The sequence below is a fragment of the Entelurus aequoreus genome, linkage group LG28 (assembly GCF_033978785.1).
Source record: "Entelurus aequoreus isolate RoL-2023_Sb linkage group LG28, RoL_Eaeq_v1.1, whole genome shotgun sequence".
In the NCBI taxonomy this organism is placed as follows: domain Eukaryota; kingdom Metazoa; phylum Chordata; class Actinopteri; order Syngnathiformes; family Syngnathidae; genus Entelurus; species Entelurus aequoreus.
This window is the reverse complement of record NC_084758.1, coordinates 31,998,433-32,103,432: the sequence shown is the minus strand read 5'-3', so window position 1 is coordinate 32,103,432 and position 105,000 is coordinate 31,998,433. Positions and strand designations below refer to the sequence as shown.

The window sequence follows — 105,000 nt, the reverse complement described above, 5'->3', positions numbered from 1 at the left end:
GAATATCGTGGCCAAAAGTTGTCAACAAAAACAATTACCTCTCCACTTCAACTTGAAGACAACATAAGTCCATTCCAAACTGTTAATAATAAATAGGTTAGTGTTTTTTTATACTTACCGTTGTTCTCTCTTTGACTCATTTCACTTAAATCAAAAATGTTTCACACTAAATAAAAGTGTGTATGGCTCCTGCTGATATTGTACCGGATCAATGTCAGTATCGGGCAATACTCAAGGCTCCAAAATCGGGGAAGAAGTTGTATCGCCACAATGCTAGTTACAACACAACTGGCAGGTGCATATTAGAGAGTTTTTTATGGGACAGTAATACATAAAAAGTATCATTTCATAACAGGATTGATTGCTACGATATATTTACCGTAAAAACACCCGGTCTTTATTGGGGTTGAGGTCCGTTGTTTTAGGAAGCTCTGAACATTTGTCGAGTTCATGTGAGTACATTAGCGGCTGTATCAGCTCGAGGACTTAAATGGGCACTTTTGGTTTGAGTCAGTGGCTCAGACGTGACAACACCACGCTTTAAATAAACATTCTTTCTTTCTACTCCGTTTGGGCCCAGATGTGTTTTTATTATTGCGGCTGTGACCTGGAAACGCCGCCTATTTAAATATTTGGACAATTTCAGGGCCCATTAAAGACCGAAAGACATTAAAGTTTGAACCTAAAATGCTCTTTATGGGTTGTTGGATCAGGTCGGCTGCATGAAGTCACATTTTTTGACTCAAGAGTCGTGGATAGTCAGACTTTAAACCTCCATAAATATCTTATTTTTACTCATTTCAAGAAATGACATTAAAGATTAACAAAGAGAAAAACCATGCTGATGTCCCTTCATGTATTCATTTATTCAGGGTTCAAATACCAATTGAAACCTGAGTGTTGGCTGATACTGATAATATTCCGAATGATATCGGCACTTAAAATCTTTTACTTTTTCTCAAAACTCTCTTATAACCTGGTGCGCCTAATGTAAGGAATAAGTTTGGTTGAGCTTACCCACCTCTAAGCAATTTTATTTGATACATGGTGTAATGATAAGTGTGACCAGTAGATGGCAGTCACACATAAGAGATATGTGTAGACTGCACTATGATGGCAATACGACTCAAGTAAACAACACCAACATGTTACATGTTCCATTGATAATATAGAACATTACACACGGCGCTCAAAAATCTATCAAAATGTTTTAGTAGGACTTTGGTAAGCTATGAAGCCACACCACTTGATGGATTGTCGGCACATTAAACATAGGAGTATTATTATGGTGTGTGTATAAGGTAAGACATATTATCTGGCGTTTTGTTTCGCAATATTATGCAAAAGCAAATTTTCTTACCTTCTGGTACCTGCTGATCTGTATTTGGGATCTGCATAAGTCCTGAAAAATTTCTTGCGTATTTATGGGTTCTTGAGACTTTTTTGTGCGTCCATTCATGATATGCGTGCTTACATAATGTTATGCTGCGAAACAAAACTTTAGGAGGAAGTTGAATCTCAAAATGCGGAATACACGCGCAACACGAAGAATGCCGGGTGAAAACAATGTACAAATATAGTAGAAAATATACACTACCGTTCAAAAGTTTGGGGTCACCCAAACAATTTTGTGGAATAGCCTTCATTTCTAAGAACAAGAATAGACTGTCAAGTTTCAGATGAAAGTTCTCTTTTTCTGGCCATTTTGAGCGTTTAATTGACCCCACAAATGTGATGCTCCAGAAACTCAATCTGCTCAAAGGAAGGCCAGTTTTGTAGCTTCTGTAACGAGCTAAAGTGTTTTCAGATGTGTGAACATGATTGCACAAGGGTTTTCTAATCATCAATTAGCCTTCTGAGCCAATGAGCAAACACATTGTACCATTAGAACACTGGAGTGATAGTTGCTGGAAATGGGCCTTGATACACCTATGTAGATATTGCACCAAAAACCAGACATTTGCAGCTAGAATAGTCATTTACCACATTAGCAATGTATAGAGTGTATTTCTTTCAAGTTAAGACTAGTTTAAAGTTATCTTCATTGAAAAGTACAGTGCTTTTCCTTCAAAAATAAGGACATTTCAATGTGACCCCAAACTTTTGAACGGTAGTGTATATCCCAGGAACACCATCCCTACCGTCAAGCAGTTTAAAAAGAGATACAATGACATGTGTTTCAGTACATTTTATTCTAACAAGTGTTACATTTTTAATAATGTTTAATTGTGTTTATTTTAAATAAAAAAACATAACAACTTATATTTTTTATTAGTTGGGTATTTTTCTACCTATTTGTTGTGCCGTCAGTTTGTACTCCTGCCTATATGTGGAGTATATACAATAAATATGTACAGTCGGGCCAACACAGACAGACGGACAACATTCACACTCACATTCACACACTCGGGCCTATTTAGTGTTGCCAATAGTTATGTATTGTTTAAAATTATTTTGATTGATTGATTGATTTAAACCTGTATTAGTAGATTGTACAGTACAGTACATATTCCGTACAATTGACCACTAAATGGTAACACCCGAATACGTTTTTCAACTTGTTTAAGTCCACGTTAATCAATTCATGGTATTGTGTTTTATTGTGAAATATGTTCGTCTTTCTCTGTATTTTTATCAATATTATTAGTTTTCTATTTATTATTATTATTATAAAAGTAGATTCATTTTATAATGTTGAAGAAATAAATCATACCGAAAACGGCAATTATAGTAATAATAATACAGGATTATAGTAATTAACGAGTGTTCTCAAAATGCATTGTTTATTCTTGACTTCAAGAAGAAAATGACCCGTGTGGAGCCCATCAAAGGTAGTGGGGCGGTACTTGAACAGCAGACTGGACTGGAAGGACAACAGCACAGTTGTATACAAGAAGGACATGAGCAGTCTTTTTTCCTGAGGAAGCTTAGGTCCTTTAATGTGTGCAGCAAGCTGTTGGAGATCTTTTTTCACTCTGTTGTGGCCAGTGCCCTGTACTTTGCAGTGCTTTGTTGGGGGAGCAGCACCAGCACAAGAACTCCTTCATTCCGCACTCCATCCAGCTGTATAGTCGCTCGCCATACAGCAATAGATGATATCTGTCTATTACCTGACCGCTTCTTTGTTAGCTACCTCTCTTTGTTTATTATGTATATTTTCTGCTGGATATACTCCCTATTTTATGCTGCAGCTGTTACATATACTGTAATATTGTACATGGTAATTGTTATATATTGTATATAGAGCAGGGGTCACCAAGCTTTTTGAAACCAAGAGCTACTTCTTGGGTAGTGATTAATGCGAAGGGCTACCAGTTTGATACACACTTAAATAAATTGCCAGAAATAGCCAATTTGCTCAATTTACCTTTAACTCTATGTTATTATTAATAATTAATGATATTTACACTTAATTGAACGGTTTAAAAGAGGAGAAAACACGAACAAAATGACAATTAAATTTTGAAACATAGTTTATCTTCAATTTCGACTCTTTAAAATTCAAAATTCAACCGAAAAAAAGAAGAGAAAAACTAGCTAATTCGAATCTTTTTGAAAAATTAAAAAAATTAATTTATGGAACATCATTAGTAATTTTTCCTGATTAAGATTAATTTTAGAATTTTGATGACATGTTTTAAATAGGTTAAAATCCAATCTGCACTTTGTTAGAATATACAACAAATTGGACCAAGCTATATTTCTAACAAATCATTATTTCTTCTAGATTTTCCAGAACAAAAATTTTAAAAGAAATTCAAAATACTTTGAAATAAAATTTAAATTTGATTCTACAGATTTTCTAGATTTGCCAGAATAATTTTTTTGAATTTTAATCATAATAAGTTTGAAGAAATATTTCACAAATATTCTTCATCGAAAAAACAGAAGCTAAATCGAAGAATTAAATTAGAATGTATTTGTTGTTCTTTACAATAAAAAAATAAATAAAAATTACTTGAACATTGATTTAAATTGTCAGGAAATAAGAGGAAGGAATTTAAAAGGTAAAAAGGTGTATGTGTTTAAAAATCCTAAAATAATTTTTAAGGTTGTATTTTTTCTCTAAAATTGTCTTTCTGAAAGTTATAAGACGCAAAGTAAAAAAAATAATGAATTTATTTAAACAAGTGAAGACCAAGTCTTTAAAATATTTTCTTGGATTTTCAAATTCTATTTGAGTTTTGTCTCTCTTAGAATTAAAAATGTAGAGCAAAGCGAGACCAGCTTGCTAGTAAATAAATACAATTTAAAAAATAGAGGCAGCTCACTGGTAAGTGCTGCTATTTGAGCTATTTTTAGAACAGGCCAGCGGGCGACTCATCTGGTCCTTACGGGCTACCTGGTGCCCGCGGGCACCGCGTTGGTGACCCCTGGTATATAGTATATAAAAATATAATATAATATAAAATATGATATATCAGTTTATGTTATATATTGTATATATAATATGTAAATATTACATATGTATGTTATATTTTATATTGCTACTATGGTACAGTTTTAGTCAATGTATACCTGCATTATCCTTTCCACCCTTACCTTTCCATCCTTTGTAACTGAGCTACCGTGTGGAACAATTTCCTTTGTGGCTCAATAAAGTTTCCCTAAGTCGAAGTCTAGTCAGTCAATGACAAAATACGTCACTGTTTTTGTGTTCTTACTTTTGTACCTTTATTTTGTCGCGAGCCGTGTCCTCTGCGACATCCCAAAGTCATTTTCAGATGTAAAAAAATGTGTTTTTATTGCCAAGAGAAATGTGTTATTGTAATATCCCAAACTGTTGCAGGTCACCTCTGGGGAAAATGACAACGCCTTATGGTGCAAATCAAGGCACAAAAAGAACAAACTACTAAAAAATTGCATCTTGAAGCATTATTTTGATTCAGCTCAAAATGGGGTGATTTTAAATGTTTATTTAGTCACAAGACAAACGTTTTTTTTTTTTTTATTATTTGTTATTTGTTAACTTTTGTTGCTTCCTTTGACAATAGCTGTCAAATTTTTTTTTAAATGTCCCAGGAATATTGTTTTTTCAACATCCCTACAATACAGGTTGTATATGAAAACAAGCTGATATTGGCTCACACCGTTTCTTCCTCTTCTTTAGATAAGGATAATAAACCTCCTGTTTGTCAAAATATTTACACAAATTCCGGACTAAAAGCCACTAGTTTTTTCCTACACTTTGAACCCTGTGGCTTATAAGACGCAACTGCTAATTTATGGATTTTTCTTGGCTGGCGGCCATAATAAAAATAATGTCATAAAAAAATATATAGCAATAACACTAAGAGGGTGTTTATTAGTTGTGCTATAGCACCACCTTTTGGGTGAGTTTGCTCACTGCAGGTACTGCAGTGTCCTTCCAGTCACCAGTAGCCTTATAGCCGTCCATAGCATTAATACTCGCATGGATTCTTCATTCCAAGCAACATTTGTAAGTTTTACAATACAACTAAAACAATTCATACTACTAAACCGTCCCATGTGTGATGTCTGTAGGAGTGTTTTCATGCAAAATTGTACATGCTATTGTGATGTAATGACGCTAGCATAATTAGCATTAGCTAAAAAGCTAACCCGTTTACGAGTGTTAGTGTTAGTATTATTAACTTAGAATGGCATTCTTTTTGTTAAGTTAAAGTTAAAGTACCAATGATTGTCACACACACATTAGGTGTGGTGAAATGTGTCCTCTGCATTTGACCCATTCCCTTGTTCACCCCCTGGGACGTGAGGGGAGCAGTGGGCAGCAGCAGTGGCCGCGCCCAGGAATATTTTTGGGTGATTTAACCCCCAATTCCAACCCTTGATTCTGAGTGCCAAGTAGGGAGGTAATGGGTCCCATTTTTATAGTCTTAGGTATGACTCGGCCGGGGTTTGAACTTTCAACCTACCGATCTCAGGGTGGACACTCTAACCACTAGGCCACTGAGTAGGTTTTTGTATTGTTTCAGTTTCACAAATTCCTCAGTAAATTCACCAAAACTTCAGTTATTGAGTCTTGTCGATTGACTTGACTCACATGAGAGTCTGCTTGTCTCGAACACCTTGGCCCCGTAATACTATTGTCATCTGCAGTGGTGTGTGCAAGCAATTGTGCCTTACTAGAATGCTTTTATTTTGAAGACTTGGCTTTTTGTAGGCTGTAGTACGTGTGTTTACTGGGTGCTTCCAAAGCCAAGTGAACCGGAAGCTGGCCCCAGTACACTATAGGAAAACAGGAGTGTTGATAGATGTGCCTTGTCTGAGTTTTTATGTTGGGTACAGAACGCCGTTCAGCTCGTGACCACCATAGGCGTGTGGCAACAAATTCCGGGCCCCCATAGACGAGACTCCTAAAGAGCCCCCAGTCCCAAGGCACGGCATAAGAAACATGAAACAGTTTACAAATAACACAAACCGTTAGCAGTGATCCAGCGCCGACTGAACGTCGAGACTGGCTATAAAGCCAACTGATTAGTGAGCAGTGACAGGTAGGGATGATACTCGAAACCGGTTTTCCCGGTTGTTTGATAAGAAAAGAACCGAGTCCTCGGACTCGAATCCCTTTTTGAGAACCGGTACCCGTTATCGAGACCACTATAGTAAAGAAAAAGAGTGGAATCCCGTCCCGACCAGAAATGCTCCGTGGGACATCACAAGAAATGACGTCACGTAGCTCAGTCATTAGGCGCAGATAGCGAAAGCAGGAAAACAATGGACGGGAAAAAGCGCTCCAAGGTGTAATAAAGTTCAAAACAAAAGCTATAATCCAACAAATAACTTTACTGAGAGATTTGAGCAGGGTAAAACACATGACCAACACTTTTACCACCAACCGGAAACATAGCAACCAGGCTAGCAACGCACCTCCTTTACGGCAGCTGTCGCAACCTTCTTAGAACAACCGCAGCACATACATATATATACAACATATCTCCCTTTTTTAACTTTTGTTTTTCTTTCCTTGTAAGCAAAACAAAATCACACTGTATATGTGTTGTCCGTCTAATTATAAATAATGCAGACGAGGCGTGTTGGCTGAGTTCTTGACGTTTACTTTCACAGCGTGGCAACATGCAACAACACTTTTCGGGGCTACCGCGCATGCTCGTAACTCCCGTTGCATGCTGGGTAGTGTAGTTGTTATATTCTCTAGCTCATAACATTTTTCCCCCAATAAAGAAATAATGTTAACTCAATAAAGTGTATTTCTTTTTTTAGCTTTAACTTTTCATTTTTTAGCATTGTAACCACATTTGCAAACAACTTTTCTCTTCATAGAATTTTCTTTCAATAAAGAAATAAAGTGCAAAAATGTCAAAGCATCATAACAAACAGTTATGTCAAATAGCAGCAGAAGTGCACTTTTTGGAGAGCTGTATTATTTTCAGTTTTGTGCCCAAGGGACTGATTTTATTTAACACTATATTATTATTTATACACCTATAGTGATCACAGAGACAGCTTGTTTTTGTGTTACTGTATATATTTGTTTGTCTGAAAAATCCCACTTAATATTCTTTGGGTAACAACAGTCAATATTTATTTATTTTATTTAATTTTTTTAGGTGGGTAACAGTCAATATTTATTTATTTATTAGATTTTATTTTTTTATTATATAATAAAAGTGAGCTTTTGTTAAACCAAATATTGTGTGTTTTTTTCCATATACAACAACCTATCTGGACTCCATAAGAGAATCGATAAGGAATCGGTTCGATAAGAGGATTCGATAATAGGCTCGAACTCGATAATTCCTTATCAAACATCATCCCTAGTGACAGGTGAGTGTCCTGATCAGCAATCAGAGGCATATGGCTTCAATCATCACTCCTAGCAACAAGTAACAACCCAAAGAGGAAAAGAGCGTTGAAAACAGAAATAAACAGGAAAAACAACCAAAAACCAAAACAATGAGCTGTTCTAACAGGTCATGACAGTACCCTCCCCTCAAGGAATGGATTCCAGGCATCCCAGAGTCCCAAAAAGAATATGTCCAAAATCACAAGAAAGTGGAGGAAGGACTTAACATGGCGTCAGTGACTACAAAAAGTGGCTGCAATATGAATTTCTTATCCATTAATCACGTAAATATGATGCTAAATCTGCCATTGTTTCCTTTACTTCAGAGTGTAAAGTAAAGGTGATACATTATTGTGTGAATGCTCCAAAGCATTCACACATATGGTTTTCTACACCAAAAGTCATCTGTTTATTATTACTCAACAACTTCTTCTTCTTCTCCAGATTTTTGCCCCCTCTACCTTCCACATGTTTCATCCGATTCAAAGCGTTACAACTTCAAACTGTTCAGCCTATTCGGGAATCGCAGGCTTTCCCTTGGCAAATTCCAAAAATTCCCAGATTTCCCAGAATTCCAGGTTTTCCTGGACATTTTTCCCATTTAAAATGAATTCAAACCCACGTGACAAGCTGTGCGTCTCGTCTCCCCTGTGTTTCCCCTCTGGTTCTCTTGGATCGCGACCTCCCGCCTAGACGCAGACCTTTTGACGCCTCGCTATACCCCCGGCTACCTGCCTGTCTCACGGACCTACGAGCCTGCCCTGCCCCTTTTGGACTTGCCTCTCGCTCAACACTCTGGTAACACTCAGCGGTTAATTCCTACACAAAATCTCACACCATACACTCTTGGATTTAGTCACACTCCATTTTCTAGTTTATTATATTATAGGTTATACTATGCCCCTTGTTGTCTGTGCCGTTTACTCCCCCTTATACACAACAAATATATTAGTACATCAGTTGAGGAAAATGAGTAAATTACATTATTATCATCCTGTAATTTTATTTTGATATTATTTTATTACATCTTCTGATAGATTAAAATGTTACACCAATGAGAGCGTTTTAAAACTGCCTGACTCACACCTATTTGACTGATGAACATTATCACATAATTTCTTCAGAAATGATCAATCATGACAAATGAAGATAGATGACTATGAACAGCAACATGTAAGGGTAAAGAAACAAAACATCATGATTTGTATGTTTTCAGATTGTGCTTGTTCTATTTTTAAACAAAGACAACAATCTGAAGTTGTCTTTATTTTTAAGTTATCGTGACATGATTTTACCAGTCCGGCCCACTTGGGGATAGATTTTCCTCCATGCAAAAATGAGTTTGACACCCCTGTCTTAGACAGTCTTTGTTTAATACAAGCAGCTTTATTATTAAACTTTCACATCTTTACCGATTTCATACTAACATTTCCGACATCTGTTTTCGTTCAATAAATGGCACATTTAAATGGCATTAAAAAAAAATAAAATCTTCAAACTTGGTGACAGTGAAGCCTGGTCAAAGCTGACACTGTCAAGACCAGAGAAGGGCGGGCGAGAGCTCCACGTTTGTTCCAGGAACTGGCATCAGCTCCCGACTGTCAGTGGACAACACGGAGTTAACTGAGACATGAAATGATGCGTTCAAGTGCTGCCTCTCTCTCTCTTTCTCTCGCCCTCCACGCTATGAGCTGGACGTCTTGATTTAATGCAGGTGCTCTGATGTCACAGCAGCCTTTTCATTGCTTCATGCAGCCTGCTGAGCGCTTGGCAGGAGGCGGAGGAAGTAAGCGGGGGCAGGGGTCTAATTCTGGTCAAGAAGGAAACACTGCCACCTAGCGGCAAGATTGTTGACACCCTCTTTGCAGCGCAGCCATTTTGTTGCGCAAACATGTTGCAAATCACCCCTAAATACACTATATTGCCAAAAGTATTTGGCCACCCATCCAAATGATGAGAATTTCCTCGCTCCTAATTATTCCAAAGTCAACTGTCAGCTTTATTATAGGAAAATGGAAGAGTTTGGGAACAACAGCAACTCAGCCACCAAGTGGTAGGCCACGTAAACTGACAGTTAGGGGTCAGCGGACGCTGAAGCGCATAGTGCAAAGACTTTCCGCTGATGAATGACTGTGCACCATTGCACAAAGCAAGGTCCATAAAGACATGGATGACAAAGTCTGGTGTGGAGGAACTTGACTGGCCTGCACAGAGTCCTGACCTGAACCCGATAGAACACCTTTGGGATGAATTAGAACGGAGACTGAGAGCCAGGCCTTCTCCACCAACATCAGCGTGTGACTTTACTAATGCGCTTTTGGAAGAATGGTGGAAAATTCCGATAAACACAGTCCGCAACCTTGTGGACAGCCTTCCCAGAGGAGTTGAAGCTGTTGAGATCGGTAGGTTGGAGTTCAAATCCCAGCCGAGTCATACCAAAGACTATAAAAATGGGACCCATAACCTCCCTGCTTGGCACTCAGCAACAAAGGGTTGGAGTTGGGGGTTAAATCACCAAAATGATTCCCGGGCGCGGCACCGCTGCTGCCCACTGCTCCCCAAGGGGATGGGACTAATGCAGAGGACAAATTTCACCACATCTAGTGTGTGTGTGACAATCATTGGTACTTTAATCTTAATCTTTAATCTTAATAGCTGCAAAAGGTGGACCCACATCATATTGAACCCTATGGGTTAGGAATGGGATGGCACTTCATGTTCATATGTGAGTCAAGGCAGGTGGCCAAATACTTTTGCCAATATAGTGTATGTCCTATATTTTTTCTATTGTGACTTCAGGTTGCCCTTAAATTATAGAATAATGTTTTTTTTCTGTCCCCTTCCAGTCAAATCGATAATCCTGTACTTCAATTAAACCCCATGTCCATCAGTCGTCTTAAAATTCACAAGACAGCTTTAAAAAAAAGTGACTCGGGGGGGTGGTATTGGCGTAGTTAGGCCTTTTTCTTTTGTTTACATAAAATTGCAGAAAAATTCAATATATATAAGCAGGAATATGAGTTTAAATAAATTATAATATTCTTATTTGGCAGCAGTAAAACCATGCTAATTTATGCTCTTGGGTCAGACACTTATTTCGATTTGATGTTAATTTTTTAAAATTATTTTTAAAATGTTTAATGATACTTTAAGTATTATTATAGTGTATTGTTTTTATTATTTCATCCTATTTTAGTCAATTATCAGTAATATCTTTACAGTTTTAATGAGTGTCGTAATTATTCAATACACTTATTGTGTGGAAACATATTCTTCTTCTTCTCCAGATTTTGGCACGCTCTACCTTCCACATTTTTCGCACGATTCAAACCGCTCCAACTTCAAACTGTTCAGTCTATTCGGGAATCGCAGGCTTTTCCCTGACAAATTGCAAAACATTCCCAGGTTTCCCAGAATTCTAGGTTTTCCGGGACATTTTTCCTATTCAAAATGAATTGGAAATGTTTCAAACTCCCACCATTTCCACATTTTTCAACCAATTCAAACTAGTACACCTTCAACACATTCCACCATCCTGGAAATGTAAACTACCTTTTTTCCAAGTTCCAAAAAATTCCAGCATTTTCCAGAATTCCTGATTCTCCAAAGCCCTATATCCATCTTTTTTTCTGGCAACTACTCCTTCCACATTTTTCAACCCACTTCAACCGTTCCACCATCAAATCATTCCTCTTAATAAGGACAAAAAAACAAAGTGTGAACTGGAAAAATTTGCGGTTTTCCTGAAATTCCAAGAATTCCGTAATACAATTTCTCAATTAACCATGTTAATACTTCATAATTTCTCGACCGTTTTGAAAAATTCCAACACCAACCATTTCAACTCATTCAGACCATTGAAGTTTTTTTTGACCATTTTCAAAAAAATTCCCGTTTTTCCCAAAATTCCCATTGAAATCAATGGGACATTCTTCAAAATTCACATTTTTCATCTGATTCAAACTGTTCCATTTTCAAAATATTCAGCCTGTTTGGGAATTGTGTGCTCTACTTCCTTCTGTCCATCCATTTTCTACCGCTTGTCCCTTTTGGGGTTGTGGGGGTGCTGGAGCCAATCTCAATTGCAACAATTCTAAAAAAAAATTCCAGGATTTCAGTTCAACTTCAGCATCGGAGCATTTAAACTATTCTAAACAAAATAAATAAATAAATAAAAGTTGGTACTATTATTTCTAAATACAAAAAAATAATCCCATGTTAATTAAAATGCAAAGTAAAGCCTATTTGATAGAAATATTATGTGTTACAACATTACGCCCCTCCCCCCATCCCCCCGCACGGTGCGCCCCCTCCCTTCCCGTATCATGACTCTTTTTGGACGTCACCACATCAAAAAATCAACACAAGATGTCAAAACGGCCACAACTGTCAGGTGCCCAGGGAAGAAAAAATAGAAAAGAAGAGGAGGAGAAACGAGAAAAAGACAGAGGTAGCAGGTAGGTAACGTTAGCCTACATGAAATTATTTGTCTGTTACAGAATGTGATAGTAACCTGGCTTTTTAGCATTAAGCTAATGTTACATGATTCGGCAATTGCTAATCAATAAATAGCTAGTTCTGTTTTAACGTCGGGTTAATATTGTGGAGGGGGCTAAATAGTAATGGAAAATGATAATGTAACGTTTGGTAATTACAGTACTCCCACCTTACATTCCTCAGGGACATTGTATTAGATATTTTAAGCAGGTGTTTTTTGTTTACATTGTTATTGCCTTCTGGTTAGCTAATGTTTGCCCTGCAGGTAATAGTCACTTTTCCACCCCTTTATATATTAGGTATAGTTGTAAGCCTAGTTGTTAAAGTGCACATCATTAATGTTAATTAAGCAATATCACATGAGAGGGAATGCTGTTTTTTAATTTGAGCACTGCTGTGATTCGGTTAAAGATAATCATAACATAACATTCTCATATAATATGTTAATTTGCTTTCTTTAGGTAAAAAAAAAGGTCAAAGACAAAGCTATTCGGTTTCTTGTGAGTATATACACTTCACTGCTGATGTTGGGGGGGCGCCACCTAAAATCTTGCCTAGGGCGCCAGATTGGTTAGGGCCAGGCCTGCAGAAACACATACTGGTGTAGCACTGTTGAGCCACCTCAACAGTGTACAAAACAGGCTAGATTTCGGCACATTTAAAAATCAATGAACCCGCGTCAGCATTTAAAACATACCTTACGTGGTACTGTCAATATTAAAATAATTGTAAAAAACATTAAATGTGGAAAAATAAAATAAATAAAATATCTGAGCTTTTTCTTTGTGAGGTAAAAAAAGTGAGAACCGATGATTTCCCTGTTGGCCGGGTATGGCTCTTCCTGCTTTTCGCAAATTGCAACTTGTGATTGGATTCTCACTTGGGAGTTGCATGTGAAAATCCAATCACAGTCACGTTGAGCGTCAGGCTACCTAGTTGGGCTACTGTCGACGACTCGTGATCTGATTGGCTATCGCAACTGTCTATCAACTCTCTATCCGGCAGAATTCATTCAACAAGCTAGCTGAATTCTGACTGGATAAAAGCTCGAAGGTAAAAACAAGCAACACTGGAGCCTGATAAGACATGAAGAGAATATGATCAATACTTTATGGAAAGTAGATTAAAATGATTTTTGTATTAATCTGCGATCATGATTCATGTTAGGCCAGCAGAGAAGGCCTTCCAGGTTTTCACTGTTACCTGAGCAAGGTCGAGCCAGACTGCAGCAGCCTTAAGGCTATGTTTAGTGTGTTCACAACACTGCAGGGTAGGATGTCCAACCCACACCTTTTTGTTTTGTCAAATCTGATCTTTTTACGCTACCAAAAAAATGTGTCCAGACTCCAAGGTGAATGCAAACTGACCCGAATACAAACATGGCATCATGACGTCATTTACGGAAGTAAACCTGGAAGTACACGAGCTTCAATGCTGGTCGTCTCTGTACTGGCACGTCTGTCACGGCCCGGACGCACCTCCAAGCGCGTTCCTGCGCACGCCACTCCGGTTGCAGCAGGCGGCTGCTTTCCATCAGCACTCTACACACCTGTCGCTGATGAGCTTCCGGGGCTTCTTAAGCCAGTGCAAACCTGCGTTCCGGGCCAGAACGTAGCGACCTGTTCAGTACAGTAAGCTGACTCATCTAGCTCTATGCACCCTGTGTGTTTTCTCCCCCTCCGTGTTCATTTGTCTCGTGTCCCCTTGTCGCCTTCCAGCAGCATTCCTTCAATCCCGCGTCACGAGCCGTGTGTCTCGTCTCCCCGTATTCCCTCTGGTTCCACTGGCTGCCTCTTGGATCTCGACCTCCCGCCTGGACACTGACTTTTGAAGCCTCGCTATTGCCCCCGACTTCCTGCCTGTCTCTGGATCTTCGACCCTGCCTTGCCCCTCTTGGACTTCCGCCTCTCGCTCAACAGTCCTGGTAACACTCCTCAGTTAATCGCTACACATAGTCACACTATACACATTTTGGATTAGTTTACACACTTCATTTCTTACTATATATATTAATAAATATAGAGCTAAACTACATCCCTGCTGTCTGTGCCGTCTTCTTCCCCGTCTGTGGCAATTTCAAGGATTCCGTGCAATGAAAGTCAACATTTTCTAAACCGCAGAGAAGATTATTAGGGAGATGTCTCCCGCAGTTTTGGGGACATTTGCCTCGATGTCTGCTTTAAAAGAGAGTGTTGGCGATCAGTGGTGGAACATTATTCATTCCTAAAACATAGTTTTTGCCTGTTTCTTTCCTGTTTTATTTTGTATCCGTCTATTTTGGGAAATAACTATCATAAGCCTCATTATTATTCGCCATTATGTGACCGGAGCGCGGGAGAGTTCACACTGAAGTCGCATCATAACACTATTTGATTGATTTGTAACATAAAACTCATGACAATAATGTCTATACTACTGCTGACAGAAAAAAATGACTTCCATACCGTTATGATAAGCAAAGCACGCCACTACAGCTTTGCAGTGTTGGTGTGCTACTTCAACTTAATTGATGTAGTTTAATAGCCTTATTGTTATTCTAGAGTCGTGTTTTGGGGGCTCTGAAGATTGGATGCACTGATAGACTCACAGTCAAAAAGGGGGATTTGTATGGGTGTTTTTAGCTTCACTTTTATCGTTTTCATCATAAATGGCAGGTTATTGTGATAGTCCACATCACCCATCCCCACTAGACCTAAGGTGTAAATGCCTTAACTTACTATTACAGTAATAACAGGAAACTAAAAATATTGCTTTCAAACCATTTTGATTTCTGTTTTTTGTTTTTAGCGTCACTTTTATCGTTTTCATTTTAAATGGCAGGTTATTGTGATAGTCCATATCACCCATCCCCACTAGACCTAAGGTGTAAATGCCTTAAATTACTATTACAGTAATAACAGGAAACTAAAAATATTGCTTTCAAACCATTTTGATTTCTGTTTTTTGTTTTTAGCGTCACTTTTATCGTTTTCATCATAAATGGCAGGTTATTGTGATAGTCCATACCACCCATCCCCACTAGACCTATGGTGTAAATGCCTTAAATTACTATTACAGTAATAACAGGAAACTAACAATACTATTCAGAATGATAAATCATATATATATATATATATATATATATATGTATGTGTGGGAAAAATCACAAGACTATTTAATCTCTACAGGTCTGTTTCATGAGGGGTTTCCCTCAATCATTAGGGAAAGAAAAAAAATCTCCTGATGATTGAGGGAAACCCCTCATGAAACATGCTTGTAGAGATGAAATAGTCTTGTGATTTTTCCCACACATACATATTACGCTCTACCACGGTATCGAGAACTATTTTTTTAGATAATCTAATTAAGACATATATATATATATATATATATATATATATATATATATATATATATATATATATATATATATATATATATATATATATATATATATATATATATATATATATATATATATATATATATATATATATATATATATATATATATATATATATATGTATGTGTGGGAAAAAATCACAAGACTTTTTCATCTCTACAGGCCTGTTTCATGAGGGGTTTCCTCAATCCTCAGGATATTTTATATATATATATATATATATATATATATATATATATATATATATATATATATATATATATATATATATATATATATATATATATATATATATATATATATATAAAGTTGAAATAACTGAAAACATGTTTTATATCCCAGTTTCTTCAAAATAGCCACCCTTTACTCTGATTACTGCTTTGCATACTCTTTGCATTCTCTATACAGTATTTTAATAAAGTAATAATAATGTAAATAATTAACCTTGGAGAGCGGACTGCTACGATATCTCCTTCCAGCTGCTTCTCTGTCAGCCACAGCAGCTTCTTCATATTTTCATGGATAAACATGTGCCGTCCCGATATAATTTTAACGCCCTTGTCCGTCGTTGTCGACTCATTCCGCTTGAAGTACGGCGCAGACTCGCACCGAGTGCAGCTCCGTCATGTTTGTGATGATTTCTTTATTTAATTCACGCTCACTTTTTTCGTAACCACGGTTGCAAAAAAACAAAGTCAAGTCGTTTATTTAGCTATAAGCTAACGCTCGCGAGTAAGACCGGATGTTTGGGTCGGATCTTACAGGGTTAACTGTGGCGTTCGCTACACCAACTATCGGCGGGGGGGGGGATGGCTACTCACATTTTTGCACATAATAATAAGCAGAGAGACAGTTCGTATCCCAAAAAAATCCTATTTGTATCCTGAGGTATGTTGTATTTGGGTAATCAACAGAGGCACAACAATCCGATATCATGAAAAGTGGATTCAGTATCTACCATATGAATAATGTTACAAATATCCTAGAAATAAATATGCATTAGTATTCTACAGAGGCAGTTACGGGTTTTATTTGCTGTATACATTTAAAGACCTCCCAACATAAGTATCTTATCAACAGACTAGATGTTGTGGAAGTGTGATGTATTAGTTTCCCAGCACTGAGATACTCGCAAAGATATTCACAGAAAATTCCTAGCAAAAAAAAAAAAAAAAGAAGAAGCACTTATTAGCATCCATCATTTGCTGCCAAGTGGTGGGAGAGACACATTGAAATGTGACCCTGGCACTGCCAGTACTTTCCGAAATCCCAGTTGCATAGCAACGCTTCTCCATCTGCAGGCTCCACTCCAACACACAAATAATGAAATAAAAGTCCACTTAAATACCATTCTGCTTTTAAGAGTGTGCATATTAAAGCACACTGTAAAATACCTTCATTTCTTTTACCCTATTTTTGGACTGTAAGGCGCACTTAAAATCCTTTCATTTTCTCAAAAATCAACAGTGCGCCTTATAACCCTAATATACGGATTACTTCTGGTTATATTTAACCAACCTTGAAGCAATTTTATTTGGTACAAGGTGTAGTGATAAATGTGACCAGTAGATGGCAGTCACACATATGCGACACGTGTGGCCTGTGGGTCGACGCCTGTTCAATGAACGACGCTAGCAAGTATCCATTTCTAACATAAAATAGAGTACAGTTCTAGCCTATCTGTCAGTAGATTCGCTATGGAAGTGCTAAAAACTACCGGTACAACAAAGGTAACGGGGGGGAAGACGCTGTCAAAGTGGAGGCACGTAAATAAGACCGTCCACAATTTCCCTTGTGAATCAATAAAGTTTGTCTAAGGCTATGTCTACACTAAGCCGGATAACCCCTTAAAGGAATAATTATTTAGCCTAAGCCCCGTTTCAGCCACACTAAACCAGCGTTTAAGGTCCCCCTCCTCGGATAATTTTTTACACGGGTAAGTGCACCGTGTATTTCTCTTAGCTTTGTATGGACTCATTGATCGTTTACAAACTGAGTTCGGAGAGGAAGTGACGCCAGAAAGAAGGCGCCACAGCCAGCGTCATAATAAAGCGGTTTCGTAACTCGGAGCTAACCACTGGAAATATGGAGGCGAGTCATCCAGACATGCCCGTGTTTCTCCTTTTTCTACATGTACAGACACTTGTGGGAATCACACATGAATACCTTAAGAGAAAGCCATTGCAGCTATTTGGGATACAACACTTCTCAGACGGCAAGAGAACTTTCCAATGTCCGGGTCAGCTGTGATTCTACTGTGAAAAACTTTGTCCATTTGTTGAAGGAGAGACAACGAGAATGCGGGCTCCCGTGGATGTGATATAAAAGGTAGCGTGTGCTTTGTATTACCTGGCCGTCGAGGGAAGACTACGGAAAACGGCGAATGCTTTTGGACTGGCAAAGCAGACTGTATCAGTTATTGTCCGCCATGTATGTCGCGGACTCAACGTCTAGGTCCAGAGTATATAAAGTCACCAAAAAGGAATGGACAATGAAGGTGAAGGCAAAAGAGTGAGGAGTGTTCTGACCAGATATCTAGATCCCTAGATTGATTGATTTAAAATGTTCTTCATCACATTGTTTACGTGTCTAATAAAAATGTGATTAATGTATGATGTCTCAGGTGTGATTCACTACCATAGGGCCCCGCAGCACACTGGATTCCAGTTCATTGAAATACCACAACACTGGATATTGTTCAGATAAGTTAATCTAGATTTAAGAACTTGCACACAAAGGAACAATGGAGGTGACTATGACGTGCAACTTTTCCGTGCATGCGTACTATGTTGCGCCGGCGGACAGAGGGTGGGAGGGGGTCTTAAACGACCATTGTGTGTGTGTGGACAAGGATAAGGCTAGGTGGGATTTACCCTGGATAACCTTAGTGTAGATGGGGCCTAAGTGTAAGTCTAAGTAAGCAAGCAACACCAAAACCTTAATGTTTCATTAAGAATATACATCATTACAAAATGTTTTAGTACGACTTTGGTAAGCTAAGAAGTCGCACTGCTTGACGGATTGTCGGCGCATTAACTACCATAGTCAGACGTATTGTGCTTCAACATAAGCATATTATTATGGTGTGTGTGTATAGGGACCCCAAAATGGCACCTATTAGGAGACATTATCTGGCATTTTGTTTTAACCTTTTATGCAAAACCAACTTTTCTTACCTGTCGGTACCTGCAGATTTGTATTTGGGATCTGCATAAGTCTGCCATTGTAGCACCGTAGTTAATAAGCTCCTTCTTCTTCTCTATCCTCTTGTTGTGGGGCATTCGTCCTCCGCTGTTGCCATTTCTAATATAAAACAGAGTACAGTTCTAACCTATCTGTCAGTAGATTCGCTATGGAAGTGCTGAAAATCTACCGAGTTGAGTGTCTCGTCTCCCCGTGTTCCCCTCTGGTTCCCTGACTGCCCTTTTTTGGATCTCAACCTCCCGGCTGGACACGGATTTTTGACACCTCGCTCCTGCCCTTGATATCCCGCCTGCTCACGGACCTCCGCCTCTCACTCAACACGGACCTTCAACAAGTCCCGGTAACACTCAACACGTAATCACCACACATAGTCGCACACATATACATTTTGGTTTAGTTACACGCCTCATTGCATATCGTATATATAGAATAAATACAGCTAAAACTACGTGCCTGCATTCTGTGCCGTCTCCTTCTCCCTGTACCATAACAGTAACCTTTGATTGAACGTTGAACGATGAAAAGTACAAAATCTGGCACCCATCTCAAAAAGTGCCTTCTGTTTTACCTTCCAGAAAGTAACAAACACCATGTGGCGCATTGTACCGTAACAGACGCGGCATCTGTAAAGCTGACATCCACAGTGGAGTTCTAACAGAAAGTGCTGCTGCCACGAGTGCCTCCATGGTAATGCCCCCCTCCACCTCAAAGAACTGCTCACCCCCAAATCCTCCACACAACACCTCCGCTCCGGACAGGCTAACCTCCTCCAACCTCCGAGGACAAAGCTACGAGCTTTCTGCTCCGCCGCTCCCAGTCTGTGCTCTCCCTGACCACCTGAGGGGACCACAGACTGTGAATACTTTTAAAAAAGGCTTAAAAACCCTTGTTTTTTAAAAAAAAGCCTTTTTTTTTAGATTTATGCATGCTAGTTCTGGCTATTAGACTGTTCTAGTTTTTATTTGTATTTATTTTTATTATCTTTTTATTTATTTTTTAATACACTGTAGCACTTTGAGGGTTAGAGTGTCCGCCCTGAGATCGGTAGGTTGTGAGTTCAAACCCCGGCCGAGTCATACCAAAGACTATAAAAATGGGACCTATTACCTCCCTGCTTGGCACTCAGCATCAAGGGTTGGATTTGGGGGTTAAATCACCAAAAATGATTCCCGGGCGCGGCACCGCTGCTGCCCTAACTTAACTTAACTTGTTTGCTCAATGTAAAGTGCTTTTTACAAATAAATCTGTATAAAAAAACAGAAAAAGTGATGATCTGATATCTGCTGACAAGGAGAGGACGTATCTTGCCGGAGGGCGGGAAAGAACGTAGAGGTTTTTTTTGGTTTTTTTAGGATTTTAGAAAAAAAAAAACTGACGAGCGTCCGGAAATGTAACAATAAATACCGCAATCTGCCCTTCAGTGAGTCATTCAAGTCGACATGCAATGTACAAATATGGCAACTGGCACTCTCTGCAGTTGAGTCAATAAACAGACCAGACCACTTGTGGCAACGGCGTGGACGTGTTGTCCTTTTAACCTCCCAAACGTTTATTACCTAATGAAGGCAGCCTTCATCTCACAGTAGCGGATGTACTCAAGACGGCCGCAATAAGGGCCAAAGTGACTTCAAACAACTTGGATGGAATTACATTTTAATACCTCGGGGAGACCAACAGTATGTTCAAGAGCTCCTCTCCCCTCTGAGCACCACGGCTTCAGTCTGACTTTGATACACATAATTGCCGAGTGCTGCCTTTTCTTCTGTTTTTTTTACAAGGCATGGCTGTGCACTTGGCTGAAGAACTCGCTATTTTTATCTCAGCCCACGGAAGCTTCTCTGCATGGCAACAATTCAATGCAAAAAAACAAGTCTTGCACCGAGCCGCTTTTAAAAAGAATGCAAATGACGGTTGATTTGAATGTTTATAACCAGATGGGAGAGTGTCGGTGAAATAAGATCTCCTCTCTGGCACATGAACGAGTTGGGAATGATGGTATGTAGATGCAATCTTCTACAGGCTTGCAATCTCCCTGACATGACAATATGGGGCCTGCAGGGACAGTAATGGTCCTTTGCTTCCCCCTGGTGGTGATTATGGAGATGCTGCAGGCTCTAACATTTTTAACTGTCAACAACTACATAATACTTCACATATTATGATTTTTTTTTTAATATTTTCAATAATTATGTAGCATTTGCAATTTAAACTTTGCACCAGTGTTGTTAGTGTCCTGACGTCCAGTCTAAACATTCGCGTTAGTGCTCCGCTCGGCCCTTTCTCTTTGTGAACAGCTCCACTAATGGAAATTGGAGTGTTACTTTCAAAGGCAAAATTAAAGTATTGCTAGAAACATAATTTTATATGGGACTTTATTGTATTATATGTATAGTATATGTTCCAAAAAGAAAAAAAGCATAAAAGTTAAAGTTAAGTTAAAGTTAAAGTACCAATGATTGTCACACACACACTAGGTGTGGTGAAATTTGTCCTCTGCATTTGACCCATCCCCTTGATCACCCCCTGGGAGGTGAGGGGAGCAGTGGGCAGCAGCGTAGCCGCGCCCGGGAATCATTTTTGGTGATTTAACCCCCAATTCCAACCCTCGATGCTGAGTGCCAAGCAGGGAGGTAATGGGTCCCATTTTTATAGTCTTTGGTAAAACACAGTATATTTAAATATACTAAATGTAAAAAAGGGAATACATATTCAAAATAATCTAGTTTGGTTACGCCAGGGGTGTCCAAACTTTTTCCACTGAGGGCCGCACACTGAAAAATCAAAGCACGCGGGGGCCATTTTGATATTTTCTCCATTTTCAAAACCAATACAATATACACCTTTTTTTTTTAACCTTTGGGGCTCGCTCAAGTTAGGAGGGTTTCAGTCTTAAAAAAGGTTAAGAATAAGTCACCCAATTTTGGGGGGCAAAAATACAAAATATACAATATTTTTCCCGAAAAGATTTTCAAAGTGGAATATTTGATGTGAAGTATTTTGATCCCTAAATAGGTCAATAATTCATAGCAAAATTGATTTGAATGTATTATTTATTTATTTTTTAGCAAAGACAGGTTTTTTTTTAATTACAAAAAAAGCATGACCATTTTATGAGTGGTGATCCAAAAGTGCCCTACCCATAAAATGGTCATGCTTTTTTTTGTAATTTTTTTTTTTACATTCAACATTTAAATCTCTATATCAGCTTCAGATAATATATAGTGTAATTAGTTTAGTATATTTATAATAACAATCAATATAATAATTAGTATAATTAGTATTAGTATATAATTTGTATGTATTTTTTAAAATAATTTTCGTATTTTTTAAAATAATTTTCATATTTTTCGTGTTTTTTTTTTTTTTTGTATTTGTGTCCTTTTTTTCCTTAAATCAGTCAATAATTCATAGCAACATTGATTTTGACTCATTATTTTTTTTTGAAAAATTATTTTGAAAAATTTTGTTTTTAGAGTCAACAATGCAACTTTTTTTCTCGTTGCATTTCACCTATTTGCTCTTTTATTCCACGTTTTAATGTTTAAAAAAAAAAAATGTTTTAGTATTTTTAAAATGATGTGCCGCGGGCCGGTAAAACATGAGCTGCGGGCTGCAAATGGCCCCCGGGCCACACTTTGGACACCCCTGGGTTACGCCATCATGAGCGCAACACAAGGTTGTAAAAGTTTCAACTACAATTCTAAATAAGATGTCAAAAGCAAACTGAAATCAAATACACACAGCTTAAAGATTGATCAATACCTATTTATGATGATTTATCAAAATATAAAAGAAATATACCTGAACAGAACGCTCATGATGGTTACACCAAAAAGTAACGCTATGAATCACGTTTTTCCAAGTTTTTGGGGCATTTTTATGCTATTTCCAAGCATCTCCTTTTTGTTATCGTCGATTTTAAATGGTCAAACTAATGCATAGTATATATGCATGCCCTAGTAAACAAACCAAAAAAGTCATATTTATTTTGATTGTTACATTTTGAAGTACATTTGTGCAGGTGGGTGCGAATGTACCCATTACCAGAGCTGTACACCTATAGAACAGATCAAATTTGGTATTTTTGTAAAAGACAAATGTTTGTCAACATTATTATGCTCCAGGCAAAAAAAAGAAAAATTTATGAAAGTAAGGCCTACATTTTCTAATTGGCTTAATGGGTTACAGTTATCAATCAAATATTGGAGAATGATTAAGTGTAAAAAAAAAAAGCCCTTAAATTGATATCCTTGTTAAAAACATTTAAAGTGATTTAGGGAGCCCTTTTTGTCGGTTTTTTTTTTCATATTTTTTAGTATTATTACCCTATTTGTATTTGTTTTCTTTCCTTGATGTTAAAAGTGCCTTAACTTGTGTGTGAATTATAAATGTAGGTTTGTTGTTCAATAAAAACAATAAAAAATAAAAATAAAATAAAATGTGCTCGGCTCGGCTTACTTCCGGAAACACAGCGTACCGCGCATGCGTCAAATTGAAACGGCTGTGGCGGTAAAACGAGACACCTCCTTGCTAAGCAGTCAACAAAACATTGTTTTTACCAAAACAATCTGAAAGCGAAGATGGTTGAAGGTCCGGGGTGCACATTAAACGGGGAGAAGATCCGCTCGAAGGTCCGTAAAGGACAAGAAGTGAAAGAGATGAGAGGCGGCATGTTCACGGCGAAGGTATGTCTTATGTAATGCGGCTTCATCGCCGTGCTAATCGCTCACTAGCTTAGCGACATCAAGTAAAAGACATTCAACTAAAGTTCATGTCTCAAACTATAAAGTCGTTTAAAAACGAGAAGTGTCTTTCGCAGGGAAACGACACGGAGAGAAACAACGCCATCCACCGGCTGAAAGGTTGTCAGTACACCGGCGTGGACACCCTGGGGAAAGAACTCTTCTTGTATTTCGGTGCAGACACGATAAGGTATATATATATATATATACATATAATATAATATAATACATAATACATATGCACTTTGATAACACCGACTCGGTCACTTACTGCCCTTACGTCATTGTTTGCCAAATCTAGTCCCAAACAGTCTAAAAGTCTTGGCCACAACATTAGGTACACTTGCACAACAGGGGGGGCGTGGCTGCAATCCAGATATCGGTCAATATAGTCGATATTATGACGATTGGATCGATATTAGCGTACTGAGTTCGACATTTTTTACTTACTGTTTTAACATTTTCTAACTATATATATATTTTTAATGTAATAATTACCTATTCTTCTGTTGTTTGTATACTTTACATACGTTTTGCGTGATACTGTCATATATTGTATATATTATATAAAAATATATCATATAATACATCAGTATATGTCATATACTGTGTATATAATATGTAAATATTACATATATTTTATATTGCTACTACGGTACACTTTTAGTCTACTTTATACCTGCATTATCCTTTCTAACTGAGCTACTATGTATGTATGTATGTATGTATGTATGTATATATATATATATATATATATATATATATATATATATATATATATATATATATATATATATATATATATATATATATATATATATATATATATATATATATATTACCGTTCAAAAGTTTGGGGTCACCCAAACAATTTTGTGAAATAGCCTTCATTTCTAAGAACAAGAATAGACTGTCGAGTTTCAGATGAAAGTTCTCTTTTTCTGGCCATTTAGAGCATTTAATTGACCCCACAAATGTGATGCTCCAGAAACTCAATCTGCTCAAAGGAAGGTCAGTTTTGTAGCTTCTGTAACGCGCTAAACTGTTTTCAGATGTGTGAACATGATTGCACAAGGGTTTTCTAATCATCAATTAGCCTTCTGAGCCAATGAGCAAACACATTGTACCATTAGAACACTGGAGTGATAGTTGCTGGAAATGGGCCTATATACACCTACGTAGACATTGCACCAAAAACCAGACATTTGCAGCTAGAATAGTCATTTACCACATTAGCAATGTATAGAGTGTATTTCTTGTGCTGCCCACTGCTCCCCTCACCTCCCAGAGGGTGAATAAGGGGATAGGTCGAATGCAGAGGACACATTTCACCACACCTAGTGTGTGTGACAATCATTGGTACTTTAACTTTAACTTTAAAGTTAAGACTAGTTTAAAGTTATCTTCATTGAAATGTACAGTGCTTTTCCTTAAAAAATAAGGACATTTCAATGTGACCCCAAACTTTTGAACGGTAGTATATATATATATATATATATATATATATATATATATATATATATATATATATATATATATATATATATATATATATATATATATATATATATATATATACAGGCAAACATTATTTTATTTTGAGGCAGGGGCTCCAAAGCATGCCTGCATTGGCGGCAAACTCCGTAGCTTGATAGCTTGTTCACGCCAGCTTTCTGAGACTCTTATTTTGTCAGCGCATGCATGATGAAGCAGCGCTTTTATTGTGAAGATAGGAACTGTGCATTCAGTCTTTAAAGTTTTGACGGCAGGTACGGCGTGAGAGCATGTTGAAATAAAAGGTGTTTCTCACCTTCCTGTCGGTCATTTTTTCTTAATAATGATGTGGCAGCAGCCAGCGTCATCTCAAAAGACCCTCGGGTGCCGTGAATGTCAATCAAGTGACGCTAATTTTTAGGTCTATTTTTTTTTAATGCCTGACTGGCGATCGACTGGTAGCTCGCGATCGGCGTAATGGGCACCCCTGGTATAAAGTGTTTAGCACCCGGATGTGGAGCCATCAAGGAGGGAATCGCTTGTAAACATTGCGGTGAAAGTGAATGGAATGATAATGTCAAAGTCAAAATCCGTAAATCCGGGTAAGTCCGTGTCAGAAGATGCTGAAACGCCACAAACACTCGCACAACTTTTCAAGGATCAACTTAATCCCCCATAGGAGTGTTAAGTGGGTAAAGTGGCGCCAATTGCTGAAGGAGATCAATATGAGATGTTTAGTAGTGAAGTCATAATATTACTTACAGTAAGCACACATTAATGTTTATGTGCTGTTAGTGTACTCACAGCAGTAAAATTATTTAAAAAACAGACAAACCTAGAATTATCTTATATTATTTCTATTATTCATACCAATATTTTCAGGTCAGCTTCTCATGCCTAATATTTTCTCTAAGTTCATACAGCAAGTGACATTAAACGCCATGAAGGTTGTCTGTTTGTATACTCTCAGTTTATGGTGGGGTGAGCAAAGCAAAGATTTGCGAATGTCATGCTTAAATTAAAAACTAGTCCTTGTTTGCAATATGTGTTCAAAAAAGTCGCAAAAAACAGGTAAAAATATATTCATACATACCAGATACAAAATGAGCTGAGCAAATTTGAATATTATCTACATCAGGGGTCACCGACCTTTTTGAAACCAAGAGCTACTTCTTGGGTAGTGATTAATGCGAAGGGCTACCAGTTTGATACACACTTAAATAAATTGCCAGAAATAGACAATTTACTCAATTTACCTTTAACTCTATGTTATTATTAATAATTAATGATATCTACACTTAATTGAACGGTTTAAAAGAGGAGAAAACAAGAAAAAAATGACAATTAAATTTTGAAACATAGTTTATCTTCAATTTCGACTCTTTAAAATTCAAAATTCAACCGAAAAAAAGAAGAGAAAAACTAGTTAATTCGAATTTTTTTGAAAAAATTAAAAAAATAATTTATGGAACATCATTAGTAATTTTTCCTGATTAAGATTAATTTTAGAATTTTGATGACATGTTTTAAATAGGTTAAAATCCAATCTACACTTTGTTAGAATATATAACAAATTGGACCAAGCTATATTTCTAACAAAGACAAATCATTATTTCTTCTAGATTTTCCAGAACAAAAATTTTAAAAGAAATTCAAAAGACTTTGAAATAAGATTTAAATTTGATTCTACAGATTTTCTAGATTTGCCAGAATAATTTTTTTGAATTTTAATCATAATAAGTTTGAAGAAATATTTCACAAATATTCTTCGTCGAAAAAACAGAAGCTAAAATGAAGAATTAAATTAAAATTTATTTATTATTCTTTACAATAAAAAAATTAATTTACTTGAACATTGATTTAAATTGTCAGGAAAGAAGAGGAAGGAATTTAAAAGGTAAAAAGGTATATGTGTTTAAAAATCCTAAAATCATTTTTAAGGTTGTATTTTTTCTCTAAAATTGTCTTTCTGAAAGTTATAAGAAGCAAAGTAAAAAAAATTATGAATTTATTTAAACAAGTGAAGACCAAGTCTTTAAAATATTTTCTTTGATTTTCAAATTCTATTTGAGTTTTGTCTCTCTTAGAATTAAAAATGTCGGGCAAAGCGAGACCAGCTTGCTAGTAAATAAATACAATTTAAAAAATAGAGGCAGCTCACTGGTAAGTGCTGCTATTTGAGCTATTTTTAGAACAGGCCAGCGGGCTACGCATCTGGTCCTTACGGGCTACCTGGTGCCCGCGGGCATCGCGTTGGTGACCCCTGATCTACATTATTCACATCCAAATTCTGTTTTGAGGCTTGCAAGCCATAATCGCCTTCTTTCTTTTTAGACAATCGCTCTGTATGCACTCTGTTTTTCACAAATGTGTGCAGATGCAGTACTACTGTAGAGGTTTTTATCTGTTTGCTCAATTCTGACAGCCGCAAAAACACTGCAAAAGTTAACCCTTTAGCTTTAGCAGAGATGCTAACAGTCCCTTTCACAGACAATATATTGTTGTGCTTTCCTCTACCATTGCTGACGTTCTGCTTGATACATGAAAGCACTTGACACTGCACCTTTTACAAGAATAGTAGCTTTGACTTCACATGCTTTTGTCGTAGTTACCGTATTTTCCGCACTATAAGGCGCACCGGATTATAAGGCGCACCTTCAATGAATGACCTATTTTAAAACTTTGTTCATATATAAGGCGCACCGCATTATAAGGTGCACCGCATTATAAGGCTCACCACATTATAAGGCACGTAGAATAGACGCTACAGTAGAGGCTGGGGTTGCGAGACCTGTTGTGGCTCAATATTGGTCCATATATAAGGCGCACCGGATTATAAGGCGCACTGTCAGCTTTTGAGAAAATTTGAGGTTTTTAGGTGCGCCTTATAGTGTGGAAAATACGGTAATTGTGTTCTTTCAAAACTCGTCTTTCTCTTCTTCTAGAGTCCACTTTGGCATGAATGGCTCGATGCGAATCAACTCTGCTGAGAGGAAACACAGCAGTGGCTCACTCCCAGTACTGGAAATACACCTGACTAATGACACCGTGTGCTTCTTTGACAGCACTGTGGAAATGAGGTAAAAGGGGGACACTAGAGTAGACTGATTGAGGTCACACAAGTTCAACTTTGAGGTTCTTTGGCCAAGTACTCTTCTAAATTACAATTACTAGGATTACTAAAACACTAGAGCACAGGTGTCAAAGTCAACGGCTTGGGCCCAAATGTGGCCCACCAACGGCTGGAAATAATGTCTGTGGAAGTATTTTCTGGCTGAATGTATTTGTTCTTTTAACTTTGACAGAAGAAATCACTGCATATTAGAGCTAGGAATCTTTGGTCACCTCATGATTTGATTCGATTCTGATTCTTGGAGTGATGATTTGATTCAGAATCATCCATCCATCCATCCATCCGTCCATCCATCTTCAACCGCTTATCCGGAATCGGGTCGCGGGGACAACAGCTCCTGCAGAGACCCCACAGACTTCCCTCTCCAGGGCAACATTAGCAACTTCCTCCTGGGGAATCCTGAAGCGTTCCCAGGCCAGAGAGGAGATGTAATCCCCCCATCTGGTCCTTGGCCTGCCGCGGAGTCTCCTCCCAGTGGGACGTGCAACGAGGACCTCCCTAGGGAGACGCTCGTGAGGCATCCGCACGAGATGCTCGAACCACCTAAGCTGGCTCCTTTCCAAGCGAAGGAGCAGCGGCTCTACTCCGAGTCTCTCTTGGTTGACTGAACGTCTCACCCTATCTCTAAGGGAGATGCCAGCCACCCTTCTGAGGAAACTCATTTTGGCCGCTTGTATCCGCGATCTTATTCTTTCGGTCGCGGAAGTTGCCAGCTGAGTAGAGTTCACAAAAGCTACCAGTGATGAACGCCACCTCCTCTATGGGCGTGAACCCTCAGCCCAACGTCTGAAGTCAAGGAGAAGCTTCCTCAGCAATGTCCAGCCCCTAACAACATCTCTGTAAGAAACCAGACTCCAGTTATGGACACAAAGACAAGAGAAAGAACTCCCTCCTATTGACATGGTAATCCCCCCTTCTGAAGACCTGCCCCCCAGGTCAGAAACACCATGGGTCCAGTGGAAGACACTAAACCGTCTGAGAACAGGGACAGGGCAATCAAAAGCTACTATGGCCAGATGGGGCTACAAAACCGGCCCAACCACCTGCGAATGCGGAGAAGAGGACCATACAATGCAGTTCTGCCTTGTCTGTCCTTTGCTACCCAACCAGTGCAGCTTAAAAGATCTTGCAGAGTTCAACGACAATGCAAAAGACTGTGTAAAGAAATGGGAAACTGTCATATAACCACATGCTTCAAAGACACAAAAAGAAGAAGACAATTATTTCGGTCATAACCCACACTTCATGACCATAGGTGAGAGTTGGAATGTAGATAGCTCGGTAGACCTAGAGCTTTGCCTTCTGGCTCAGCTCTTGTTGCGGCAGAGAGACTGCAATACTGCCCTAGCTGCTCCGATTCTCCGGCTGATTTCCTTCTCCATCTTTCCCTCACTCGTGAACAAGACCCCGAGATATTTAAACTCCTCCACCTGGGACAGGGTTTCGTTCTCTACCTGGACTGTACAAACCATTGGTTTCCTGCTGAGAACCATGGCCTCAGATTTGGAGATGCTGATCCTCATTCCAGCCGCTGAACACTCGGCTGCGAACCGATCCAGTGAGAGCTGAAGGTCACGAACCGAAGGTGCCATCAGGACCACATCATCTGCAAACAGTAGTGAAGCAACCTTTAGCCCCCCGAGACGTATACCCTCTCCGCCATGGTCACGACTCTGCCTAGAAATCCTGTCCATGAAAATGGGTGACCCGGAACTATGTAAGGCAGGGGCGTTCAACTCCCTGAGGCTTTATACAAGCCCACATACCATTCAGAATCAATTCTTGATTAAACATAATGCTCGTACTATATTTTTTGGTGAATAAATTATAACAACAAACATTTCAAAACAGGGTTACAGGTTGCAAAAATTCCTTTTGGCTGCTGATGCAATGTTGGCCTAAAAAACTTATTTTAAAAAATGTTATTTACAAAAATCACATAATGTTAATCAAATAAACGAAAATAGAGTAACTCCAACACAATCCTAACTTTAAAATACTTAAGATAGAAATTTACAAAGTAATTTAGAAAAACAAAAGAAAAACTTGTAAAAAAAACCACCAGTATTATTATTAGTACATTTCTCCGAGACTGCCAAATAACGTCATTGAATAATTTGCATAATCTGCTATGATGATATGATTTTCCTAAAAAAATGTTTCGTGACTGTTTTTTTCGCGACTCTCCTTAGTTTTATCTTGCTTCTAAAAGTGTGTTTTAACTCCTGTGCAGCACTTTGTGAAACTTTTGTTTTTTAAAATGTGTTATATAAATAATGTCAATTGGATTGGATAAAAAAGGTAAAAAAACGTATACATACATTTAAAAACAAATCTGTTATTATTAATTAGTATTAACCACTTAAGGCCTAAGCTTTTTGTTTACATGCTTTTTTTTTATTTCTCTTTGCTATTTGGGCTTATTGGACCCTAATTAGAATAAAAACTAAGAATCAACTTTTGATATGATGTACTTAGTCCATAAGTACACAAACGTGTACTTCATGTTTAGTAACATGCTAATTCTTATTTTTACACTTTTTTTTTCCAAATTCCATTGTATGTTATACTCTTCTGACACCACCAGATGGCAGTATAAGTGTCCACATAAGTGGCCATAAGACCCCAATTCAGTAGTGTACACAATTTTGGAAATAAGAGCTAAAAGGTGCTGTCCACGCATGTGGCCACTAAGGCCTTTATTAAGATACATTTTTATATTGTTTTGCCATATTTCCAATTGTTGTTGTTCATTGTACAATGTACTTTGAGAATTTTTCAAGTGTCATTCTAGAGACTTTTAATGACTTAAAAAAAAAGAGGAAACTACTAGCAACAAATCTAATCTTCTTCTGGCGTTATTATAAAATAGAAACTAGTTATGTCCCTCGATGTCCCTGGCGAAAGAGGCGAGCTGCAGCAAGCATGACGTCAAACTCGCTTTGCGCTGTTGCTCTTAAAAGCCGCCTCTGTCCTCTTAATATATGCAGATCAGTGTCCCCGGGTATATCTGGTTCTGTCCACATCACAGACACGCTGACAACACTCCAGACAATGGCGTGCGTCTTGTTTACATCCGGGTTCGGCAGCACTGTTTTCGGTGGTCGAGTTTTCGGTTACCAATCCATCCATTTCCTACCGCTTGTCCCTTACGGGATCGCGGGGGTGCTGGAGCCTATCCCAGCTTCACAAGGTACTTATGACAAAAAATTATATCTCTCTGCAATTATCGCAATTAAATTTGAGTTAACTATAAACAAAATGCGATTTTAATCGCAATAAATATTTTAATTGGGGTCTTTCTGTATGGCGTTTGCATGTTCTCCTCGTGACTGTGTGGGTTCCCGCCGGGTACTCTGGCTTCCTCCCACCTCCAAAGACATGCACCTGGGGATAGGTTGATTGGCAACACTAAATGGTCCCTAGTGTGTGGATGTGAGTGTGAATGTTGTCTGTCTATCTGTGCTGGCCCTGCGATGAGGTGGCGACTTGCCAAGGGTGCACCCCGCCTTCCGCCCGAATGCAGCTGGGATAGGCTCCAGCACCCCCGTGACCTCCGAGAGGGACAAGCGGTAGAAAATGGACGGATGGATGGATATATACCGTATTTTTCAGATTATAAATCGCTCCGGAGTATAAATCGCACCGGCCGAAAATGCATAATAAAGAAGGAAAAAAACATATACCGTAATTTCCGGACTATAAGGCGCACCTGACTATAAGCCGCACCAGCTAAATTTAGGGGAAAATACAGATTGCTCCATATATAAGCCGCACCCGACTATAAGCCGCAGGGTTTTGATGTGTAATTAGCGTAGTATATAGGGGTTCCTGCTACCACGGAGGGGATTGTCGGGACAGAGATGACTGTTTGGGAACGCAAAGCGTCCCATTTATTAACAATAAATCTTTCAATCATTCAATCAAACTTTCACATCTTTGACATGGCGAACAGCATTCGTGCAGAGTACAAATAATACAACGGTGCAAAGTGCTCGCCTGTACGTTATCAAAATAACCAGCCTACCGGTATATGAAAAGTCAGTCTTTAATCATTGTGTCATCGTCTTCCTCCTGCGTACTAAAACCACCGAAATCCTCTTCGTCGGTGTCGGAGAAGAACAGGCCGTAAATAAGCCGCACCCTTGTATAAGCCGCAGGGACCAGAACGAGGGGAAAAAGTAGCGGCTTATAGTCCGGAAATTACGGTAGAAGTCGCACTGGAGTATAAGTCGCATTTTTTTGGGGAAATTTATTTGATAAAAGCCAACACCAAGAATAGACATTTGAAAGGCAATTTAAAATAAATAAAGAATAGTGAACAACAGGCTGAATAAGTGTACGTTATATGTCAATTACAGTTTTCTGCTGCATATTTCACTACTTCCAGCTTGTAACCTGCAGTATATGATTTTCTTTTTGGTGCCATTTTTGTTCAGCCCTTCTCAGTTTTTATAAGTTACTGCCAAATGTTGAAATGATCAATTTTCATAGGTGCGGAAGTAGTAGCAGGTAGCATCTTTTTTTTCACAATGCACTTCTGCCATGACCAGCCCCCGCCAAATTTTTATTGGTTGACGTGTGTGTGTGTGACGATTGCTGATGTACGCCTAGTCTGTTACGTGAATGAGATAAATAATATTATTTGATATTTTACGGTAATGTGTTAATAATTTCACACATAAGTCGCCCCAGAGTATAAATCGCACCCCAGGCCAAACTATGAAAAAAACTGTGACTTATAATTAGGGTTGGGTATCGTTTGAATTTGAACGATTCCGGTTCCGATTCTTTGTTTCGATTCCGATTCCTGACAATTCTCGATGCCGATTCTTTTAAGAGGCAGGGTCAAAAAAAAGTTTAGGATATTTTAAATGAGCTAGCTAACCTACAGTCTTTCTGAATGAAATAGTCTGACATTCTCCATCAATTTTAATTCTATTAACTTTTTATGAACTTTACTATACATTCCTCACAGGGCTTTTTTCAACTAGAATATAAATATCAAATCTATGAACTTGAATATAAATATTATAAATTATGAATACATTTTCCCAGGGGTACACTTTCCTCAAGAGAGCTTTATTTTTGAAAACCTCATGAAAACACATTTACACATAAGTGTATGATGCTGCAGGAAACCTCATGAAAACACATTTACACACACAAGTGTATGATGCTGCAGGAAACCTCATGAAAACACATTTACACACAAGTGTATGATGCTGCAGGAAACCTCATGAAAACACATTTACACACACAAGTGTATGATGCTGCAGGAAACCTCATGAAAACACATTTACACACAAGTGTATGATGCTGCAGGAAACCTCATGAAAACACATTTACACACAAGTGTATGATGCTGCAGAAAACCTCATGAAAACACATTTACACATAAGTGTATGATGCTGCAGGAAACCTCATGAAAACACATTTACACACAAGTGTATGATGCTGCAGGAAACCTCATGAAAACACATTTACACACACAAGTGTATGATGCTGCAGGTACTTAAAAATGTTACCGTGCTCCCACTGATGGGCTAACCTGGTGCAGAAAAGCAAATAAACAATAAGAAACAACTTGCAAAACCCAGTCCAGATTAGCAGCAGGTGCAGTATAAAATCAGAGACAGTTCTTGTTTAGGAAAATGACCATATCCGCCTTCTCAGGCAGGATGCGTGAGCGTTCTGGACAGATAGTGTCTCCTGCTGTGGAAAATACACGTTCGCTGGGTGTGGAAGAAGCTTGAATGCATAAATAGGAGAAAGCGAGATCTGACAGCAAAGGATAAGTCTTTTGTTGGTTCCACCGGACCACCACCATGTAGCAAGGTCGTCAGACATAAGTATCAGTGGAACGTTCTGGTACATCTGCAGCTCTCTCTCCACTCGTTTCTTGATGGACATGGAGCTCTGTTATTTCGCGGTTATTTTTTTTTTTTTTATAAAGTAAAGCCACACTTTCGACCGCCGACGCCCGCTATCCATGCTTGAGCTTGACTGACTCGCTCGGCTATGCTAACACTTCCGGCGGTGGGCGCTTCTTCGTTGGTGTTCAGCGGCTTCTTCTTCCGGTTCGGCGGACATATTTTTTTCCGGTCGGCTGACTGGGTATCGAAAATAGGAATCGAAATTTAAACTTTTGAACGATTCCGGGAGAATCGGAAAGTTAGTCCCGGTTCCAATCGATACTCGATACTCGATACCCAACTCTACTTATAATCCGAAAAATAGGGTATATAATACATTTGATTTTTTGAATTGATTCTCAAAAATCATGAATCGATTTAGAACCAAATAGATAAAAATCCAGATTTGGATGTAAATAGTTTTTGGGGGCCATATCTTTAAAACGTTATTATTATCTTTGCATGCAACAAGATATTCCAAGTATTTTTTGATTATGAAAAATAAATGCTGTGCATAAATATCTGCATGTCACCTTGACTTACGATTTCAAAGCAAGTCTTTTGGTAAAAATTATTATATTCTAACACAATTTTCTATGCACATTTACTGTTGCAAGCGGCCCTCTTAAGGCAGCCATAATTGCCCACACTAAAAAAAACGAGTTTGACACCCCTGCACTTGTGCTACGCCGTACGGGATCTTTGACTACTGTCTTTGCAAGAGTTTCCTAAAAACAGCAGTGTGGTCCTGTCATATTTGCGACCATTGATTTGTTCTATATGATAATAACGAGTCAGAGGTCCAGCAGTGACTCGGAACAGACTTTGCAAGCAATTTGGGAACTTCCACTGTAAATAAATAAATTCAGCAGAAGCCTATACACACACACACACACACACTCTTGCTGACTGTGCTACTTGTTTGTGCTTCCAGGTTGACAGACGACTGCGAGCAGAGGCTGAGAGCTCTTCAGGCCCTGGATGTGTGCTCCCCGAAGTTCAGCTTCATCCGCTCAGCGGAGGCAGTGAGACGGCGCGGAGGCAGGATGCTCTGCGACGTCCTCCTCGACCAGGCCGTCATGCCGGGAGTCGGCAACATCATTAAAAATGAAGCCCTGTTCGACGCGGGCCTGCACCCGGCCGTGAAGGTACGCTGGAGCTGACGGATGGTGTGCAGCCGAGAAGGGGAGATGAGTTGGGAAACGCGAGACAACCTCCTCTCGCACAACTTTCAGCTTGTGTTTTATCAAGTGATGCATCGCATTGGGAGGGAATGAGGCGAAGGCAAAGAAAGAAATGCAGTGCAGCATTTGCCTCCTAACATTGCAAAATAAACTGAATTTATGCGTAATAGATGCTTGACAAGTGCAATAGCGTTCAAATTATTTTCTAAAAGGTGAGACAGCAATACCTCCACCATACTCTGGTGTAATTAGGCAATTCTTTGTCTTTCCTTTTTTGTTCTATTTTTCCACCCTTTTGGTTGATTTTGCTCATTGGATATACTGTACTTGTATTAGGTACAACATGCTCAGCCAAGTATTAATTTAACTAAAATCAGCTTTATGGAAGGATCAAAAAGAATGAAAGAAAACCACTCTTAAAGTGCTGCAGTTCTATATCATTGTGAACTGCAACCACAATATAATTGCATACAAGGTTGTCCCAAGCCGTATGGAATTACCGTATTTTTCGGAGTATAAGTCGCTCCGCAGTATAAGTCGCACGTGCCGAAAATGCATAATAAAGAAGGAAAAAAACATATATAAGTCGCACTGGAGTATAAGTCACATTTTTTGGGGAAATTTATTTGATAAAATCCAACACCAAGAATAGACATTTGAAAGGCAATTTAAAATAAATAAAGAATAGTGAACAACAGGCTTAATAAGTGTACGTTATAGGACGCATAAATAACCAACTGAGAACGTGCCTGGTATGTTAACGTAACATATTATGGTAAGAGTCATTCAAATAACTATAACATATAGAACATGCTATACGTTTACCAAACAATCTGTCACTCCTAATCGCTAAATCCCATGAAATCTTATACGTCTAGTCTCTTACGTGAATGAGCTAAATAATATTATTTGATATTTTACGCTAATGTGTTAATAATTTCACACATAAGTCGCTCCTGAGTATAAGTCGCACCCCCGGCCAAACTATGAAAACAACTGCGACTTATAGTCCGAAAAATACGGTATATTAGTTTTAGAGATGTCCGATAATATCGGTCTGCCGATATTATCGGCCGATAAATGCGTTAAAATGTAATATCGGAAATTATCGGTATAGTTTTTTTTATTATCAGTATCGGGTTTTTTTTGTTTTTATTTATTTATTTTTTATTTATTTTTTAAATCCACATAAAAAACACAAGATACACTTACAATTAGTGCACCAACCCAAAAAACCTCCCTCCCCCATTTACACTCATTCACACAAAAGGGTTGTTTCTTTCTGTTATTAATATTCTGGTTCCTACATTATACATCAATATATATCAATACAGTCTGCAAGGGATACAGTCCGTAAGCACACATGATTGTGCGTGCTGCTGGTCCACTAATAATACTAACCTTTAACAGTTAATTTTACAAATTTTCATTAATTACTAGTTTCTATGTAACTGTTTTTATATTGTTTTACTTTCTTTTTTATTCAAGAAAATGTTTTTAATTTATTTATCTTATTTTATTTGATTCATTTTTTTAAAAAGTACCTTATCTTCACCATACCTGGTTGTCCAAATTAGGCATAATAATGTGTTAATTCCACGACTGTATATATCGGTTGATATCGGTATCGGTTGAGATCGGTATCGGTAATTAAAGAGTTGGACAATATCGGCATATCGGATATCGGCAAAAAGCCATTATCGGACATCCCTAATTAGTTTGCATCTAAAATGACCAATATGTGTGTTTACTTGTGTAAAGCTGGACAGCCAGTTGACATTTAAATGTTCTAAAAGTTCGATCCCCGCTTCTGCCATCCAAGTCACTGTCGTTGTGTCCTTGGGCAAGACACTTCACCTTTGCTCCCAGTGCCGCTCACATTGGTGTATAAAAGTGAATGAATGTTTGTTACTTGGAGGGGCCATAGGTGCAAATTGGCAGCCACGCTTTTGTAGGTCTGTGGCTACAAATGTAGCTTACCACCATCATAGTGTGAATGTGGAGTGAATCAATGATGTTCTCACTTCTCTGTGAAGCGCTTTGAGCGTCTATAAAAGCGCTCTATCAATCTAAAAGTCTAATCCATTGTTACAAAACGTCTACATGGTAGGCTGAAGGCTACTGTGAGTCAGCAGCTACACAACAGCTTAGCACACAAGCTAAACATTCGTAATTAGTGTCCTTAATTGAACAAAAAAAAAAAAAGAAACGTGACATTTGTCGATATAAACAAGTATCAAATAATTATGGTTGCATATTTACACATAGAAAGTCTCAGAGGCAGAAATGTCTTGGAAAGTATCCAGTAACAAACGTGTCCGCATCATCCGATTCACTGCGTCTTTAGGGTAACTTGATATAAAGTCGCTTCGAGGTGTCGCAAAAAACAACAACAATTAACCACTCTACTTCAACTTAAAAACAGCGTAAGTCCATTCTGGACGGTTAATAATAAATAAATTAGTGTTTATCTGAATCGCGATTCTTATTCATTCCGATTCTAAATCGATTCATAATTTAAAAAAAACATTTGTTTACATTTTTTTTTAAGCCATTCACCCACCCCTATATATATATATATATATATATATATATATATATATATATATATATATATATGTGTGTGTGTGTGTATATATATATATATATATATATATATATATATATATATATATATATATATATATATATATATATATATATATGTATGTGTGTGTGTATATATATATATACACTACCGTTCAAAAGTTTGGGGTCACATTGAAATGTCCTTATTTTTGAAGGAAAAGCACTGTACTTTTCAATGAAGATAACTTTAAACTAGTCTTAACTTTAAAGAAATACACTCTATACATTGCTAATGTGGTAAATGACTATTCTAGCTGCAAATGTCTGGTTTTTGGTGCAATATCTACATAGGTGTATAGAGGCCCATTTCCAGCAACTATCACTCCAGTGTTCTAATGGTACAATGTGTTTGCTCATTGGCTCAGAAGGCTAATTGATGATTAGAAAACCCTTGTGCAATCATGTTCACACATCTGAAAACACTTTAGCTCGTTACAGAAGCTACAAAACTGACCTTCCTTTGAGCAGATTGAGTTTCTGGAGCATCACATTTGTGGGGTCAATTAAACGCTCAAAATGGCCAGAAAAAGAGAACTTTCATCTGAAACTCGACAGCCTATTCTTGTTCTTAGAAATGAAAGCTATTCTACAAAATTGTTTTGGTGAACCCAAACTTTTGAACGGTAGTGTATATATATATATATATATATGTGTGATTGTATATGTATTTATTTATATATAAAATGTATATAATGTATATTATTTATATATGTATCTATCCAACCAAAAATAGTTTTTCTAACTTGTAACCTGTTTCATTATTATAATTATTATATCAAATGCGAGAAATGTGTTGAATCGAGAATCTATTTTGAATCGAATCGTCACCCCAGGAATCAGAATCGGATCGAATCGTTAGGTGCCCAAAGACACCCCTACTCAACATTGTTCTCTGTTCGATTACTTTCACCTGCTCGAGCCATTTTCAACATCCCACACTAAAAAAAAAAATTTAAAGTACGAATGATTTGCTCTGATATCGAAATAAAATTGTTATCAGCCAATACTCAAGACTCCAAAATCTGTATCATATTGAGAAGTGAAAAAGTTGCATTGGGACACCCAGCTTATATAACACATGTCTTTTATTTGTTAGGTTGGTTAGTTACCAGGGTTACGCAAATAAAAGTATCAGATTTTCGCATTTGTAAAGAGGTAATGCAGGGAATGCCTGTGCTTACCATATGTACAGAATGTATAGATTTTCTAGATATGAGGTGGGGTTTTTTATGTACTATGTATTGAAACTGTATTTCTTGTGGTTGCTTCTTCCTCAGGTTGAGCAGCTGTCAGAACAGCAGGTCCACCACTTGGTGAAGATGACGCGTGATTTCACTCTTCTCTTCTACAAAGTGAGACACCGGCTGCTCGTACCTTGTGACATTCATTTTTGTTTCTATAGTTCATTTTTAGCTGATACTAGAAAATCCTCCACTCGAGTGTATGAGTAACAAGCAGGCAAGTAAAGGTAAATGTTATCACCCCCCCCCCCCCTATCTTTATCATGTTTTCTTGGCAGTGTCGCAAGTCTGGCTCTCCCCTGCACAAACACTACAGCGTGTACAAGCGCCCCCAGTGCCACCTGTGCGCCAGTGCCATCACGGTTTGTCGTCTTGGCGACAACGGCAGGATGACGTACTTCTGCGACCGCTGTCAGAAAGCGGATGCCGGAAGCGTTAATGTCAGGTGGGAACGCCGTTTTACTTTTTTTTTTTGCAATTGTGTAGCGCAGTGTTTTTCAACCTTTATTGAGCCAAGGCACATTTTTTGCGTTGAAAAAATGCGGAGGCACACCACCAGCAGAAATCATTAAAAACGAAACTCAGTTGACAGTAAAAAGTCGTTGTCGCAATTGTTGGATATGACTTTAAACCATACCCAAACATGCATCACTATAGCTCTTGTCTCAAAGTAGGTGTACTGTCACCACCTGTCACATCACACCCTGACTTATTTGGAGTTTTTTGCGGTTTTCCTATGTATAGTGTTTTAGTTCTTGTCTTGCGCTCCTATTTTGGTGGCTTTTTCTCTTTTTTTGGTATTTTCCTGTAGCAGTTTCATGTCTTCCTTTTAGCGATATTTCCCGCATCTACTTTGTTTTTATCCTTCTTCGTGGGGACATTGTCGATTGTCATATGTTCGGATGTACTTTGTGGACGCCGTCTTTGCTCCACAGTAAGTCTTTGCTGTCGTCCAGCATTCTGTTTTTGTTGACTTTGTAGCCAGTTCAGTTTTAGTTTTGTTCTGCATAGCCTTCCCTAAGCCATATTTGCCAACCCTCCCGTTTTTAGCGGGAGAATCCCGGTATTCAGCGCCTCTCCCGACAACCTCCCAGCAGAGATTTTCTCCCGACAAACTCCCGGTATTCAGCCGGAGCTGGAGGCCACGCCCCCTCCAGCTCAATGCGGACCTGAGACTGAGTGGGGACAGCCTGTTCTCACGTCCGCTTTCCCACAATATAAACAGCTTGCCTGCCCAATGACGTCATAACATCTAGGGCTTTTAGAGAGTAGAGTGGACAACTGCGCACACAACAAGGAGACGAAGCAGAAGAACGAGGAAATTACAGACATGGCGACGCCGTCGACGAGCAAGATGAAGAAATACGCTTGCAAGTTCCAAAACGAATGGAAACAAGAATTTCAGTTCATCCAGGGCAGTTCGAAGGGGAAGGTGTATGTTGCCTGTAAATATGTAGAACAGACTTCTCCATTGAACACGGTGGCCGAAATGATATACTCATCATGAACGGAGAAGTTAAACAAGACAATACTGCCATCTAATGGATAGCCACCGGAACACTGAAATTCAAGTATTTATTTTATGTAAATAAAATAAATATATACATATATATATATAGCTAGAATTCACTGAAAGTCAAGTATTTCATATATATATATATATATATAAATGAAATACTCGAGTTGGTGAATTCTAGCTGTAAATAACCAGGCCCCCAAACACGCCTGTTGCATAATATCCCTCGGCACACCAGACAACATCTCACAGCACACTAGTGTGCCGCGGCACAGTGGTTGAAAAACACTGTTCTAGATGACTGAGTGATTCTGATTACACTGCAAAAAGTCAGTGTTCAAAACCAAGAACAAAAAAATACAAAAATGAGGGGTATTTTATTTGAACTAAGCAAAATTATCTGCCAATAGAACAAGAAAATTTGGCTTGTCAAGACTTTCCAAAACAAGTAAAATTAGCTAACCTCAATGAACCCAAAAATACCTTAAAATAAGTATATTCTCACTAATAACAACTGCACTACTATACGAGTACGTATTCTCTATTATGTCATTGAAAATAAAACAGCAAAGTCCATTTGGCTGTCATCTGTTTTAATATGAGACACAATTGTGTCAAAGTCATGATTTTTTTTTTCATGCTTGAAATAAGAAATGATTACTTTAAAAAAGTAGTTTTATACTTGTGAGTGTTGATGACACAGCTTTGCAACAATTGATATTCTAGTTTCAAGCATGTTTTACTCAATATAGCTCATCAAATCTCAGCAACAAGCTGTAATATCTTACTGAGATCATTTAGGACCAACGCACTTAAAACAAGTACCGTATTTTCCGCACTATAAGGCGCACCTAAAAACCTCAAATTTTCTCAAAAGCTGACAGTGCGCCTTATAATCCGATGCGCCTTATATATAGACCAATATTGAGCCACAACGGGTCTCGCAACTACGGGATGCATAACGTAACCCCAGCCTCTACTGTAGCGTCTATTCCAGGGGTCACCAACGTGGTGCCCGCGGGCACCAGGTAGCCCGTAAGGACCAGATGAGTAGCCCGCTGGCCTGTTCTAAAAATAGCTCAAATAGCAGCACTTACCAGTGAGCTGCCTCTATTTTTTAAATTGTATTTATTTACTAGGAAGAGAGACAAAACTCAAATAGAATTTGAAAATCCAAGAAAATATTTTAAAGACTTGGTCTTCACTTGTTTAAATAATTTCATTAATTGTTTTAGTTTGCTTCTTATAACTTTCAGAAAGAAAATTTTAGAGAAAAAATACAACCTTAAAAATGATTTTAGGATTTTTAAACACATATACCTTTTTACCTGTTAAATTCCTTCCTCTTCTTTCCTGACAATTTAAATCAATGTTCAAGTAAAAAAAATTTTTTTATTGTAAAGAATAATAAATACATTTTAATTTAATTCTTCATTTTAGCTTCTGTTTTTTCGACGAAGAATATTTGTGAAATATTTCTTCAAACTTATTATGATTAAAATTCAAAAAAATTATTCTGCCAAATCTAGAAAATCTGTAGAATTAAATTTAAATCTTATTTCAAAGTCTTTTGAATTTATTTTAAAAATTTTGTTCTGGAAAATCTAGAAGAAATAATGATTTGTGTTTGTTAGAAATATAGCTTGGTCCAATTTGTTATATATTCTAACAAAGTGCAGATTGGATTTTAACCTATTTAAAACATGTCATCAAAATTCTAAAATTAATCTTAATCAGGAAAAATTACTAATGATGTTCCATAAATTATTTTTTTAATTTTTTCAAAAACATTCGAATTAGCTAGTTTTTCTCTTCTTTTTTTCGGTTGAATTTAGAATTTTAAAGAGTCGAAATTGAAGATAAACTATGTTTCAAAATTTAATTGTCTTTTTTTTCGTGTTTTCTCCTCTTTTAAACCGTTCAATTAAGTGTAAATATCATTAATTATTAATAATAACATAGAGTTAAAGGTAAATTGAGCAAATTGGCTATTTCTGGCAATTTATTTAAGTGTGTATCAAACTGGTAGCCCTTCGCATTAATCACTACCCAAGAAGTAGCTCTTGGTTCAAAAAGGTTGGTGACCCCTGGTCTAATCTATGCGCCTTATAATGCGGTGCGCCTTATATATGAACACAGTTTTAAAATAGGCCATTCATTGAAGGTGCGCCTTATAATCCGGTGCACCTTATAGTGCGGGAAATACGGTAAAACACTCTAACATAAAATCTGCTAAGTGAGAAGAATTATCTTATCAGAAAGAAAATAAGCAAATATCACCCTTATTTGAGATATTTAATCTTACTTAGATTTCAGTTTTTGCAGTGTAGGACACCAAAGGCACCTTATACTGTATTGCTATTGACTCAGCTCTCTGCATTTTACAAACACAACAATAAACATAAAAACAATTGTTATATTAAACATTATTTGCATACATTTTGTTCAACTTTGCTGCTGTGCTTTATGAACAGGCTATGTAGTCGATTTACCTGTGGATAATGTATTTAATGATTTTCTAAGTGGCACCAAAGGAGTAGTTTGTGAATACTGTACATTTTAACATCTTACATTTTGACATGATAAAACAACACAGCTTTGGTGCAATTGCCAGTCTTTGTAAGAAAAAAAATAAGCCCGGGAAGCTTCCCAGCTAGAACATTCCAGCTCCGAGGGGCCATCTTTGCAGGCAGATGGGCCTGGCAGGGCGCAGGAAGTGTGTGTGGAAAGTGTGTTTGCCAGACAGGGCGCAGGCTCAACGCCTCCTGGCTGGCGTTTGAGCAGAGCTTAGCGCGGGCTTCCCGCCCTGAAGTCCTTACAACACATTACACATCTGATCCAGCAATCTGCGAGCAAAGTTTGCTGTCCTTCCCCCTTACCCACCTCACCACCGTCTATTGGTGGCGCCGAGCGGCCTTCTTGTCAAACATAGCGAAGCTTAGTGTCGCAGCGCTAATGTGTGTGTGCTCGCAGCATTTAGACGCGACACGCCGCCTGCTGGTGCTTCCTCACCAGCTGCTGCAACTGCTAATGTTTACTTTTCTTCCTGCTGCGGTCTTTATTAGGTAGCTGCTCTTTTTGTCCCACTTTCAGTTCCTAAGTAGGAGGATTCACATATACATGAATCGAGCACATATACACTAAATAAATAAAGAATACATTTCATTCGCTCACACTGCAAAAAGTCAGTGTTCAAAAACAAGAAAGAAAAAAACAAAAATGAGGGGTATTTTATTTGAACTAAGCAAAATGATCTGCCAATAGAACAAGAAAATTTGGCTTGTCAAGACTTTCCAAGACAAGTAAAATTAAAGCTGCAAGCAGCGTTGGTCGGGTCCGCATTTTGGCAGGTGCTAGTCCTAGGTGTCCCAATACTTTTGTCCAGTGGTAGTCCTGAGTGAGACCTACATAGAGGTTTTTGTTTCGTGTCTCTACGATATTCGTACTGGGAGTTAGAGGAAGTTGTGTCTGTGTTTTTTTCCTAGGTGCTGCGGCACAGTGGTTGTTTTCTTTGAAGGCGCGTAAAATCACAGCAGCGGAGCAACTTTAGTGCTGCGGGTCTTTGAAGGCACGTAAAATCAAAACGGTAGCACTTAACGAAACGCCGTCGTCAACTTTTAATCAGAAGGGTTCAATCTCTCTCCTGTAGTAGTTTGAAGCCGAAACGACAAACGCGCTCAGAGGAGATGATGTTTGGTGACCGGTTTTAACAAAAATGTTGTTTTGAATGAGGGATTGCAAACTTCCTGTTGATTTTTGCTGAAGGATGTCAATCTATGAAATGTAGGTCTAGGTGAGACCTACATAGAGGTATTTGTTTCATGTCTCTAAGACGTGCCTACCGGAAGTTACAAGCAGTTTTGTCTCTGTTTTATTCAAAAATTGCGCTAGAGCGCAATTTTGAGTTTTGGGGTTCGGTTTTTTTTTTAGATCGCAATTTCCACCAGTCCCAATGTGTGTGAGAAGTTTGGTGAGTTTTGAAGTATTTTAAGGGGGTGAAATTACAGCTCAAAGAGGCAAAAATGAGTGTTTTTAGTACATTTTTGTCTTAAATGGGAAATTGCCAACTTCCTGTTGGTTTTTCCCGAGGATGTGTCATTATGAGTTGTAGGTCTAAGTGAGACCTACATACAGGTTTTTGTTTCATGTCTCTACGACCTTCCTAGTGGGAGTTACAGGCAGTTGGTTTTTGTTTTTTCCTAGGGGGCGCCAGAGCGCAATTTTGATTTTTAACTTCAATGAACCCAAAAATAGCTTAAAATAAGTATATTCTCACTAATAACAAGTGCACTTTTCTTGGTAGAAAAAAAAAGGGAAACCTTTTTGCTCAATATGTTGAAAAATATTCTTAAATGAAGTAAATGCTAGTGCCATTATCTTGACATAATGATATGCGCTCGGCATTACATTTCTTAAAACCAGCAAACTTATACTAAAAACTAATGTATTGTTCTTAATGGGAAGGCAACCGCTTGTTACTCTCGGGGTCTACTAGCCGCTCAGGCAAATCATATTGTCTAAAAATGCATTTTTCCATCGATAACATGACATCATCGCGCCAAGTGCGTGCCTTTTCAGTCAATTAGTGCGTATATATACAGCCTGGCCGCCGGCCAAAAAATTTTTAATTGTAATTTTGAAGAATTCATCTGAATGTGCATGAACTATTTCTGTTCAAAATAGTTTGAAATGTCACATGTGAAATGTTTAAATATTAACAGTCAGTTTACTGTACTGTGCCAACTGTACTACTATATGAGTAAGCGTTTTCTATTGTTTCATTGCAAATAAATCAGCAAAGTCCATTTGGCTGTCATCTGTTTTAATTATGAGACACAATTGTGTCAAAGTCATGAATTTTTTTTTTTCATGCTTGAAATAAGAAATGTTTACTTTAAAAAAAAGTACTTTTATACTTGTGAGTGTTGACGACACAGCTTTGCAACTGTTGATATTCTAGTTTCAAGCATGTTTTACTCAATATAGCTCATCAAATCTCAGCAACAAGCTGTAATATCTTACTGAGATCATTTAGGACCAAAACCCTTAAATCAAGTGAAACACTAACATAAAATCTGCTTAGTGAGAAGAATTATCTTATCAGACAGAAAACAAGCAAATATCACCCTTATTTGAGATATTTAATCTTACTTAGAGTTCAGTTTTTGCAGTGCATGGCTGATTGTAGCTGCCTAAACTGCAAAGAGGAAGGCAATGAACTGGAAACAGTTGATAAATGAAGAGAGGCTGTTACTTTCTGGATTAGACAACTCTTCACATAGAACATGTTTATTGTTCAAGTTTAATAATGATTTGGAACACATGCGAAGGTGGAAAGGACTGTTGAAAATAACAGTGGTGAGGACCAAACTGCTCAGCCAGCATTAATACCACTAGTCCTGGACCAATAAAGTGTGCTGGACGATATATCGGCCCACAAATGATTGCTGACAAGTGGTGTTATTGTGGCATTATTTTGAGGCCATAATTACACAACCATATTGTATGATAATAATAATAATATGCAAGTAACATTTTAAATGCAGTAAATCTTTTATTTGTCATTAGTATGTTTTACTATTGTAATTAGAAGGTGATGGAGGTTTAATTGGTGCTACGGGTGCATCTGTTAAAAGCAGCCTCAGAAACCTTGGGGTTGTGTTGGATCAGTCCAAGTCTTTAGAGGGTCTTTGTCGTCAATTGACCAAAAACTGTTTCTATCATCTCAGAAATATTTCTAAAGTGAGAAATTTGTTGTCAAAATTGGGTCTCCAAATGATCATTCACACGTTCATTTCGTCTCGCATTGACTATTGCAATTCTCTTTTCAACGCTAAGGAGACTTCAGACTGTACAAAATGCGGCTGCCAGACTTTTGACAGGTGCACCCAGAACAGTCCATATCACCCAGTTTATCAGAGTTTATTGCTGTTTTCCTGTGTGTAGTGTTTTAGTTCTTGTCTTGCGCTCCCATTTTAATGGCTTTTTCTCTTTTTTTTGGTATTTTCCTGTAGCAGTTTCATGTTTTCCTTTGAGCGACATTTCCCGCATGTACTTTGTTTTAGCAATCAAGAAGATTTTAGTTGTTTTTATCCTTCTTTGTGGGGACATTGTTGATTGCCATGTCATGTTCGGATGTACTTTGTGGACGCCGTCTTTGCTCCACAGTAAGTCTTTGCTGTCGTCCAGCATTCTGTTTTTGTTTACTTTGTAGCCAGTTCAGTTTTAGTTTTGTTCTGCATAGCCTTCCCTAAGCCTTAATGCCTTTTCTTAGGGGCACTCACCTTTTGTTTATTTTTGGTTTAAGCATTAGATACCTTTTTACCTGCACACTGCCTCCCGCTGTTTCCGACATCTACAAAGCAAATGGCTACCTACTGATATGGAAGAGTATTACACGGTTACTCTGCCGAGCTCTAGACAGCACCGACACTCAACAACAACACATCATTTGCAGACTATAATTACAGGTTTGCAAAAAATATTTTTAACCCAAATAGGTGAAGTTAGATCATGTCCCACGGCACACCAGACTGTATCTCACGGCACACTAGTGTGCCACGACACAGTGGTTGAAAAACACTGGGCTAGAAGACTGACTGCAGTGTTTCCCATAAACTGCCAAGATACCTGTGGCGGTGGGGGCATGGCTATGGGCGTGGTCACCATGACATCGAGTAAATTGCATAATGTACTACAATGATATGATTTTCTCTAAAAAGGCTCAAAAAATGTATACTTACTAATTAATAACAACAGTTTTGTTTTAAACGTCCATCCATCCATCCATCCATTTTACAATATAATTACAACACTTTATGTACATATTTATATACAGATTTGAACAATAAGTTATTCACTGAAATATATGTATTAATTGTGGTTCTTCCAAAAAATATATCTTATAAAAATATAAAAGCTAAAATGTCTCTTAAAGCTCTGCCCCTTTAATTAGTGCATACTAAATAATTTAACTTTAGCCTACTACTACAACCATATTATTTACCAGCAACATAAAGTGAAACAGAGGCAGAGGTGTCCTGCCACAGTCAGTAACAAATAAACAGAAAACAGTAGTGGTGGTAGATAGACACAAAGCTTCATCAAACATCTGATCCACTGAACAAAGAGCTCCAAAAATCTTGATCCTACACTTCTCTTTTGTAAAGTAAATCTGAACAGCCGATATGGGCATCTACATCAACTATATGATTTGCCTGAGAAGCTTGACAGGACACAAAGAAGTAAAAAAAAAAAAAAATTAAAAATTAAAAAAAAAAAAACATTTTTTTTTTTTTGTGGCGGCCTTAGTATTTTCGTGGCGGGCCGCCACAAATAAATGAATGTGTGGGAAACACTGGACTGGCACTGATTCTTCACTAAATGTAAGGACACTGCGGTGAGCAAACTTGTCCAAAACATTGCACCATAGCGAACAATAAAACACCTTTTTTAGGGGGTTTTTTGGTGAAAAGTATTGACATTATGGCCGAAAAATCCAAACATTAGCTGCACCATTTATAAGCCCCAAGCTTCAACGTGTAGAAAAAAGTAGCGTTTTATAGTCTGGAATTGATTGGAATTCCTGCAGTATTTGACTATTTACCCAATTCTATTTTAGTGACGAACATTGAACTCATTTCTTTGTCCATCTTCTTTTTCTTTCCAGCAAACTTCCTGTCAGGAACAGTCTGATCGGCTGGGTCAGCAGCAGGGGAGCCGATGAAAAGGTAGCAAGGAAGGAGGAGGAAGACTGGGCCTGTCACCTGTGCACCCTCATCAACCGGCCCAGCGCCAGAACCTGCGACGCCTGCCTCACTCCGAGAGCTCAGGGTGAGCGCATAGTCTCCACCAGCCTGGTTGTTCCACTTCCACTCCCAGACATGCTCCCTTGTGTGCCATGCCTTTGAAATATTCCACACAATGAGTAATTATCTCTTTTATCGTGACGCGAGCATTAATTTTGCCACTCGGACTACACTTCTGGGAGGCAACGAACTGCATTTTATTTTCACACATCTACCATAGTTACATTTATTATATGCGCTGAGCCGCACCAAAATTGCCCTAAAGGGAGGAGTTATGGGACCAGAGGACTTGCAGGAGTGCATTAAAATGTTGGCTGGTGTTTTTTTATTTGATAAGTGTGCATGTAACAACGTGAATTGTTTTCAGTTCAACAAGAGGCCACCGTCACTGATGGATCGCCGCCGCCCTCCACCAGTCTGGTGAGGTACCCCTGCGCTGCCTTCAAGAAGCCTCAGGAGGAGCGCAAACTCAACTGGCGCGCCGCATTTGGGACTTCCACGCTGATTTTCTCAGACTTGAGCGAGAAGCCCAGGCCCGCAGACTCCCCGCTCTGCAGTAATTTGAATTCTTCGCCGCCCGAGCGAGACGGCCCGTTTAAATCCGGCACCTGCCGAGGGACGCCGGGCCCCAATTACGCCTCTGGTGGCAGGCAGAGGCAGCGCGCCCAACCGCCCGGTGGGGAAACGCTGGCCTCGTACAGTCAGCCGTCGAAGAAAATGAAAATTGATCACAGTCCTTCTCCCGGTAACAAGTCGAGGTGAGTGAATCGCTCTTCACAATAATAAGACAAATTCTTTGCAGCCTCCCGTGATTAAAACAAAGTGCCACAGCGCAGCAGCGTTATTTGAAAAGTTGCAGGGGATGAATCATGCAAATACTCCCGACAAGTGGCGTGTCTGAGGGTACTTAGTCAAGTTTTATTTCAGACATAAGACACTTTTATCTCCTCTGACAGTGCGCCGGGTGCCACAGCCCCCCTTTGTTGTGCATCCCACGGCCGCCCAGCTCTTCTCCGAGTGGTCCACAAGGACGGGGACAATAAGGGACGACAGTTTTACGTCTGCTCGCTGCCTAGAGAGGCACAGTGTAAATTCTTTGAGGTGAGAATGAAACTCGCACACTTTGCCTGGAATAAAACTTAGTGATTCTTTGCATGTGTTGCAGTGGGCAGACTTGCACTTTCCTTTCTGTCACCACAGCAAACGATGCTTGATGAGGACCGTCCTCAAGCTCGGACCCAACAACGGCCGCAACTTCTACACCTGCAGCTTGCCAAAGGGTAAACAGTGCGATTATTTCCAGTGGGCAGTTAACGGACCGGGTGTAGCTATCTGCTAAATACAGTTTAAAAACAAAGCAGATGCATTGTCATTAAATATCATGGATACTCCCAAAACACATTTTCTGAATGAATACAAACAACCCTCTAAAACGACTGTTAATATGATTGACATATGTTTTTACACATTTATTAAAGGTTTAAATCAATTACAAAAAGCACAATCATTTATCAAACTGCAGCAACGTGGATCCGTGGTACATAGTGTCATAAAAACAAAATTAAAAGCAGTCCACAGACTTCAGGAGTGGCACATTGGACTCTGCGTTTGACACCATGTAGTGAAACTGGGTGAGGCCAGGGACCTTGTTGCACGCTGCACCTTTTTTTTTTTTAAAGAGAAAAGAGGAGAAATCAAATTAAGGTTGATTGGCAACACTGTAGACAGACTTTTATTACTGACACTTCATTCCGAACTCATAGTGGATGTTTCTGCTCATGCTGATGACTTTGTTGTTAGTTATTGTATTGCACTAAAGACTTCTGCACTTTCACCCTTTTATTTCACACTTAAACATCTTAAATCACTAAATGTTAGTGAAGTATGTGCAACTAATATAAGAAAACTTAGTTTATTCTATAAAGCCTGGCTTCTTAACCTAACTTTTCCACTACAGACGGGCCCATTCAAATATCACCACTGAATTAGTAATCTAATGGGGTTGTTGATTTTCGAATGAATCGTGATTCTTTCTTGTAACAATTAAAAAAAATAAAAAATCGATTTAAAAAAATATATATATATTAGGGGTGTAACGGTACACAAAAATTTCGGTTCGGTACGTACCTCGGTTTAGAGGTCACGGTTTGGTTCATTTTCGGTACAGTAAAAAAACAACAAAATGTAAATTTTTGGGTTATTTATTTACCAAATTTGCAAAATCTTCCACCAAAAATATTTTTCTTAGTGGAATATTTGATGTGAAGTAATGGGAACCTTGGATAGGTCAATAATTCATAATAACATTGATTTTGATTCAATATTATGTTTTGAGCAATGACAGTTTGAAAGAAAAAAAACAGCTTTGTTTTATTAGTCAACATTGCAACTTTTTCTAAATTACATTTAACCTTTAAGCTTTTTTATTTCACTTTTGTTATGTTTTTGTTTTTTTTAATAGTATTTTTAGAATGTGCCGTCGGCCTTTAAAACATTAGCTGTGGGTCGCAAATGGCCTCCGGGGCACACTTTTGACACCCCTGCTACAGATAATAAAAAATGTAATCTGATAAATCTATGGATAAAAAGCAGAGCCTGGCGACGCATGCGCGTTTATCATAACTCTCTCGCTCTCTCAGTCTCTGCCCCTCCCTCACCAATGCTGCTGCACGCACAATTTGTTTTGTTTTTAACCCCTTCTTAACCCTGAACGTACATTGAAAATACACGCAACCTTAACTCAAAATGCCAGACATTTGAGGCAGCTCCGCCAAAGAGGACATGTCCGGTGAAAAGAGGACGTATGGTCAGTCTATCGTAGCCCGTTAGCTGCTAGCATGCCGTGTGTTGTGCATTGTGTGCATTGTTTACACAACGTGCGTTACGCTACTTAACATGTCCGTGTGGAAACTCGTTCGGTACACCTCCGAACCGAACCGGAACCCCCGTACCGAAACGGTTCAATACAAATACACGTACCGTTACACCCCTAATATATATAGTTTTTTTAATCTGTCCTGTCCAACCACTCAGGCAAATCATGTTGTTGATACTTATATCTGCTGTTCAGATTTACTTTAGAAAAGAGAAGTGTTGGATACTTCTCTTGTTTCCTTATTTTTATTTGACTTTATGAAATGTTTGGGTGGAATTTTATTAAAACCAACATTTATTTTAGGTAATATATAAATGCATCGAAGCTGTTTTATTTATTGTATGGAGTAATGTAGTTAATCACACAACTGGCACCCAAAGTTAATAAAAAAGTATTGATTTTGAATTAAGCATCGTTACCCCGAAGAATCGAATTGTGTGGTGCCCAAGGATTCACAGGCCTATAATCTAAGTCTTGATTTGGTAACACTTTAGTATGGGGAACATATTCTAAGTAACAAAGACTTAATTAAGAGTTATTTGGACACTCGGGGAACATATGAACTTAATTTAGAGTTATTTGGTTAGGGTTAGAGTTGTTTAAGAATAAGGCATTAATAAGTACTTAATAATGACTAATTAAGAGACAACATGTTACTAATTTGCATGTTAATAAGCAACTAATTAATGGTGAATATGTTTCCCATACTAAAGTGTTACCCTTGATTTGAATTGTATTCAATATTTTTATCTAACCTCCTTACAGTTTACAACCTTGTCAAATGACATGATTCCATTAACTACTAATACTACTACTAATACTAACACATAAAACTTAGACTTAGGTCAGGCTGATTAGAAAAAAAAAATACTACAAAAATGACACTGACATATACTTATGTTGTGCTAAAATAACATACATGTTTCTTAAATAAACTGTCAATAAAATGGAAGTGCAAATAAAATGACAGCTTTACCACTTTAGTCATCATTTTTGCACTTGAGAAACTTTTCTATGAATTTAGCTCCAGACTTTGTATTACAACTGAGTATGTCTTCTATATTTATTGTGTGAAAATATACATGTTTGTGTCATACTTGAGCACAAACAGACACATATAGTCTGCTGGATATTTTCCATCAGGTAGGTACAAATGATGGTTGTGGCGCCGCCTGCACAGTCTCCATATTCTAATGCAAAAACTCACCATAATGGCCTGTCGTGTTCGCACAGATGATCGCCCCGAAGAACTCGGAGTAATGCCTCTTAATCCTGGAAATAGCCATCTTGCAGGCTGCCGAGGGATCCGTCCCGGCTCTCATCAGCTCCACCGCCAAGTAACTGTTGGCAGGGTTGCATTTGACACGTGCGAGGCCGGCTAACGAGCGCTTGTCAAGGCTGCTAAGCACAGCCCGGAGTCTTCAAGGTACAATCTATGCTGATTGTGGAGCTAAATATGGCGCTTCAAGATACCCTTTTCTAAGCACTACCCTTGTAACGGTAGGCCTCCACTAGAAATGTCGCAAACAAAAGCCAAGTGAGAGCAAAACAGAGGGGATGGAGGCTTGGTTATAAGAAAAAGAAAGTCCTCGGCTAGTACCTCGGTAGAAAGCGCATCATGACGTCTCCATCACCGGTCGCGGCGGCAGCGCCGGCCTCGCTGTCGGCGTAGGCTCCCGATCCAACTATAGGAGAGTCTCCAACGCGACTAGGTCAGGAACAACACAAACACAGACCAAGAATCCTGTTAAAGTGTGCTCTGATGGAATAATAAACTCATCGTACCCCAAGTAAAGGGTGACACAAAAATCCAAATACACCAGTTAAGAGTTGGGAATATTTGGCTACCTCATGATTGGATTATGGTTACAAATACACAAAAAATCAGTTATAATTAGAGATGTCCGATAATATCGGTCTGACGATATTATCGGCCGATAAATGCGTTAAAATGTAATATCGGAAATTATCGGTATCATTTTTTTTATTATTAGTATCGTTTTTTTTTTGTTTGTTTGTTTTTTTATTAAATCCACATAAAAAACACAAGATTCACTTACAATTAGTGCACCAACCCACCCCATTTACACTCATTCACACAAAAGGGTTGTTTCTTTCTGTTATTAATATTCTGGTTCCTACATTATATATCAATATATATCAATACAGTCTGCAAGGGATACAGTCCGTAAGCACACATGATTGTGCGTGCTGCTGGTCCACTAATAGTACTAACCTTTAACAGTTAATTTGACAAATTGTCATTAATTACTAGTTTCTATGTAACTGTTTTTATATTGTTTTACTTTCTTTTTTATTCAAGAAAATGTTTTTAATTTATTTATATTATTTTATTTGATTCATTTTTTTAAAAATGACCTTATCTTCACCATACCTGGTTGTCCAAATTAGGCATAATAATGTGTTAATTCCACGACTGTATATATCGGTTGATATCGGTATCTGTAATTAAAGAGTTGGACAATATCGGCATATCAGATATCGGCAAAAAGCCGTTATCGGACATCCCTAGTTATAATAATACATAATGTTGGATATAGAGAACATACAAACCTTTTATTTATTGAATCAAACATACTGAAATTCCACGACATAGTGAATTTGCAAACAGCTAAAATGATACACAAAGCAAACTATAACCTGCTACCCAAGAATGTACAACAATTCTTCTAAAAAAAAAAAGAAGAGAAATATAATCTTAGAGAAAAATTTAATTTAAAACATTTGTATGCACGTACAACACTTAAGACCTTCAGTATATCTTATAATTAAATGATGGAATGGATTAAGCAAATAAATCAAACAATGTACTAATATGATCCACTTCAAGTAACTCTTCAAACTTAAAGTGTTTACAAAGTACAAAGAAGAAGAACCATGATGAACATTCTGAATTTATTTCATCCATCCATTCATTCATTCTTAAAGTAATCTTACTCATCTCATCATATGGAATTTAAATTACTTCACCGAGTATTATTTATTTATTTATTTTTACTGTGATTATGTATGGAGTAAATTGTGAATACATTGAGAACAGGAAGTGAACAAAAGTTTTAGCAACTGTTATGTAAAGGAAAAGGGGTAGGATTAAATAAACTCTGCTTCTTCCTACTCCTTTTCCAACATGTTGAAAAGAGAAACTGGAAATTGTGATGCATCACATTGTATGCATGCATGTGTGATGCATCACATTGTATGCATGCATGTGTGATGCATCACATTGTATGCATGCATGTGTGATGCATCACATTGTATGCATGCATGTGTGATGCATCACATTGTATGCATGCATGTGTGATCCATCACGTTGTATGCATGCATGTGTGATGCATCACGTTGTATGCATGCATGTGTGATGCATCACATTGTATGCATGCATGTGTGATGCATCACGTTGTATGCATGCATGTGTGATGCATCACGTTGTATGCATGCATGTGTGATGCATCACGTTGTATGCATGCATGTGTGATGCATCACGTTGTATGCATGCATGTGTGATGCATCACGTTGTATGCATGCATGTGTGATGCATCACATTGTATGCATGCATGTGTGATGCATCACGTTGTATGCATGCATGTGTGATGCATCACGTTGTATGCATGCATGTGTGATGTATCATGTTGTATGCATGCATGTGTGATGCATCACGTTGTATGCATGCATGTGTGATGCATCATGTTGTATGCATGCATGTGTGATGTATCACGTTGTATGCATGCATGTGTGATGCATCACGTTGTATGCATGCATGTGTGATGCATCATGTTGTATGCATGCATGTGTGATGTATCATGTTGTATGCATGCATGTGTGATGTATCATGTTGTATGCATGCATGTGTGATGCATCATGTTGTATGCATGCATGCATGTGTGATGCATCACGTTGTATGCATGCATGTGTGATGCATCACGTTGTATGCATGCATGTGTGATGCATCACGTTGTATGCATGCATGTGTGATGCATCACGTTGTATGCATGCATGTGTGATGCATCATGTTGTATGCATGCATGTGTGATGCATCACGTTGTATGCATGCATGTGTGATGCATCACGTTGTATGCATGCATGTGTGATGCATCACGTATGCATGCATGTGTGATGCATCACGTTGTATGCATGCATGTGTGATGCATCATGTTGTATGCATGCATGTGTGATGCATCACATTGTATGCATGCATGTGTGATGCATCACGTTGTATGCATGCATGTGTGATGCATCACGTTGTATGCATGCATGTGTGATGTATCATGTTGTATGCATGCATGTGTGATGCATCACGTTGTATGCATGCATGTGTGATGCATCATGTTGTATGCATGCATGTGTGATGTATCATGTTGTATGCATGCATGTGTGATGCATCACGTTGTATGCATGCATGTGTGATGCATCATGTTGTATGCATGCATGTGTGATGTATCATGTTGTATGCATGCATGTGTGATGTATCATGTTGTATGCATGCATGTGTGATGCATCATGTTGTATGCATGCATGTGTGATGCATCATGTTGTATGCATGCATGCATGTGTGATGCATCACGTTGTATGCATGCATGTGTGATGCATCACGTTGTATGCATGCATGTGTGATGCATCACGTTGTATGCATGCATGTGTGATGCATCACGTTGTATGCATGCATGTGTGATGTATCATGTTGTATGCATGCATGTGTGATGCATCATGTTGTATGCATGCATGTGTGATGTATCATGTTGTATGCATGTTCCAAATAAACTCAAACTCAAATCAGGAGCTACGATTCGATTAAAAATCGATTATTGGTGCATCTTTAATTTATGTACAGTATATTGATGCTGTTTTACTTTGTATTTGTTTCACTAATTAAGCGTTTATCACTTGCAACTTTGCAAACACAGTGCATTTGTAATTAAAAACAGTTAAATTCTTTCTTAAGTTTATTTCGAGCATGAACACACTTACAGCATAATACACTACACAATTTAATCTTATTTCCCTTTACATCATGTCCGAAAAGGAGTAGGAAGAAGCAAAAGTTATTTAATCCTACCCCTTTCCCACTTCAGAGTGTTTACAAATACATACGTTCATTTACTGACTTCTTTTTGTAGCACAATGACATCCGTGAATGAGTAATACAACAGTTCTTGTAATAGATGACTAAGTCAGTCATTATTAACGTACTGAGATGAAAAATATCTTATTTTCAATAAGTTTGACGGTGTTTCTCATAATTCTTCTTTGTACTTTGTCAGCACTATTCATTTGAACAACCTCTTAAACTTCTTTACTTAATCCATTCCATCATTGAATTCCACATACTGATATGCTAAAGGTTCTAAGTGTTGTACGTGCATACAAATGTTTTAAATTACCTTTTCCTCTAAGGTTGTATTTCTCCTCTTTAGTTGAGAAGAATTGTTGTACATTCTTTGGTAGCAGGTTATAGTTTGCTTTGTACATCATTTTAGATGTTTGCAATTATACCAAATCATAGAATTTCTATATTTTTGACTCAATAAATAAAGTGTTTGTATGTTCTCCATATCCAACATTATGTATCAAATTAATTCCCACATTTATTAAATTAATAGAAATGTGCGAAAAACTGGAACATAAGTCGGATCTCTCAGTGAGGTGGCTCGCTGCAGTCTGCATTATTTTATTTAAAATAAATAAATAGATTATTGACGTTTACTAATCGATTATAAAAATCTATTATAATCCCCACCTCTACCACCAGTCTGTTAATACATGTTGTTCATTCAAATGTTTCTTCTTTACTTTTTCAGGGTATACAAGTCGACTTAGTGCATGAATATTAGAACCATAGTCCTCCCTATCATGTCTTGCTCAACCAAGGAAAATACATTTTGCGAGGCGGCCTTATTCTCCTACAAATCATACACTGTACTGCAGTGGTGTCCAAAGTGCGGCCCAGGGGCCAATTATGCCCAGCAGCTCGTTTTTTCTTGGCCCTGGGCAGATTGTAAAAATTAAATTAATTATCGATATGTTATTAGTAGGGATGTCCGATAATGGCTTTTTGCTGATATCCGATATTCCGATATTGTCCAACTCTTTAATTACCGATACCGATATCAACCGATACCGATATCAACCGATATATGCAGTCGTGGAATTAACACATTATTATGCCTAATTTGGACAACCATGTATGGTGAAGATAAGGTACTTTTTAAAAAAAATTATAAAATAAGATAACTAAATTAAAAACATTTTCTTGAATAAAAAAGAAAGTAAAACAATCTAAAAACAGTTACATAGAAACTAGTAATTAATGAAAATGAGTAAAATTAACTGTTAAAGGTTAGTACTATTAGTGGAGCAGCAGCACGCACAATCATGTGTGCTTACGGACTGTATCCCTTGCAGACTGTATTGATATATATTGATATATAATGTAGGAACCATAATATTGATAACAGAAAGAAATGGGGGGAGGGAGGTTTTTTGGGTTGGTGCACTAATTGTAAGTGTATCTTGTGTTTTTTATGTTGATTTAATTAAAAAAAAAAAAAAAAAAAAACGATACCGATAATTTCCGATTACATTACATTTTAACGCATTTATCGGGCATCCCTAGTTATTAGTAATGCTGTCGTCACACAATACCGTTTTGAAATCAAATAAATCACACTTTTGAATTTAGATTACCGTAATCATGATTAACCACTCGCAGTATGATTTCGCTTGCATGATTCCAATTAAATTAAAAAAGACCCCAATACTTGGTGAAAAGTACTAGCTCAGAGTAATTTATGATTTAAAGAAAAGGGGTGGGATTAAATAAGTGTAAACTTCTTCTCACTCCTTTTCAAATATGTAAAAGAAAAAGAAAGTCCAATGCTCATTTGTTTTTGTTTTTTTATTCTCCATTGTTTTCATTTTGTTATAATGGCTGTTAAGGCTATAGCACTGTATTGGATCAGGCTTGCTGTTGTTTTTATGCATATTTGAAATAAAAATATATCAATCAATCAATCAATCAAATGCAATAAAATAAATGATGTGATTACCGTATTTCCTGACTAAAAGCAGCAACTTCTTTCCTACACTTTGAACCCTACGGCTAATTTATGGACTTTTCTTCGCTGACGGCTATAATGCAAATGGTTAAAAAAATTAATAAAAAAATACACTGAAATGGTGTGTCATTGTTTGTGCTATGGCGCCATTTTTGGGCGAGTTCACTCACTGTAGGTCAGGAGTCACCAACGCGGTGCCCGCAGGCACCAGGTAGCCCGTAAGGACCAGATGAGTAGCCCGCTGGCGTGTTCTAAAAATAGCTCAAATAGCAGCACTTACCAATGAGCTGCCTTTATTTTTTTAATTTTATTTATTTACTAGCAAGCTGGTCTTGCTTTGCCCGACATTTTTAATTCTAAGAGAGACAAAACTCAAATAGAATTTGAAAATCCAAGAAAATATTTTAAAGACTTGGTCTTCACTTGTTTAAATAAATTCATTAATTTTTTTACTTTGCTTCCTATAACTTTCAGAAAGACAATTTTAGAGAAAAAATACAACCCTAAAAATGATTTTAGGATTTTTAAACACATATACCTTTTTACCTTTTAAATTCCTTCCTCTTCTTTCCTGACAATTTAAATCAATGTTCAAGTATTTTTTTTTTTTTTATTGTAAAGAATAATAAATACATTTTAATTTAATTCTTCATTTTAGCTTGTGTTTTTTCGACGAAGAATATTTGTGAAATATTTCTTCAAAGTTATTATGATTAAAATTCAAAAAAATTATTCTGGCAAATCTACAAAATCTGTGGAATCAAATTTAAATCTTATTTCAAAGTATTTTGAATTTCTTTAAAAAAAAATTTGTTCTGGAAAATCTAGAAGAAATAATGATTTGTCTTTGTTAGAAATATAGCTTGGTCCAATTTGTTATATATTCTAACAAAGTGTAGATTGAATTTTAACCTATTTAAAACATGTCATCAAAATTCTCAAATTAATCTTAATCAGGAAAAATTACTAATGATGTTCCATAAAAAATGTTTTTAATTTTTTCAAAAAGATTCGAATTAGCTAGTTTTTCTCTTCTTTTTTCCGGTTGAATTTTGAATTTTAAAGAGTCGAAATTGAAGATAAACTATGTTTCAAAATGTGTCATTTTTTTCGTGTTTTCTCCTCTTTTAAACCGTTCAATTAAGTGTAAATATCATTAATTATTAATAATAACATAGAGTTAAAGGTAAATTGAGCAAATTGGCTATTTCTGGCAATTTACTTAAGTGTGTATCAAACTGGTAGCCCTTCGCATTAATCAGTACCCAAGAAGTAGCTCTTGGTTTCAAAAAGGTTGGTGACCCCTGCTGTAGGTGCTGCAGTGTCCTTCCATTTAGTGCGTTCAACTGGAAATAGAAGTGCCGTTCTGTCTTCTAATCGTCCCTAGCGATTCTACTTGTATGGATTCTTTATTCATCACTCCAAGCAGCGTATGTAAGTTTTACAACATAACTAAAACAAGTCTTACTGAACCGACCCATGTGTGATGTCTGTAGGAGTGTTTTCATGCAGATTTGTACGTGCTATCGTTATGTAATGAATCTAGTGTCTTTAACATTAGCTAATATACTAACACGGTTACGAGTGTGTTAGTATTATTAACTCATAATGGCGTTCCGTTTGTATTGCTTCAGTTTCACAAATTCCTCAGTAAACTCACCAAAACGTCACTGTGGAGTTATTGAGTCTGTTTAGCTGATTGGAGAGCTGGCTGATTGATTGAAACTTGTATTAGTAGATTGCACAGTACAGTACATATTCCGTACAATTGACCACTAAATGGTAACACCCGAATACGTTTTCCAACTTGTTTAAGTCGGGGTCCACGTTAATCAATTCCGCAGCTAGTGGGTCCATGACCATGACTTCTGTTTTGTTTGATCATCCGTTTTACTGCCCTGTAGAGACACCGTTTCAAAACAATTAAGGTATGTAAACAAACATTTACAAAATATTTCTGTGTAAATAACTCATTTTGCAACGTATTCTGTGTATATCTGTGGCTTATAGTCCAGTGCGGCTAATATATATATTTTTTTAAATGCCTCAAATTTAGTGGGTGTGTAAAAATATGGTATTCTGCGTTCATATGTGAATAATGCAAGATTTTTTGTGGTTAATTGCATAAGTTAACTTGTTATTTTTGACAGCCCTAGTTATTACACTGCAAAAAGTCAGTGTTCAAAAACAAGAAAAAAAAAATACAAAAATTAGGGGTATTTTATTTGAACTAAGCAAAATTATCTGCCAATAGAACAAGACAATTCACCTTGTCAAGACTTTCCAAAACAAGTACAATTAGCTAACCTCAATGAACCCAAAAATACCTTAAAATAAGTATATTCTCACTAATAACAAGTGCACTTTTATTGGTAGAAAAAAAAGAGACCTTTTTGCTCAATATGTTGAAAAATATTCTTAAATTAAGTAAATGCTAGTGCCATTATCTTGACATAATGATATGCGCTCGGCATCATGATTTTTTTTTTCATGCTTGAAGTAAGAAATTATTACTTTAAAAAAGTAGTTTTATACTTGTGAGTGTTGATGACACAGCTTTGCAACACTTGATATTCTACTTTCAAGCATGTTTTACTCAATATAGGTCATCAAATCTCAGCAACAAGCTGTAATATCTTACTGAGATCATTTAGGACCAAAACCCTTAAAACAAGTAAAACACTCTAACATAAAATCTGCTTAGTGAGAAGAATTATCTTATCAGACAGAAAATAAGCAAATATTACCCTTATTTGAGATATTTAATCTTACTTAGATTTCAGTTTTTGCAGTGTAGAGGCACCGTTTGGAAACAATTAAGGTATGTAAACAAACATTACAAAATATTTCTGTGTAAATAACTCATTTTGCAACGTATTCTGTGCATATCTGTGGCTTATAGTCCAGTGCGGCTAATATATATATATGTTTTTAAATGTCTCAAATTTAGTGGGTGTGTAAAAATATGGTATTCTGCGTTCATATGTGAATAATGCAAGATTTTTTGTGGTTAATTGCATAAGTTAACTTGTTATTTTTGACAGCCCTAGTTATTACACTGCAAAAAGTCAGTGTTCAAAAACAAGAAAAAAAAAATACAAAAATGAGGGGTATTTTATTTGAACTAAGCAAAATTATCTGCCAATAGAACAAGACAATTCGGCTTGTCTAGACTTTCCAAAACAAGTACAATTAGCTAACCTCAATGAACCCAAAAAATACCTTAAAATAAGTATATTCTCACTAATAACAAGTGCACTTTTATTGGTAGAAAAAAAAAGAGACCTTTTTGCTCAATATGTTGAAAAATATTCTCAAATAAAGTAAATGCTAGTGCCATTATCTTGACATAATGATATGCGCTCGGCATCATGATTTTTTTTTTCATGCTTGAAGTAAGAAATTATTACTTTAAAAAAGTAGTTTTATACTTGTGAGTGTTGATGACACAGCTTTGCAACACTTGATATTCTACTTTCAAGCATGTTTTACTCAATATAGCTCATCAAATCTCAGCAACAAGCTGGAATATCTTACTGAGATCATTTAGGACCAAAACACTTAAAACAAGTAAAACACTCTAACATCAAATCTGCTTAGTGAGAAGAATTATCTTATCAGACAGAAAATAAGCAAATATTACCCTTATTTGAGATATTTAATCTTACTTAGATTTCAGTTTTTGCAGTGTAGAGGCACCGTTTGGAAACAATTAAGGTATGTAAACAAACATTTACAAAATATTCCTGTGTAAATAACTCATTTTGCAACGTATTCTGTGTATATCTGTGGCTTATAGTCCAGTGCGGCTAATATATATATTTTTTTAAATGCCTCAAATTTAGTGGGTGTGTAAAAATATGGTATTCTGCGTTCATATGTGAATAATGCAATAATTTTTGTGGTTAATTGCATAAGTTAACTAGTCGTTTTTGACAGCCCTAGTTATTAGATTGCATTCATTTTCTTTGTCACCTGTAACACAAAGCTTATGTGGATGTTTTGTTCAGCTAACTTAGCTTTTAGCATTTTTAAAGTACAAAACGTATGAAAGTTGCCTCCGCATATTTCCATTTTACCGAACGTGGCCCTCGCTGGAAAAAGTTTGGACACCCCTGCTGTAGTGCAATCACATTTTCGGAGCAGGTTTCGATTGTCATCACGCTCCAACAAAAAGCAGAATTTCTGACTGTGTTTGGAAGTACGGAGAGAATGAGACTCAAAAAGTCTCAAAGAGGTAAGCGTTCGAGTAATTGACGATTTTACACAACGTAAGAAGTTTGCCCCCAAGGAGCAAAGCATATTTTGGAAAGAACATGACTTTTATGCAAAGCAAGCAAGATAATTGAAACGTTGAGGAATGATTGCAAACAGACGGTTGTAGGATTTTTAAAAGTTCCGTTTTTTTTGCGTCACCCTGTAGAACACCTGAAGTAATACAAGTTTGCATACATTTTTGTCCCTGAAGCATCGACATACCCTGCAACTTTGTGAGTGAGCCCGTTAGTGGACGTCCCCGCAGCTACGTGACCGTGTTGATCAAATGCGATCACACCTGGGGAAAAAAATAAATAATTACTATTACACACAACCAACCACATTGTTTACAAAAAAGCCTGCAGAGTAAGCCAATAAAAAAATATACATCCATTTATCCATCTTCTACCGCTTGTCCCTTCTGGGTCAAATTAATAAAATAATTGAAGGTTGCAGACAGGGGTGTAACGGTACACAAACATTTCGGTTCGGTACGTACCTCGGTTTAGAGGTCACGGTTCGGTTCATTTTCGGTACAGGAAGGAAACAACAAAATATACATTTTTGGGTTATTTATTTACCAAATTTGCAAAATCTTCCACCAAAAATATTTTTCTTAGTGTAATATTTGATGTGAAGTAATGGGAACCTTGGATAGGTCAATAATTCATAATAACATTGATTTTGATTCAATATTATGTTTTGAGCAATGACAGTTTGAAAGAAAAAAAAACAGCTTTGTTTTATTAGTCAACATTGCAACTTTTTCTAAATTACATTTAACCTTTAAGCTTTTTTATTTCACTTTTGTTATGTTTTTGTTTATTTTAATAGTAATTTTAGAATGTGCCGTGGGCCTTTAAAACATTAGCTGTGGGCTACAAATGGCCTCCGGGGCACACTTTTGACACCCCTGCTATAGATAATAAAAAAAATAAATCTGATAAATCTATGGATAAAAAGCAGAGCCTGGCAAGGCATGCGCGTTTATCATAACTCTCTCTCTCTCTCCGTCTCTGCCCCTCCCTCACCAATGCTGCTGCGCGCACAATTTGTTTTGTTTTTAACCCCTTCTTAACCCTGAACGTACATTGAAAATACATGCAACCCTAACTCAAAATGCCGGACATTTGAGGCATTTAAGAAACTCTGCCCGGACAGGCCCGCAAAAGAGGACATGTCCTGGGAAAAGAGGACGTATGGTCAGTCTAGTCACTAAGTCATCATAAGTCCCCTTTTAAGGACACACTGACGTCACTAAGTCATCTTAAGTCCCCACTAATGTCACTAAGTCATCATAAGTCCCCTTTTAAGGACGCACTGATGTCACTAAGTCATCATAAGTCCCCACTGATGTCACTAAGTCATCATAAGTCCCCTTTTAAGGACACACTGATGTCACTAAGTCATCATAAGTCCCCACTGATGTCACTAAGTTATCATAATACCACCTTTAAGGACGCACTGATGTCACTAAGTCATCATAAGTCCCCTTTTAAGGACGCACTGATGTCACTAAGTCATCATAAGTCCCCACTGATGTCACTAAGTTATCATAATACCACCTTTAAGGACGCACTGATGTCACTAAGCAATGTATGAATGTCCTCTTATGTGCAGTCCATCCCCTGAATCCTTCTTTGTCCATTTTAAAAGGTTATTGATTTCTGTAAGACAAACGACACATCCGTGTTTGTGAATCCATAAAACCCACCTATGGTGTCATGAGAGCCAATATTAGTATGCTGCTCCTTTTTCTTCTGTCCCAGAATGGCAGCAGGTTTGTAAGGTCCACAGGATTTAGATGGGTCTGGGAATACATTCTGGGGGGAAAAACAGGATGTAATAATGCAGCTGTCCTGTAAGACAAGCACAACAATTATAAAATCATGTTTCCAGTTTGATGACACCATTTGTCAATTAATAACAATAGTGTTCCCCCCACCCACGCCTGTGTTGCTGCACGGTAATTCATATATTTTTTTCCAAGGTGAAAAAAAAAGCATTGTGTGTAAAGTAAACCACAGGGAGAGCATATTGATTACTCAACAATGTGTATGTATGTATGCTGACTACTTTGTATTCCCATCTGCTCTGTGACGGAACATTTGTCAGTGTTTGCAGTTTCTCTTTGTGTAAATGTATACAGCTTGGCCAAACTATTTGTCATTGCACATATATTTTTGGCCAAGAACTCATTGTAATGGTTCCTCTTTGGCAAGGGGGTCCAAACTTTTCCCAAGGTGGAACTCATGCAGGAGAATTCAAGCATACAGGAGAGCACTGTGAAAGATGCTCCCATCCACCCAATGTAGAAGGAGTGCACAAAACATAGATTCACATCCAAAATTGCAATTCTTATTCATCCCAAATTTAAATTGATTCATTTTTTTGGTTTTAATATACTGTATATATGTAAGAATCAATTGTCAAAAAGACCTTTTTCGGACATCTCTATGCAACAGACTATAAAAGGTTTCAATTACTTCAAATATTCCACCTTTAAATATTTTGAGGAAAATATTGCATACCGTATTTCCTTGAATAGCCGCCGGGGCGCTAATTAATTTAAAACCTCTTCTCACTCCTGCGCTTACCAAAAGCATGCGGGATGGGCAAGCATGCGCTAATTATTTTAAAACCTCTTCTCACTCCGGCGCTTACCTTATCATGAAAAGCACATTTAATTAAAAAAACGTTATTATGGTCTTACCTTTACTTATAAATGATGTCCATCTGCAGCTGCTTCTGATCAAATGCAGTCTTCCTTATCTTTCTTCAGTTTTAAAAGTCTCTGGAGATATTCCTTTAATTATTACCTCCTGCTTCGATTGAAAGTCCAGTTTAGAAAACTGTTTTATTTTAGATATGTAATCCTCCATGTTAAAAGTGCAAGCAAACGATCGCTGCTCAGGCTTGCTGCTTGTTGTTTTCTTCTGCCGCACCGTTCTTCTGCAGTACTGGAAGTCGCAAGAAGGATCACTAGCGCCCTCTACCACCAGGAGGCGGGAGGCGGGAGTCACTTAATGACTCATATTTGACCCGGCGGAAGTGCCAAGCATGCGCTAATTATTTTGCGAAACGAGTTTGACCCGGCTGTAATTCTAGGCAGGCAAATACTATATTCCCGGCGGCAATTCAAGGAAATACGGTATTTATGTTTTCGACACAAGAAAACTAAGTTTTATTTGACTAAAAGGACTGTACAGAAAACAAAAAACACAAAAAATCAAAAATCAAAGGATAGATCTGCGGTTGATTTTGAAATTTAAAAAAATATATACTTGACTTATTTTTACCTATAAACACTTTTAGAGCGCTGATAATTTTAGTAATTTTTTTTTTTTTTTCACAAATTGTTCAAAAAAATCAAACTCAATGTTTTTATAAATGATTAACCTATTGAAGGCTCCACTTACTTTACAGTTTTAAATATGTATGGAGGAAAATGTTGCATATATATAAAACGTTTCAATTACTTCAAATATTCCACTTTTAAATATTTTTAAGAAAATATTGCATATTTGTGTTTTTGACACAAAAAAATATGTTTTATTTGACTAAAAGGACTGTACAGAAAACAAAAACAAAAACAATCAAAAATCAAAGGATAGATCTGCGGTTGATTTCGAAATTTAAAAAAAAATATATGCTTGACTTATTTTTACCACTTCACACTTTTCGAGCGCTGATAATTTTAGTAAGATTTTTTTTTTTTTTTTTTTTCACAAATTGTTCAAAAAATCAAACTCAATGTTTTTATGAATGATTAACCTATTGAAGGCTCCACTTACTTTACACTTAAATATTCATGGAGGAACATTTAGCATATTTTGTGTTTTCCATTTTATGACAAAAATGGCATAAAACTAAACAAAATAACAAGAAAACATAATGAAAAGCTGTAATTAACGGAAAGATCTGAAGTTGATTTAGAAAATGTTAAAACATATATGCTTGACTTTTTTTTAACACTTTTGACACTTTTGTAGTGCTGATCATTTTAGTAAGATTTTGTTTGTTTTTTTTCCCCACAAATTGTTAAAAAGAAATAATGAATCAAACTCAATGTTGTTATGAATGATTAACGTATTAAAGGCTCCACTTACTTTACATCAAATATTACACTTTTAAATATTTTTTGGAGGAAAATGTTGCATATTTTGTGTTTTCTCCATTAAAAAAAGACGTTTTTTTTCATGACAAAAAGGGCATAAAACTAAACAAAAAAACATGAAAATATAATGAAAAAGTATAATTAACAGAAAGACCTGAAGTTGATTTAGATGTGTTCGTAAAAATTTAAATATGACTTTTTTTTAAACACTTTTGTGTTTGGGGCCCTTTTGAATCCCTGAGAATTTTAGTGAGATTTGTTTTCAAATTGTAATTTGTTAAAAACAAATTAATCAAAATCAATGTTGTGAATTATTGACTTATAAAAGGCTCCAATTACTTTAAATATTTGGTATTGGAATTGTATTATTATGGTATTATTGTGTATTATTTTGTTGGACTGATTTAATAATCAAAAAATAATAATAATTCAAATAAATAAATACATTTAAAAAATAAAAAAAATAAAAAAAAATAAAAATAAAAATAAAAAAAAATATATATATATATATATATATATATATATATATATATATATATATATATATATATATATATATATATATATATATATATATATAAATGTAAGAATCAATTGTCGAAAAGACCCTTTTAGGACATCTCCATGCAACCAACTATAAAAGGTCCAATTACTTCAAATATTCCACCTTTAAATATTTTTAGGAAAATATTGCATATTTTGTGTCTTTGACACAAAAAAACACATTTTAATTTGACTAAAAGGACCATAGAGAAAACAAACCAAAAAAAATAATTTTACTAAGATTTTTTGTTTGTTTTTTCCACAAATTGATTAAAAAAAAAAAATAATCAAACTCAATGTTGTTATGAATAATTAACCTATTAAAGGCTCCACTTACTTTACATCAAATATTACACTTTTAAATATTTTTGGGAGGAAAATGTTGCATATTTTGTGTGTTTTCCATAATAAAAAAAAAGTTTGAAAAAAACATGAAAATATAATGGAAAGCTATAATCAACGGAAAGATCTTAAGTTGATTTAGATGTGTGCGTAAAAAATATAAATATGACTTCTTTTTTTTAAACACCTTTATGTTTGGGGCCCTTTTGGATTCCTGATAATTTTCGTGAGATGCAGCGGCACACACACTTTATCGGCACTTAAACATGCAAAAGGGTTTCCTTGGCTCGTTAGTGCGTGCTGATTTTATAAATAATGTAGACTTCACTGCACATGTATACATCATCATGTTGCTGATTAAACATGTTATAATTCTATGAGTGTTTGTTTCAGCAGCATGCAGGCTTTAATCACTAAAATAAGATGCTTAATGTTCCCAGGGCTGGGTGTAGGTGCAGGCTGGTTTTAAAGTATTGTAAGTCTAGTTCAGGACAAAAAACTAAATTGTTTTTTAAACTGGAAAAATTCCCGGTTTTCCAGGAATTCTGTAATACCATTTCTCGTTTCAACATGTTACTACTTCAACATTTCGCCACCATTTTGAAAAATTCCAACACCAACCATTTCAACTCATTCAATAATGTCATTCAAGTCTTTTACCATTTTCAAAAAAATTCCCACTTTCCCAAAATTCCCAATGGGACATTCTTCAAAGTTCCACAACTCCCACATTTTTCATCTTATTCAAACTGTTCCAACTTCAAAATATTCAGCCTGTTTGGGAGATGTGTGCTCTACTTCAACAATTCTAAAAAAGTTCCAGGATTTCTTATTTTTTCTTAATTTTTCCCATTCAAAATGCATTGTCCATTTTTCAAACTTCCACCATTTCCACATTCTTCAACCTATTCAAACCATTCCACCTTCAACACAGTCTGGAAATTCAAACTATAATTTTTCCAAGTTCAAAAAAATTCCAGGATTTTCCAGAATTTCTGCTTTTCCAAAGCCCTATTTCCACCCTTTTTTCTGGAGACTACTCCTTCCACATTTTTCAACCCACTTCAACTGTTTCACCCTCAAAACATTCCACATTAATCAGGACAAAAAACTAAGTTGTTTTTTGAACTGGAAAAATTCCCGGTTTTCCAGGAATTCCGTAATACCATTTCTCGTTTCAACATGTTACTACTTCAACATTTCGCCACCATTTTGAAAAATTCCAACACCAACCATTTCAACTCATTCAATAATGTCATTCAAGTCTTTTACCATTTTCAAAAAAATTCCCACTTTCCCAAAATTCCCAATGGGACATTCTTCAAAGTTCCACAACTCCCACATTTTTCATCTAATTCAAACTGTTCCAACTTCAAAATATTCAGCCTGTTTGGGAGATGTGTGCTCTACTTCAACAATTCTAAAAAAGTTCCAGGATTTATCTTATTTTTTTCTTAATTTTCCCCATTCAAAATGAATTGTCCATTTTTCAAACTTTCCACCATTTCCACATTCTTCAACCTATTCAAACTATTCCACCTTCAACACATTCCACCATTCTGGAAATTCAAACTATAATTTTTCGAAGTTTAAAAAAATTCCAGGATTTCCCAGAATTTCTGCTTTTCCAAAGCCCTATTTCCACCCTTTTTTCTGGAGACTACTCCTTCCACATTTTTCAACCCACTTCAACCGTTCCACCCTCAAAATATTCCACATTAATCAGGACAAAAAACTAAGTTGTTTTTTGAACTGGAAAAATTCCCGGTTTTCCAGGAATTCCGTAATACCATTTCTCGTTTCAACATATTACTACTTCAACATTTCGCCACCATTTTGAAAAATTCGAACACCAGCCATTTCAACTCATTCAATTATGCCATTCAAGTCTTTTACCATTTTCAAAAAAATTCCCGCTTTCCCCAAATTTCCAATGGGACATTCTTCAAAGTTCCACAACTCCCACATTTTTCATCTGATTCAAACTGTTCCAACTTGAAAATATTCAGCCTGTTTGGGAGATGTGTGCTCTACTTCAACAATTCCAAAAAATTTCCAGGATTTCTTATTTTTTCTTAATTTTTCCTATTCAAAATGCATTGTCCATTTTTCAAACTTCCACCATTTCCACATTCTTCAACCTATTCAAACCATTCCACCTTCAACACATTCTACCAACCTGGAAATTCAAAGTATAATTTTTCCAAGTTAAAAAAAATTCCAGGATTTTCCAGAATTTCTGCTTTTCCAAAGCCCTTTTTCCACCCTTTTTTCTGGCGACTACTCCTTCCACTTTTTTCAACCCACTTCAACTGTTTCACCCTCAAAACATTCCACATTAATCAGGACAAAAAACAAAGTTGTTTTTTGAACAGGAAAAATTCTCGGTTTTCCAAGAATTCCGTAATACCATTTCTCAATTAAACATGTTACTACTTCAACATTTCTCCACCATTACCAACCATTTCAACTCATTCAATTATGCCATTCAAGTCCTTTACCATTTTCAAAAAAATTCCCGCTTTCCCCAAATTTCCAATGGGACATTCTTCAAAGTTCCACAACTCCCACATTTTTCATCTGATTCAAACTGTTCCAACTTCAAAATATTCAGCCTGTTTGGGAGATGTGTGCTCTACTTCAGCAAATCTAAAAAAGTTCCAGGATTTATCTTATTTTTTTCTTAATTTTCCTCATTCATAATCAATTGTCCATTTTTCAAACTTTCAACCATTTCCACATTCTTCAACCTATTCAAACTATTCCACCTTCAACACATTCCACCATTCTGGAAATTCAAAGTATAATTTTTCCAAGTTCAAAATTTTTTTCCAGAATTCCTGCTTTTCCAAAGCCCTATTTCCACCCTTTTTTTTTTCTGGCGTCTACTCCTTCCACATTTTTCAACCCACTTCAACCGTTGCACCCTCAAAACATTCCACATTAATCAGGACAAAAAACAAAGTGTTTTTTTCAACTGGAAAAATTCCCGGTTTTCCTGAAATTCCAGGAATTTCGTAATACCATTTTTCAATTCAACATGTTACTACTTCAACATTTCTCCATCGATTTGAAAAATTTCAACACCAACCATTTCAACTCATTCAAGTTTGTTGTATTCTGGTGGCCAACCTACCAGATAAGTTGCATTCTTCAAGCTATACACTGATTGGTCCCTTCACATTGTTTGTACATGTCGTTCCACCACTACCCTTCCGGAATGTAATAATCCACCATATTCTCAAGACTATGTTAGTACTTTGATCAATCAATCTCCCCACTTCCTTAGCTAGATGCACACCACTCCTTCCCAGCACTGTTGGGTGCTCATCTCACTGCATCCATCAGGGTTAAACAACAACAAGCCATCTGCAGCAAATTAACCACTGCACCAATTGTCCAATTATCGGAGGAAAGTCTGGATCTTCTCTTCAACTTCTCTCCGTGTGTTAGAAAGAGACGACGCGGAAGTTTGTGTTCATTAACTGCTGACCTTCAGCTCGAGCCAACTGTGAATATGATCAATAAAGATAGATGCCCAGATTCGAAAAAAAACACATTCCCAGCTATTAGTTAGAGCAGGGGTCGGCAACCCAAAATGTTGAAAGAGCCATATTGGACCAAAATACAAAAAACAAATCTGTCTGGAGCCGCAAAAAATGAAAAGTCTTATATAAGTGTTATAATGAAGGCAACACATGATGTACACTACCGTTGAAAAGTTTGGGGTCACATTGAAATGTCCTTATTTTTGAAGGAAAAGCACTGTACTTTTCAATGAAGATAACTTTAAACTAGTCTTAACTTTAAAGAAATACACTCTATACATTGCTAATGTGGTAAATGACTATTCTAGCTGCAAATGTCTGGTTTTTGGTGCAATATCTACATAGGTGTATAGAGGCCCATTTCCAGCAACTATCACTCCAGTGTTCTAATGGTACAACGTGTTTGCTCATTGGCTCAGAAGGCTAATTGATGATTAGAAAACCCTTGTGCAATCATGTTCACACATCTGAAAACAGTTTAGCTCGTTACAGAAGCTACAAAACTGACCGTCCTTTGAGCAGATTGAGTTTCTGGAGCATCACATTTGTGGGGTCAATTAAACGCTCAAAATGGCCAGAAAAAGAGAACTTCATCTGAAACTTAACAGTCTATTCTTGTTCTTAGAAATGACGGCTATTCCACAAAATTGTTTGGGTGACCCCAAACTTTTGAACGGTAGTGTAAGTGTCTGTATTAGCTATATTAGCCTACTATCAAAATGACTGTTAAAGTCTTATATAGGTGTTATAATGCAGGCAACACATGATGTAAGTGTCTATATTAGCTATACTAGCCTACTATCAAAATGACTTTAAAAGTGTTATAATGAAGGCAACACATGATGTAAGGGTCTATATTAGCTATATTAGCCTACTATCAAAATGGCTTTAAAAGTCTTATAAGTGTTATAATGAAGACAACACATGATGTAATTGTCTATATTAGCCTACTATCAAAATGGCTTTAAAAGTCTTATGTACGTGTTATAATGAAGACAACACATGATGTAAGGGTCTATATTAGCTATATTAGCCTACTATCAAAATGACTTTAAAAGTGTTATAATGAAGGCAACACATGATGTAAGGGTCTATATTAGCTATATTAGCCTACTATCAAAATAGCTTTAAAAGTCTTATATAAGTGTTATAATGAAGACAACACATGATGTAAGTGTCTATATTAGCCTACTATCAAAATGGCTTTAAAAGTCTTATGTACGTGTTATAATGAAGACAACATGATGTAAGGGTCTATATTAGCTATATTAGCCTACTATCAAAATGGCTTTAAAAGTCTTATATAAGTGATATAATGGAGGCAACACATGATGTAAGTGTCTATATTAGCCTACTATCAAAATGATTGTGTCGCAGGCTGACGCAAATCTTAGTTGACAGAAATGTTGAAATGTAATATTTATTCTACACATTTTTACAACATTAGAAACCACTAGTAAATCAGAGGCTACACAGAAGGTGAGATAACTCCTGGAAATTACTGGCTTTTAATGACCAAAGGTATAGATGTGTGTGTCCAAGTTAAAGGAAACGACAGGCTGTCTTCTTCTAATGTTTTTATTACAATCTTTGCAAGCTGGGTAACGTTTGCTGTGGTCTGGAACAACATGGCACACAAACAACTATCAGAAATGCAGCCAATATTACATACAGATAATGTGTCATGAGACATGCTAATATAAATGAAATATACATAGGATAAAAGTAAAGGAAATTAAATTAGCTCAAATATACCTACGAATGAGGCATAATGATGCAATATGTACATACAGCTAGCCTAATATGCCTGATTAGCACTCGAACAAGTCAATAACATCAACAAAGCGCGCCTTTGTGCATTCACGCACAGCATAAAATGTTTGGTGGACAAAATGAGACAAAAGAAGGAGTGGAGGATTTTGCATGTGAACAAACTGTTGCGTCACAGTCCACACTATGGTGAGTTCAAGGACCGCCGAAATTAGTAGGACAAAATCATGTTGACCACTTGGTGTCATCAGTGAAGCATACACACAAACATATTAAACAGTGGTAGTTCTAACCACTGGGAAGGTTTGTGTCATGTTTGTCCTCATACTAAAACATACTAAAACAAAATTATTATTTTTACCCCATCTTGTTCTATTTTCAATTATTTAAAAAAAAAAAAAAAATGCTCCAGGGAGCCACTAGGGCGGGGCTAAAGACCCCAGAGTTTGAGGGACAAAATGGATCAAAGCACCAAAACAGTATGAAACATTTACAAAATCACCTAGCTCATTTATTTAATGAAAAAGTGTGTTAGTATGCCAGCGGAGTTTGCTCAGTGTGATACCTTTTTAGAAACAGCGCCTGCAGCCACCACTAATCAACACATGCGAGCGCACTCACCTTGCGGTAATTAGGTTGGCAGTTGCCCTTCAGCCACTGTGTGAACATATCCACAGACTTGATGGTGCTCAGGTCCTCGGCCATGAAGCCCATGTTCTCCGCAAACACCGTCGCTGCAAAGAAAACAAGGAAACCCAATAAGTCATTGCTTCATTTAGATCCAGAAATGACAAATTGTGCTCCTATCTTTATGTACTGTACTGAACCTCATTGATTTACTTGTTGTGTGAATGCTCCAAAACATTCACACACATAGTTTTCTACACTAGAATTCATCTATTTATTATTCAACTTCTTCTTCTTCTTCTCCAGATTTTGGCACGCTCTACCTTCCACATTTTTCACCCGATTCAAAGCGTTCCAACTTGCAACTGTTCAGCCTATTCGGGAATGGCGGGCTTTCCCTTGACAAATTCCCAGATTTCTAGGTTTTCCAGGACATTTTTCCCATTCAAAATGAATTGGCCATTTTTCAAACTTCCACCATTTCCACATTTTTCACCCGATTCAAAGCGTTCCAACTTCCAACTGTTCAGCCTATTCGGGAATGGCGGGCTTTCCCTTGACAAATTCCAAAAATTCCCAGATTTCTAGGTTTTCCAGGACATTTTTCCCATTCAAAATGAATTGGCCATTTTTCAAACTTCCACCATTTCCACATTTTTCAACATATTCAAACCATTCCACCTTCTACACATTCCACCCTTCTGGAAATTCAAACTACCCTTTTTCCAAGTTCAAAAAAATTCCAGGATTTTCCAGAATTCCTGGTTTTCCAAAGCCCTTATTTCCACCCTTTTTTCTGGCGACTACTCCTTCCACATTTTTCAACACATTTCAACCGTTCCACCCTCAAAACATTCCTCTTAATCAGGACAAAAAACAAAGTTGTTTTTTGAACTGGAAAATTCCCGGTTTTCCCGAAATTCCGTAATGCCATTCCTCAATTCAACATGTTACTACTTCAACATTTCTTGACCGATTTTTAAACATTTCAACACCAACCATTTCAACACATTCAAGTTGTTTTTTTGTACTATTTTCAAAAAAATCCCCAATTTTCCTGAAATTCCCTAATACCATTTACTACTAGGGATGATGTTTGATAAGAAATTATCGAGTTCGAGTCTATTATCGAATCCTCTTATCGAACCGATTCCTTATCGATTCTCTTATGGAGTCCAGATAGGTTGTTGTATATGGAAAAAAACACACAATATTTGGTTTAACAAAAGCTCACTTTTATTATATAAGAAAACAATTTAATCTAAAAAATAAATAAATATTGACTGTTGCCCCCCTAAAAAATATATATATATATATATTGACTGTTGTTACCCAAAGTATATTAAGTGGGATTTTTCAGAGAAACAAATATATACAGTAACACAAAAACAAGCTGTCTCTGTGATCACTATAGGTGTATAAATAATAATATAGTGTTAAATAAAATCAGTCCCTTGGGCACAAAACTGGAAATAATACAGCTCTCCAAAAAGTGCACTTCTGCTGCTATTTGACATAACTGTTTGTTATGAAGCTTTGACATTTTTGCACTTTATTTCTTTATTGAAAGAAAATTCTATGAATAGAAAAGTTGTTTGCAAATGTGGTTACAATGCTAAAAAATGAAAAGTTAAAGCTAAAAAAAGAAATACACTTTATTGAGTTAACATTATTTCTTTATAGGGGGAAAGATGTTATGAGCTAGAGAATATAACAACTACACTACCCAGCATGCAACGGGAGTTACGAGCATGCGCGGTAGCCCCGAAAAGTGTTGTTGCATGTCGTCACCCGTGAAAGTAAACGTCAAGAACTCAGCCAACACGCCTCGTCTGCATTATTTATAATTAGACAGACAACACATCTACAGTGTGATTTTGTTTTGTTTACAAGGAAAGAAAAACATAAGTTAAAAAAGGGAGATATGTTGTATATATATGTATGTGCTGCGGTTGTTTTAAGAATGTTGCGACAGCTGCCGTAAAGGAGGTGCGTTGCTAGCCTGGTTGCTATGTTTCCGGTTGGTGGTAAAAGTGTTGGTCATGTGTTTGTACCCTGCTCAAATCTCCCAGTAAAGTTATTCGATGGATTATACCTTTTGTTTTGAACTTTATTACACCTTGGAGCGCTTTTTCCCGTCCATTTTTTTCCTGCTTTCGCTATCTGCGCCTAATGACTGAGCTACGTGACTGATTTCTTGTGATGTCCCACGGAGCATTTCTGGTCGGGACGGGATTCGTTCCGAGGGGTTCGAATATAGAACCAACTCTTTTTCCTTACTATAGTGGTCTCGATAACGGGTACCGGTTTTTAAAAAGGGATTCGAGTCCGAGGACTCGGTTCTTTTCTTATCGAACAACCGGGAAAACCGGTTTCGAGTATCATCCCTATTTACTACTTCAATATTTCTTGACCGATTTAAACAATTCCAACACCAACCAATTCAGCTCATTCAGGACATTCATGCTCTTAATCATTTTTTAAAAATCCCACTTTTCCCAAAATTCCAGGAACGGGACATTTTTCCAAGTTGCACAATTCCCACATTGTTCAACTTTTTAAAACCATTCAAATATTAACCCTTTCAAACTAACACTTTCCCAAGTTCCAAACCTAATTCCGACTTTCCCGGAAATTAAAACTCTTCAACATTCAAACCATTCCCACATTTAAACTATTCTTACATTCATACTACATTCTATCAGCATTTCACTTCAACTTCAGCATTGGAGCATTCACACGCAATTCCTTCAGGAATTGCCTCTTTTAGTCTTTAGCTTAATATTTACTATATTAGTGTTGGGGCATGTCGTCATTTTAGAAGGCACTAAAACTAAAACAACCAGAATATAGTCTTCTATATATACACACAATAACTTTAAACAACACAATACTTTCTTGCATACGTCAGCAGCCAAAGGAGCTTTATGTACATGTTATTCATAACTAAATATAATAGTACATGATGTCTAATAATAATATACAATAAAATAAAGTTGCATTAATAATCAACTGACAATTGAATTATGAGGTACTCAAAGATTCCTACCCCTATTTCAGGGGTCGGCAACCCAAAATGTTGAAAGAGCCATATTGGACCAAAAATACAAAAAAGTAATCGGTTTGGAGTTTCAAAAAATGTAGAGACTTGTATAAGTGTTATAATGAAGGCAACACATGATGCAAGTGGCTAATTAGCTATATTAGCCTACTATCAAAATGACTTTAAAAGTCTTATAATGAAGGCAACACAAGATGTAAGTGTCTACATTAGCTATATTAGCCTACTATCAAAATGACTTTAAAAGTCTTATATAAGTGTTATAATGAAGGCAACACATAATGTGTCTATATTAGCTATAATAGCCTACTATCAAAGGTTGACGCAAATCTTTGTTGACAGAAATGTTGAAATGTAACATTTATTCTATGCATTTTTACAAAATTGGAAAACATTAGTAAAACTTCTCAGAGGGTGAGATAACTCCTGGAAATGACTTTCTTAAAATGGCCAAAGGTATAGATGTGTGTGTCCAAGTTAAAGGAAACTGCAGACTGTCTTCTTCTAATGGATTTATTACAATCTTTGCAAGCTGGTTAACGTTTGCTGTGGTCTGGAACAAAATGGCACACAAACAACTATCAGAAATGCTGCCAATATTACATACAGATAATGTGTCATGAAACATGGAAAAAATAAACTCTAAATACACAGAGGACATACTGTAAGTAAAGGAAATAAAATGAGCTGAAATATACTTACAAACGAGGCATGATGAGATATAATATATATATGTATGTATATATATATATATATATATATATATATATATATATATATATATATATATATATATATATATATATATATATATATATATACACACACACACATAATATATACATTTATGTACATATAATGTATACATGTATATATACAAAAGCCAAAAGCAGTGAAGTTGTCACGTTGTGTAAATGGTAAATAAAAAGAGAATACAATGATTTGCAAATCCTTTTCAACTTATATTCAATTGAATAGACTGCAAAGACAATATATTTGTATTTGCAGTCTATTCTTTCGTATATCTTGCATGCATGGAAAAATGTACAAATAAAGAGTCTTTGAAGTCTTTAAAAGAGATTGTTTTAGTAGGGAAAAGACTCTTACGGTAAATCACAATACGATTTGATTAAGATTTGTGAAATGGGGATTCGATTTAGAATGGATTCTCGCATTATATAGTATATGAATTATTTAAAAAAAAACGTTTAAAACAGGTTACAAAAGCTCCTCTTGTCTGCTGACATATACATGCAGTCAGTAGGCACGAAGATGGCCTAAACACATATTTCTACAAATGTATTCTTGAAGATCTCGATGTGTGAATCGATTATTTCCCGCTGCCCTATTAATTCTGATAGAAATTAGACGCTAAGATTTTCCTCCCTATAGTTTGTAAACATAGTTTGTACTGTTTCTTAACCTGGCTCATACTAGTTGGTAATGGTTGTAAATAATCATAGTCAAAAGATGATTGTCATACCCGACTCTCCTACCAGCATGGTATGCTGGGTGAGCTCCATCACTGCTCTCGCTACCCCGATGGCATTCTTGATCCTCCTCAGGTCGGCGACGGCGCCCACCTCCATCGTGTTGCTGCTCAAACAGCATCAGTCAACTTTTATTTGATTTCTTTTTGGCATACATTAGTGATCCGTCACCTCGAGTAAGTGGTTTTACCCGTTCATGATCATGGCGTCCAGCGTTGTCTCCCCTCTTTCGTCCGGACTGCCGCCGTAACCCACGCTGCCGTCACACTGCTCCTCTTGGCAGCGAGCGCACCCCTTCTCCACGGCGTCCAACGCCGAGCCACCGGACTGTAGGACCGCCCAGGCTACAGAAACAACACAACGACACATTGCTGCAGAAGCACATCTTCCGCCCATGCCCCAGCCCAAACATTCTTGCAGCTTATGCAGGAAAGTGGCATGCGTGCAGTCCCAAATAAGTACTAATTGCAATCAACAATAGATGACAAAAGGACTAAAAAATGCTTGCAACAAGAAGAATACATTATATAGAACAGGGGTCACCAACCTTTTTGAAAGCAAGAGCTACTTCTTGGGTAGTGATTAATGCGAAGGGCTACCAGTTTGATACACACTTAAATAAATTGCCAGAAATAGCCAATATGCTCAATTTACCTTTAACTCTATGTTATTATTAATAATTAATGATATTTACACTTAATTGAACGGTTTAAAAGAGGAGAAAACACGAAAAAAATGACAGTTAAATTTTGAAACATAGTTTATCTTCAATTTCGACTCTTTAAAATTCAAAATTCAACCGGAAAAAAGAAGAGAAAAACTAGCTAATTTGAATCTTTTTGAAAAAATTTAAAAAAGAATTTATGGAACATCATTAGTAATTTTTCCTGATTAAGACTAATTTTAGAATTTTGATGACATGTTTTAAATAGGTTCAAATTCAATCTGCACTTTGTTAGAATATATAACAAATTGGACCAAGCTATATTTCTAACAAAGACAAATCATTATTTCTTCTAGATTTTCCAGAACAAAATTTTTAAAAGAAATTCAAAAGACTTTGAAATATTTAAATTTGATTCTACAGATTTTCTAGATTTTCCAGAATAATTTTCTTTGAATTTTAATCATAATAAATTTGAAGAAATATTTCACAAGTATTCTTCGTCGAAAAAACAGAAGCTAAAATGAAGAATTAAATTAAAATGTATTTATAATTATTTACAATAAAAAAAAAAATGTACTTGAACATTGATTTAAATTGTCAGTAAAGAAGAGGAAGGAATTTAAAAGGTAAAAAGGTATATGTGTTTAAAAATCCTAAAATCATTTTTAAGGTTGTATTTTTTCTCTAAAATTGTCTTTCTGAAAGTTATAAGAAGCAAAGTAAAAAAAAATATGAATTTATTTAAACAAGTGAAGACCAAGTCTTTAAAATATTTTCTTGGATTTTCAAATTCTATTTGAGTTTTGTCTCTCTTAGAATTAAAAATGTCGGGCAAAGCGAGACCAGCTTGCTAGTAAATAAATACAATTTAAAAAATAGAGGCAGCTCACTGGTAAGTGCTGCTATTTGAGCTATTTTTAGAACAGGCCAGCGGGCTACTCATCTGGTCCTTACGGGCTACCTGGTGCCCGCGGGCACCGCGTTGGTGACCCCTGATGTAGAACATGTATTACACAAAGATCGACAGAGGCAGAGAACAAGTACAAAACGTTCGAGAACAAGTGAACTGGCCTTCTACGAACATGTAGAAAATAATATTACAGTCATTTATTGGACCAGAAAAAGAACAATATGAGCAACATGTGGTAGTCCTAAATAGCATTATTAAACATGATGCTAAGAAAGATTATCCTAAACTCTTCTTAGATGAAAATGTACAAATTGACAATATGAACAAAGAAGTTAAAAGCTTCAATAAGTACTTTGTGTACATTGGACCAAATCTGGAGGAAAATATTCAAGATCATGAGGCTCAATATCTGAAAACGAATGCCATTATTTGATAATAATACCACCAGTGGTCTAATATCCGACATGAGTGATCATCTGCCAGTTTTCATAATCTGACGGAAACTACAAGTAGAGTAGATGATGCATGTTATTTATATGCTGTAAAGAACAACGTCAAATGTATTGTCATTTTTATTAATTTGATGGGTAGTTTGCTGTAAAGTGAAGTATTTTTTATTTAGACAAAAGCATGTTTGGAAAGTATGATAATACACTGTAATATTTGCTGCAATATTGGATACTAGTAAAGTTTAAAAGGTTGGCAATGTCAAGCAGTACATATATTTTACATTTAGTGAGAAAATATTAAGTACTTTATTGTCACATTTCCAGGTGTTTGCAGGCCAGATCTGGCCCCCCGGCCTTGAGTTTGACATTTGTGGCCTAGGACAGTGGTCCCCAACCTTTTTGTAGCTGCGGACCGGTCAACGCTTGAAAATTTGTCCCACGGACCGGTGTGGGGGGTGTATTTAAATTGTTTTATTTATTTATTTATTTTTTTACATAAATAAATACAATCATGTGTGCATACGGACTGTATCCCAGCAGACTTTTTTGATCTATATTGATATATAATGTATATATTGTGTTTTTTATGTTGATTTCATAAAAAAAAAAAAAAAAAAATTTTTTTTTTTAAATTTTTTTTTAAATTTCTTGTGCGGCCCGGTACCAATCGGTCCGCGGACCGGTACCGGGCCGCGGCCCGGTGGTTGGGGACCACTGGCCTAGGAGATTGTCCTGGTTTTCAGGCAAAAACCCGGACACGTTGTTGGGACTCCCCCGAGCCTTGACTAAGAAGGTACCCTCGGAACAGATCGTGCCACTTTGTCCGCTTTCACAACAGCCTCAGGGAGAAAAAGATGATGTCCAGATGATAAAATAAAGAGTTTCCATCTATCAGGCAGGGAGAGATTTGTTTGACTTGACTCCAATCTGGTCGAGATTTCATCTGTCAGCGTGCACCTGGCGGAGAACCGCCTTGACAGATAAGTCCCGAGCAGCACTAAAGTGTTTTCACTTCCAATTTGAAGGTGTCTGATGCATCGTCCCACACAAAATCCAATAGAGCGAGGGGTTACAAAGCTCACTTGGCTTCTTGCTGTACATTTCCTGTCTCTATCGGAGTCTCTAATGATCTCAGATGCTTTAAGCGGTGCTCATGCTGTACATTTGTTACAGGAAAAAACAACAACATACAGGTAATGGGAATTAAATGTCACCGCCTTAATCCCTAAGTGATGCACTCTAGTCCGTCTCCTCCTGGATACAAATATTAATCTCAATAGGGCCCTAGGATTTTCCACGTCAACGCCTTGCAGAGGGAATCACAGAATCGTCTAAGAAAAAAATGGAATCTACTAATTTACACCGAATTACACATAAACTGACATAAACGGGGCTGGAATGTTCAGCTGCATTTAAGAAATCAGCCTTCATATTCGCATGTGACGTCATAATTTCAAGCGTAGTTTCTGGAGTGATGATGGGAATGGTCTAATATCCTATTAAATGGTAAAAGAAAGCTTTCTATACCCTTAAAAGTTGAACATTTTTCATTAAATAACCCTAAAGACAATGACAAGAGAAGCTTTCGATTGTACTGCAATTTATAGGCATATAGTTAGTTCCGGTTTACTTCCGATTACCCAGTAACGACCATAGACATCTTATAAGTAGACGCAGCATCGACCGCTACTGCCTACTGGCGCTGACGAGACGCGGGGCCGCCATCTTGGAGTGGTGAGCCGCTCCACTCAGTGCAATTCATTTGGCAGGAGCAATGAACTGTCAGCACATTTAATTCATCTTACCTCACTGAATACCACTGATTTTCACACGCTTTTTTGTCATACGTGTAGCTATGATAAAAGGACACGTTTTATTATTCATAGTTTGCTTAACAGTAATAGAATATTCTTATATGCTATAAGTGACCAGACGTCCGAGATCAAAACTGGGAATATAATCCCAGAGAATTGGGAAAAAAACGGTCAGCTATTTTTAAATTGAAGAAACAATATGATTAGGTTATATATACATGTGTATATCCTACATAAACAATGTATGAATACATTAGATATCTATATATCTTATAGATTGTATCTCTGTTGCTGTAGCAGCAGAGAGTTTATTCTGTCTTGACACTTTGTATTGATATTTTGTAATACATTCTTCCCTTAAATGATCATGTTTACACTGATTGTTTTATATGTATTTTCTACATATGTCTCTTTGGATAAAAGCGTCTGCCAAATACTTAAACATAAACATACTGTATATAAACACCTGAAAGTCTTTATGTCAGCTAAAACCACCAATCTGTTTCACTGGATTCAGAATAAAACCAAATTACGTCTTACCCAACAATGTTAGTATTTGAATATTGTTGCTTGAAGACTTATTCCTGGTTACAATTATACTGTTAAGAAAGTATTGTCTTATACTTTGCCTAAAATGAGAATGCATCATAATCAGTGGCGACTGGTGAATTTTGTTGTAGGTGGGGCTGAAAGCTTGTAAACCAAACCTGCTACACAAAATTGGGTTGGAAAGCTAGACTACATTTAGACTTGTATAATAGTGTATAGCCACTGTCCATCTGATTGTCTAGTTAGCCAACATATATAACCCCCTACACAATCTGGACTGTGGTCCTAACTTTTACCCCTGTTGGCTTTTACAATCTTTATATTTACAATCTTTAAACTAACACCCTCCCCTTTCCACATCCCACCTCCCCGGATTGTAAATAATCAAATGTAGATACTTGTTCTTATGTTTTCTGATCTCTCTCTCTCTCTATGTCCACTACTTGCTGTACAAATCCTACCAAGTCAGACCTACACTGTTCCAATGTCCATTTCTCTGATGATGCAATTGTTGATGACTGAAGTGCTGATATCAACCCCCTCCCCCCGCCCCTCCACATCCCACACCCCGGATTGTAAATAATTCAGTGTATATACTCGTGATGATTATCTTGTGTGATGATTGCATTATGATGATAGTATATATCTGTACCATGAATCAATTTAAGTGGACCCCGACTTAAACAAGTTGAAAAACTTATTGGGGTGTTACCATTTAGTGGTCAATTGTACGGAATATGTACTGTACTGTGCAATCTACTAATAAAAGTTTCAATCAATCAATCAATTAATCATTTATTTCAACTTTATGTTATTCAAGTATGACATTTTTAAATGTAATTAATGTCATTGACAAGCAATTCCATTATGGTCATACTCTTGTTTGCTAGCGGCTGGGATTTTAGTACTATTGAAGATCTTTGCTCCTTCTCAACTCTGTGCTAATATTCTTTTCACAAAATACAACCAATAGTACGTTAATGTTAAATCTTACTTGTGAAAAGTAATCCCCCGATTCCTATTTTCAACAGTCCGCTCATTTGAGCAGGAAAACGCTGAACACCATCTTTGTTTTCTACCTGTCAACTGTCAGTTTAGCATCTTTGTTTTTGACCTGTCAACTGTCAGTTTAGCATCTTTGTTTTCTACCTGTCAACTGTCAGTTTAGCATCTTTGTTTTCTACCTGTCAAATGTCAGTTTAGCATCTTTGTTTTCTACCTGTCAACTGTCAGTTTAGCATCTTTGTTTTCTACCTGTCAACTGTCAGTTTAGCATCTTTGTTTTTCTACCTGTCAACTGTCAGTTTAGCATCTTTGTTTTTCTACCTGTCAACTGTCAGTTTAGCATCTTTGTTTTTCTACCTGTCAACTGTCAGTTTAGCATCTTCGTTTTCTACCTGTCAACTGTCAGTTTAGCATCTTTGGTTTTCTACCTGTCAACTGTCAGTTTAGCATCTTTGTTTTCTAGCTGTCAACTGTCAGTTCAGCATCTTTGTTTTCTACCTGTCAACTGTCAGTTTAGCATCTTTGTTTTCTACCTGTCAACTGTCAGTTCAGCATCTTTGTTTTTCTACCTGTCAACTGTCAGTTTAGCATCTTTGTTTTCTACCTGTCAACTGTCAGTTTAGCATCTTTGTTTTCTAGCTGTCAACTGTCAGTTTAGCATCTTTGTTTTCTAGCTGTCAACTGTCAGTTTAGCATCTTTGTTTTCTACATGTCAACTGTCAGTTTAGCATCTTTGTTTTTCTACCTGTCAACTGTCAGTTTAGCATCTTTGTTTTCTACCTGTCAACTGTCAGTTCAGCATCTTTGTTTTTCTACCTGTCAACTGTCAGTTTAGCATCTTTGTTTTCTACCTGTCAACTTTCAGTTTAGCATCTTTGTTTTCTAGCTGTCAACTGTCAGTTTAGCATCTTTGTTTTCTAGCTGTCAACTGTCAGTTTAGCATCTTTGTTTTCTACATGTCAACTGTCAGTTTAGCATCTTTGTTTTTCTACCTGTCAACTGTCAGTTTAGCATCTTTGTTTTTCTACCTGTCAACTGTCAGGTTAGCATCTTTGTTTTCTACCTGTCAACTGTCAGTTTAGCATCTTTGTTTTCTACCTGTCAAATGTCAGTTTAGCATCTTTGGTTTTCTACCTGTCAACTGTCAGTTTAGCATCTTTGTTTTCTAGCTGTCAACTGTCAGTTTAGCATCTTTGTTTTCTAGCTGTCAACTGTCAGTTTAGCATCTTTGTTTTCTACCTGTCAACTGTCAGTTTAGCATCTTTGTTTTTCTACCTGTCAACTGTCAGTTTAGCATCTTTGTTTTCTAGCTGTCAACTGTCAGTTTAGCATCTTTGTTTTCTAGCTGTCAACTGTCAGTTTAGCATCTTTGTTTTCTACATGTCAACTGTCAGTTTAGCATCTTTGTTTTTCTACCTGTCAACTGTCAGTTTAGCATCTTTGTTTTTCTACCTGTCAACTGTCAGGTTAGCATCTTTGTTTTCTACCTGTCAACTGTCAGTTTAGCATCTTTGTTTTCTACCTGTCAAATGTCAGTTTAGCATCTTTGGTTTTCTACCTGTCAACTGTCAGTTTAGCATCTTTGTTTTTCTACCTGTCAACTGTCAGTTTAGCATCTTTGTTTTCTACATGTCAACTGTCAGTTTAGCATCTTTGTTTTTCTACCTGTCAACTGTCAGTTTAGCATCTTTGTTTTTCTACCTGTCAACTGTCAGGTTAGCATCTTTGTTTTCTACCTGTCAACTGTCAGTTTAGCATCTTTGTTTTCTACCTGTCAAATGTCAGTTTAGCATCTTTGGTTTTCTACCTGTCAACTGTCAGTTTAGCATCTTTGTTTTCTAGCTGTCAACTGTCAGTTTAGCATCTTTGTTTTCTAGCTGTCAACTGTCAGTTTAGCATCTTTGTTTTCTACCTGTCAACTGTCAGTTTAGCATCTTTGTTTTTCTACCTGTCAACTGTCAGTTTAGCATCTTTGTTTTCTAGCTGTCAACTGTCAGTTTAGCATCTTTGTTTTCTAGCTGTCAACTGTCAGTTTAGCATCTTTGTTTTCTACATGTCAACTGTCAGTTTAGCATCTTTGTTTTTCTACCTGTCAACTGTCAGTTTAGCATCTTTGTTTTTCTACCTGTCAACTGTCAGGTTAGCATCTTTGTTTTCTACCTGTCAACTGTCAGTTTAGCATCTTTGTTTTCTACCTGTCAAATGTCAGTTTAGCATCTTTGGTTTTCTACCTGTCAACTGTCAGTTTAGCATCTTTGTTTTCTAGCTGTCAACTGTCAGTTTAGCATCTTTGTTTTCTAGCTGTCAACTGTCAGTTTAGCATCTTTGTTTTCTACCTGTCAACTGTCAGTTTAGCATCTTTGTTTTTCTACCTGTCAACTGTCAGTTTAGCATCTTTGTTTTCTAGCTGTCAACTGTCAGTTTAGCATCTTTGTTTTCTACATGTCAACTGTCAGTTTAGCATCTTTGTTTTTCTACCTGTCAACTGTCAGTTTAGCATCTTTGTTTTCTACCTGTCAACTGTCAGTTTAGCATCTTTGGTTTTCTACCTGTCAACTGTCAGTTTAGCATCTTTGTTTTTCTACCTGTCAACTGTCAGTTTAGCATCTTTGTTTTTCTACCTGTCAACTGTCAGTTTAGCATCTTTGTTTTCTACCTGTCAACTGTCAGTTTAGCATCTTTGTTTTCTACCTGTCAACTGTCAGTTTAGCATCTTTGTTTTTCTACCTGTCAACTGTCAGTTTAGCATATTTGTTTTTCTACCTGTCAACTGTCAGTTCAGCATCTTTGTTTTTCTACCTGTCAACTGTCAGTTTAGCATATTTGTTTTTCTACCTGTCAACTGTCAGTTTAGCATCTTTGTTTTTCTACCTGTCAACTGTCAGTTTAGCATCTTTGTTTTCTACCTGTCAACTGTCAGTTTAACATCTTTGTTTTTCTACCTGTCAACTGTCAGTTTAGCATCTTTGTTTTTCTACCTGTCAACTGTCAGTTCAGCATCTTTGTTTTTCTACCTGTCAACTGTCAGTTTAGCATCTTTGTTTTTCTACCTGTCAACTGTCAGTTTAGCATCTTTGTTTTCTACCTGTCAACTGTCAGTTTAGCATCTTTGTTTTTCTACCTGTCAACTGTCAGTTCAGCATCTTTGTTTTTCTACCTGTCAACTGTCAGTTTAGCATCTTTGTTTTCTACCTGTCAACTGTCAGTTTAGCATCTTTGTTTTTCTGCCTGTCAACTGTCAGTTTAGCATCTTTGTTTTCTACCTGTCAACTGTCAGTTTAGCATCTTTGTTTTTAAACTGTCAGTTTAGCATCTTTGTTTTTCTACCTGTCAACTGTCAGTTTAGCATCTTTGTTTTTCTACCTGTCAACTGTCAGTTTAGCATCTTTGTTTTCTACCTGTCAACTGTCAGTTTAGCATCTTTGTTTTCTACCTGTCAACTGTCAGTTTAGGCTGCTCGCCAGCTCCTCATCACCACTTCAAGATGGCGGCCCAATTTCTCGCGTCACAGCAGCCAATGCTGCATCTACTTAGAACATGTTCATATACGTAACACGTCCTGATTTGCGCGTATCCGGTCACGTGTTCGAACCGTGTTTACGTTCGATTTTATTACACCACAAAAACCCAACAATTGGAGTCCAAGACGTTTAAATACCTGCAATGGTCGCATTCTCGAAGCTCCATGTGTTGATGACCAGCGGCGCCGACGCGTGTCCGAAGGTCGGCAACAGTAGGAAGGGATACAACAGCAGTGAAGACGGCATTTTTTCCTTTCAACTCGATGCCTGCAACTTTACAGGACGTTTTGCTTCATTTTATTAACCGTGGCTATTAAAAAATAGAAGACAATATCGTCTTCCAAACAAAATAAATACTTGTGACATATGGGCGTCTGCACGGCAGCACTTCCTGTTACGTCACCAATTAAGGGGCGGGTCTATCTTAAAGAGACAGTCGCAATGTTTTGGCCTCACACACTAGTAATTGTCGTAAACGTTTGCTATTCAATAAGTATATCTATTTACGTCAGTAATATGATTTAAAAATGTGAAACGTAGCTATGTTACAATATTAATCATAATGTAGACTGATTGAAACTTGCATTAGTAGATTGCACAGTGCAGTACATATTCTGTACAATTGACCACTAAATGGTAACACCCCAATAAGTTTTTCAACCTGTTGAAGTCTGGGTCAGCCTTAATTTATATCATGGGTGTCAAACTCTGGCCCGCTGGCCATTTTTGGCCCTTGAGGCAATATCAAATTAATATTAGAGCTGGCCCGCAGCGGCGGTGCCGCTGTAACACCGCTAATACTCATACATGCCAACCCTCCCGATTTTCTAAGGGAGACTCCCGAACTTCAGTGCCCCTCCCGAAATACTCCCGGGGCAACCATTCTCCCGAATTTCTCCCATTTTCCACCCGGACAACATTATTGGGGGCGCTGCCTTCAACGTCCTCTACAAACAGACACACACACACACACACAAGTGAATGCAATGCATACTTGGTCAACAGCTATACAGGTCACACTGAAGGTGGCCATATAAACAACTTTAACACTGTCACAAATATGCGCCACACTGTGAACCCACACCAAACAAGAATGACAAACACATTTCGGGAGAACATCGGCACCGTAACACAACAGAACAAATACCCAGAACCCCTTGCAGCACTAACTCTTCCAGGACGCTACAATATACACCCCCCGCTACCACCAAACCCCGCCCCCGCCCACCAAGTTAATGTTGATATTTACTTCAGAAGGCTGCAAATAGAAAAGAGGCATTCTATTTTTTTATTTAAATTGTATTACCTCCCTGCTTGGCACTCAGCATCAAGGGTTGGAATTGGGGGTTAAATCACCAAAATGATTCCCGGGCGCGGCACCGCTGCTGCCCACTGCTCCCCTCACCTCCCAGGGGGTGAACAAGGGGATGGGTCAAATGCAGAGGACAAATTTCACCACACCTAGTGTGTGTGTGTGACAATCATTGGTACTTTAACTTTATTTAATATACCATTGTTTTTTCGTTTGTTTTTTGAAAGTTGATTTCGCACTGTTATATAAGCGTTGCTTGTTCCATATTCAGTGTTGAAGCAAATCAGTGTAGCAAACTGAGCAATAATTAAAGTTTTATTCATGCACTTTCTCTTGCTACTTCAAAGCTTGAATGTTTGATTCATTTATTGTTATTTTATTTTCAAATTTATTAGCCTGTGGGAAAAGTTTATTTTGATATTTACCTCAGAAGGCTGCAAATAGAAAAGAGGCATTACATTTTTATAAAAATGTTATTTGATATGCCATTGATATTTTTTAATTATTATTTGAAACTGGATTTTGCATGTCACTATACAGTTATATAAGCCTTGCTTGTTCAATATTCAATGCAAAACTTGTTTGGGTCCCTATTAAAAGGTTAATTTGTTCAACTTTGTTCAGTTTTAAATTTTGGATCACTCTGTATTTGAGTTTGACACCCCTGATTTTATATACTGTTGCTTAGACTTAGACACACTTTATTGATCCACGAGGGAAATTGTTCCACACAGTAGCTCAGTTACAAAGGATAGAAAGGGTAAGGATGGAAAGGATAACGCAGGTATTAAGTAGAATAATAGCAATACAAAATATAACATTCAATATTTACATATCATATATACAGTATAGGGCAGCACGGTGAAAGAGGGGTTAGTGCATCCGCCTCACAATATGAAGGTCTGGGGTTCGATCCTGCGCTCGGGATCTTTCTGTGTGGAGTTTGCATGTTCTCCCCGTGTCTGTGTGGGTTCCCTCCGGGTACTCCGGCTTCCTCCCACCTCCAAAGACATGCACCTGGAGATAGGTTGATTGGCAACACTAAATGGTCCCTAGTGTGTGAATGTGAGTGTGAATGTTGTCTCTGTGTTGGCCCTGTGATGAGGTGGCGACTTGTCCAGTGTGTACCCCGCCTTCCGCCCGAATGCAGCTGAGATAGGCTCCCGCGACCCCAAAAGGGACAAGCGGTAGAACATGGATTTGATGTATATACAGTATATATGCAACAGGGTCAATTATGTCTTGTAAATAATGTATTTTATAATGTTTTATTATTGTTAATAAATTACAACCAAACAATTACACAGCCATTTAATAATACCACCTTAACATTTGACAACCAAACAATTACAAACCCATTTAATAATACCACCTTAACATTTGACAAACAATTACACAAGGCGACTCGGTAAAGAATCTGGGTATTATCTTCCATCCAACTCTCTCGTTTGAGTCACACATTAAGAGTGTAAAACAGCCTTCTTTCATCTCCGTAACATCGCTGAAATTCGTTCCATTTTGTCCACTAGCGATGCCGAGATCATTATTCATGCGTTCATTACGTCTCGTCTCGATTACTGCAACGTATTATTTTCATGTCTCCCTATGTCTAGCATTAAAATATTACACTTGGTACAAAATGCGGCTGCTAGACTTTTGACAAGAAAGTTTGATCATATTACACCTATACTGTATATACAAACATACATACATACATACATACACACACACCTATAGTGTCTCACCTGCACTGGCTTCCTGTGCACTTAAGATGTGACTTTAAGGTTTTACTACTTACGTATAAAATACTGAAGGGTCTAGCTCCATCCTATCTTGCTGATTGTATTGTACCATATGTCCCGGACAGAAATCTGCGTTCAAAGAACTCCGACTTATTAGTGATTCCCAGAGCCCCAAAAAAGTATGCGGGCTATAGAGCGTTTTCTATTGGGGCTCCAATACTATGGAATGTTCTAGCAGTAACAGTTAAATGCTTCTGAGGTAGCATCTCTAAGTCCCATCTTAAAACTCATTTGTATACTCTAGCCTTTAAATAGACCCCCCTTTTAGACCAGTTGATCTGCCGTTATCTTTTCTGCTCTGCCCCCCACTCCTTCGGTGACCACAGATGAGGCGCTAGCTGTCCAAAGTTGGGACCCAGGGTGGACCACTCATCTGTGCATCAGTTGATGACGTCTCTGTGCTGCTGACCTGTCTCCACTCAAGATGATCTCCTGCTGGCCCCATTATGGACTGGACTCTCACACTATTAACTAGATCCACTATGGACTGGACTCTCACACTATTATGTTAGATCCACTATGGACTGGACTCTCACACTATTATGTTAGATCCACTATGGACTGGACTCTCACACTCTTATGTTAGATCCACTATGGACTGGACTCTCACACTATTATTTTAGATCCCCTATGGACTGGACTCTCACACAATTAACTAGATCCACTATGGACTGGACTCTCACACAATTAACTAGATCCACTATGGACTGGACTCTCACACAATTAACTAAATCCACTATGGACTGGACTCTCACACAATTAACTAGATCCACTATGGACTGGACTCTCACACTATTAACTAGATCCACTATGGACTGGAGTCTCACACAATTAACTAGATCCACTATGGACTGGAGTCTCACACAATTAACTAGATCCACTATGGACTGGAGTCTCACACAATTAACTAGATCCACTATGGACTGGACTCTCACACAATTAACTAGATCCACTATGGACTGGACTCTCACACTATTAACTAGATCCACTATGGACTGGAATCTCACACAATTAACTAGATCCACTATGGACTGGAGTCTCACACAATTAACTAGATCCACTATGGACTGGACTCTCACACTATTAACTAGATCCACTATGGACTGGACTCTCACACTATTAACTAGATCCACTATGGACTGGACTCTCACACTATTAACTAGATCCACTATGGACTGGACTCTCACACTATAAACTAGATCCACTATGGACTGGACTCTCACACTATTAACTAGATCCACTATGGACTGGACTCTCACAATAATATTATGCTAGATCCACTCAACTTCCATTGCAGTCCCCTCCAAGGTTTCTCATTGTCATCCTATTGGATTGAGTTTTTTTCTTGCCCTGATGTGGGATCTGAGCCCAGGATGTTGTTGTGGCTTGTGCAGCCCTTTGAGACACTCGTGATTTAGGGCTATATAATAAACATTGATTGATTGATAATGAATGAATAAATGAACAACATTGTGTGAGAGTTGGTTAGTGTTGTTGCGGTGCATGGTAAGAATGACAACACATGAATGAATGAATGAATGAACGAATGAAAGAAAGAATATATAACATTGTGTGACGGAACAGCGAGAGAAGAATGCGGAGAGGCGAGGACGTCGTTAGCTATCAGCGTGTTTATTGACAGCCCAGTATGTGAGTGCAGTGTGTGATTAGCTTAAAGAGATGTAGTGCGACTATGTGTAAGTATTATCTGAGCGTGGTCACCAGAGGGTGTTGAGTGTGCGTGTTGAGATCGAGGCAGAAGTCCAAAAGCAGGCTCGGATGTCAGGGGGCAGGCGGATGGTTGAGGACAGGAGCGAGTTCTTAGTCCAGGAAGGCAAGAGGGAATCCAAAGGGAGTCCAGGTAGACGAGACACGCAACTCGAGGACGAGGAAGCTGGAGGACGACACAACACGAGAGACAGTGAACACGATGGGAAGGGAACAGGGAGAGAGAAGGCTGGAGACGTGTTGGCTTACTGTACTGGTAGGAGAAGCTACGTTCTGGCACCGGATCTCAAGACGCGCTGGCTTATGAAGGCTGGTCGCTCATCACGGGCAGGTGTGTTGATTGCAGATCTCTTGCGGAGGCACGCCCGCAGCGGAGAGGGAACGCCCGTTGGTGTGGCCCGCTCAACAGCGTGCACAGCAGGAGGAGAGGCAGCAGGAGTGTGACCCATAACACATTGAGTAATGTAGCGCTGCATGGTGTAAGAATGATAAATGAGTAACACATGAATGGATAACATCGGGTAAGAGTTATGTAGTGTTGTTGCATTGCATGGCGGGATAAACCAATATTGACCTTGTAGAGGGGGAACCACCCCCCCAATATTGACCTTGTAGATGACAAAAACCATGAGGAAACAAATTAAATACATATTGACTTTGGATTGTAGATGACCAGACCCCCCAAAATTGACTTTGGATTGTAGATGACCAGACTCCCCAAAATTGACTTTGGATTGTAGATGACCAGGCTCCCCAAAATTGACCTTGGATTGTAGATGACCGGACCCCCTAAAATTGACCTAGTAGATAACAAAAACCATGAGGACACAAATTAAATACATATTGACCTTGTATTTTAGATGACCAGACCCCCCAAAATTGACTTTGGATTGTAGATGACCAGACACCCCAAAATTGACTTTGGATTGTAGATGACCAGACACCCCAAAATTGACTTTGGATTGTAGATGACCAGACTCCCCAAAATTGACTTTGGATTGTAGATGACCAGACTCCCCAAAATTGACTTTGAATTGTAGATGACCACACTCCCCAAAATTGACCTTGGATTGTAGATGACCGGACCCCCTAAAATCTACCTAGTAGATAACAAAAACCCTGAGGACACAAATTAAATACATATTGACCTTGGATTGTAGATGACCAGACTCCCCAAAATTGACCTTGTATTGTAGATGACCAGACCTCCCAAAATTGACCTTGGATTGTAGATGACCAGACCCCCCAAAATTGACCTAGTAGATAACAAAAACCACGAGGACACAAATTAAATACATATTGACCTTGTATTGTAGATGACCAGACCCCCCAAAATTGGCCTTGGATTGTAGATGACCAGACCCCCCAAAATTGACTTTGGATTGTAGATGACCAGACTCCCCAAAATTGACCTTGGATTGTAGATAACCAGACTCCCCAAAATTGACCTTGGATTGTAGATGACCGGACCCCCTAAAATTGACCTAGTAGATAACAAAAACCATGAGGACACAAATTAAATACATATTGACCTTGTATTGTAGATGACCAGACCCCCCAAAATTGACCTTGGACTGTAGATGACCAGACCCCCCAAAATTGACCTAGTAGATAACAAAAACCATGAGGACACAAATTAAATACATATTGACCTTGTATTGTAGATGACCAGACCCCCCAAAATTGACTTTGGATTGTAGATGACCAGACACCCCAAAATTGACTCTGGATTGTAGATGACCAGACTCCCCAAAATTGACTTTGGATTGTAGATGACCAGACTCCCCAAAATCGACTTTGAATTGTAGATGACCAGACTCCCCAAAATTGACCTTGGATTGTAGATGACCAGACCCCCTAAAATTGACCTAGTAGATAACAAAAACTATGAGGACACAAATTAAATACATATTGACCTTGTATTTTAGATGACCAGACCCCCCAAAATTGACTTTGGATTGTAGATGACCAGACACCCCAAAATTGACTTTGGATTGTAGATGACCAGACCCCCCAAAATTGACTTTGGATTGTAGATGACCAGACTCCCCAAAAATGACTTTGGATTGTAGATGACCAGACTCCCCAAAATTGACTTTGAATTGTAGATGACCACACTCCCCAAAATTGACCTTGGATTGTAGATGACCGGACCCCCTAAAATCTACCTAGTAGATAACAAAAACCATGAGGACACAAATTAAATACATATTGACCTTGGATTGTAGATGACCAGACTCCCCAAAATTGACCTTGTATTGTAGATGACCAGACCTCCCAAAATTGACCTTGGATTGTAGATGACCAGACCCCCCAAAATTGACCTAGTAGATAACAAAAACCACGAGGACACAAATTAAATACATATTGACCTTGTATTGTAGATGACCAGACCCCCCAAAATTGACTTGGATTGTAGATGACCAGACCCCCCAAAATTGACTTTGGATTGTAGATGACCAGACCCCCCAAAATTGACCTTGGATTGTAGATGACCAGACTCCCCAAAATTGACCTTGGATTGTAGATGACCAGACTCCCCAAAATTGACCTTGGATTGTAGATGACCAGATCCACCAAAATTGACCTAGTAGATAACAAAAACCATGAGGACACAAATTAAATACATATTGACCTTGTATTGTACGTGACCAGACCCCCCAAAATTGACCTTGGATTGTAGATGACCAGACTCCCCAAAATTGACCTTGGATTGTAGATGACCAGATTCCCCAAAATTGACCTTGGATTGTAGATGACCAGATTCCCCAAAATTGACCTTGGATTGTAGATGACCAGACCCCCCAAAATTGACCTAGTAGATAACAAAAACCATGAGGACACAAATTAAATACATATTGACCTTGTATTGTAGATGACCAGACCCCCCAAAATTGACCTTGGACTGTAGATGACCAGACCCCCCAAAATTGACCTAGTAGATAACAAAAACCATGAGGACACAAATTAAATACATATTGACCTTGTATTGTAGATGACCAGACCCCCCAAAATTGACTTTGGATTGTAGATGACCAGACACCCCAAAATTGACTCTGGATTGTAGATGACCAGACTCCCCAAAATTGACTTTGGATTGTAGATGACCAGACTCCCCAAAATCGACTTTGAATTGTAGATGACCAGACTCCCCAAAATTGACCTTGGATTGTAGATGACCAGACCCCCTAAAATTGACCTAGTAGATAACAAAAACTATGAGGACACAAATTAAATACATATTGACCTTGTATTTTAGATGACCAGACCCCCCAAAATTGACTTTGGATTGTAGATGACCAGACACCCCAAAATTGACTTTGGATTGTAGATGACCAGACCCCCCAAAATTGACTTTGGATTGTAGATGACCAGACTCCCCAAAAATGACTTTGGATTGTAGATGACCAGACTCCCCAAAATTGACTTTGAATTGTAGATGACCACACTCCCCAAAATTGACCTTGGATTGTAGATGACCGGACCCCCTAAAATCTACCTAGTAGATAACAAAAACCATGAGGACACAAATTAAATACATATTGACCTTGGATTGTAGATGACCAGACTCCCCAAAATTGACCTTGTATTGTAGATGACCAGACCTCCCAAAATTGACCTTGGATTGTAGATGACCAGACCCCCCAAAATTGACCTAGTAGATAACAAAAACCACGAGGACACAAATTAAATACATATTGACCTTGTATTGTAGATGACCAGACCCCCCAAAATTGACTTGGATTGTAGATGACCAGACCCCCCAAAATTGACTTTGGATTGTAGATGACCAGACCCCCCAAAATTGACCTTGGATTGTAGATGACCAGACTCCCCAAAATTGACCTTGGATTGTAGATGACCAGACTCCCCAAAATTGACCTTGGATTGTAGATGACCAGATCCACCAAAATTGACCTAGTAGATAACAAAAACCATGAGGACACAAATTAAATACATATTGACCTTGTATTGTACGTGACCAGACCCCCCAAAATTGACCTTGGATTGTAGATGACCAGACTCCCCAAAATTGACCTTGGATTGTAGATGACCAGATTCCCCAAAATTGACCTTGGATTGTAGATGACCAGATTCCCCAAAATTGACCTTGGATTGTAGATGACCAGACCCCCCAAAATTGACCTAGTAGATAACAAAAACCATGAGGACACAAATTAAATACATATTGACCTTGGATTGTAGATGACCAGACCCCCCAAAATTGACTTTGGATTGTAGATGACCAGACTCCCCAAAATTGACCTTGGATTGTAGATGACCAGACCCCCCAAAATTGACCTTGGATTGTAGATAACCAGACCCCCCCAAAATTGACCTTGGATTGTAGATGACCAGACCCCCCAAAATTGACCTAGTAGATAACAAAAACCATGAGGACACAAATTAAATACATATTGACCTTGGATTGTAGATGACCAGACCCCCCAAAATTGACCTTGTTATTTTCATTTATGCGCCCCCCCCCCCAACCAACTGTTACATCAGCCCGGGGCGCAGCCTGAGTAGAGAACAAAAAAAACAGGAACAGAGACTGAGACACAAAGGAATCTAGAACAAATATTTAAGACACACGAACACATAAATCAAAAATCATCTGCGGCAAAGAGGTGAGTTTTAAGCTGTGCTCTAAAAAGAGTCCAGAGTGGTGGCAGACTTGACATTCAGAGGGCGCTTATTCCATAGCCCAGGTACCATCACTGAGAAAGCATGGTCTCCCTTTGTCACTAGGTTTGACCGTGGGATAAAACAAAATACATACACACATCAACCCTGTACATGACCATAAACAAAATACATACATGTCAACCCTGTACATGACCATAAACAATACATATGCATACATGTCAACCATGTACAGTACATGACCATAAAAAATACATACATGTCAACCCTGTACATCAGTGGTCCCTAACCACCGGGCCGCACAAGAAATTTAAAAAAAATAAATAAATTTTGTTTTGTTTTTGTTTTTATGAAATCAACAAAAAACACAATATATACATTATATATCAATACAGTCTGCAGGGATACAGTCCGTAAGCACACATGATTGCATTTATTTAAAATATATATATATATATATATATATATATATATATATATATATATATATATATATATATATTTTTTTTTTTTAATTTATTTATTTTTTTTAATACTGCCCCCCCCCCCCACCGGTCCGTGGGACACATTTTCAAGCATTGACCGGTCCGCAGCTACAAAAAGGTTGGGGACCACTGCTGTACATGACCATAAACAAAATACACATACATACCAACCCCGTACATGACCATAAACAAAATACATACATACAAACCCCGTACATGACCATAAACAAAATACATACATACAAACCCTGTACATGACCATAAACAAAATACATACATACAAACCCTGTACATGACCATAAACAAAATACATACATGTCAACCCTGTAAATGACAAACAAACAAACAAACTTACATTGGCCTCACAGACCCCAAACAAAGGCCTCCCCGTCGGCCAAAAACAAACAAACAAAGGCCTACCAGTCGGCCACAACAAACAAACAAAGGCCTACCAGTCGGCCACAACAAACAAACAAAGGCCTACCAGTCGGCCACAACAAACAAACAAAGGCCTCCCAGTCGGCCACAACAAACAAACAAAGGCCTCCCAGTCGGCCACAACAAACAAACAAAGGCCTCCCAGTCGGCCACAACAAACAAACAAAGGCCTACCAGTCGGCCACAACAAACAAACAAAGGCCTACCAGTCGGCCACAACAAACAAACAAAGGCCTACCAGTCGGCCACAACAAACAAACAAAGGCCTCCCAGTCGGCCACAACAAACAAACAAAGGCCTCCCAGTCGGCCACAACAAACAAACAAAGGCCTCCCAGTCGGCCACAACAAACAAACAAAGGCCTCCCAGTCGGCCACAACAAACAAACAAAGGCCTACCAGTCGGCCACAACAAACAAACAAAGGCCTCCCAGTCGGCCACAACAAACAAACAAAGGCCTCCCAGTCGGCCACAACAAACAAACAAAGGCCTACCAGTCGGCCACAACAAACAAACAAAGGCCTACCAGTCGGCCACAACAAATAAACAAAGGCCTACCAGTCGGCCACAACAAACAAACAAAGGCCTACCAGTTGGCCACAACAAACAAACAAAGGCCCACCAGTCGGCCACAACAAACAAACAAAGGCCCACCAGTCGGCCACAACAAACAAACAAAGGCCTACCAGTCGGCCACAACAAACAAACAGAGGCCTCCCAGTCGGCCACAACAAACAAACAAAGGCCTACCAGTCGGCCACAACAAACAAACAGAGGCCTCCCAGTCGGCCACAACAAACAAACAGAGGCCTCCCAGTCGGCCACAACAAACAAACAGAGGCCTCCCAGTCGGCCACAACAAACAAACAAAGGCCTACCAGTCGGCCACAACAAACAAACAGAGGCCTCCCAGTCGGCCACAACAAACAAACAGAGGCCTCCCAGTCGGCCACAACAAACAAACAAAGGCCCACCAGTCGGCCACAACAAACAAACAGAGGCCTCCCAGTCGGCCACAACAAACAAACAAAGGCCCACCAGTCGGCCACAACAAACAAACAAAGGCCCACCAGTCGGCCACAACAAACAAACAGAGGCCTCCCAGTCGGCCAAAACCAACAAAGGCCTAACCCTATTTTTGTTAATACATCTTAAATAAAGCATCACAAGTGTAATAGTATTCACATAGTACTTTTGAGCTTGGAGATCAGAACTTTGAAATGTCCTTCTAACACCCAGCTTCTGACAACCATAGTTGGGCCTAATCAGTGAGGGCAGGTGTGTTCACCTGCATCAAACACTCACACCCACCTTGACTCTCTTAGCAGCAGTTGAGAGCCATTGTGAGTGACAGCTTGTCACCTTTGTGTGTCACTGACTAAATGTGTGTTGTTGCTTCATGTTGTGTTATCAAACACATGTGCATGCGTGTCACTGACTAAAAGTGTGTTGTTGCTTCATGTTGTGTTGCTAACACATGTGCATGTGTAGTGCAGGTGAAAGTGTCACAGCAACACAATCACCATAGAAAGCAGCAGAGCACATTATGGAAAACATCAACACAAGCAATAGAAAGCAGCAGAGCACATTATGGAAAACATCAACACAAGCAATAGAAAGCAAGTGGAAAAGACCAAAGTATTACTCACTGTGAACAAAACCCGTCCGATCCACATCAGTGTCAAAAGAATAATGATGAAGCGCTGAAGGAGGGACACAGGTGGAACTAAATAGAACTAATTAAACGAGCAACAGGTGTGCTGACAGGACACAAAAGACAAACTTTTATTGTTATTTATTCTTTGAAATGAAGCATTCATTCATGTATTATTCTCAACATGCATATATAAGTATTACATTGTTTTTATTGTACACAGTAGTCACTTTCTACCTTTAAGTACTTATTACTATGATTACTGTTAATAAGTGAAGGGAAAGCAGGCGCCTTGCCCAAGGACACATCGGCAGGGACTCGGATGGCAGAAGCGGGGATCGAACCTGGAACCCTGGAGTTGCTCCACCACCCGAGCTACGCTATTAATTTCCCCATTAGCTTAGTTTTACTACTATTATTACTAGTATTACTATTAAAATGTGGTTTTTCTTCAATCTTCATCTTGGGAGTTCTTGCCCTGCAGTGAAAATGCAAAGAAAAAGTAACAAAAAAAATCCACCTTGTTTGTTGTTTGTCAACGAAAGCAAAGAAAAAACGTTCTTTTTGTTGGTGTAAGAATAAAAAGAATACGTTTTTTTTAATTTTTTTTATTAAAAACAGTTAGAAACATATTTTATTACGGAGACAAAAGTGCTGACTGGACAACTTTGGTTTTGTTAGAACAAACATATAAAAATAGAAGACGGGACATTCTTTACAGTGTTTCTTTTTCTACAGTGACGTGAAAGTAAACGATGAAACAACGTGGACTGGAGTACTACCACTACTGTCGGTCGTGTTCCATAAAACCCACACAACGCAGAGGAAAAGACCACCGGTTACATATATACATCCATCCATCCATCCATTTTCCACATCTTGTCCCCCCAGGGGGCCGCGGGGGGTGCTGGAGCCCGTCTCAGCTGCATTCGGGCGGAAGGCGGGGTACACCCTGGACAAGTTGCCACCTCATCGCAGGGCCTTTATATACAGTATATTGATATATTATATTATTATCGATCACTCTGCACCTTATTGCTCTTTTGTCCTGCACTACAACGAGTTAATGCAACAAAATTTTGTTCCTATCCGTACTGTAAAGCAGTGTTTTTCAACCACAGTACCGCGGCACACCAGTGTGCCGTGAGATACAGTCGGGTGTGCCGTGGGAGATTATGTAATTTCATCTAAATGGGTTAAAAATATTTTTTGCAAACCAGTAATTATAATCCGCAAATAATGTGCCGTTGTTGAGTGTCGGTGCTGTCTAGAGCTCGGCAGAGTAACCGTGTAATACTCTTCCATATCAGTAGGTGGCAGCAGGTAGCTAATGGCTTTGTAGATGTCGGGAACGACGACAATGGTTTGTCGTGATCACAATATGCAGACGACAAGGCGAGTGCCGCTAAGGAAAGGCATTGAAGCTTAGGGAAGGCTATGCAAAACAAAACAAAAACTGAACTGGCTATAAAGTAAACAAAAACAGAATGCTGGACGACAGCAAAGACTTACACGTGTGGAGCAGAGACGGCGTCCACAAAGTACGTACATCCGTACATGACATGACAATCAACAATGTCCCCACAAAGAAGGATAGCAACAACTTAAATATTCTTGATTGCTAAAACAAAGCAGGTGCAGGGAATAGCGTTCAAAGGAAGACAAGACAAATACCAAAAAAAGAGAAAAAGCCACCAAAATAGGAGCGCAAGACAATAACTAAAACACTACACACAAGAAAACTCCAAATATGTCAGGGTGTGATGTGACAGGTGGTGACAGTACACCTACTTTGAGACAAGAGCTAAAGTGATACATGCTTGGTTATGGTTTAAAGTCATATCCAACGACTTTTTACTGTCAACTGAGTTTTGTTTTTTAATGATTTCTGCTGGTGGTGTGCCTCCGCATTTTTTCAACGCAAAAAATGTGCCTTGGCTCAAAAAAGGTTGAAAAACACTGATGTAAAGTTCAAATTTGAATGACAATAAAGGAAGTCTAAGGCTATGTCGTTTAGCCCCTTAAAACCAGGGGTGTCCAAACTTTTTCCACTGAGGGCCGCACACTGAAAAATCAAAGCAAGCGGGTGTCATTTTGATATTTTTTATTTTAAATACCAATACAATGTATAAAAAATATACATTAAGGCCTCCACTCAGGCTTGATCCCAGGGACCCCAAAGGGTTTTGGGCCAAAAAATATTTAAAATGTGTCATTATTCAGTATTATTATCTCTAGGTCAACATTAGGTCTATCTGTCAATATAACGTTTTCATAGATTTAAGTCGTATGCTCTTTTTGTCAAAGAAAACCCTGTTTTTTTATGGAAAGAACACAAAATATGCAATATTTTCACCCAATAAAATTTTTAAGAGGAATATTTCAGATTATATAATAATTGGAGCCTTAAAAAGGTCAATAACTCATAACACCATTGATTTTAATTCATTATTATTTTTTGAGCAATGACACTTAAAAACAAATCACACAAAAGTGATTGGGGAACCAAAAGGGTCCTACTCATTAAAGTGTTAAAAAATAAATTATAATTTTTTTATACTGTTTACTTTTAACACAATAATCTCGAGATCAACTTCAGATCTACCCGTCAATTATACGTTGTATTGTTGTTTATGTTTTTTGTTTGTTCGTTTTAGGCCTTTCTTCAAAAAAAAAAAAAAAAAAAGCTCAATTTTTTATATGGCAAACACAAAATATGCAACATTTTCCCAAAAAAATATCTCAAAGTGCAATATTTAATGTGACGTAATTGGAGCCTTGGATAGGTCAATAATTCATAATAACATTGATTTTTATTCATTATTATTTTTTAAAGAAAGAAACAGCCTGCATGGCAGCTTTGTGTTATTAGAGTAAACATTGCAACATTTTCTTGTTACATATTACCTGTTTGGTCCTTCATACCACTTTTTATGTTTTGAATTTTTTTAATCGTATTTTAAAATGGGCCGTCGGGCCGTTAAAAAATGACCTGCGAGCCGCAAATGGCCCCCGGGCCGCACTTTGGACATCCCTGCCTTAAACAAGTAATTATTTAGCCCAAGTCCCGTTTCAGCCACACTAAACTATCGTTTAAAGTCCCCCTCCTTGGATAATTTTTTACACGGGTAAGTGCGCCGCGTTATTCTTGAGTCTCCGGCTCTTAGCTTCGTATGGACTCTTTCTGGCGTCTCTTCCTGTGTGGGGCGCGGTCTTTCTGGCGTCACTTCCTCTCCGAACTCGGTTTGTAAGCGATCAATGAGTCCATACAAAGTTAAAAGCCGGAGATTCAAGAAATACACGACTCACCCGTGTAAAAAATTGTCAGAAGAGGGGAACCTTAAACAATAGTTTAGTGTGGCTGACACGGGGCTTAGGCTAAATAATGATTTGTTTAAGGGGTTAAACGACTTAGTGTAGACATAGCCTAAGTCTAAGTTTAAGTCTAAAGGGGGGGTGGGATTTATCGGATTTAGCAACTTTTTTACATAGAGGCTAAAAATGTTTCTTCAAGCGTTGCCTGTTCAGTTTTTATGCTAATTAAGAACTATGCACCATTAAACCAATATTCACGCAACATTGCAATATACCTGAGTTGTCTTTATGACCTAATATCATTGCTAATTACTAGTCGCAGTCAATTGTATTGGCAGTGTCAGCCCATGCATGGTTGATTGGCAACCTGTCAATAAAACCCACTTCTTACCTGCTGTCATTTTTATATAAACCCCCAGCTGCACCTTAGTGATGTTCACCTCCCCACGCGGCCATTTTTTTATTTATACCACCTATTGTATGAATGACATTACCATGAATTAGCACTGCGGGTCTGAAAAGAGCGTGTTCCCATGAGTGGAGGAATATTGGGAGTCCTTCATCTAGGTGTGTTGTGATGTGACGTCTTAGCTGCATGCTCGTTATTGGCAGCAGAGTTTCGGTTCAGGCAGGGAACAGCTCAGGACGGCGGCTTTTGTCATCTTTTCTCCAGGGGACTCGTTTGTTTTTTTTTAGCGCACAGAAGCTGGGATGAATTTGCCCGTGGTGGATGTCTTGGCTCAGGACGTCGTGTTTGTGCTTGGCAAACGTCAACAGGCTGGTTGCACGGTCTTCTGTGTTTGGACGCTCAACGAATGTTTCGACCGTTATCGGAAATCATATCGTATGACCGACATTTTTCTATAATGACGTTACGGTATTTTCCGGACTATAAGGCGCACTTAAAAATCCATTTTTTTTCTCAAAACTGGACAGTGCGCCTTATAGTCCGGAAGTAGATGCTAGACTCCACCTCTGAGGACATCTCCAGAGGTGCATGGTTGGAAGCAGGAGTGCGAGTCGGCTGGGCCCTCCCGAGTCCACCGCTACATTTGGGACCCAGGAGATGGCGCCATCGGAAGAGACGACCTATGGACCACGCTGAACCGTCTACGGCCGGGGTCACCAACCTTTTTGAAACCAAGGGCTACTTCTTGGGTACTGATTAATGCGAAGGGCTACCAGTTTGATACACACTTAAATAAATTGCCAGAAATAGCCAATTTGCTCAATTTACCTTTAACTCTATGTTATTATTAATAAATAATGATATTTATCTTTGTGGAAACACTGATCATCTTAATGATTTCTCACAATAAATATATATAGAAACAGATAAATATCAATATGCAACACTTTATTTTTATATTTTCTCTAAGTGCACATTTTTCAAATTGAACATTTTCAAATGATCACTTCTAAGACAGTCTTGAGAAATCCCAATATCCCATTTTAACTAGCTAGCCACTAACAAATTTTAACAAATCATGAATTACTTTGCACCATGTTTGTACAAATAATAACTCATGTAAAATACAAAAGTCAACTCTCAAATTTTTAAATAAATCACGTCACACTTTGAACTGGACACCCAATCTGTTTTCTGTTTCTTTGTCAGTTAGTGAAGACCAAGTCTTTAAAATATTCTCTTGGATTTTCAAATTCTATTTGAGTTTTGTCTCTCTTAGATTTAAAAATGTCGAGCAAAGCGAGACCAGCTTGTTAGTAAATAAATACAATTTAAAAAATAGAGGCAGCTCACTGGTAAGTGCTGCTATTTGAGCTATTTTTAGAACAGGCCAGCGGGCTACTCATCTGGTCCTTACGGGCTACCTGGTGCCCGCGGGCACCGCGTTGGTGACCCCTGGTCTACGGACTGGGGTCGGTCGTCTTGGGTCATCAATGAAGACGTGGGGTTTGGCGGACAGTGCGGCATGTGAGTGCGGTGACCCTGAGCAGACCGCCGACCATATAATCAACATCTGCCCCTTATATGGACCGCCCTCGGAAGCCAGCCTCTTCCACCTAGGACCAGAGATGCGGGTATGGCTACGCGACACCGAGTTGGACATCTGACGTTACACGAAAGAAGACAACCTTTGTACGGATTCATTTTGGTTTTCCTTACCGACCTTGAAGCAATTTTATTTGGTACATGGTGTAATGACAAGTGTGACCAGTAGATGGCAGTCAAACATAAGAGATACGTGTAGACTGCACATCAAGTAGACAACACCAACATTTTATATTGTCGACGCTGTCCAACACCAAGATGCTGCAAAGGCTTCAGTTCTCACGAATAGGGGTTTATTTAACAAAGGCGGGGTAGGGGGAATAAATGTAGTCAATTTAAATCATCCTCCCGGTCGGGGTAAATTCCATCATGCATTTGATCACCTTGGCTTTGTCCAACACTGGTTGCCGGCCGACAGCGTCCCATGCAGAGGTAGAGCTCAGGTTCAAGC

The 105,000-nt window shown here is 37.7% G+C and overlaps 2 protein-coding genes across 3 annotated transcripts; one reads left to right on the top strand and one right to left on the bottom strand.

The window, feature by feature from the left end:
- The first annotated feature begins 23,331 nt into the window (after window positions 1-23,331).
- Window positions 23,332-50,740, top strand: neil3 (nei-like DNA glycosylase 3). 2 transcript variants are annotated; one of them, XM_062039735.1, is made up of 10 exons: window positions 23,332-23,560; window positions 23,695-23,807; window positions 28,057-28,191; window positions 35,094-35,307; window positions 39,249-39,323; window positions 39,491-39,657; window positions 48,398-48,561; window positions 48,904-49,294; window positions 49,493-49,637; window positions 49,737-50,740. In XM_062039735.1, the coding sequence occupies exons 1-10, from the start codon at window positions 23,456-23,458 to the stop codon at window positions 49,818-49,820; spliced, it is 1,593 nt and encodes a 530-aa protein (XP_061895719.1). In that variant the 5' UTR covers window positions 23,332-23,455; the 3' UTR covers window positions 49,821-50,740. The 2 variants fall into 2 exon arrangements, with proteins under 2 accessions (XP_061895719.1, XP_061895718.1); XM_062039734.1 differs by having other exon boundaries at window positions 49,702-50,739.
- On the bottom strand, window positions 49,976-87,551 carry aga (aspartylglucosaminidase). Its single transcript, XM_062039736.1, has 9 exons — window positions 87,292-87,551; window positions 78,430-78,583; window positions 78,233-78,345; window positions 73,683-73,795; window positions 64,456-64,564; window positions 62,964-63,039; window positions 53,012-53,119; window positions 52,619-52,752; window positions 49,976-50,198 (listed from the first exon to the last, which is right to left on the bottom strand). The coding sequence occupies exons 1-9, from the start codon at window positions 87,398-87,400 to the stop codon at window positions 50,098-50,100; spliced, it is 1,017 nt and encodes a 338-aa protein (XP_061895720.1). The 5' UTR covers window positions 87,401-87,551; the 3' UTR covers window positions 49,976-50,097.
- Between the last annotated feature and the right edge of the window lie 17,449 nt (window positions 87,552-105,000).

Bases quoted from the DNA above. Each gene is read 5' to 3' on its own strand.
- neil3 (XM_062039734.1), top strand. From the start codon at position 23,456: ATGGTTGAAGGTCCGGGGTGCACATTAAACGGGGAGAAGATCCGCTCG. The intron at 35,308-39,248 runs GTACGCTGGAGC...CTTCTTCCTCAG, and splicing joins GCCTGCACCCGGCCGTGAAG to GTTGAGCAGCTGTCAGAACA. The intron at 49,295-49,492 runs GTGAGTGAATCG...CTCCTCTGACAG, and splicing joins TCTCCCGGTAACAAGTCGAG to TGCGCCGGGTGCCACAGCCC.
- aga (XM_062039736.1), bottom strand. From the start codon at position 87,400: ATGCCGTCTTCACTGCTGTTGTATCCCTTCCTACTGTTGCCGACCTTC. The intron at 73,796-78,232 runs GTATGACAATCA...TTTTCTTTGCAG, and splicing joins CATGCTGGTAGGAGAGTCGG to CGACGGTGTTTGCGGAGAAC. The intron at 52,753-53,011 runs GTACTAGCCGAG...CCCTGCCAACAG, and splicing joins ATGATGCGCTTTCTACCGAG to TTACTTGGCGGTGGAGCTGA.